General features: G+C 38.9%; 3 protein-coding genes and 1 long non-coding RNA gene across 12 annotated transcripts; 2 read left to right on the top strand and 2 right to left on the bottom strand.

The window, feature by feature from the left end:
• Window positions 1-8,306: 8,306 nt before the first annotated feature.
• Window positions 8,307-21,090, top strand: FIO1 (methyltransferase). 3 transcript variants are annotated; one of them, XM_019197094.2, is made up of 8 exons: window positions 8,307-8,765; window positions 9,244-9,449; window positions 9,672-10,026; window positions 10,135-10,342; window positions 16,345-16,452; window positions 16,542-16,694; window positions 16,788-16,857; window positions 20,623-21,090. In XM_019197094.2, the coding sequence occupies exons 1-8, from the start codon at window positions 8,542-8,544 to the stop codon at window positions 20,694-20,696; spliced, it is 1,398 nt and encodes a 465-aa protein (XP_019052639.1). In that variant the 5' UTR covers window positions 8,307-8,541; the 3' UTR covers window positions 20,697-21,090. The 3 variants fall into 3 exon arrangements, with proteins under 3 accessions (XP_019052639.1, XP_010251658.1, XP_010251656.1); XM_010253356.3 differs by having other exon boundaries at window positions 8,309-8,765; window positions 9,576-10,026; window positions 16,788-16,852; XM_010253354.3 differs by having other exon boundaries at window positions 8,311-8,765; window positions 9,576-10,026.
• An 11,463-nt stretch (window positions 21,091-32,553) lies between these two features.
• Window positions 32,554-106,949, bottom strand: LOC104593487 (DNA-binding bromodomain-containing protein). 7 transcript variants are annotated; one of them, XM_010253358.3, is made up of 9 exons: window positions 105,984-106,949; window positions 103,236-104,069; window positions 103,011-103,088; window positions 93,479-93,722; window positions 73,011-73,169; window positions 58,454-58,556; window positions 53,966-54,107; window positions 47,350-47,721; window positions 32,554-32,896 (listed from the first exon to the last, which is right to left on the bottom strand). In XM_010253358.3, the coding sequence occupies exons 2-9, from the start codon at window positions 103,914-103,916 to the stop codon at window positions 32,693-32,695; spliced, it is 1,983 nt and encodes a 660-aa protein (XP_010251660.1). In that variant the 5' UTR covers window positions 103,917-104,069; window positions 105,984-106,949; the 3' UTR covers window positions 32,554-32,692. The 7 variants fall into 7 exon arrangements, with proteins under 7 accessions (XP_010251660.1, XP_088747119.1, XP_088747120.1 ...); XM_088890993.1 differs by having other exon boundaries at window positions 58,454-58,547; XM_088890994.1 differs by having other exon boundaries at window positions 73,011-73,151.
• Window positions 106,950-108,351: 1,402 nt separating this feature from the next.
• Window positions 108,352-111,085, top strand: LOC148790280 (uncharacterized). Its single transcript, XR_016078442.1, has 2 exons — window positions 108,352-108,573; window positions 109,366-111,085. It is a non-coding gene; the product is annotated as an uncharacterized LOC148790280 (long non-coding RNA).
• Window positions 110,985-111,964, bottom strand: LOC104593488 (PHD finger protein). Its single transcript, XM_010253361.3, has 2 exons — window positions 111,740-111,964; window positions 110,985-111,482 (listed from the first exon to the last, which is right to left on the bottom strand). Exons 1-2 carry the CDS (start codon window positions 111,804-111,806, stop codon window positions 111,175-111,177), a joined length of 375 nt encoding a protein of 124 aa, XP_010251663.1. The 5' UTR covers window positions 111,807-111,964; the 3' UTR covers window positions 110,985-111,174.
• Window positions 111,965-117,182: the final 5,218 nt, after the last annotated feature.

The following is a 117,182-nucleotide window of genomic DNA, read 5'->3' as shown; positions in this document are numbered from 1 at the left end:
AGAAAAGAGAGGTGTTTACATGACATCTAGGAGGAGAATAGGAAGGGGAAAGGAAAAAAGAATAGAGAGAGAGAGATAGGTAGAGAGAAAATAAGCTTAACAACAAACCATCTAAAAGACAAAATAAGCAATAAAAGGGAGAAGAATCTTAACTTATAAATACAAGGTACCAACACTAGCACTCATAAGAAAACCTAGTTCACTACAAGCACAACAATTTCCCCTCTTATTTATTTTAGCAACCCAAGTAGTCAAGCACCCATCTCAATAGTGTGAATTACAATAAGTAGCCTAAGGGAAGGTTTAATGTTTCTTACATTGTATTAGCAAAACTTGGGACAAGACTTGGGTTTCCCTATCAAGAACGTACCAATATACCACTTAAAAACAATCAAATCAAAAGACACATGTGGATTCTTCAATATACTCTCAAAAGAGGTGTTGACCTTGTGGACTCCATGGTTGCAATGGGCAAGCCCCCAAAAGTCTATAAATGGTTGTGCTTGTCGATCAGAGAGAAAATAGAAGGGGGGATAAAGAGAACGAGGGGGAAGAGTCGGTCTAGCCAAGCTACACAACAAGAAGGTCATGTCTCTCCCAAGGGAGCTTTGAGACTTCTTTATTTATCAGCCAAATAAAAAATCACATAACATAAAAAGAAAACTTTCCCCAAAGCGAAAAAAGTGTGTGATTTGATAAGATATGGGACAGAAATGTTACAAGTAGGATTGTACCACGTGTCACTGTAGAGATCTCGAGATCTAGCTTCCTGCCCTTATCCTCCCGGCCTGCATGTAGAACAAGCTCAACTACAACACTATTTCTGGAAATAGGGCTGCAAGTCAGGTCAGGTTGAGGCCAACCCTACCCCAATCCTAAGTTCTAAACCCCAATCCTAACCTTAACTAAATTCCTTCAACCCTAATCCAACCCAACCTTCTTCCCATTCCTTAAAACCTCATAGAATTTCTCGATTTTAGATCTTAACTCAACTTTCACTATATATATTAATCCTATATTTCATTAGTATTTGTTTGTTAACGTTTTTTTTTTTGTTCTTTTAGTACAAAATTCAAAAAAACAAGTGTAAAAAATGACTATAGTTTATTATGAATTATGACTTACGATAAATTTTTCTTGGGCGACAAACAACATAGAGGAGATGAAGAACAAAATTTACAAAAAACATAAAATAATATTATTAAGGTTTTAGTCTTTATGATTAAGATTAAGCAAATCAATGTATATTATATTTTACATATAACATATATTTATATATTACATGTACTATAGAGTCGGGTTCGGGTTGGGTTGGATTGGCTAAGGGGTCAACCCTAACCCAACCCGAAGTAAAATTAGGTTCATGAATTTCAACCCTAACCTGAATATCAACCCAATCCAATTGGGTTAGGGTTGGGTTCGGGCCAACCCGACCCAAGTTGCAGCCTTATCTGGAAACCTCTCATTAGGGGTGTCAATTGGACTAGATTTGGTCCAATCCGATCTCGTCCAGTGTGAGTCCATTACAAATGGACTTGGTCCAATCCAGTCCAATGAATATTTTGGACTGGTCCAGAGACTGTTCAATGTGTTCAAATTCCTGTTAATTTAGACTGGCTTGAACTCAAACCTGGTCCATTGACAATTATGTTCTTATGTTCTACCAATGGATCAGATATTGGCTCAATCCAATATAAATTCATTATGGATGGACCAGGTCCAATCCAATATGTCATATTGGTCCGTCCAAATTCAATATGTCTTATTGGTACACCCCTACCTCTCATGCCTTAGGCATTTGTTTGGGGTATTGATGCATCAGTGTATCATTGTAGGTTTTTTATGTGTTGTAGTATTACAGTGTTGTGGCACTTGTATAAGCATTGTAGACTTATGTTTTGCTATGCCGCAGTGCTTTAGCAGCATGTCATCGCAGCATGGGCCATTGTGCTAACATGCCAATTTATAGGTTTGAAGCCCTATTATACTATGCATTGTGACTACGATTTACTATGTCTCATTGCGTGAATGCTTGTTTGCTGTGACCAAAGCTTGAGTGGGACTGCAGTATGGGGATTTTTTAGGCTACATTAGTTATGACAAAATGTTCTCAAGCACAGTTTTTTGTCATTTAAGTGTGGAAACCCAAGTTTGCCAATGTGATGTAAGTGCCCTATGGTCATTTAATTGAGTGTCCTTGGCGCTATCTTTATGGGACCTGGGTTCATATGCTTATACATTAGCCCTTCTGTTTATTGACAAAAGTATCTTTGTCAATAAGCACAGTCTATGTGTGCACGTTTCCGAATAGAAAAGGGTTTAGTTATTTTGTAATTTGCTCAGTCTAAGGTCTTACTTATTGATATAAGTATTTCTGTCAATAAACAATGTGTAATTTGTTAAACGATTTGAACATTCTTGTTATGCTTATTTATGATTTGCTTGTAATGTTTTTTTTTTTTATGTAATGTGTGGTGTGATTTGAGGAATCCTATTAAGGGTGAACATGTCTAGTTTATGGGGTAAGTAAAGGAGGTGTTAACTGTCTTTCTTCATGACGAAGTAGCTCTTCACTACTTCACTAGTGATAGTTTGATATGCTTTTATAATGTTTTCAAAATGTGTTGGTCTTTTAGTGTCGTTTTTATCCATAAATATTGTAGGATTGAATAGTATGTGAATGTTATTACGGTGAGGGATGTTTACATAAAAAAAAATATTCCAATTGTGAAAGTAACTTGGACGGGAATTAGCATGACATTCATCGTTGTGTTTGTACATTCCTTCGATCAATGTACTCGTAGTGGCACAAAATGTAATGTAGTTTTTAGAATGTATAATGTAAATATGTAATTTTATCAATGACTTGGTGTTTGAGCAATGGGCACTAATGTGTGGTAATTTAGTGAATAACATATGTGGATATGAATGTTTACATAGCTATTGTGTCGGACATTTATGCTGTGTTGGATATGTATGGCTTTTATAGATTCTTTATTTATGTCCCGAATCTAGTGTAATACGAAAGTGATGTAACTTGCAGTGTAAATGCTGAATCATTTTATACAATACTTTTAAGGAAAAAGAGTATATTCTTTTGTGGAATAATGTATTCATCTACTCAGTGTCAGTTTTTAGGTTAAGTATCTCGTCATTTGGTCTGCTTCCAAATGGTCGATGACTCAGGTCGAAGTGGAGAACTTTGGCTGCCGAGTTGAGTCAAGTTGGGTAGACTAGGTGGCGAGCTGACTATAGTGCCGAGCTACCCATGAAGTGCTGAGCTGACCAGGTGGCGAGCTGCTTGTAAGGTGCTGGGCTGACCAGGTGGCGAGCTGCTTGTGAGGTGCCGGGCTGACCAAGTGCTGAGCTGCTTGTGAGGTGCCAGGCTGACCAGAGGGTCGAGCTGAATTGATGAGCTTCGTTGCTCTTTAGAGACCTGCAAGGAACCAAATGTCCGAGGACCCGGGGTGGCTAACCCGGCGAGATCGCTCCGATGCTTAAGTCAGTACTCTCATAGTAGACTGCAAGCTAAAAATCACAAAGTCTAAGAGCTAGAACTTGCTTAATTGCTTACTTGCCCTCTTGTTGTCATTGGGGTTGGTGCCTTTATATAGGCCTTGCTCACGTACCGCCCCCGAGATCTCCGAGAGGTCGTGTCTAACTGGTCCGAGATCCTCAGAGATAACTGCCATGCATGTTGACCATCTTCCGAAACAAAGGCCAACCTCCAAGGATCGTGGGGTATGCATGCCAAATTTGTCGGCGAGCACGTCTTGTAGGTCGCCAGATCGGCGCATGTGCCAGGTCGGCACCTGGGCCAGGCCGTCAGGTTGGACACCATCAACTTAGCAAATTGTTGCCTGAGTGGTTCCGAGTATCACCTAATTGTTCTGAGATGCCATGTGTTACAATGTCATTGGAGGGCCAAATCCGCCCTCATCACCTACATAGGTCTCTATTAAGAAATAAATATGCCTTTTATGGTGTCTTTGTAGTTTGTATAGGGTTTTGTGCCATATGAAACCTAAAGCTACATAAGGTTTGTTGAAATGGATTTGCCTCTATCTTATCTGTGTGACCCCTATAGAATTTTGCGTCGTGTGGGACCAATGATTGCATAGGGCTTATTGAAAATGGATATGCCTCTATGGTGCCTTTCGAGGGTCTGTAGTGTTATGCGTTGTGTGAGACCTCCAATTGCCTTTCGAGGGTGTGTAGTGCGGGCCACAATCTATAGCAAAGTCTACAGGTTGGGTAGGTGGGCCACAGTAGGGCGTTGGGTAATCCATACTTTTTTGTATTGATGATAGACATACTCTATGTATACTTGTGCAAATATCATAGATTTCATATTTTCCTCACTTGTATAACGTAGGGGCCTCCTTAGGTGGCTTCTATCAAATTCACTTTGATCTTCTCTAGCTATAGAAAATATCGTTTTGTTTTATTTGTAGGAAATGCCGTTTACCTATACAAAGGTCCAACACTGAAACTATCTGAGCTATTATATGGCCTTTAACAGAAAACCTTTTAACAAGATACTATGGCAAAATCCAAATAGCTACTTGATTGGCCAAGAGTATGATGGTTGTTAATCACAAGGTTTTACAAGGTTAGAAGCATAGTTGAGGCGTAATGGCCCAAGAAGGTGAGACATGAGCCTCAAAGGTTAAGAATAAAATTAATTAAAGTTTATAAATTAATAAAAATAACATATAATATACCAATTTACAATGATAGAAGGTATAAATATCTATAAAACAAAATATTATAAGCAATAAGTGTTAGCATTTAATCATTAAATAAAATAATAAATAATCAACAAACTATAAACATTTTACATCTCATGTTTCAAAATGCAAATTTCTCAGATAATTCAAGTAACCAATTTAGAAGAAAAGAAACATATGAAGAATCATCCATATAATTGGATATTAGATTTATTGTCATTCAATAGTTTAGAAGAAAGAAAAAAACTTAACCAATAAAAAGAAAATAAATCCACTAGGAAAAGAAATGAGAAAAATAACAAACTTGGGATGCTATATTTAGAATAATTATAACAAAAAAACTCATTTGATATATCCAAGAGAAACTAAGAAATTGATTGTCCCTTTTGCATTGAATTCTCCTAAAACACTAGGGTTGTGTTTGGTTTGAAGGAAAAGGTAGGTAAAGGAAGGAAAGACAAGGAAACCTATACAAGGTTCATAAAAGGTTTCCGTACCTTTTCCTTCAAACCAAAAATAGCCTAAGAGAAACTAATAGAACTTGATTTTTCCTATTGTTTTTCATTTATACTCTTTTTATTTGTCTGGTGTAATTATTGGAGTGCTTATTCCATATATTTTTAACTACAAAAAATACACAATATATATATATATATATTTGCGTTAAATCACTAAATAATTATTGATGCTTGAGGCTTACACCTTTTTATGCCTCAAGTTACGCTTAACGCCTTGAGTACAAATTATAATTAAGACAATATTATGTTCTCCATGAACACAAATTATAGTTAATTACAAATAAATTAAAATAATAATATTTTTAAAATAATAAAATTTATTAAATTCAAATAAAAATTAGTAAAAAATATTACTAATTTATTGGTTTAAAAATGTTAATTTAAAGTTCTTTTAAAATTAATAGAAATTAAAAAAAAATTTATGAATATCAGATAAATTTATTAATACAATTATAAAAATAGAACTAATAATGCAAATAATATTTAGTAAATTTCAATACAAGTTAAAATTAACAAAGAATAAAAGCATACGAAATTTGTCATCTCATTTGGATGCACTGCATTGCAGTCTCTCCCTTCCCTTTCTCACCACTCATGTTCTGCCAATTCACGTTTCACATTTCTTTACCCACCTTTCTCATTAGGTCATGTGGCAAGGCAAAGAAAGGCAGGTATTAATCAAGACATCCTGATTTTTTCTATTCCATTGAGAGAAGATCATGTGATTTTCTCCTTAACTCTATCTTCTCCCTCCATTTCCCTTCTCATTAAGACAAATCGATAGGGGTTTAACCTATATTATTACACCACATCACCCTTTCTCCAAGAGTTATATAAAATCATATATGGAATAGAAACTTGCCCAAATCCCAACATTTGGAAAAAAGGGAAGTTGCCAACTTCCTTCCCTTCCATTTTTTAATGAAACTCTAGATAGAGTTTTGAAGTTAACTTGACACTTGTTTTGGAGTTTATCCCTGCAAAGAAAACATTGCAGTTCACCCTTGAAAAGAAAACATTGTGTTTAGAATTCCTTCCTAGAGAGAGATCACACTTCACACCCTGTTTCCTAGAGTTCGCCCTTGTTATGTATTGCTGATCATTGAACCCAAGTACGATTTCTCTCTTGTGTTTATTTCTCCTCTACCATTGTGAATACTACTGTTCTTTTTCTTCTCTTTTAAGCACTTGGGGCTTTGCTTTTAGATAAAGAGCTTACTAACTCCTTAATCCAGGCATGGCAATGAAGACAAGCACCATGCTCCTAAAATCAACAAAAACCTTGCAGTTATACTCCAAACTCATTCAGGAAGCTAAACTACTTCAACATGTGCAAAAGCAACAATTTTGAAGGAGTTTTTTACCATTGTTCAGGGAACTGAACTACTTAAGACACTCAAGAATAGGCATCCCAATCTTAATAGTATATAAGCGTTGTGTCAATGCACTTGTATTTTAGCCTTCTTCTCAATGATATTTATATTTTCCAAACTTATATGTTTTCCATGTGTTTCAAGCCATTTAAAACATGGTTTATTGTGCCTTTTGTGAGAGCATTGTTTCCCGTTGACGTTGCTGGAGTATATTAGGCCTCCAGGGTGTGATGGCTGGTGTCGAGCTTTTCTAAATGGAAGTACTTTTATAAAAATACTTTTATGGAAATACTTTTATAAAAATACTTTTACGAATACATTTTAATAAAAGGCACTTTTAAGGAAAAATCATTTTAATAAAAGTACTTTTATGAAAGCATTTTTATAAAATTCAACTAGGAAGAGTTTTATAAGTGGTATTTTAAAATTCAACTAGGGATAATTTTGAAAGAAAAAAATTGAATAAGTGCTTATACAATAAGCATTTAAAAATGCTGGAAATTTGGGCTTAAAAAAATAAGCCCTTACTTTTTAAAATAAGCACTTATTTTGGGCTTATTTCTCAAACACCAATAAATGCTTAATGGTGTGATCCCAACCTAAATAAGTACTTCCAAACATAGCTGCTACATTTAGGATGCAATTTTTTTTTTTTTTTGGGGGGGGGGATGTCAGGTTAAGGCACCCCTTTTTTTGGGGGGCTCGTTTTGACCGTTAGGAGTAGGTAACCCGTTCCCTGTCTTTGTTTCTATTGCATTCTATCTCATCGTATTACATTTTGTTCTGTGATATTTGAGAATCACCGTCAATACCTCGGTGTAGATCCGGGATAATCCTTTGTTCCATAGCCATGGAGATATTTACAACTAGCCAATTAAGAATTCTCAGATGTACTAGTACTAGCAGTGCATCAAAGATGCAATCATCAATTCTCCCGAGAGGCCACAATTACCGCGAGCAAACATAGTAATGACGAGGAACACATTTTTGCTATGCTACTAATACTTGTACTTGTTCTGGAGAACTAAAACAAGAATTCTCTTTCTTCATCATCAATCGAATCACTATTTGCGACCCAGGATTCTATTTTATCATCAATCCAATCACCATTCACGTTTTTTCTTTTTCTTATCAATGAATAGATCTCTTTACTTGTACGGCTTAGATGTCTCGTATTTCTCGAAAAAGTGATTCGATTGATGGGATTTGGTATGATACTTATGTGATCGATGAATTAAAATTGCATTTTTTTGGAGAATGGGAATATTGTAGATAAAAATCCAGTATTTTATAATGGAAACAACCCAAGGAACTATGGTCAATTTTTGACTGAGGACAAACATCTTCATATAGATACAAATAATTTCATTAATATTAACTTAAAGTTCTTTCTTTGGCCCAATTATCGATTAGAAGATTTAGCTTGTATATATAAATTTGGGCTCGAGCTGCTTGAAACCTTAATCCAAGCCCCACCCAAATTTAGGCCAAGCTTGAATTTTTTTGTCCCAATCCCATCTCACAGTCTAAAAATGCAGCCTGCAGGTCCGACCCATGCAAAGACTCACGTTGGATTGTGTCTGGTTCAGGTTTTTTTTTTTTTTAAAGGCTCATCCAAGTTGCACTCCTAATTAAATTAATTTATGATTTATTTCATTGTATTTTTGCCGGGTAATTGGGCAAATGATGTAAGATATGCATTTCCGTTTAATCCCCTTTTGCTATCATATCAGAAATAGCGATGGGAGTTGAGTTCCCACTTTCAGCAGGAGAAGAAGATAGTTTCATGTAACAACTAACAACTAACAACTAACAACCAACAACTACAGGGTAGAAGAGACTCGATAGGCATATCTCGGTACACTCTCAACACACCCTCAGTATACTCCCCATCTAATTTCTTCTGCCAAAGAGCCTGAAATGCCGAACAAGAAGAGGAAGAGACTCGAACGGCCTACCATTCATCCTCGCAATAGATACTCTGAGAACCCACCTGATTTTCGTCTGTTGGCGTCGCTGTATCCGTCATTCGAATCCTTTGTCTTCTACTCTCACGACGGTCGACCCAGGATCGATTGGACTGATTTCAATGCCACAAGAGAACTCACCAGGGTCCTGCTCGATCACGACCATGGTGTCAAATGGTAATCGCCTCTTATATGAGTAGCTACCTGCCTGAGGTTGTTGGCCTCTTCTTGCGATTTTAGTTCACGTTACGTTTAAGGGTCTTTCACACAATAGTTTCTCCTTCGCCTATATATTTAGGTATAGAATTGTTTATTTTCCTTTTTCGTGTTTAATGATCTCTTTCCCCTTTCCGTTGTTCCAGTTTGTCATCTTGTGAGTTCACCACCTGGGTTTTTGTAAATTTTACGTTTTTTTTTTTTTTGGTTACTGATTTTGCCGTTGTTAAGGGGTTACTTCTGTTATCAGGATCTCGTTCAGTCATAGCAGTTATGTCAAGTGTTATTAGCGATGATGGTTTAATCGCTCTTCATTTTTCTTAATGTCTTGGATGTTGAGATTTCAATAGTTTATTATGGTTTTCTTTTGTAGATTTAGGGAGTTTTCTGTATTGTGCAAGTTTGTTCATTACATTGGTGTAAATGAAAAAAATTTCAGGTGGATTCCTGATGGCCAACTTTGCCCCACGGTACCCAATAGGTCCAATTATATCCACTGGATTGAAGATCTTTTATCATCTGAAATCATTGCTAAGACTAACACTAGTCAGGATAAGGTGAGGGGATTTGATATTGGAACTGGAGCTAACTGCATCTACCCACTTCTTGGTGCGTCTCTCTTGGGTTGGAGCTTTGTTGGAACAGGTGGGCTTCTTTGGTTCTAAGGATTTTCCATTGCTCCGGACCACAAGATTTTGGTTGCCTTATATCTTATACGTTTATTCTAATTGTTGATCCCTAATATCAATATTGTTCTTGCTAAACTTGCAGACGTTACTGATGTTGCCCTAGAGTGGGCAAGACAAAATGTTAGGAATAATCCACACATATCAGAATTGATTGAAATTAGAAAGTCTGGTGATGCAGGGCAGAGCCTCTTGACAGAAGAAACTTGTAGTGGACAGATGGTTTCTGGTGAACCTGATCCAGGCTTAGGAGATATTTTGTCTGAGAAATCAGAATCATTAACTTCAAATCCAGTAGTTTCTGATATTATGAAGGAATACCATGGACCACCTGTACTTTTTGGTGTTGTTAAGGATGGTGAGAGTTTTGATTTCTGTATGTGCAATCCTCCATTTTTTGAGAGCATGGAAGAAGCAGGACTAAATCCAAAAACTTCATGTGGTGGCACTGCTCAAGAGATGGTTTGTCCCGGTGGAGAAAGGGCTTTTATATCTCAAATAATTGAAGACAGTGTTATTTTGAAGCAATCTTTTCGGTAAATCCTTTCCATGCTTGTGTTTCATTTTCTTCTCGGGTATCAAGATGTTTTTAATGTGATAGTGGATGCTATTTGTTGCTTTCTTATCTGATCTGGTACTTTTAGGTGGTACACTTCAATGATTGGGAGGAAATCCAATCTAAAGGTACTAGTATCCAAGCTTCGGGAGGTGGGAGTCACCATAGTGAAGACTACTGAATTTGTCCAGGGAAAAACATGTCGGTGGGGTCTTGCTTGGTCTTTCACACCTCCATTGAAGAAGATGATAGTGTCTCATCTGGTTGAGAAGAGAAAATTTTCATTCATGCTTGAGGTCTCTGTCATACACAAACACAACTCTCCATGCGATCAATTTACATTCTATTACATTGTTTCTTTATAGAATTTCAAACTCTTCAACTTTAAAACAAAACTGATACTATTATATATTTTTGAATGGTAACTTGAACAAAAAAAATGAGAAATGCTATTGTTGTTAAAGAGATTGGTGTTCACTCATTTGTAACTCTCTATTGTTGAAAAGGTGCACAAGGGGCAACTTCTCCTAGAATTAATAATGAACATAAACTTTTTTTTTTGATAAGTAATAACAAAAGTAAACTTTGCAGCACATCTACAACATTCACATCTACCTCTGCCCTAATAAAATTAAAAAATTTTGTTTTCTCAATCATTACAAAAACTGGGCAAGTCCAGCCATCTGAATTTATCAATATGAAATACCAATAAAAGATGGTAGGTTATAAAATGAGTGTCTCCAATAGGTGATAAAATGTGGGAAAGTAGGCTTAATGGTTTGGTCATGTGCAAGGTTCAAAGTATTGATGCAATACTCTCTGTATTGGGCGTATTGTTTTGTATCTTTGGGCATTTGATACACTTGTTTACAGGTGTTTTCAGGAACCCAATTTTTTTATTGATTAAATAGTTTAAAAGTATAAAAATGAAATTTGGAAAAACTAGGGAAAATAAAATGCGTGGCCAAAAAAGTATTGATACACCCTTGCTGATAGATTTGGGTGTATCGATACTTTAAACCATGGTGGCATGGTCATGTGTAGAAAAGATCATCTATAACATCTATGTGAAGAAGTGATCTGTCACAAATTGAAGGGTCTAGAAGAACTTAGGGAAGACCAAAAAGGGCTTGGGTAGTGAGAAATGGATTAAAGACTCATAATTTAACAATGGACATGGCACTGAACAAAGCAGAATTGTGGAACTAGATTCATGTAGCTGAACCCCATATAATTGGAATAAGGCTTAGTTAAGTTGAGGTTCAAACTTCCATCTTGTAATAACTAATTCACTTTACATTTTTTCCTCTCTTTTAATGGCCACAAGTTTGAACCCAAGGTTGGAAGTGTAATTTTATTGGATATGCCTCCACACAGAAGGGGTATTGTTGTTATGATCCAGTTAGTGGCACCTGCTTTGTTACTATGGATGCCACCTTTATTGAGTCAATCCCTTTCTATAGTCTTCCACCTTAAGGGGAGCAATTGGTTAAGGCCTTTAACCTGCTTGGTTCATCTATTCCTCTCTTAGTTCCCACTTTTGGTGAGTCTTCTCCCAATTCTGCTCCACTTGTCCAGTCATCCTATGCACCCAACTCATCTATTCCTCCACCTTCTCCTCCTGCTAATCCTTCCTACCTTCATTACCCCTACTATCATTTAGGGGTGGTATTAAAGGCAAAGGTGCAGGGATGAGCAAGTTGTTCCCACTACTACAACAGAACCTCCTATGCCAACTCCTAAATAGACAACAAGTTCTGCCATCCCATCCACTTTCCCAGGCTTGGACCTCTCTATTGCAGTAAGAATGGGTAAGAGGAGATGTACAACCGTTGCCAAATGAGCATTACCCTTCTTCCCTGTTTTAAACTTTTTAAGGTTTCAAATGTGGGTTTGGCTTCCAACTCTTGTCCTTGGTGTGTCTAGGCTTCTTGCAATATTCACACACCACTTCATTAGTCTTCTTGCAACATGCCTGCTTGTACTCCACCTAGATTTAGAAGTCATAAAAGTAGAGTGTTCAACATTAGCGCTCTACATCATGGCAACCCTCCTACTCTCTTCACCTTGCACCAAAGAATATGCTATAGCAAGAGAAACAATATCAGTACTAAGGATATATTGCCTAGTGAAGTTGAACTTTGTATTTAACCTAACTAGAAATCAAACACATTGTTCTTCTCAACATATTTTCTACATTGCTCACCATCCTTGGGATCCTTCCATTTTAGGGCCTCCAAATGGTCAATTTCTTCCCATAGAGATGGTAAAGAGGAGAAATACATACCACACTCCTCCCCACTGACACATATTTTTTTTTTGGTCAGCAGGAAAAGAATTTTATTAATATAAAATTGGAGTTACAAGAGATTGGGTGTAAGTTCCCCCCAAAACAACAAAAGATTGCAGATTTTCCCAAAACATTTGCTGTCTTACAGCCCCTTGTTTGGCCAAAGAATTTGCCATTCCATTTTCTGTTCTTCTCACCCACTTAAAGGCAACATTTAACTCTCTTATTAGGCTAACAATCTCCCTGAATTTATACCGGAAGACCCAAAGAATCTGGAACTGTTTTTGGTCCATGAGATGACTACTTTTAGAGTCCTCTTCCACCTCTAGATTATGGAAGCCCAATTGTTTAGCAAGCCTTAACCCCTGCAGTAGACTGACTGGTTCTGTTGTCAATGTATCACCATGTTCCATGGATCCTGAATACAAGGCCACTACTCTACCTTCTATATCTCTGAAAACACTCCCTACCCCAGCCAATCCTTTGTTGCCAATAAAGCTTCCATCAAAGTTGAGTTTTATAAAGTTAGGGGTTGGGGGCTTCCATTCCATCACTATCCTTGCCTTTTCCTGAGCTGATAAAGCCACCTCTTTCCAAGTCCTCAAAATATCATTCGATGAAAGACTTTGAAGTCATCCAATGTTTTCACCCAATGTGCAGCTTTAGTTTACTAAATCAAAAATTCTTCCTGAGTCCTACTCTTATCATTGGAAATTCTCCCATTTCTTTCTTCCCAAATAGTCCAAACCATAGCTGCTCCCCCTTGACACATATTACAAGCCTCTCTTCAGAGTTGATAAACTCTAGTAGTGTTTTTGACTTGGGAATAGGTGGCTGTCATCCTATCCTAAATGTCATTGGCGGTAGAAAGAAACATGTAGTTCCTAGCTATATGTGGCTACATTGAGCAACCAGCCATGACATTACCAATGAATTATCTTTTTCCCACTCTGCAAACTTGGGGTCTTCAAGCTTTGGTTTAGTTTCTTTGCCCGTGAGAAATCCTAGCTTACCTCATCTTCTAATAGTAAGCTTAGTTGATTGAGACCACTTTAGGAAGCTAGTTCCATCAAGTTTCACAGTAGTTATCATTCCACTAGTGATATCAACATTTCCAGGAAGAACATTGGAAGTAATTTGAGTATATTTGGGGGTTTCCATAGTTCACAACTTCTAAGAAGATAAACCCTACTTCAAGAACACTTTCTCACCACTTCCTAGGGCACCAAAAAACAACCGGACCAAAAACAAACCTCAATAGTCAGGTATAGTTGCAGTTTAGCAGTAAATAGGGCCATAAACAAGAACTAGTGGCAAACAAGAACTAGTGGGAGATCTTCGGTATTTCTTGGGCATTGAAGTTGCTCGATCTAAGGATGGTATCTTCATCTCTCAGCGTAAATATGTCCTTAATCTTCTTGCTGAAACTGGTAAACTTGGAGTTAAACCCATCTCCACTCCTATTGATCCTAATCATAAGCTTTCTGCTATAGATGGTGAGCTTTTGTCTGATAAGGGAGTGTTTCAGAGACTGCTTGGGAAGTTGTTATACCTTTGCATGACTCGGCCAGATATTTCCTATGCAGTAAGTGTTATTAGTCAATTTATGCATTCTCCCAGAGATACTCATTTAGCTGCTGCAAAAAGGGTTCTGTGCTACTTGAAAGGTACCTCAGGGAAAGGTATTCTATTTGCTAAACATGGTCACATGAAGCTGGAAGCTTTTACTGATGCCGATTGGATAGGATGCATTGATGATAGAAGATCCACCTCTGGTTATTGTGCTCTGGTTGCTGGGAATATTGTGTCATAGAGGAGTAAGAAATAATCTGTAGTTGCTAGATCCTCAGCTGAAGCAGAATACAAGGCAATGGCACATGGTGTGTCAGAATTGCTGTGGCTACGTTCCCTTCTAGAAGAATTGGGGGTGGACTACGAGAAACCAATGATGCTCTATTGTGACAACCAAGCTGCTATCAACATTGCACATAATCATGTTCAACATGATAGAACTAAGCACATTGAGGTTGATAGGCATTTTATAAGGGAAAGAGTTTCCTCAGGAGAAGTTTGTTTACCATTCATCACATTAGAAGAGCAACTGGCTGATATCTTGACCAAGGGAGTTCCAAGAGGGAAAATGACACACTATATAAGCAAGCTGGGCATGATTGACATCTATGCTCAGTTTGAGGGGGAGTGTAAAGAGACTGGGCCGAATGGGCCCTAACATCCTCCCTTGTAATATCTTTTATTTTATTGTTGAAGGGCCACACTTAATGGGCCTGTTATTTATTCTTGTTTTATTCTCTTTATGTAACTGCCAAGCTGGCCGCCCACTTAAGGGCATTCTTGTCATCATCTAATTTTTAGATCTTAATAAAATAGGGTTAGAGGAGAATGGAGATTAATTCGACTCCTTCTCTTACCTTCTCTTTTCGCCATCTTCTTCTCCTGTATAGCTGTTCAGACCTGTTCTTTACTTCTTCTAATCCCTAAATTTGTTCTTGATATTTGAGGACTGATTTACATCTTATACATCAGTATTCTCATAGATTTATTGCATCACTGCTTATGACAGCCAGACTTGAATTATATTTTTTTTTCAGTGATGAGTTATAATTGCATTTAGTATCCATGTCTTTGCATCATGACCATTAATTGCCATTAATAATTTGATGAATCTTTACATTTGGCATCCATGCATTTGCATTCTGACCATTATCTAGCACTTAAATCATTCTGATGAATTGCCGATTTTATCAAGACTATAAGAGCTGCAGAGCATGTGTTTGCATCATGACCATTAATTGCCATGAATAATTTTGATGAATAAGCATTTGATATCCATGCATTTGCATCCTGACCATTATCTAGCACTTAAATCATTCTGATGAATTGTCAATTTTATCAAGACTATAAGAGCTGCAGAGCATGCATAATTTCATATAGTTTTGGGGACTCAACTGGAATTTGAGAATTTTACTTTCTTTTTGTCAATAACTATTGGAACCCTTTAGTCTCTAACAAACTATTAAATCTCCCTCTAAAACAATCCTTTTGTGTTTTCTGAATATTGGGACTCTTGAATGATACATTACAAGCAGAAATCCAATAATGTGAATTTGTTGTGATTGTTTGAACCATTAATATTCTTCATGTCAATATCAGTATACTGTAGTTGAGATGTCAACAATTGTCTTGCCAATGATTTGCACGTATACATACCATTCCTGTGCATGTACTGAAAATGGTGCCATTAAATTAACCTGTTTTTTTGCACCTAAAAACTATTTTTCAGATTTTAGATATCCACCTCCAAGCTGGTCTCCTATCACAGCAGCTTTCAGCTGGTACAATCTTTCATTTTTTTTTCGTCTTTTTTATCCTTCTTAGCTATGAAATAGCTTTCTTTCTAGAAAGAAAAAGAGACTGATATATTACCTACGTTACACGGATTCTGGTATGAGAGTTGGAATCACATTACATGGGTACTGGTGTGAGGATAAGAATCCAACACAAGTATGATGTGTTGGAATCATCTAGCATGGGAAAATGTGATCCAGTGACTTGGCTTCCACACTTTTCAAATACATTTTTCAATGAGGAAAATGAAATAAATTTAGATGCATAAATCAATGCAAACATATCAAGTATTGCAAATTTCCATTCATGTTCAACTTTTAGCATAAGAATTCGAGGTTTTTTAGTCACATGTTGTTGTGTCAGTGCAGTGTCTGCACATATCCTATCTAGTTACAACATCCATTTGAAATATCTGTGTCACATGGGATATTAGACCACTTGTATGTGTCCAATTGCCTGGCTGTCATGTGTTTATCATTATTTTATTCATGCTATTTGATGTGATATCCTGGCCATCCTTTTAAATGCATGTCAATGCAAATACCGATCACTTCATTTCATGTTTTCTATTCCATCTTACTTCATACACGTATTGCTGGCAACATGATACCTCATACTTGGGTAATTTTTTTCCTACTCCAGGGTCTTCAACGTCAATTCAGTGCTATACATGTACTGAAATCAGTGGAGTCATTTTTCACTGCGGCTGGTGCATCTTGTAAATCCAACACCTTATCATTTATTGTTGATGTAAGTATTTTTTGCTATGGATAAATTGAACTGTTTTGTTTTTAATAATGTTTTTGGTGTATGCCAACACCTAAGATATATTTTTGTAGGTAACTGCATCAAAAGAGCATGTTGAAGCAATCCTAAAAAGTGTGCCCCAGAAAATTGATGAGAGTGTTAATTGCCACTTTATGTCTGAGACATCCAATGGCTCAAGTAGATTGCACACTCCAGTTGATGATAAACTATGTTTCCATGTTTCGGTGAGACCAGTTCTATTATTTCTTTTCTCTTAGTTCACCTCTGATGTCTACTTGTTTATCTCTCATTCGTTGTTTGTTATGTAATTGTCTTAGGTCTTTCAGCAAATTCCAGGCACCCTTCTAGTGAGGGGATCATTAAATCATGACGGAAATTCAGAGTCAGGTTCTAACCTACCCATTTCTAATTCCAAGTTAAAATGCATTACTTTGACACACACCGGTTTGTTGCATAGATGGCAGTTCATTGTTTTAAAAGCACAGGGGGCATTTTGTGCCTGAGATGCAAGGCACACACCTTTTTGAAGCAAGGTGCAAAAATGCACAAAATTCCAAAAAAAAAAAAACAAAAGATTAAAAATATTAAACATAATATCGATTAAAAATATAAGCTTAAATTTTAAAATAAATGTTCTAAAAATAACGTGGTTGTGGAGGTTTCCCCTAGAAGATGATAGGGGAAGCATTCATGGTATCTTGGAAAATGGTTGGAATACAAAGGTGGCGTCTCACTCTTCAAAGTCTCCTTGAAAAGTAATACAAGCGGTACTCCCAACCTTTCTTAATTTCACTCACTTTGATGTGGGTAGTGGGAACAAAGTTCTGTTTTGGGAGGATCTGTGGATTGGTGACATACCCCTCAAGCTACAATTCTCTTTTCTCTACTCTCTGTCCAATTACAAATCTGAACCTATCTCAAAATTTATTGCAACCTTGCCTTCTGGCATGAACCGTGATTTTGGCTTCAGGAGGGGCTTGAGGAATAATGAATGTGAGTCCCTTATTTTCTTGTTGGCCAAGTTGGAGTTGTTCTTGGATCAAAATTTGAATGATAGTAGAATCTGGTCCCCCTCACTTGATGGGCTCTTTTCTTGTGCTTTTTTTTTCAATTTGTCCACACGGAGTTTTTGGGGGTGAGCTTCCTGGTGAAAGAGATTTAGTGCAAGCCTATCCCTCCTAAAATTCAAGCTCTGTGTTGTGAATTATTTATTGGAAAGATAGATATCTGTGGCATGCTGCAATAAAAGGAGGCCCAATTGAAGTGAACAAGTACCTGGAGAACATTGTAAATATAGCAGTTGAAGTGAACAAATCTCTGGGTTTATTGGTTTTAGGTGGAGAGACTTTACTAAAAAGATGTTTGAGCCTTTGAGGTACTGGAAAGACATTTTCCTCTTCCCACGAGGGATTTAGATGTCAACTCTGAAGCTCTTAGTTCTAGATCTGAAGACTTAAATTCTGAAAAGAGAGCCGATGGAACTACAAGAGTCAGCAATGGTGAAATTGAATTCGTGGAAGAAGATCAACTGTTCAAGAAGAATACGGTTCTGGAATTGGAAAGAATTAACAAGGAGACTAGGGACTTGATGGATCTTAGGAAGGACTTTTTGGTAGTTAGAAGGTTTAAACATTGGAAAAAATATTGTCCAGTTTTGGTGTCAAGTGTTTTTGCTAGGTTAAAAGGAGGGTTATTTGGAATTGGGCCAAGTAAAAGAGTTTTGAAACACAAGAAGGGTCAGAAGAAGAATTAGAGGTTTGTTCTTTTCTTTGGTCTGTAGAGGGAGTTTTTATGGATTGCCTTCTTTGTATTTTAGTGTTAGAGATCTTGTTGTGAAGAGCTCTGTTTTGGTGGTTGGTTTCTGTTTTTTTTTTTTTTTTCAGGTTTGGGAGGATGCTTGGTTGTATTTCTGGTATTGTGGTTGGTGGTTTTTTGAGGTGTTGGGGTTGGTTTGTTCTTCTTTTCTTTGGGGTGACTTCTGGTCACTTTCCTTGTATTTCTTTTTTTTTTTATTTTAATAAAGTTTTATTTATTACAAAAAAAGGAGGCCCAATTTGTGCCTCTCTCCTCCGGTGTGCATACTTTGCAAAGCTTGTGGTGAGACCATTCCTCATTTACTAATCTCCTATCTTGTGTCTTGTATTTGGGAATATTTCTGTTTTCTCTTTGGTTGTAGATGAGTTTCCCCTCGAGATGTTGTAAACTTATTCAACTCCAACTTCCTAAGGCAATCAAAAAAGAGAGGGAGAATTATGTGGAGGACAGTAGTGTGGTTTATTTGGGAGGAAAGAAACCAAAGAATCTTTAATGACAATAGCAGGTTAAGGAGGAGCTAATAAAAGCTATAAAAGTCAGAGTTGTGCATTGGGTAAAAACATTTGACCTCTTTAGAGTCTTCTTAGTTAATGAAATAGTAAGAGCTTGGGTAGAAGTTGCACGGATAGATATAAGAAAAGGCAGAATGATAATGGAGTGGAAACCCCTGGTTGAAAACAAATTGAAGATGAACTTTGATGGTAGTTTTATGGGCAATCCAGGAAGGGCAAGCATAGGGGGTGTCTTTAGGAATCACCTGGGCATGGTGTTTGCTATGTATTCAGGACCAATTGGTTTTGGTGGCTCGGTTAGAGCTGAAATAATGGCACTGTTGCAAGGTCTGACTCTGAGATTAGCACAACAGCTTGGTTTTTGAGAAATGGAAGTCGAAGGAGATTCAGAACTGGTTAGGAATGGCAATGGGGCAGGGATCATATTCCCTGTCCCTGACCCCGATTATGAAATAAATCCCTATCCCTGATCCCGATCACTGGTGGAGTTAATCCCCATCCCCGTTCCCGCCCTGCCAAAGCAGTCCCCCATCCCTGACCCCATCGGGTAGGGGAAGTTGGGTAACCGGCAGGGATGGGGAAAATTGCCATTCCCTAGAACTGGTTATATCTTGGACAAGGCATTGTAATTCAGCACCTAGGAGTTATAGACATGACTGCAGGGAGATATACTACCTAGTAAGGGAACTGAATACCACCTTTATCTGGATTAGAAGAACTGCAAATGGGTTGGCAGATGTAAGGGGTAGATAGAAACCATTTGTTCTGGGCAAAAAACATTTGGGGATTGGTTGGAATGGTCCAACAGCTGTACTAAAAATAACTTCAAATTTATTAATGAATATCCTTTGCTGATAAAAAAATGTTTTAGAAAAACTATTTTCTCAAATTAAAACACATAAATGTAACATATAGAACATATTAAAAAAATGAAAATGTAAAAATAAAATCAAACATAACATCATCATCCATGCCTTGTCCCAACTCTATGGTACATGAATCCTGTTTTACCAATCCATTCTATTTAAAACCATATCCACTGTTAAATTATTGGTACTTAAATCATTTCTTACTACTTCTACCCATGTCTTTTTTTTGGCCTACCGTCTACCCCTAGCTCTTCTAGGCCCTTCCACTTGTAACAAATCACTTCTTCTAATTGGAGCTATTGGTGGTATTCGATGCACGTGACCATACCATCCTAGCCTACTCTCTCTCTCTCTCTCTCTCATTTTATCACTTATTGGAGCTACTCCTAGGTTTCTATGGATGGCTTCATTGCTGATCCTATCCTTTCTAGTTTTTCCATTCATCCATCTTAGCATCCACATTTCTGCCACTATCATTTTCTGAACATGTTTCTTGATTGCTAACATGTTCAGGCATGTGAAACTTTTAATCAATTTATTTTTCCCATTTGCATTCTTGATTCTGCAAGTATGAGCCACCTTTGTACCAAGCCCCCCGGTAGATACCAAGCTCCTTGAGGCAAACCCAAACAAGTCCATGTTAGGGTCTTAAGTTCTTAATCCTTTAAAAAATGATTTATAATATTAATTGTCTTTTAAAAATATCTTTTATTAGGATGAATGAACAACATTCATTCATTAGGTGTGCACCTTTGGCCCAGCCACTGGGCTTAAAAAATAAGCAAAATGCACAATTTCAAAAGGCACATGTCTGGTGTGTGCCTCGCCTGTGTGCCTCAAGAACACCTTTCAAATCACTGGCAATCCATTAAAACCATATATACTGGTGGCTGTTCTTTGTTAACTACTGGTATTTAGCTCCTATCTTGTCTCACCCATTATTGCTGCCTTTGCAGGAGCATTTTCATCTATATTCCAACAATTGGAGGAAGTTCTGAAGAAGGAATTCTGTAGGCAAAGACCACTATAGATGGTTCTGATGCTATTCAAACAAAACATTTGATGGCATGCTGAACTCAAAGATGGAGTATGGGTCTAACATCTCAGTGCCTTGGGGTTTTTTCCAACAAGAAAAGTAACTGACAAATAAAGGGTACAACAAAACTATAAAACAAGAGTTGAGACTTGTGTGATGATTGGGATATCTCACAAGAAACTTGGTGAGGTTCAATTTGCATACTTGGTACTTCCTATCAGACCATGAACATCATCCGCGTTTTCATGGCAACCTGTAATAGAAAGAGTTGAGACTTGAGGAGAGATTGGCTTGGTGGAAGTGTAAGCTATTATCCTTTGGTGGCTGTATTACTTTGATTTAAAGTTTTGTGACCAATTTGCTCATAAATTATCTTTCCTTGCTAAAGATAATTTCAGGTTGGTAAGGGGCCTAGTATTCTTTTTTGGGAGGATGAATGGAGTGGTTTTGGTAGATTTTGTGATCCTTGTCCTAGACTCTACAGGTTAAGTGAGAAGGATATCACGATTAATCTGTGCTTTGAAATCAGGAATGATAGAGTTATTTGGTGTCCAAAATTTTAAAAACCATAATAGCCGCACCTAGAAGTAGATGAATGTTTATCTCTTTCTGAACCAGATGCAAGATGGTGGAAGGATTAATGGACAGCTCACAGTAAATTCATTTTTATTCTGCACTTAATTCTAAACCAGGTGGGCAGAGCTGAATCGAGAGGTATTAGGGGTAATCCAATGCCACCCAAGGTGGAAGCTTTCACATGGCTAGTTGCCATGAACAATACAGGACAATCTCTTCATTACATGCATTTCAGCTCACAATGGATCAGCTGAGAGAGAGAGAGAGGGGACGACAGGTTCTAAGTATGCTTTTTTGTTCAACAGAAATGAATAAGATGCAGGACATCTTCATCATATGCAGCTACACCAGATTCATTTGGGGATTTTTCTTCTTTAAAAGTTGTTCACAGCCTTTGAATCCCAATGAGATGTTTGCAACTTGGCCAAGAGGCCCAAGACTTCAGGAGAGTAAGAAAGGCTTTTTGTTTTTTTGGAGCCATGTTCTGTTTGCTGTACTGTGGTGTATTTGGAAGGTAAGAAATGTTTAGAAGAACTGACAAAGATCGCTTTTCAGTGGGGAAAACAATTCTGGATGGGATCATAGTGCATTCCAGAATTTTCTGATGTACAAAGAGAAACATTCAGGGTTCATTTTTGGCAACATTAGAATTGTCCTAGATCTTGCACTTTCTTGAGGTTGAGTGCCACCTCAAAACCATACGTTGCCAGAGAAGATGGTCATTCAATCGTGAAAATAAGTTGTAATCAAGGGAAGCTGAAAACTTCCATCCTCCATCTTCATTAAGTTGTACAATTGCAGTAGTTCGTGCACAATGAGGTTCAAATTTGGATATATTAATTTCAGGATATCATATTCTGTTCATGGGCTTGTTCAATTTTTATCAGTTTTCATGAGAAAACTCGTCATTGAATTGAGACTTAAAAAGACTATCGTGGTATGACACGCTTGAAATTAAATTTATTACTTGGTTGATCGGTTGATCTCTATTTTTTAACTGGAAGCCAAACTTCCTCTTGCCTTTGCTTAATAACAAATCCATAACTTTTTACATACTCAGTTTGTTTTATTTAATTTTATTTTCTTGATTGTTGTTATTAGTTATTTATTACTCGTTAGTTTTTAAGTTCTAAGCTTTCATGCCCTATTGCCCCGCTGTCCAATTTCAAAGGTACTGTGCTAAACATTCTCATATATTTTTATAAGGAAAATCTATGATGCAGAAAAGATATGGTATAGGAAGAGTTTTGACCAATCAAAACCCACCCATGAATTTTGATAAATAGCATCTGATTGGCTGCCATGCTTATGATTCTAATTGACTGGTCAGTAGTTTTTCAGATATCATATCTTTTCCATATCATAGTGGAATCCATTTTTATACTAGAAAATGTGTTAACATTATAATTTCAGATATGGAAATATGTGTGTATGTTTTTATAATTTTTTACATCTTTATCTGTTTTTTTTTTAACTTTTATTGTTTAATTATGAACTCCTAGGTCAATTTGTGACCTGGATGGTTGAACCTTTGGTTTGCCATCCAAATGGATAAATAATTCCATTTTTCTATTTTTTTTTGTTTTTAAGTTTAGGTTTTATATTCCATTTCCATTATTGATAAAATATTTTTTAATTATAATATTTATTTTTATTTGATAAGAAGGTTTAAAATATTGGTATTGCATATTGTATCAATAAGCCTGGAGAAGGATGTGTATTGTGTTAAGCTTTTGATACACATGGTTACAATGGAAAGATATGTTGTGCTTGGATACATTGGGAAAACTCTCACAAGTTCTAAAAATACATAAATGGCACAACACTAGATATTGGAATAACTATGAATAATAAACATATAAGAATTGCACACTTCAATAATTTGTATGAACATTACAATCAATATAACTAGGAATCTAGAATATATAAATACCATTCATAACTTTACTAATAATACATTAATGTTTCTGCTTCTAGTTTATTAAAAATTTATTACAAATTACATTAAATTGTTGTTAGATTATTGGCTTATAATGTATAAAATAAGCTATTTTTTTTAAATTTCGATTTTTTCTAAAATTTTAAGAAAAATTATTTTTGACACATCTTTACACATGGTTTTCGAACTGCCATTGACCCGAATGGTCGAACCGTTCGGCTTAGGAACTGTCCAGGCAACCGGCTTCGTTTTACCCCAAACCCGGTCCCTGGCAAAAAACCATTGAATTAGTCAATGAACTGTTGACCCGGGCGGTTGACTCGTCAACCCATTCAATGGTTTTTGGCCATTTTTTATTTTAATTATTATTTTCTTATTTTTTTTAATTTTTTTGTCAGGATGGGCCGTCCGTTCAAATCGGATGGTCGAACCGTCGACTTGGAAACCAGTGGCCAGAACGGTTCCGTTTTTGGGTTGTTTTTTAAAACCATGTCTTATACTGTGCCTACTTAGATGCACAGTCCTTGTCATGACCCATCGTTACATATTCATCAAACCTCTCCTTCAAGTCTTCCGGAAGGTCGGTGGTGCATTTATATATAGGGATGCAAACGGATCAGATTGGATTTGAATCAGAGTGTATTTGAATCCAATCTGACATTGTTCATGTCGGAACCGATCCGATTTGAAGATTTAACCGGATTTGATAGGACTCAATTTGAATTTGAATCTTGTCGGTAAGTCGGATCTTTGGATCTAATTCAATCCGACTTGTATATATATATGTATTATATATTTATATTTATGAATATATATTTTTAAATAAATAACATATATATGCATTATATATTTATATTTATAAATATATAATACACATCGGATCGGATAGGGTGGGTTGAAATCTGGACCCAACCCGAAGATCCAAACAAGGCTGATCCGAATTTGACCAAATAGGAGTGGATCATGATCCGATCCATTTGCACCCCTATTTATATATCATTGGCAGCTCTTGGTTCTGCATAGAAGTACTGTTGCAAAACAAACCACACAGATAATCTCTTATACAAGGTGTTTGGTATGGCTTATGTTTATTTGATAAATGGTGCTAGGTCATCGCTAGGTGGGCATTTGTCCGGTCCCATCATGCTATTTTGTATGCTTATTTATCCTTTAAATGTTTGTCTTGGTTTACATGCAAGCGAACCGTTGGGGGAAGCTTCATTTTAATGTTTTCCCCAATACAAATATGTTTATTTATTGTTTCACTTATGTAGTGTCTAATGGCGCCTAGTAGCATCTAGCTATGAACAAGTATTAGAAAAACGTTTATCAATCATTTTTTCTCGATTTTGAAGACAAATTAAATACAAAAATCCACTCAATTGAATAATATTAAGTTTTGATATTTGATCTTTACCTAGGCAGTTTCTTATACCGACTGTCATGCACTATACTAATGTTGCAATTACTCAAATCCTTAAGTTCTCTACACCTTTTAATATCAAACAAGCTGAAAAAGAATATACCATGTTACGAAAAGGAAATGCTGTGATTTGGAATTGGTGCAAATGCTTTCTTTGCACCAATTCCAAATCATAGCACGGTCACTCACAGTTGCCAGTTGAAACTATGGGTTTTCAACAGGTAGGGGACGTTAATTTTTTGAATTTTGAGAGGAAAAAAGTTAGGCCAATGGGAAAGTTGGTTGAAAGTTTATTTTCCTAGTATCATTTAAGTGATACCCATTTGATATCCATCTTTCATGTGGATAAATAATTTTTTCATCAGAGGGAAAGTCACCAACATTTAGATGGGATAAAAATGTTTAATTGTCTATTTTAATAATGGATTTTTATGGATAAAATGGTCATTGGTTTATTTGCATAGGAAATAAAAGAACATAGGTGTATGCACTGACCCTGGTAGAAAACACTAAACTAGGTAAGTAACATACTGAAAAGCGAATGGAGCCCAAGAGAAAGCATATGGGACTAATCTCTAAATAGGCAATGTTGGTTGCTTTGGATATTTTACACCAAGTAGTCAGTAATCCTATTTTATTCCTTTTTAACAATATACTAGTTCTTAATGTTCAGTTTGGATCTATTTTCTTTGCAAACATGTGATATTTTATATAGGGACCTAAATATTAATCAATTTATGCAATAATCATATATTATGATTATTAGGGGTGAGCATGGGCCGGTTCCATGGTAGAACATGGAACCTACCCTATGAAGGTTGGTTCTAGGTAGGGATGTAAATGGATCGAATTCGAATTGAATTAGGCAATATCCAAATTTGAATCTGATTAGAAAATTCAATATCTGAATTTTATTTGATATCTGACGGATATTGAAAATTAATATTCGAATTTGAATTTGATCAAATATTTGAATATTTGATTTGATTCAAAGTTGGCCAAGTAATTATTTTAGGTAATTAATAAATATATAAAATAAATATTTTATTTATATAAAGTATATAAATATATAAATTATTTATATAAATTAATTATTATATATATATATACTTTATATAAAATATTTAAATATTTTATATATTATATATAAGAATTAAATAATCGGTCGAATTTGGATATTTATCGAATCGAATAAGGTCATATCCGAATTCGACCAATTAGATATTCGAGTTATCCAAATTCGATTCGATTATGTCGAATCTCGAATTCGAAATCGGATTTTCAAATACCACACCCTTAGTTTTGGGGTCAGTTTTGGCCTTGGCGGTTCCAGGGTTTACCCATGCAAGCTATTCTTCTTTACTCTCCCCCTTTTAAAAAATGTCCTTCAAAAACTTGATTTTCAATAATGATAATATATAGTTTAAAACTTATATTATCTTTATTGATTAAATTGAGTAATTTAATATGTAGATTATCATAATATATTAATATATGGTTCAAAATTTGTTATTATAATTTAAATTTTGTAAATATTACCTTTTACATTATTTATTATACACATTCAAATATTAAAATGGAAACAAATGATCAAATTAGTTAAATAATTCAATGGTCAAATGAGACCATGGCTTTTGTAACCACGAGTGTTTGGATTCAAATTTTTATATCCTTAAACATATTTTGGGGTTTATTTCAAGATAAGTTTGATTTCAAGGCCAGTTCAACCAAAGCCAACCAAAGCCGGTTCATTGGATCGGTTTGGGTAAGGTAAACCTAGACCCTGAAATTGACTTGGATGGGATTTGATTCTAAGAATTTGAAATCAGACCCTACCTTGTAAGAGATTGGGTAAGGTTAACTCAACGCCATTTTCCATTTGATTCTAAGTAAAATCTGCCCATTTGCTCACCCTTATCTTATAATAACAATTGTTTTTATCATTTGAATCCTACCTTGCAAACATTTGTTTTTATCATTTGATTCCTAAAACATATTAGCATTACTTTCTTTTATCCAACATTGCATTACATTCCTTTATTCAAACAGTTTTCCATCTTCAAAAGTCATCTCATTTCAGCATCATTTTCAAAGATATATAACTTCAGCTCGTTTTTACAAAAACACAGCTAGTTATTCCGCCATCCCATTATGCTTCTTTTCAAACAAACATCCACCAAACAGGAGTTCGGTTAACCAATGTGCTATTGACATTGCAGCAACCACATCTTGTTCAAGGCATCTGCGGCCCTTGCTGCTACAAACACATGCTATACTTATTCTCCTACGAGCATTACATACAAAGCAAGGTTTTCAAAATTGATCCGGACAACGAATTGGTCAGGAGTTCGGTTTTCGATCTGAACGATTTAAACAGTTCAACTGCCCGAATCAACAGTTTTCTAACCAAATCAACGTTTTTGACAAAAATTTAGTTTTGGAAAAAAATGAAACTGGTCCCGATTTTTCCGATCCAACCATCCGGTCCGACCCAATTTTGAAAACCATGATACAAAGATCCCATAATTTCAGGGGGCTCCAGTTAAATGATAATCCTTTGGGCATTCACGCCGTAGGGTCTCGATGGCTCAGGCACTTGCTGCCAGAAAGAAACCCAATAACTTTGGGAGGCTTTGGTTTGACGGTTATTCTTTGGGCATTCATCCAGTACCCACTTCCAAAGACCAGTAACTCTGGGGGGCTTCAATTTAAGCATCCATTGCGAAAGACCCAGTAATTTCGGGGGGCTCCGGCGGTAATCCTGTGGACATCTCTCTTGCTTCGCCACCTGGCAACCCACTTCACATTGTAAAGCCACCTGTTGGATTTAATGTCACTGGCATGACAAATGGATAAGTTGCATACTTGCTCCATCACACAGTTTTTACAATCCAAATTCATTATCAATCATAGCATGCAGAAAATTTTCAGCCTTACATCACTCAACCTTACGACTTACAATTAAACCACCATTGGGGGCTGAACTTACCAAAATTTTCAGCCTTACACAGTACTCTTGACTCTTGTATTGCCCAACTTATCCATTCTGCGCCCAACCTATTCATTTTGCTAAATCCAACTCATAAGTTCATAAAACAAACTTGTGGAATTTTTGTATCCAAGATTTATAAAACCACAACAAAATTTAAAGTGTATGTTTAACCCCGTTTAGAAGTAACAGAAGTTAAGCCCATTAACCCAACTCTCTCTCTCTTTCTCTCTCTCATTAACTCTTTTAACAATCTCCCATTAATTATGTCATTAACTCTCTCCTTCAATAACTAATGCCACTAATTCTATCTCATCTCCATTATTCCAATTTCACAAAATTCATTACCTTTATCTATATCTATATCCATTTCAATTTAACTATAATTATATATATTAGATATATTTACATTAAATTGTAATTATTAGTAAAGATTAATTATATTGAAATTGAGATATTCAATGATATATTATTATGCTAAATAATCTACTTCCATTTAAAATTATAATCCATTTATATTCCATTTGAAAATAATAAAAATTAATTCAACATAATTAAAATAATTTAGTAAGTTACTTAAGTAAAATAAAAATGATTATTAATTATTGTTATTGATAAAAATATTTTTATTAATATAATAAAAAGAATTTAATTGATAAAAGGAATAAGATAAATTAAAAACTAATATCAATTTAAAAATAATATAAAACTAATACAAAATTATCTAACAATTATTAGTTTTGTAATTAATTTTTACTAATTTAAAACCAACTTAAGTTCTACTGAAAAATAAAAACTTAATATAGTTAATTAAACTTCATAAGTAATTCAAATTTAATAAAAACTTAATATACTTCATTAAATTTAATTTTTACTAATTTCAAAAATTAATATAAAATATTAATTTTAAATATAGTTTAATGATTTTAAAATCAATTTAAATCCCAGTTAAAAATAAGGAAAATTATGAATGTCTCCTTCGGTTTTCTAACAATCCTATGGAACTCCCCAATGTTTTGACCTTAACAAAAACCTCCCCTATTGTTTTGAAAAAAAGTGCAAATACTTTCCTTTTGTCATCATTCCAAATAAAAAATGTTGATGTAATGCATATATTTTACTTCACTTCAGCCTTTTTGCCTTACTTTGTCCAAGAAGAGTAAGGAGAATTGTTCTTTGAAAGTTATTTGGCATAATAAATTAGTGAAGGGTAAAGTTGAAATTTTAAATTCTATATGATAATGCATTAACAATGATAAGGGTATTTTGGTAACTTTGTCTTTGTTAGTAAAAAAGATAAGGGAAAGGAGGTATTAGCACTTTTTTTTTTTTCAAAAGGGGAGGCTGTTGTTAGGGTCAAAACACAAAGGTGGTTTATAGAAATTGTTATTTATATGTTTTTTATATTTTTACCTGAAAATAATATATAAATAATAATAAACAAATAAAAATTACTAACTTTTTTTTCAAAAAATTAATAAAAATTAGCATTAAGATACAAAAATACAAATTATCTAGAGAATAGGAAATTGGCCACTCTCACTAAAGTGCAACTTAGATTGTGATTGCATAAACTAGACATAACCCTAAAAATAATACTTGAATTGAACTTAGATGGGCACCACTTAATTGGAAATGTCATAGAACTTCATCTCACTTTTGCTTATAAATAAAGGCCGAGCATCGCATGGTTCATTACTAGTTTTCATAAAAAACCAAGGAGACCCAAACCGCAATAAACACGATCGAACAAACCAAACCCAAGTAGCGGTCACTTTCTATATTGCCCTCCTCTCTCTCTTAGGTTCAAGAGGATGAAGAAAACACGAGGCATAATCAAATTCAAGAATTAGAAGACTCAAATATGTTAGGGGGGTTGGTGTCACATCAATTTGTCAAACCTGAAGGCTCAGTTTGGAAAGAGTACAAATGCAAATATGTATAGTTTAAATACATACAAAATAATATAAAATTTAAGGTTTTGCACTCTACATATTTGCATTTGAACTCCTTCCAAACTGAGCTGGAAGAGAAAATAAGTCCACTGAGACATTGCTTTTATTTGTATTTTGCAAGATGGATCCCAATGCCTAATCTTAAAAATTTGTTCCCTGTATGAAAATAGGCTAAAGTAGATTATGTTGACAAAATTCGTAATCAACTTTGAAAGACAAATACAATAATCGAAATGCCAAAAAAAAGCACCGTTACTCTCATCAAACTTCAAGCATCTCATAAAGCGGATTAAAATCATAAAAAAAAACAAAGCTGAAAGATTAAATATAAGATAAAAATAAAATAAGAACAGGGTGACCAATTTACAGTCGTTGATCAAACCACCTGCAACAATAACAAGAACATGGGACAACCGTGCCTTCAAAGTTATTTTGTTGGATAGCTGAATCAGTAAGTGGGTAGTTTGGAATGGAGATTCTCATTTTCCTTATGTTCAGCTGCTCCCAAAAGGATGTCCCAGCCATCCTATACTTGTGTTTTCATCTTCTTGAACCAAAGCATCTGGTTCTCAGTTGGGGAGGGAGTAGGTGAACAGTAAATATATTTTTAAAGGGTAAAATAGGAAGATGAAAAGAGGTTCATAAAATGGGAGAATAAACAAGGGTATGTTTTAAGTTCAGTAAGTCAATTTATAAAAACTTGGTATATCCAAGTCTTTTACCCAAAATATACAGTATTAAACTAAGCCCAACCCTCCAACCGGCACATTGAATTTACTAAAATACCTCCGGTGCTTATAATTCAATTAATATTGCAAGGCAAATAAACGTATGCATTATGTATTGAAGTCAATAGTGTTTCGAATCTTATGTGTAGGATAATTAATAATCTGAAAGTTTTGGTGTTTGTTAATGTTATGTTGCTTGTTTATTACTTATATATAATAGGAAATTAGATGTAGGTTTTAAATATAACTTGCCAATCCAACCCACCTCACCCTCAAAATGCGGGGAGGATAGGGTTTCACATTTTCTTGTGCAGGTAATGTTTAGATTTTGAAAACCAAACCCATTGCAGGTTTTGGGGAACGGTACGGATTGAAAGGCTTGGGGAGGTGGAGAGGTCTAAAATTTACAAAACCCTGGAAGAGAGCAGATCAGATGTTTACACAACTGAACTCCCTACTTTTCATGGTTCTTTTAACTGAACTCCCTACGGGAGAAGGGGAGAGAGGATCTGCTGCTTACACAGCTGTGTCTGATGGGCTACGTAATCATATTTAGTTTCCATACACCTGGGGTCCACCTGAGTATGAGTTCTACATGAATGGAACACATCTGTTCACTCATGATTGGTTATGCATCCCATTATACACAACTGTACAAACAGAAGATGCTGATGCATAGAAACACACTCATTCACCCGTGATTGGTTACGTAACCCATACACAGTTGTGCCGGCAGCAGGTCCTGATGCATGAAAAACATGCTTTGGACATTGCTAATGTGAACTGCTTTTGCAAAACTTGTCGTGATTTACTTGAAAACATTGCTAATGTGGACATTGATTTTGCAAAGCAAGTATACAATACGATCAATCCTATTGGTCTTTGGACCAAAAGAGCATTAATATCTTAATCAGGGTTTTTAAAACCGACCTGGATAACAAACTGGTTAGGGGTCCGGTTCCCGGGTTGAACAGTCGGCCCATTCTGACAAAAATAAAAAATTAAAAACTGTTAAATGGTTTGAACGCCTGGGTCAGCGGTTTGTTGATCAAATCAACATTTTTTGGCAAAATTCTGATTTTGGTGAAAAACAGAACCCATCACCTGACCGGTTCCCAGTTTTTCCAGTCCAACTGTCCGGTCCAGTCTGGTCCAGTCCGGTCCGGTTTTGAAAACCATGATCTTAACTAATGATATCAAAATTCAATTTGGAAAGAATGTCGGGCTAGAAAAAAGTGTCTATATAATTTTGAAATACTTGGAAATAAACACCTTGTTTTATAATATCCAACCCAGCAAAAATTAAAAGGCCACATCAAAATTCATAACCTCTTTCTCTGGTCATATGATTCATATCCCACCTCAAAATTCTACTTCAAAATAATGCATATTGTAGGAAAAACAAAACATTGTTCTATGGAGCTCACTGTAGATCAATCAATTTATAAATCGACTATGATGCATCTTCAAATCAAGGGGAAGCGGCCATAGAATGTGGGACCTACCTCGATAACCAAGTGGCAGTCATAAATAAGCTGATTAAAGCATCATCAACGTTGATGAAGCATGGGCAGCCAAGATGAGATAGAGTTGCCTTATAACTTGGACCCAATAATATTATCAGGGAGGTCTGGAAGTCTTCATTATAGCATCAATGGAGAAGTTAATCTATGGACAATTTCAAACGTCATAGAAAACATTCATGACATGGTCACAAACCTTTTCCTGATTATAAATTCACACATGTAAAAAGTTTTTTTTTGGATGATATCGGCATATCGCACTGCCCCTCGCCTTGTCCAGTGCTTCCTTCCGCATACCAAAAAAAAAAAAAAAATGGTAGCATCCACACAAAGTTGGATTAAAATCAATTTCTGTGAAAATCTCAGTTAGTCTTCAAGCTAATAAAGACCTTTCAATAAGGTCAACTCATGAATCTTATGTATGCTAATGCTTGGTAGTGTAATATCATAAACTCGTATTCCCATTTCTTTAGCCCATTATTAACCTTTCCATTGAGATGAGCCCACAGACAAACAAGAAGAAAGTGAAGAACAGTTAATAGGTCTGGAAATGGTACCCGTTCCATATTCAAATTCAATTCGACCAAGGCAAAATGAGTTTCAATCAGTTTTATAATTGGACGGGACATGGAGCCATCCAGTTTGATTGTCTGGATCTGCTTTTCTCCTCTCATTTTGCAACTAATCCTAATGCGCCAGAAAAACCAGTTGTTCCAACTTCTAAAAAAGATACCTTTTGCATTCAGCTAAAATGATTTTCTGTTCTGGTGGTAACTTAAATAGTTTACTTATAATGTATGCATATGAAGATGTTTCACAATGAAATGAGCACTCACAGTTGTTGAGGTTTGCTGGAACTACTTCATAAACATTGCAACAGCCTCATGGATACCACGCCCACTATTCACCGACTTGTAGCAGCGAGACAGTGAATGGGGCCCACTCCAAACGGATCTGGGATCTTTAGAGAAAAGAGTCCCACATAAATCCAAAATCAAAGGATTTTCAAGATAAGTAAGTTCCTCCAAGATTCTGGTACGCCGTTGCCTCTCTTGGGATTCCTGTCACCAAACAGTGAGTGTAAAGTTGCAAATTATTTATTTATTTTTTAATAGTTCTAACGAATGGGTTTATACAACTTTTGGATTTGTTTAAGAGGTAGGACTCATAAAAAGACATTTCTAATTTTGTCGCCTATTGTTTTTTCATGGGTTCCATCATGTCTGAAGAATGGGGTATAAAGAGCTTCATAAACTTGGTTACCATAACTCTTCAGATCATTGTGAAAAAAAAAATACATTTGTTGCACAAAGATGAAAAATGTGGATGGCTATATATAGCATGTGGTAGAAAATAAACTTCCCATCATGCCTAGGATGGCTATATATAATACGTAGCATTTAGTCATAATATCCAAGATGCAAGGCAAGTTCAAGTATCTTCATTAGATGTGGCATTTAAAGAACTCACCAATAATTCTATAAGAAAGGCTTCCAGCTTAGCGTCTAAACTGTCTAGTTTGTGATCCATTGTAGTAACTTTCTACTACAAATAAAAAGCAATTCTAGATCCAATAGAGCTTAGACGATCATGGAGTCGATCCTTCTCTTCATCATAGCTGTTGATCAAATCACCAAACTTGGCATTAACTTCATTTACTGTAGTGTTTCCCATGTTTTACAAAGGTTTGCTTCAATATCTCCAAATATGGTTTTGTACCCCTCTAGATTTAGCTCTGTTCTATGCTTGGCTCTGATATAAAACTGATGTAGGACAAAGTAGGGGTCCTACAAATTTCGGATCTGATAGTGAGCTTCATGGGGTGGTGAATGAGGGACTTCAGGTAAACAGTTTAGAATGAGCCAAATACTAGAAAGGAGAGCCCTTGCTGTTAAGAGTAAGCAGCATAGAGATGTATCACTTAGAAGAAGAAATAGGTCAAAGACAGGGTAAAAAGAGAAAATACAGGCAACAACCAGAATTCACTAAACTAAACTTTATTTCATCACATGAAGTCTTCTCAAAATTCAAGTACAATGACTTTTGTCATAGATTGAATATAAGTTGGATATCCCTCTATAGATTTTAACTTGGACTCAAAGAGAGAACTTCTAATTGATTTAGAACTAAGACAAACTCATATGAACGCTCAAATAGACCCGGACTCCAAAAACAACTCTAATAACTCATTAGTAATGCTACTAAAACTTCAGAAATTACTAAAAATAGTAAATAGTTACAGGAATCAATATAAGTAGTAAGTTCATAAGTTACCATAATAGTAATTTTGGAATAACAAGAAAACTTAAAACCTATTCTTAAGACACCTAAAAATAAATTAAAAACAAGACATCTAGAAACCAATATCCTATCATCCAAAAATTCTGCAATTGGGAACTGAATTATTTCCCCATGGATTCTTTCCTTGCTTTCATATCCGAAACAACTTAGAATCCTTTATAGATTTTTCCCTCCCTCTACACCAATGCCATCTTTCAAATATAAAAAGCATCTCATTTTCTGTCTCAACTTCTAGGCTGCATTGAGATTCCTTCTACAGTTCAACTTTGGCTTTGAGGAATTCTTTGGAGGGTGTTTTCCTTGATCCCAATAATCCAAATGGTAGAATTTGGATTCCTAAGCCCTTGGGTGTTTTCTCTTATGCTTCCTTCTAAACTTTTGTCTCTTATCAGACTTATCTTGTGAATCTCCTCTTCCCTTCTAATTTCAACTCCATTCTCTAGCAGGCTTTTCTTGCAATACCTTGTGAAATGGTGGTGCATGTAAAGTGATTGATCCTCAATGTGTGGTGATTTTGTGGTGGTTTGTGGTGATATCTTGTGGTGTGTGATGCTTCCCTAGTGTTTCAAGTAGAAGTGTGGCGATTTTTTTTTTTGGTGTTTTTCCTAAGTGAAAAGTGTGCTACAGTAGGTGTAAACAACTGTAATGACAGTTTGCTCAAGTGATAAATCAATGATTTCTTTCTCTCACTCATGGCTTCATCAAGTGGTAATACTAAACCTACAGTAGTTGTGCAATCAGACCCCATGAATTCACAGTAAGACATGCTGCGGGAGATGGAAGTTAAGACATGTTGGATTAAAAGATCTGCTAATTCCCTAGCTGACGGTTTAGCTAAACAAGGGGCAGAAAGGGATTCATTGTTTTGGGCTAAGCTGTAACATTAGTGTCTTTGTATTTTCTTTTTTCCGTTCTTGAAGCTCTTTGTGACTCTTGGAAGATAAGTGTGTTTGTCTTCCACTTGTAAATTTTCTACTGATGAATTAATGAAAGTGTTATTGATCAAAAAAAAAAAAATTCACAGTAACCCATGGTGAAACTCAATGGTACTAATTATATACCATGGGCCAAGTCGGTTTAGAATCTCTCATTGTAAGAGGTGAGTTGAAGTATATCAAGGAGGGCCCATTGAAAAGTGGATTGGAAGGTACAATGAACGGGGTACAAGAGAATGCTCAAATTATGACTTTTCATTGGAATAGTATAGAGAACCATATCAGTGTGAACCTCATGTTTTTTGACATGGAAAAGGAGATTTGGAACCATCCCAAGAAGTTATATTCCGAACAAGATGATGTCACAAGAATATACCAGCTGTACCAAGATTATTTTTCCCTACAAAAGGGGATAAAAGTGTTGAAGAATATTATACTTCCTTGAAAAGCTTAAGGAATGAACTTAATGTTTATCAGCCCCTATTCATTTATTTGAAAATACAACTGGAACAAAGGGAACATCTAGATGTTGCAAGGTTTTACTCAGGGTTGAGGTCTGAATTTGAACTAGTGGAGGCCCCAATCTTAGGTAGCGCTGACCTTCCATCTTTGTTTGAGGTTTTCTCCTGCATAAGGAAAGCCTCAACTCCACATAGTGATTATGTTCCATCTTCAGAGAGATCAGTCCTGGTATCTTCCAGAGGAGGTTTTGCAAGCAGAGGTATGCACGGTAGACGTGGAGATGGTTGAGAGGCTTTGGTTGTGGGCCTTGAGGTGGCTGTGGTGGTGGTAAAGAGGTAGGAGGTGCAAGAGGTGGTGATGGTCATAGTGGTAGCTGTAGCTTAACTCGTGAGTGCTCACATTGTGGCTAAGGGCACAGTTAATTTTTGTTATGATCTTTATGGTCCTCTATCCTCTTGGGCCAACCATGCTGTGGTGCAAGATGATTTTGGGAGATATGGTATGGCTGAGGACACTCCTGCTTCAAGTGTTGGCAAGGCCAAAGAAACAATCTCTATCTTACATGAAGAGTATGAAGGGGCTTCACTAGTATGCTTCTTCCAGTACCACCACTAGTACACTTGTGAAGTCAGGTACAACCTACCTTGTTTCTAGTTCTACACCTTCACCTTGGGTAATTGATTATGGAGTCTCTGACCATATGACTAGCTCCTCAGATATCTTTGTATCTTTGTTTCTTGCTTCTACACCTAGGGGTGGCCATGAGCCAAGATTTTTATGAGCTATTCGAACTTGGCTCGTGAAAAGCTTGATTCGGCTCAGTCTAAACCGAGCTTCGAGCCGAGCTTGAGCCCAATATATAGACTCATTTACTAGTCGAGCCGAACATGAGCCTAATAAAGCCCAGCTCGTGAGGCTCATGCATAATACATGCATAATACATACATGTATATCCACCACCAGAGTCTTTGTTGTTGACAAATCCACCACCCTTAGATCTTGATCTTCCTATTGCTCTTCATATAAGGGTAAGTGTGCTTGCATAGATCATCATCTTTCTCGGTATGTCTATTTTGCTCACTTATCTCCTTCACACCAGTGGTTAATCTCCTTTTTATCTTCTATTTCTCTACTGTGTTCTATACTGGAAGCCCTCTCATCTCTTGATTGATGAAGGCAATGGATGACGGATTTCATGCTCTTCAATCCAACAATACTTGGGATCTTATTTCCATACCTCCTAGGAATGGATTATTTAGAGACTCTCACTAGTGGAAAAGATAGGCTTTGTATAGGTACTCATCTCCTTACCTGCCCATTTTGATTGGCCCTTGTTTCAGCTTGATGTCAAAAATAATTTCCTCTATGGTGATCTTTAGGAGGTGTATATGGAGCAACCTCATAGGTATGTTGCTTAGGGGGAGTCATGAAAGGTATGACAGTTGGCTATCTATGCGCTCAAGCAATCACTATGAGCATTGGTCACTTTAGTAGTATGGCACAAGATTTTGGTTTAAAACAATGCAGTGTTGATTGCTTCGTGTTTAGCATGGATTCTTCATCTGGGAAAATATCCTAGCAGTTTATCTTGATGATATTGTTCTTATTGGCAATGACACACATGGAATTAGTGAGTTTAAATAATTCCTACAGCAACATTTTCAAACTAAGGATCTGGGAACCTTAATCTAAGAATTGAGATAGCCCGATCGAAGTGGGGAATTTCTTTGTCTCAACGAAAGTATGTTTAAGACATGTTAGATGAAACTAGATTATTGGGATCCAATCTAGTGGAATCTCCCAATGGATACCAATGTGAAGATGACTGATAGTTAGGGGAGCCATTAGAAGACCTTGCAAGATAGAAAAACTAGTAGGCAAGCTAATCTATCTCACTATCACTAGGCTTGACATTTCCTTTAGGCTATGTTTGGTTTGAAGGAAAAGCTAAGGAAAGATAGGGAAAGGTAGAGAACCCTATAAAAGGTTTGTAAAGGTTTCCCTACCTTTCCCTACCTTTCCCTTCCTTTCCCTACTTTTTCCTTCAAACCAAACACAGCCTTAGTGTTGGAGTCCTTGGTCAATTCATACAAAATCCTACAATTGATCATTAGGATGGTGTTATGAGGGTGTTGAAGTTTTAAAGGGTGATCTTGGTAGTGGGTTGTTGTATAAGAAGGGGGAGTTATCCCTAAATGGTATTCAAATGTAGATTGGGCACGGTCTCCAATAGACACAAAGTCTACTATAGGTTATTGTACCTTCTTGTGTGGGAACCTTGTCACTTGGAAGTGCAAGAAGTAGTGTGGTTGCTAGAAGTAGTGTTGAAGCTAAATATAGGGAAACGACCCATACCTATGACTAGGGGTGTCAATGCACTGGTTTTGGGTTGGACCCTGTCCAAATCAAAATCAATTTGGACAGATTGGACAGACCAATAAGACATATTGAATTGGACTAGTCCAAACTTGATAGTCCAAAATATTTATTGGATTGGATTGGACTTGGTCCATTTGTAATGGATTTATATTGGATTGGATCGGGTTGAACCAATATCCAGTCTATTGATAGAAGACAAGAACATAGGTGTTAATGGACCAGCTTTGGATTGAAACGGGTCTAAATTAAAACCAATTTGAACAGATTGGACGGTCCAAGCATTGAATTGAACCAATCCAAAATGGTCCAAAGTTCATCAGGCTGGATTGGACCTAATCCATTAATAATGGACGCATATTGGTTTGGTTGAAGCATCTTCTTCAAGAAATGAATATTCCAGTTTGTCAGCTCATTAAATTGTTCTATCACAACCAATCCGCAACACATGTTGCCTCAATCCAATGTTTCATGAAAGAACTAAACATATATTGAAGTTGATTGTTATTTTGTGAGAGAGAAGGTGGCAAATGGAGATATTGTTTTTTTTTTATGAATAATAATAAGTTTATTGATTCAGAAGCAAATTAGAGTGAATTCATACATCATCCCAACGAGAGGCGCGAGCTGCAGCCCCTCCTTGAAACTTACAAGTAAACTAGGAAAGAAAAACAAGAATCACAACTGAGCCCAAAATAATTCTTCCCTATTTACCCCTTGCTTAGCTAACACATCTGACAAGGTATTTGCTGATCTCCCCACCCACTGTACAGTGACCAACATATTCCTTGTCAACCAACTAAATTTCTTCATTTCATTCTTGTATCGCCACATAGCCTCTTCAGAATTTTTCAACCAACCCACCACCACTTTGGAATCCCCCTCGATTATTAGGTGTTGTACCCCCAGCTGGTTTGCAAATGGGATCCCTTGTACAACAGCTAAAAGTTCTGCCCTGATGGAATTCCCAATTCCCAAAGGACCTGAGAAGAGCAACAAAATCTCTCCCTTCTCATTTCTCAAAGCACCCCCCACTCCGGATAATCTTGGATTACACATGCTGCTTCCGTCAAAGTTCAACTTAATTGAGCCTTCGGGTGGAGGAGACCAGCTTGTAATTGATTTGGCCTTTAAAGATGAACACCTTGCTACTGCTGACCAATTTCTCCAAATGTCATTAAAGGAGAATTGATGAAAGATTTCCAAGGTCTTCAGCCAATGTATTGCCCTGCTTAACACACAGTCTTTCAAATCTTGGCTGTTCCTTTCCTTATCTTGAAAAATTATGAGATTCCTTTCTTCCCAAAGAGTCCAAGTCAAGGCAGCACGAGCACATCTCCACATAATTCTCCCTATTTTTGTAGGCCAAAAAAAGGTAGAATGGTTGAAGAGCATGTGAACTTCTGCTGGTAGACTCCAACAACCCCCAAACAATGAAAGTAGCCAAGCCCAAAGGTCTGCAGAAAAGGGACAAGATACTAATAGATGGTAACAATCCTCATCGTGAGCTCTACAGAGGATACACCAATTAGGAGAAATATAGAGAAAAGGTCTTCTCTTTTGTAGGTTGTCTAAAGTGTTTACTTTCCCATGGAAAACTTTCCAACAAAAAGCCATAATTTTTGGGGGAACTGGCTTACACCAAATTTCTTTTGCGGAAAGGGTTGGTGAGTAGGAAGTTGAGAGATGGACTTGAAAAAAGAAGCACAAGTGAAAGTTCCATTGGGTCTAGGAGTCCAAACCCTCTTATCTGGCTTGGAGGGATCCAAACAAACCTGATAAAGACACCCAAGCAACAAAGAAAGAGATTCAATTTCAGCATCCCTAAGTCCTCTACGAAACCCAAAATCCCAAGTAGGATCTAAGGGTGTTCCCAAAGGTGAGACAAATTTTGAGACCACCTCTTTTTTGTACAAAGAAAGAGAAAAAAGCAAAGGGAACAAAACCTTTAACGGTGAATCTCCTACCCAAATATCCTCCCCAAAAAGGATAGAGTTGCCAGAACAAACTTCATACCTGATAAAGCTGATGAATTGAGGAAGGGTGTTGTGAATAGCCTTCCAAGGTGCTACTAGGTTAGCTTGCCTCAATACACCAGCATCCCATCCATTCTCTGACCTCCCATGAATGCTTCCCACCACCTCATGCCACAATCTCTCTTTCCAAAGGCCATCTCCACAACCATTTCCCTAACAGAGCTTGATTCTTTCTAGTTACCCTCCCAATTCCCAAACCCCCTTCTTCTTTACTTCTGCACACAATTTCCCAATTAACCAAGTGATCCTTTCTCTCTTGTCCCGACTCCCATAAGAAGTCTCTCATCAACTTCTCCAGCTTCCTAGCTTCCCTAACTGGTATCCTAAAGACAGACAAATAATAGGTAGGTAAGTTAGCCAAGGTAGCTCTTATTAGGGTAATTCTTCCTCCTAAAGATGTATAGTTCCTCTTCCATGAGACTAATCTCTTCTCAAACTTTTCTAACACTGGGGTCCAAAATCTACTCTCCCAAGGATTTGCCCCTAAAGGAAGCCCTAAATATGACATAGGCCAAGCAGAGGTGGAACACTCAAGACACTCCGCAATAGCCTCGACCTCCCCTACCTCCAAATTTATACCTGCTATGCAACTCTTTTCCAGATTTATTCTCAAATTAGAGACACTTTCAAATCCTTTTATTAGCTCCTTTAGGTTTGCTACCTTTTCACTAAGACCTCCTTCACAAAAAATCATTAGGTCGTCTGCAAACTGAAGGTGGGTGACGGGGACTTGGTGTCTCCCTATTCTCCAACCCCTAATGGCATCTTCGTTGTCAGCCTTAGTAATGATCCTACTAATCACATCAGCTACTAAGGTAAAAAGGAAGGGTGAAAGTGGATCCCCTTGCCTGACACCCCTGCAAGCTGGAAAAAAATCCCTCACCGTACCATTTACCAGAAAAGAGTAGTGACAAGTACTGATACACCCAAAGATCCAACTACACCACTTGTCCCCAAATCCACCATTTCACATAACCTCTAATAGAAACTCCAAGTCCACCAAATCATAGGCCTTTTCAAAATCCAATTTACAAATGAATCCCTTCCTACTAGACCTTTTCATTTGCTCCACACACTCATTCGCAATTAAGATCTGATTTGTTATTTGTCGCCCTTGAATGAAAGCCCCCTGAGTTTCACTAATGATGGTAGGGAGGACTGTTTTGATCCTCAATGAGAGCACTTTAGCCAGAATTTTATAGATGCTTGTCACCAGACTAATAGGCCTAAAATCTTTTGGGTGGTTGGCATCATTCTTCTTAGGTATCAAAGCCAAAAAGGTGGCATTAATTCTAGGGCTTATAGTGTGATTGTCTGCAAATTCCTTAAAGACTTCAGCTAGATCCTCTTTCAACACCTCCCAACAGTCTTGATAAAAACCCCATCTGGACCCAGAGCCTTGGATCTATCCATTAGAAAGACAGCTTTCTTAATCTCTTGTTTCTCGAAATCCCTTTCCAGCCACCTTGCCAACCCTTCATCAATTCTTGGCCAATCCACCCTTTCCATGACTGTTCTCTCACTCAAAGGCCTTCTATAAATCGATTTGAAGTGGTCCACAAATTTTCTGGCTATGTCATCCTGGTTGGTAATCGCCTCCTCTCCTATCCCTAGCTTGGTCACAAAATTCTTTCTTCGTCTCCCATTTGCCAAATCATGGAAGAATCTAGTGTTCCCATCACCTTCCTTAATCCACTTGTGTCTAGATTTTTGTCTCCAACTGATTTCTTCCCTCAATAACACTTCTTCCAACTCCTTTTTTAATTGTCTCCTTAACACTCTGTCCTCCTCGGTCAACCCATTGTGAGATTCCTTTACATCCAAATTCTCTATTCGAGAGATTAGGCCCAATTTTTGCTCATCAATTCTACCAAACTGATATCTATTCCACTCTTTTATTTTGGCTCTCAACCTTTTTAATTTCTTATGGAACTTGATCCCCTTCCATTTTACCCCCCTCTCCTCCTCACCCCACCACTCCACTTTTTTCACAAAATCTGGATGGGTAAGCCACATATTTTCGAATCTAAAAGGTTTGGGTCCTATAGGAAAAGATTTAGTTCCTATTTGGATAGGACAGTGATCGAAGGTGACCCTGGGTAATGCCCTAGCAACCAAGTTTTCCAAACTATTCTCCCAGGCAAGGTTAAAAAGGAATCCATCCAACTTCGAGCAAAAAGGGGTTTCTTGAAGGTTGGACCAAGTGTAACTAGTTTGCAACAGAGGTATTTCCTTTAGTTCACAATCTTCAATAAAACCATTAAATTTCCTCATGCTTGTTGAGATTACCTGTTGGGGATTACTGGTTTCATTAGAGAATCTAATGACGTTAAAATCCCCACCCAGGCACCAAGGACCATCCCATAACCCCTTGATTGCATAAATTTCCTCCCACATCTCATTCCTCTCTCTATAGGAATTAGGGCCATAAACATTGGTTAGGACCCATACACACCCATTTTCTACATTCTTGCACTTAATAGAAACTGAGAATTTGCCTATCAATTCTTCCACTACTTCCACCACATCCTCCCTCCACAATGTTACAATCCCCCCCGAGGCTCCCCAAGAAAGAGACGAGCTCCAACCTAAACCTCTAGATCTCCAAAAATTCCTAACCCATCTCCCATCTAATTCCATCAGTTTGGATTCTTGTAACAACACAATATCAGGTTTTTCCCTTCGGAGTAGGCCTTTGATCACCCTGTTCTTCCTTGCACTCCCTAACCCTCTTACATTCCAGCTAATAATTTTCATCGATACAAAATAGCAAAGGAACCCAATAGGAGGCCATATTCTCCTCATTTTAGGCCCTTCCTCCTATCCCCTCTACCACTGAATTCTAAATCCCCCTCAATGTCTGAAATTAGCCTTTCCACTTCAGATCTTTTTTTCTTATTTGTTCCTCTTTTCCCCCCCCTTCCCAATTTCTCCATCCTTTCCATCATTGTACAGATCAACTCCTAAATTCTATCCGCCTCCCCCTTACTACTTCCTTCCAACACCCTCTCTCCTCCTTCCACTATCACCCTCTCTCTTGCATCAGAAACTCCTGGATGGGAAGCTGGGATATCTGTTACAGGCATAGCAAACAAGTCAGTACCTAAAATAGAATTGACACCCATACCTGAAAGAACGGGGGTAGGACTAGAATCACTGGAAATGACTTGCTAACAATCGGCAAATGGTTTTAAAGCCTTTCCCCTTTTTGGACAACGTTGTGAAGTAGACATGGTGAAAGAATCACTTCCTGACGACCTACCCACTTGGAAAACCTTTCTCTGTGTTTCCGACACTGGACCCGCATCCATCCTCACGGCCGATTCTTGTCCCTCTCCACCAACATCCTGTAATTCATTAGACTCAAGGTCAGCTCCCTCGACGAAGGGAGGAGGAGTTTTCACAGCTTTAGAAACAATTTCTTCACCATTCCTAGCCTTCCCGCCACCTGCCTCTTCAGTCTCTTCCTCTAAAAACAACAACTCTGTATACAAACTTTATGTTTTAAGAAGATCATTATTACTTTTCGGAGACAAACTTCCCAGACTTAGCGTTTTGTCTCTATCAGAATCGTCATTGCTGTTTTGTTCACTCAACCAATCTTCAAGCCCTGTTCTGTTCTCATCACTAGGCTTCAGGTATCTCGGGTTGCGTCTATTTGGTGAGAGACGGTTCGCCAGGTTGGAAGGGACCCACTGTAGAGAGCCTCGAGACTGCGAATCTTTAGACTTTTTTGCGCCTGATCTGTTTGGTCGAGAGGAAGGGTTCGAGGTTGAAGAAGATAGACGCTTTATCTCGTCTATCAACTCATCCCTCCTCCCAGTCACGTGGTTACTTAACGTGTCCCTCGGCCCATCTATCTTATAATGGGCCTTGGGCTCAAGACTATAGGAGCCCAACTCCTTTACTTGATAAGCCTTCTCCGGCTCACCATAAAAGGGATCCACTCGATTGGGCCCTTCTTTTCGTCCCACGTGACCACTTAAAGAGTCACGCCCCCCTATTTTAATGGTCGAACCAGCAACCTTCCCTGTCTGAAATTGCTGGTTCAGCCTTCTCCCTTTCGACACTAGAAGCTTTTTGTCTTTTTCCCCTGACACCACCTGCGCAAAGGATCTGCCATTTGTCATAACCTCTTCTTGCTTTCTCTAGGTTTGACCTTCCAACTGCCCCAAAACTTTTTGGCTTCCCAGAATTTGTTGGCCCTTTTTAGTGAAACATCCCTTCCCATTTGAATTACCCAATCTCACAAGTCCACGTAGTGCTTCTTCTTCCTCCTCCCCTCCTACCAACCGAGCCTCCTTCCACAACCCTGCTTCAATGGAGGAAGCTAACCACACAGAGACAAAGCTCCCCTCTGTTCGTACCTCTACCTTTCGTGGATATTCTTCTGGCTTCACACCACTTAGCAGGATTGCTACTGAATAGAGATCGCCCCAGAAAGCACCTTTCAAGATTCCTCCACACAACACAGCTATAGACTCTGCTATTTCTTGTTTCCATAGATGGAATGGCAAGCCTATTACACGCACCACCACACCATCTTCAACAAAAAAATCCTTGGAGTTGGATGTTGGATTCCATTTGAAGACTGAATGATCCGAACTCAGCCTGAACATTGATAGCAAATATTTCCAAATCATTCTCTAATGGATCTAGGATGGCTTTACAGTTATCGAATGGGGTTACTATGAAAACAGTCTTCAACTTCAACCTGGTTGCCAGTAAGTCAGCTACCCTCCTCCAATCATTAACCTTTTCCTTGGCTTGTATCACAAACTTACTATCCCACTCCTCTCTCTCTAGACCTCCCACCATTCTGCAATGGCCTTTTGTTTTTGCCATGACCACTGGCCCTTGTTGTACCCTGCTGTTACTGAGATAAGCCTTCTCCTCCCTTATGGAAGCTTTTTTCTCATTTGCTACTCTTTGAGCAACCAGTCAACTTTCCCCCAGCCTTGGTTCTGTTTTCCTGCTGGTAGACACACCAGTTGCCTTTGTCCCTTACCAAAAAATTCAGCCAAAGCTATGAAGAACCCCTTTCTATTCCTCTTACATTCAACAACATATCTTCTCCCTTCTAGTGTACTAAAATCCTGCCAGTTTATCTGCTTACCTTTTGAACAGGCTCCAGCTATGAACTTTCTTAGCCACTCGATCACTTCTAATCCTTCCAGCAATATTGTACCCTTTTTCGCTTCCCTTACCTTCAGGCTTACCTTCCCCTTGATTCTCATCTCTTTGAACAGGAGATTTTTTGCTTCTATCTTCAAGGATCTCCTCCACTGACCTGCCTGCACGAACTCCATCCCCTCCATTTTCCCTCCCATCTCAGTTCCTCACCCTCTCACCCTTCAATAGGGATAATCATGTTTATGTATCATTAGGGGTGCTCATTCTTAAGACCAAAGCTCCTTCTAAGCTGATTTTCTTTGTATTGACATCCATCCTTGAGAAGATTCCCACCAACAACCAGCTGAATGCTAGAGGCATGCAAATTGTGAACCTATGCCACCTGTAATGATGATGAGGAAGATTGAATGCTGGAATCTTGAGGAAGAAGAATCAAGAATGGATGAATGGAGTCAATGGCCATATGAGAATATATGATTTTTAGCAAATGGAGATATTGTTACAAAACACAAACTGGAACTTTATGACATATGCTCCAGCTTGAGGGGGAGTGTTAGAATTAGTCGACAAGGGCATCCTTGTCATTTTCTAGTTCTTATTTTCTTTCCTATATCAGTTTTACTTGTCTGGGGCATTGTTGTAATTTCAGCTATTAATGAATAGTAATACATACTGGGTCGACAATGAGAGGAGTGTTAGTTCAACTTCTCCTTGTTGTTCTCCCTTTTCTTCTCTCCTTATCTTCTACCTCTCCTTTACTATTTTCCCTTTTTCTTTTTCTTTCACTTTTCTTATAGTTTTTGAAGTAAGCACAGGCCCAAAAGCTTGGGCTTGACTAGAACTCAAGTTGGGCTTGGGTAGTCCGAGGCAAGACAAACCCAACACAAGCCCGGATGATCTATAATATATTCCATTTATAAATGTACATTGTGCATTTGAAACATAGTTTTCAATGCCTAATCACATAGGCAATGGATTTTTTTTTAATAAAACGATGAACCCTAGGGTAGTTCTCTAGGTTCCATAGAAACTAGCAACCCCTTCTTTCCTTATAATTATCTATAATTTCCACGAAAGTAGTATAAACTTCATACTGATGTATAGAAAACTAACATATTCATGAGAAGAAAGGAAGAAAGAAACGAAAATTTAGAAAATATAGGGGTTGAACCCCTGTTTTGTCCTAGGAAAAGAAGAAAAGAAAAGGTGGAATAAGAAGACGGATGTGTTGATTGGACAGAATTTTAAGTTCTTCCATACTTATTGCTTGAGGTATTGAAGTCTTTGAGGGTTCAAGACAGCATACAATGATATGTGTGTTGATTACTCTAACAAATTAGAAAATAATTAAAAAACTAGTATATAAACATACAAAATGAATATTTTAGTTTAATAATGAGACGACCCTCCATGGGTGCCTTGTTGCTTAGGCGTTGCCTTGACAACTATGATTTCAAATGCATATATTCATACACCATACTTTGAGAGTATATTTACAATATGTATATGATCAACCCAAGTCCATTGTCATTCACAAACATGTCATACACATAATGTTATGCATGTAACTATGCATTTTCTTTTATTCTATATCTAAGTAGGGCATAAAACCCAAATGAAAGGTAAAACTGCAAAACATGAGCAAGAAAGCTATAACCGACCTACTTGCCTATGCCCACTCAAGTTTGAGTTATTTTGAGGTTACCAGGTTGGGCTTGGGCTGGACAACTCAGGTTTTGACCTTAGGTTGGGATGGACACAGTCCCAAGGTCCAGGTCTCAAGGTTGGACCTGGGCTGGTCTAAAACCTGATTCCTGACTTGCACCACTAATTCCATTATTCCCATCTCAAAATCAATGTCAGTTAGCAAAGTTACTAAAATTGGCAATTGAATTCTTGGAAACATTATACAAGGTTTCTTTATTAAATATGGTTTGGAGTGGATGATGGACTAAAGAAAATATAGTTTTCAATGATGACTTTCCTATTGCAAATAGTTACTAGGTCATTGCCTCATTGGGCATTCTTATTCAGGCATCAAATGAAAGTCAATGAGGCATCTAAACTAAGGCTCCCACCTCTCAAGCCTGCTTAAAAGATTTATGCATCTTTGTAAATTGCAATCATCTTGCAAAAAACTACATAAAGGAGGAAACAACGGGGATCATTAAAGGAACATGGGTGATAAGCAAACAATAGATGAATTATAGAGAACAGTAACAATAACAAGTAATTAATGTTAGAAAATGACCAATCCTGGAGTCAACTTACCACTTTCTTCCTTTGCGCATCATGAACATGCTGTTCAATTGCTGAAGCATTTTCCTTGAGCTGCAATGATCTCTCATTCTTTCTAGCACCTGAATGAATTGTTTGGGACAGAGGATGTGGATTGGGTTCTTCTCCATATCCATCACCATGCTGTAACAGGTCAGAAGATTCTAACTCATCTTTCTTTTGAACTTCCATCTCATTCTCACTCGTCTCTTGTATCTCCAGTTGGGGGCTGAACTGTTGCTCAGGTGTCTCCAATTTCACTTCATCTCCTTGTTCTTCAATATCAGCATCTGCCTCAGGTTCAGCTGAATTCTCCAAATTTGATGATGTATCCTCACTGTAAGGATTTTCCACGGGGGAGGCTCCCTGTAAAAGAAATGCCAAAGAAATAGAAAATATAGTATCTAATGATGGAACCTTTACACAAAACTCAACTAAAATTATCAACAAAATAAGTATGTTAAATGTTTAATTAGATGGCTCAATGGGTAAAGACAATGGACCTCTTCTCATCCTTCTCAACAGATGACATCACCAGAAAGTGAAGTGGCAAGCACTCCTCTAAAAAAAACAAGTCTTTAGAAGTTGGATGCCACCTGATAGAGGGTCCTTAAAACTCGACTTTGATGGAAGTAGTAGGGGTAAGCCGGGGAACTCAGGGGTGGGGGGAACCTTTAGAAACAAAGGCAGTAATATTGTTGCTTGGTTTTCAGGTCCAATTGCTGTGGGAGTTCATTAAAGGTTGAAGTAATGGATGTAATGGAAGGTGTGCAAAGGGAAAAAGAGATGAAAGTGGAAAAGTTGATTAGTTTAGGAGACTCATAGCTGGTAGTTGGGTGGCTGCAGAAGGGAGAGGCTGGTTTGTGGTGTTATAGGAATGGAGAAAAAAGGTTCAGGTGGTTGACTAGAAATATGGAGGTGAAGGTCTTACGGATTCCAAGGGAGGCTAACAGATTGGCAGATGCTTTAACAAAGGAGAAAGGGAACATATGTTTTGGACACAATTGTAAGAAAAGGTTACAATTTTAACTTCTTCACATTACATTAATAAGATTTGATTGTTATTGATCAAAAAAAGAAAAAAAAATTAATATCCTGATGCTAACAGATGCTAAAGTCAAGCTTAAGCATGAAAATCATTTTGATTTGAATGTAACTCCAAAGCTGTTATTCTTTAATGGCTGCATTTGGTTCATGAATTGGGATGGGGATGGGGATTGGTATTGGGGGGGGGGGGGGGGGGCTATTCCCAAATCTAATGTCTACTGGGAAATTAAATGATTATAATTGTAACTCTATTGCAAACCTTTGGAATTCAATCAAATAAAATATGGATGGACGTTTCTTCTCAAGCTTCCCACCTCCAAAAACAAAAAGTCCACTAAATCAATAGTAAGCATGATCTCCATCTTGCAAATGACTTGGACCACCATGAATCAACTGGTAGTAACACTTCAAATGCAACTTCGCTGGGATCAACTCAAGCCTGGCCCAACTTAACCCAACCTTTTGCATGGGTATGCCTTGGGATGGGCTTGGATTGAGGCCTTAGGTAGCTCAAGACTGGCCCGAGCTTAACCTAACCCAACCTGAGCTTCGCCTGAAATATAATATCATCATCATCATCATCATCTAAGCCTTGTCCCAACTATAAGGGGTTAGCTACATGAATCCCATTTTGCGATTCTGTTCTATCAGTGCCATAGTGTTCTAAATGGTTAAAGTGCTTGGCTTGATGTGTTCCATCAATCTTAAGGCTTTTGGTGTATTGGTCAAGCACACAACATTTGGCATCAAAGCCTACCACCACGTCTCAAGTTTGAATCACAGAGAGGTCTACTTGGGAGAAGGGCTACCTAGAGTAGAGTGAAAGCTGTCATGGAAAGGCCTACCTGGAGTAGAGTGAAAGCTGTCACGGAAAGGGCTACCTAGAGCAGAGTGAAAGCTGCCAAAGGGAAAGGGCTTCCTGCCACTAGAGTGTGAGCTGTTGTGGAAACTGGAAAGGGCTACCTACCGCCAGAGTAAGAGCCATCATGAAGAGGGCTACCTATTGCTAGAGTGAGAGCTGCCTAGAGTGAAGCCGCTGAGATGTCAGCTATGGAAGTGTGGTGGTATGTTACGGTCCTAAATGGTTAAAGTGCTTGGCTTGATGCATTCCTTTTAGTCTTAAGGCTTTTGGCGTATTATTGGTCAAGCACACAACATATACATTGTTAGATTATGATCTCTTAAATCATTTCTTACTACTTCAACCCTTGTCCTTTTTGTCGGACCCTAGTTCTTCTGGCCCCTACAACTTGTAAAAAATCACTTATTACAGGTGTTGTAGATGGTCTTCCACATGTGATCAAACTATCTTAGTTTACTTCCCTTTACTCTATCACCTAGCGGACCTACTCTTAGGTTCCTTTGGATAAATTCATTTTTGAGCATGTCCTTTCTAGTTTTGGACTCATCCATCTCACCATTTGCATTTATGCGACACTTATTTTTTGGACACATTTCTTGATTTCCCAACATACCATATAATGTTGCTGGCCTTGCAACCATTTTATAATTTTTTAGCCTTAATGGCATTTTCCTATCACATAACTCTAGATTTACTTTTTCATTTTTTCCCATCTTGTTCTAATTCTATGGGCAACATCCTCCTCAATCCCTCAATTATTGTGGATTATCAAGTCAAGGTGACGGAAGAGGTCATATTGAGTAATCCAATCCTAAGTGTGCACTAATTTGCATTCCTATAATTATTGAATTTACATTGCATATATTCTATTTTAATCCTACTTATTTTAAACTTTTTGTTTCTAAGCTATTTGTCCATATTATCTAATTTTGCATTTAATCCTTCATTAGTTTCATTAATCAATACTGTCATTAGCAAACAACAAGCACCATTGGACCAATGTTAGTCAATTGAATTCATGATTGGTGACATCTAAAGTCCAGTCTCTTTTAAGAGAGGCTCATCTAGACATCTAAAGTCCAGTCTCACCTTCTCTCATTTATGAGGTGCCCCACCTCTTTAAGGGTATGCCATTTGTCTTTTCATAAGGAGACGACTCCTTATCTCTCATTTAAGTGGGGTGACACTTGGCACCCATGGTAGGCTGGTGAGAGGTAATCTAACTGCTTCCATTTTCTATAAAAGCCCCTCTTTTGCAAGAAGGGATACCATTCATTGACAAAATTTCCAACAACACAAGACAAACAAGAGGAAAAAGAAGAATAAATAGAGAACTACCAAATAAAAGGAAGAAACCTAAGCTGAACTGACCTTGTGAAGGTAGGAGCAGAAATGGTCATTTCTACACCATGATATTCTTGACATCTCTTCTATGAGAAGCAGGGCTGAAATAGTTTAACTAAAGAAGATGCACCTGCAGTAGAGCCCACATAAGCAGGCAGCAAGCCCTAAACCAATTCAAAAGCAGGTTGAGTCCTAGTCCATTAAATTTTTAATTAAAATGGACCTGCAGTAGAGCCCATTCAAGTGGGTAGCAGTCTCTAAAAAGGTCAGATACATGTAAATTATGAGAAGCCCACCAACCCCACATCCTCTAATTTATGAGGTGTCCCACTTATTTTAATAAGATGCCACTTGTCTTTTCATATGGGACAGACTCCTCAAGTCTTTTTAAGTGGGGTGAAACATGGCATACAAGGAGAAGGGGTGGGGAGTTATCTAACCACTTCCATTTTCTATAAAAGTCCCTCTCACACAAGGAAAAGGGGACTAATACCACTCTATTGACAAAATTTCCAGTAACACAAGAGATAAATAAGAAGAGAAAGAAGAGTTTGGAATGGAGAACTAAGAAGGAAGAAGCCTAGGCTGACCCTGTGGAGGTGGGAGAGAATGATCCTCCATCTCTCTTTTTTGTTTTAGAAGGATAAAAGGAAATTTTATTAAAATAAAAAGAAAAAGTACATCTCAACATGATGGTTGTCAAGTTGACAAACCAAATACAGATCAACTCAAACTGAAAAGGAATCAAAACTACAAGGATTCAGATCCAAAGGTGCCCCAGAAATTCTCTAATAGATCAGATTTGTTCACTTGGTCAAATTCTGGAAGGCTGAGAACCCAAGCTGAAATCAGATTACCCACCCCTGCTATCAAACACTCGATGCTTTTATTCTTATCCTCAAACACCCTTCTGTTTCTTTCTTTCCAAATGGACCATCATACTGCGAATGGGATGCAACTCCATAGGATTTTTGCTTTCTTACTTCCTCTGATTTTCAGCCATTTGGAAAAAATCTCTGCTGGAACTGAAACTGAAGGGAGAAATACATTCTCTCCAAACAGGAAAGGGAAGAACTTCCAGATGAAATCTGCCACACTACATGAAAGGAAGAGATGAACTGTTTCTTCCTCCTGATTGCACATGTAGCAGCAGCTTGGTAACTGTATGCCTCTGGATTTCAAGTGATCTAATGTTAGGAATCTGTCATGCGCCACCAACCAAGCAAAAGCTTCTACCTTTGGGGGCACTGGGTTTCCCCATATACCTTTAATCTGGTCTGACTCCCTGCTATCTCTCATCAAAGCATTGTAGAAAGATTTTACAGAAAATCTTCCATCTCTGCATTCTTTCCACCATAATCATCTGCTGTAGCTCTGGATATATTTGTATCTTGTAACTTTTCCAGTAGCAGAATACACTCTTCCACTTCTTGGTCCAACAAAAGTCTTCTGAATTTTGGGTTCCAAATCACTTGCTCCCTTCTCCACTCATAGCACTGATCAATGGTTATTTGCTGGTCTGTCAGCTTATAAAGCCTGAGACACACCTCACACAGTTTTCAAACCCCAAGCCACTCATCTTCCCAAAACCTTATCCTAAGCCCGCCCCCCCCTTTAAGTTTAACTAAACTTCTGAAGTCCTGATTAAATTTCATATTCCTTTAATACACTTATCCCGTATGATCCTCCATCTCTTCACCATGATATCCTTACCACCCCCTCAAGCAGAACCATGTTTTTCCTTCTATTTCTGTCACCTTTCCTCTCTATTTTTCATTTTTCTCTAATCATATGTAAGAGAGACAGCCATCTACTATCTTGTTCATTAAACCTGGTTGATTATGATTCACTACACAAACTAAATCCTGTATCAGGAAGAAAACTGTACAACCTTGTTCCTTCAAAGTATTATAACATGCATGATACACAAAAATCATGTGATTCAAAGTGGCAATTCCCATGGTTACAAATTGTTTCAGGTTTCAAAAATTGAACCAGGCTATCTCTAGGAAGGGTATTAACAATTGAAAATGGCCTTTCCTCCTCAATCCTAATATTTGGCATTTCAATGGGTTCAAAAACAGATGCGTATTGTATGATACACACCAATACATTGTGATATTATGGAATTTGCCTTGTTCATTAAACTCAGCTAATTATGGTTACCTACACGAATATTATCTCATAAAATTGTCACTTTGTGAAGGGAGAAAAAACCATATATGCCCTTGTTCATGAATATGGTTGATTATGGATCCCTTGACCAACATTAACTCATAAAATTGTCACTTTGTGAAGGAGAAAAACCATTTATAGCCTTATTCATGGAATTTGATTGATTATAATTCCCAACACCATACTAATTCATAAAATTACTATAAATCTTGATTTTATGTAGGGAGAAAGACGATCTATAGCCTTGTTCATGAAACTTTACTGACTATGGTCCCTACTTGATTGCTATTAAAAAAATGTTATCTATTTTTTATTTCTTCTAGTTTCTCTCAAGCTAAGGAGGGAATGTATACCGGAATTCTCAATAAAAATTTCTGCAGTTAAAATCTATTTAGTCTACTCTGTTCATTTACACTTCTAAGTTAGAAATTTATAGGTTATTTTCGCCCCTAGCAGATTAAGCGAATGTCTACAAGACATCCTCAATGGGGGCTACCCAAAATACTAGAAACCCAGTAACTAGTCTAATTGGGTGAACTATGTTATGTGAGAATTCTACCAAATTTGTTTTTCTACTAATGGGTATATAGATAGATAGATAGATATAGATATGGACAGGTTCATGATAAGTATGACACTGTCAAAACTTTTTCACCAGGTTGCACAGTGTAATTTATGTGTTATATCTATCTATGTAATATCATTTTAAATGGAAAATGGTGAGTGAAATCCAAATTAGAAAACTCAAATTGCAGAGTAAGTGGTGACATAAATGGCATTTTCTTGTTGTAAGCTATGTTCTAACTCCATGGCATAGTTGAACAAGATTCCCTCTTCCACCATGCAGTTCCCCACCCAAAGATATCTACTTGATAACCTCCTACCCATCACTAGTTTACAATCCCTTCATCTCCAGTTTTTCATTGTCAATTCCCCAACATTAATTTTGTTTTTCTTTTTCATTGAACTCTAAATCTTAAACTTACATACATCCGCTATCAACTACACTGGTTAGCAACATTGCATTAGATTCTCTAACCTCCTTTTCATCTCCATGTACTTATGGTTTAAAAGAATGAAAGTTATTTAAAAAAAGAACCACAAATATTTATAGGCAAGAGAATAACCCAGAAGTATTTTTAACCAAGAAAGTGAGCATACTACAAGTAGAATTAGAAATACCTCTTGCTTGAACTCTTGAGAGAGATCACCATCAGTCACTCCAGTCTGATTCTCAACCATTTGACCATTTCCTTCACGCTCCTGCCTACGCCGCCTTACAACACAGACAGCACAGAGACAGTCACCTTTGTGGTGGTTGATTCTGCATATGAGTAAAAAATCAGTTGCAAGAAAACATTCATAATCTTTCTACTTGCTGATAAAGAGTCAATGATCTACCATGCCAAGAAATGAACAAAAACAGGACACTGAATATCCTTTCCACATGCACCTAAGAAAGATCACTATTAATGTCTTGTCCAGAGTGGATACAGAGTGCAAATAACCAAAATGTTTTAGGATAATCTAGAGGCTTTCTTAATCCTCTCCATGGGATGGAGTTCCATGTTTAATGTAGCCTTTAGTGCAAGCACATTCAAACTTCTTTACATACAGGGAAGATCCCATGGGTAATGATTCCTCCTATGGTTTGTTGAAGTATATGGAAAGAAAAGGCAGGAAGGTGTTCAAAAACAAAGGGGTCACATGTGAAGTGATGATTAATAGAAGTGGGGCATTATATGGGGTGAGCATTGACCATTATGAAGTTGTCAATACATCAACTAGGCAGTAAGGTAATTTTTTGGGATTGCCTTGTGCCTTGCTTTGGTGCTTTTACATAAGACTTGGATATAGGTGTATAGCTTATGTACATTATATGGGCCATTACCCAATTATTGGAAGGGTTGACTAGATTTAAACCTAACCTTAGGCTTTGCACAGTGGCTGTTGGACAGTTTTTGTATTACCTTAGCTTCAATCAGTTTTGATGTACTTTTGTTATTTAATGTAAATAAATGAAGTACATGTTTGATTCATGTTGTGTGGTATACTTCTATGTGTAAGACCCTAAAACTGGACACTAGACTTGTGTTGGTTTTAAATGTTCACAACCGTTGGATAAGTCTGGGGAGATTTATCCTGCCAAGGCTAACACTGGTGTGCTGCCAATTGTTGGGGTGGCTTGTCTCAGCCGCCAGGGTGAGACCCAAGGCACATGCAGTGTAGGATTACTTGAACCCTTGAACCGGACCAGATTTCCAGTATTGCCCTGGACCTTGGAGATTGATGGGCAAAACTGGAAAGTTACACCTGACCCCTAGACCCGATTATGGTACTGCACTAGGTGTCGGATTGGGCTGTCTTTGATATGCCAATCAATGAGATCCTTAGCGGGGGTCAAACCCTGGGTATGTTGGGATAGTCTGAGAATTCATCTGAGTGGGTGATCATAGTGACGGGATCAGCCCCTTTGTCGGACAAAGGTAATGATCGGGGATGCACTCTCTCTGATGGAAACCAAACTGCTAGCAGTTGATTTCAATCGTTGGAATTTTGTTTTGCAAAATTTATATATATGATATATATTTAAGTATGGTTTCAAAATATTTGCAAATGGTTTTAATTCCCGGGATCCATGTAAGTAGAGAGTGCAACACTGTTCCTTGCAGCCGAGGGAGAGGTCCTCTCTTGTCGGGCAGTGCTTGATCATTATGGGCTGAGAGGTTACGTGTAAGGTCATTTGGAATAACACCTGATGGGCTAATCTTGCACCTACCCACAGTCCCTGGGTTTTTATAAGATGGCGGCCTAGGGACCACTTAGTGTAAGTGTTGGGCCCATAGGGTCCATATGATGGGCTCAAGGGGTTCACAGGGCTCTACAGTGAATTCGGCCAGGCCTTTTAACAAAGGCTGAGCCGAACCCATGTGGCTGGTGTGTAGATCAATGCTTGGGTCCCACGCCATACAAAGAAGCCCAACTGGGCAGCAGTTTTGGAAGACATTTGAGCACATAACCTTATTGGGCCTAAAGCCCATTTTGAACTGGGCTGATTTGATCAGCCATTAACAAGGGGCGGATCTGAGATTAGGATGAGCCCAAAAGCTTATCTAATCTGCAGATAGGATTAAGAAGAGTCCTAATCCAAATACAGATTTGGATAAGGGCAACTCCTGATATGATCAGGAGATCTTTTCTTAATCATTAAGCAACTGGAGAAAACCCTATTCGAATTACAAGAATTCGAACCCTAGGGGTTTTACACAGAACACACCCTGCAGTTTTGTGAGATAGAATCTCAGAAACCCTAGAGAAGAAAAAGCAGTTCGCCATCTTCTTCTCTAGCTCCCTCCTGTTGCAGCCGCCACTATCTATTGCAGTTCGTTTTCTCTGTCAAAGAAAGATCAAGAAAAGTTCTTGATATCAGTCTTTGTTGAAAGGCTGATTTGGTTTTGGTGCTCATTGTCATCCAAAGGATTCTTGTGAAGGATTTAGTGTGTGGGACGCACTCTGCTGGTTCTGTTCCACAGTTGTTGTGCCATCTTCAGCAGGAGCAGATCTTGGTGCCTTCTTTGGGCGTGAACACCAACTTTGGGAGATATTATTTCTTTGGATTAGGTAATAATTACTCCCTTCTCTTTTGGTTCAGATCTGGTTCGGTTCTGGTTCAAATAGGATCCTTGAATCTTGATTCTAAAATTAGGGAACGCGATTCCCAGTTGAAAGGTAGGTAGAAAATTTTTGAAATTCGCCCACCCATTCCGCAACTGTTTCGGCGTCCATACGACGGATTCCACCATCCCTTTTAGTGGCCACATTCAGATTTGAACCCACATTCTCATGCTTGTCAGCCCAAGATGTTTACCATTTCGCAAGGCAAATAGGCTTTTTTTTTATCAATAACAAGAAACTATGTGAAGTTTAGGTACAAAGGGGAGGTAAAAAGACTTAACTCCCCATCAAAGAGTACAAGGAAAAATAAAAAATTAGCCCAAAAAATCGAATCCCTATTCACCCCTTGCTTTGCTAACCCATCAGCAAAGGAATTAGCAGTCCTCTTCACCCAGTTGTAATGAACCACCATATCCCTACTCAGCCATTTAAATTTATTCCTCTCATTGTTATAACTCCATAAGCCGTTGTCTCCCCTTTTTAGCCACCTAATCACCACCTCCGAGTCACCTACAAGGACCAAACATCTGATGTTCAGCTTCCTTGCTCTTTGGATGTCTTCAAGGGCTGTGAGGATCTCAGCCCTAAGAGAGTCTCCTTCCTCAATTGGGCCTGAAAACATAGCAATAATAGCCCCCACCTCATTCCTGAATACTCTCCCAATCCCAGAAGGCCCTGGGTTCCTTAAACAGCTGCCATCAAAATTCAGTTTTATGAACCCAGAAGGAGGGAACCACAAAGGACTACAGCTCCTCTTACAGAGGGCAGAGGAAGCTATCTCCTTCCAATTTCTCACCAAATCAGCTACAGAAAAATCTGAGAACATTTTCATAGTTTTCAACCAATGTGCCACCCTTAACAGAATTAGATCCAATAAGTTTCCGATAGTTCTTTCCTTATCTGAAAATATTCGCGAGTTTTTTTCTTCCCATAGAGTCCAACACACTGCAGCCCTGATGCTTCTCCACATAGTCTTCCCTCTCTTCTTCGGCCATCTGAAAAAAGGAGGGAGAGAACAAGCTTTGGACACTCCCAGGGGGTATCCAAACACATCCAAAAAGGGAAAAGGCCCACTCCCAAACTGATTTAGCAACCGAACAAGTAACCATAAGGTGGTAACTAATTTCCCCATCAGCTTTATAGAGAGTACATCTATTGGGAAGTAAACAAGAGTTGGGTCTCTTCTTCTGAAGTAGGTCATTTGTGTTAATTCTTTCCAGAAAAGTTTCCTAGCAAAAACTACCAACCCGAGGAGGAATGGGTCTACTCCAAATTTCTTTAACCGGGAAAGACAACCCAATGGGATCAGAAGGCTGAGTTAAAGTCTCAAAAAATGAGACAAATAGGCTTCACAATGGCAAAGGTAGCCTACCATCAAACCCCAAGACCCCCAATGCTTTATGAAGGCAGGTAACCAATGATTTTACGCTACAATGTATCAATTTTATAAAAATGGGTAAAAGATGTAAAAGAACATTGTAGAAGACCAATTTTTAATTCATAAAATATAGCCATATAATGGTTTAGTGATTAGTAATATGTTCATTATGATAGGGCATCAATTAGTAGCATTCATCATGGTACTCTTCATAAGATGCCTCTTTGATGCAGATATGGAAACAAGGAAAGATTCCATGGAGAATTAAGTTGTTGGTGCTTTCCAATTCCTACACCAAATTCAGAATTTTTGGGTCATAGGATATTGGTGCATTTTTTTTCTAGTTGTCGGTGTCTTCAACATGGTTATGCTTTTTAGATTTTTATTACTATTTTCAAAATTACTACTTATTTATATAAGTGCATAAAACAACATTTTACAAAACTACTGCGAAAATAGGTACTTAAAAAATAAGCAAGCATACCCTTTTTTATCAATAACTGGAAATTTCATTAAATAGAAAGAAGGTAAATTAAGGAGAGGTAAGCTCCCTAAATCTCCCTAAGAATAGAAAAACCAAAAGATTACAACTAAGCCCAAAATAAAGATGTCCATACCCATAACGGCGACGCATCTTATGTTTCAAATGACTTCCTTTCACATTCATCTTTTCCTGACTGGATGATGCAATATTCTCCACCTGAAGGCTCTCTGTTTCAGCTAAAGAAGGATGAATATTATTCACAATTCACATTACTATAATAGAAATTTCACAACAAAGAAACCGAAACAGTAGCCTTCATATTCTAACATGCTGCCATATAAGTGCAAAAATAAAAGCATAATGATTGCTACAGCAAGTCACTAAAGCACAGCTGAACATCTGGAAACCAGAAAACATGTGACAATGATCCCTACAGAATTTAGCTTGTTCTGGAAGAGAGGTGCTAGAATAAAAGCCAATCATGCCAACAAAACAGAACCAGTAAAGGTAGCACAAGAATTTAAAACTGTTATTAAGAGAAACCTCAGTATTAAGAAAGGATATGGTATTATGGTAGCAGCACATAGATTAATAATCATGAAACAGATTACTGAAGCTAATTAAGTATACAAAGCATAAGTATACATCCATGCAATATGAAGACCATTAAAATGACCAGATTAGACAAGTATCCCCGCCCAATGTGGTTAGATTCAGACTGGACCAGAATCTATCAATCATTTCAGTTTTAGCAACCCCTGGTTTTATAATTTCTGAAAACACAGTCAAACCATGGTTGGATTGTCCAATTTTTATCCAACTGGACAATTCTTAGAAACATGGCCATTTTAATCTGAACAGCCCAGGATTTATACATGTCATTTTTTGCACTATTTTTAACCCCTCAACCATCCATCATTGAAATCTAGAAAATTCAGAATCAAAAGACAAAAAACCTTTAAGTCTCTGTTCTCTCAGAGAACTAAGACTTGAACATACTGAAAGAGACACCGAGACTTTGAGGCTGACAAACTTCAAACACAGAGAGGGCATCTTAATCACAAATTATGATATATGGGTGCATTTATGAAAAGTAAAACTTTATATTTTGATCTGACTAAGAGAATGTTAGTGACAAAGTTGAAGGAGAACGGAGATCTTGAAGCTTTTCAGTCTGAAATCTGAATTCTAAAGCTTGAACATTATGGTCAAAACTGAAGCCAAGGAGAAAATTGAAGCTTGAAGGTTCTCATGAAGATGGAAGAATTGAAGGATAACTTCAAAGAGAACAAAGTCAAGAAACTAAAAGAAAGCTTGAGGACAAAGCCCAATTTCACTACATGCCAATGACATAGCACAATGTTCTGCTTTTGTAGAAAATTGAGAGACTGTCTTTTGTTTCCTACAATAAGGGACCCTAGCTGATGAAAACACATCAACTAGTGGTAGATTGTTGAGTATCATGACAACTGTTGGAAAACGTGGGGTTATTGGTTCAGATCTGAAAATAGAACTGTATATATTCCTAGGATTGTGAAAGGATTGATTTAGAAAGTTTTTTCTTTCTATTTCTTTCTTTCTATTTTTGTACTTTCTATTTTCTCTTCTTTCTATTTTTTCTTCTTTCTATTTATTGCAGCAGCTTACTGTATAAATATGCCCATTGGCAATAGAATGAAACATATCAGTATTCTACCATTCCAAAACATGGTATCAGAGCTCTAGGTTTGTCAACCTTGAGATTTTTTCGGCCTTCATTGCCAGTTTTTTGTGTTTTTCTCTTCTGGCCTTCAGTGTTGATCTGTAACCAGAAGTGTTCTTTATTCTCCTTTCTTGCCGGCCTTATTTTTCCTCCATTAACAATGTCCGACATGACTGCAACAAGTGCTCCCGTCCAAACCAATGAAGGAGCAACAAACTCTCATCCTCACACTGGTGATTTGCAGAATATTCAGGCAACATTAGACTGAATGGCCAGAATTACTTGAAGTGGTCACAACTAGTGCGTATCTATTTGAAGGGAAAAGGAAAAATTAGTCACCTCCTTGGAACAAGACCAAGGTTGGGCGAGCCAAATTTTGATGCTTGGGACGAAGAGGACTCCATGATTATGTCATGGTTGTGGAGTTCAATGACACCCGAGATCAGTGATACTTGTATGTTTCTTCCCTCTGCAAAGGCTATTTGGGATGCTGTCCGACAAACCTATTCCAAAGCCCATGACGCTGCTCGTGTCTATGAGGTCAAAGTGAAGACTGTGGCGGCCAAACAAGGGAGCAGGAGTGTTACAGAGTATGCAAATCTGCTGCAAAATTTATGGCATGAGCTTGATCATTATCGGGTTCTTGAGACAAAGTGCGCAGATGATGCTGTGATCTTGAAGAATTTTATTGAAAGAGATAGGGTGTATGATTTTTTTGTCGGACTGAATGCTGAATTTGATCAGGTCCGAATACAAATTCTTGGCAAAGAAGAAGTGCCTCCATTGAATGAAGTCATAGCCCTTGTCAGAGCTGAGGAAAGTCGTCGTGGAATCATGCTTGAGCCTAAAGATCCCGAAGGCTCAGCCATGGTGGCAAGGGGAGGAAGTTACAGTGGTTCAAAGGGTGAGAACAATCACAACTTGGCTCGTGACACAACCACCCGTAACTCTAACGATAACCTCTGTTGCACCTATTGCAAGAAGCCCAGACACACGAAAGATCGATGCTGGAAACTTCATGGGAAACCTCCCACATCCAGCAAGGAATGGGGAAATCGAGGAGTTTCAAATGGAGTTCAACAGGCCCATAATGTCTCCACAACCCCGCAGCAAGAACACTCAAGTCAGGGACCATTTAATGATGAAGAAATTGAAAGGCTAAGGTGCTTCTTGAAATCCTTGAAACCAGGAAGTGGTTCTACCTTTCTTGCTCTCTCAGGTGAGTCTTTATCTCTAGGATTACATGCCTCGGCTAGTGTTTTTCCATGGATTCTTGATTCTGGAGCTACTGACCACATGACACCCTCTTCACTACATTTTCTCACCTATTACACCCTGTCCTAGTAATAGAAAAATTTCTGTTGTTGATGGTTCTTTCACCACAGTGGCAGGGATTGGGAATATTCAAATTACTCCATCCCTATTACTTAAAAATGTGCTTCATGTTCCTAAGTTATCCACTAGCCTTATCTCTATACATAAACTCACCCAGGATGTGAACTGCAATGTTGTGTTCTTCCCTTCTTACTGTGTATTTCAGGACCAGGTTTCGAGGAAGAAGATTGGACTTGCTAAGGAAAGAGATGGACTCTACTACCTTAAAGCAACCAGCAAATCATCTCACACTGTTATGCATGTCACACACGAGTCATTCTTATCTACCTCCAATAAAGATTTAATTTGGCGTCATCATTTCCGTTTTGGTCATCCTTCATTTCCTATTTTAAAAACAATGCTTCCTTCCTTGTTTAAAGGAATTGATGTTGAAACCTTTCATTGTGATGTTTGTGAACTTGCTAAACACAAAAGGGTTTCTTTCCCAATCAGCAATAAAAAATCTTCAACTCCTTTTTATTTGATTCATTCGGATATATGGGGCCCTTCTCAAATTCCCAACATTACTGGTTCCAGATGGTTCATCACCTTTATTGATGATTGCACTAGGGTCACATGGATTTTTCTTCTTAAGTCTAAATCTGATGTGGGTACGATTCTTCCCAACTTTCATAACATGGTCCAAACTCAGTTTGGTGTGAGAATTAAAAGGTTTCGATCTGATAATGCTACAGATTATTTTAATCAGAATTTGTCCCCATTTTTTCAAAAAGAAGGCATTGTGCATGAATCCTCTTGTGTTAACACTCCCCAATAGAATGGGGTAGCTGAGAGAAAAAATGGCCATCTTTTGCAAACCACCCGAGCCTTTCTCTTTCAAAATCAGGTGCCAAAACAATATTGGGGGGAAGCTGTCCTTACTGCTGCCTACACCATAAATAGACTACCATCTAAAGTTCTTGACAACCGAAGCCCAATACAAGTCCTTTCTCAATTTTACCCTGATATTTGAGCCTCAAATAATCTCACACCAAGAATTTTTGGCTGCACTGCCTTTGTTCATGTCCATAATAAGGGAAAATTAGACCCACGAGCAATCAGGTGTGTCTTCTTGGGATATTCCCCAACTCAGAAAGGTTATAAATGTTATCATCCAGCCACCAGAAAATTCTACACCTCCATCGATGTCACATTTGAGGAAGGAAAATCTTTTTTCACTCAACCTTATCTTCAAGGGGAGCCCTCATTAATGGAAGATAAGGCATCGGATCTACTCTCCCTAGATGTTTTACCCTCCTCACAGACATTCAATCGTCAAGAATCACATCCCTTTGAGTCACATTCCTCTGAGCCCCACATTCCCAAGTCTCAACAAGAGTCAAACAACCCGACCATTGAACCAAATTCGGACACTATTAACCCCACGAATGATGTGCATGATAATGTGAGATATATGCAGGTTTACTCTAGGAGGAAAAATCCAGATCCTCAACCTGTGCAAGTCCAAGATTCAACTCCTAATCCTAGAACTGAGGGATGCTTAGATCCTGAACCTACACCTACACAGTCTGAGTATGAGTATGACCTACCTATTGCACTGAGACAAGGAACCAGAGAATGTACCAAACGCCCATTGTACCCTTTAGCCAAATATGTATCATTCCAAAGATTCTCAAAATCCCATAAAAGTTTTCTAGCCAGCCTTAACACCATTCCAATTCCTAATACTCTAGCCGAGGCACTTTCTAATAAGGAGTGGAGAAAAGCCATGAGAGTGGAAATGGAGGCATTAGAAAAAAAACAACACATGGGAAGTTGTGGATCTACCAAGAAACAAGAACATGGTAGGTTGTAAATGGGTGTTCACAATTAAGTACAAATCTGATGGGTCATTAGAAAGGTACAAATCACGCCTGGTAGCCAACGAGAGGCACGAGCTGCAGCCCCTCCTTGAGTCTTACAAGTAAACTAGGAAAGAAAAACAATAATCACAACTGAGCCCAAATAATTCTTCCCTATTTATCCCTTACTTAGCTAACACATTTGACAAAGTATTTGCTGATCTCCCCACCCACTGTACAGTGACCAACATATTCCTTGTCAACCAACTAAATTTCTTCATTTCATTTTTGTATCGCCACATAGCCTCTTCAGAATTTTTTAACCAACCCACCACCACTTTGGAATCCCCCTCGATTATTAGGTGTTGTATCCCCAGCTGGTTTGCAAATTGCACCCCTTGTACAGCAGCTAAGAGTTCTGCCTTGATGGAGTTCCCAATTCCCAAGGGACCTGAGTAGAGCAACAAAATCTCTCCCTTCTCATTTCTCAAAGCACCCCCCACTCCGGATAATCCTAGATTACCCATGCTGCTTCCATCAAAGTTCAACTTTATTGAGCCTTCGGGTGGAGGAGACCAGCTTGTAATTGATTTGTCCTTTAAAGATGAGCACCTTGCTACTGCTGACCAATTTCTCCAAAGGTCATTAAAGGAAAATTGATGGAAGATTTCCAAGGTGTTCAGCCAATGAATTGCCCTATTTAACACACAGTCTTTCAAATCTTGGTTGTTCCTTTCCTTGTCTTGAAAAATTCTGAGATTCCTTTCTTCCCAAAGAGTCCAAGTCAAAGCAGCACGAGCACATCTCCACATAATTCTCCCTATTTTTGTAGGCCAATAAAAGGTAGAATGGTTGAAGAGCATGTGAATTTCTGTTGGTAGACTCCAACTACCCCCAAACAACGAAAGTAGCCAAGCCCAAAGGTTTGCAGAAAAGGGACAAGATACTAGTAGATGGTAGCAATCCTCACCGTGAGCTCTACAGAGGATACACCAATTAGGAGAAATACAAAGAAAAGGTCTTCTCTTTTGTAGGTTGTCTAAAGTGTTGGGAAGTATTCCACGGGACTTATGGGGTAGATTATCAGGAGACTTTTGCCCTAGTAGCTAAAATGAATATAGTAAGGGTGTTACTGTCGTTGGCTGCTAACTATAATTGGGATTTGCAACAGTTTGATGTAAAAAATGCGTTTCTCCATGGTGATCTAGAAGAGGAGATATACATGGACATTCCACCAGGTTTTGGAGAAGGCATTAAAGGGAACACAGTTTGTCGGTTGAAGAAAGCACTATACGGTTTCAAACAATCTTCGAGAGCATGGTTTGGAAGGTTTATGAAGGTGATGCTGAGTACAGGTTACAAGCAAAGTCAAGGTGACCACACATTGTTTATCAAACACATAGCCTCAGGGGGAGTTACTGCACTATTAGTCTATGTGGATGATATAATCGTTACTAGGAATGATAAAAAGGAGAATGAAGCATTGAAAAACTGCCTTGCCAGAGAATTTGAGATAAAAGACTTGGGGAGACTAAAGTATTTTCTCGGAATTGAAGTTGCACATTCTAAACAAGGCATCTTTATCTCTCAACAAAAGTATGTTGTTGATCTTTTGAGAGAAACAGGAAATATGGCATGTAAACCAACTTCCACGCCTATAGTCCCAATTATAAACTTGGAGAAGCCCACGAGAATGCAAGTGTAGACAAGGAGATGTTCCAAAGACTAGTTGGAAAACTCATTTATCTTGCACATACACGACTGGATATTGCATATGTTGTAAGTGTAATAAGTCAGTTTATGCATAATCCTAAAGAAGTTCATCTGCAGACTGCTCATCGAATTCTACACTATTTGAAAGCCAATCCAGGAAAAGGAATTTTATTCAGAAGAAATGGAGGACTGACTCTTGAAGCATATACAGATGCCGATTATGCAGGATCTCCAGTAGATAGACGGTCCACTTTTGGTTACTGTACCTTCTTAGGAGGAAACTTAGTCACTTGGAAGAGTAAGGAGAAAAATGTAGTGGCTCGGTCAAGTGCGGAGGCAGAATTCAGGGCTATGGCACAAGGAGTGTGTGAATTACTCTGGTTGAAGATAATTTTAGAAGACCTGAAGATTCCACGAGAAGAGCCTATGAAACTATATTGTGACAACAAGTCAGCCATCAATATTGCTCACAATCCTGTTCAACATGACAAGACGAAGCACATCGAAATTGACCGACACTTTATAAAAGAGAAACTGGACAACAAGTTGATTTGCACTCCCTATGTGTCTACAAAAGGACAACTGGCCGATGTACTTACTAAAGGGCTCAATAGTATAGACTTTCGGAGAATTATAACCAAGCTGGGAATGGAGGATCTCTATTCACCAGCTTGAGGGGGAGTGTTGGAAAACGTGGGGTTATTGGTTCAGATCTGAAAATAAAATTGTATATATTCCTAGGATTGTGGAAGGATTGATTTAGAAAGTTTTTTCTTTCTATTTTTGTACTTTCTATTTTCTCTTCTTTCTATTTTTTCTTCTTTCTATTTTCTTTTCTTTCTATTTTTCTTTCTTTTTATTTATTGCAGCAGCTTACTGTATAAATATGCCCATTTGACATGGGGCTAATCAACGGGGCCCCGTGCGGCGCTCGATTGGGGTCGAGAAAGCCTACAAATGCAAACAACAACACACAAAAGGAAACAAGAGTGCACACAAATTAGACAAAAGGCAACTTGTATTGCATTAATCAGTGGTAAGCACAAGCACACAGTACAGTGTCGAGGGGATCTCGTGCTTAACCTTTACACGCTTATGAGCTCACTCGACTACCTACCTCCCCTCAAAGAGTACGTTAAGCTTTTGGGGGAGTGACAAAAGGATACATCAAAATACTGTACATTCATACTACTATTTACATAATTGCCATTGGCATACCCCCCTTACAAAAAGAGTACAAGGACCCAACCCAAGACACTTAGATGGCGTGCTGATGGCGCTGATGGTGGCTGAACCGTCACAGTCTCCCCCACTCAATTCAATCTTCGTCCTCGAAGATTCTTCCTCAGGTACTCGTCCAGCTTCAATGCGTACGGAAGGAGGTCTTCTGCAAGCTCCCAGGTGTCTTCTTCTGCAGGTCCCTTCCACTTCACCAGGTACTCCCATTCTGATGTTTGGGAGGATTGGGACAACCTATGGTTGAGGATGGAGTCAAGGGATCGGTTCTTGGGTGGTTGGTAGGATGGGTGTGGGCGTTGACTTTGGTTTCGGGAGGTGTCTTGGTTGTCGGCATGGTAGGGTTTAAGTTGGCTTACATGAAAGATAGGGTGTACTTTTAGCCATGGAGGTAGTTTGAGTCTGTAGGCTGAAGCTCCTACTTTGGCTAGGATTTCACAGGGTCCCTCATATTTTCTCACAAGCCCGGGATGAACTCTTCGAAAGAACCTAAGGCAATGGGTATGGAGTTTTACTAAGGCCAGGTCACCTACTTGGAAGTTCTCAGGTCGTCTACCCAAATCGGCCCATTTCTTCATTCTTCTAGAGGCTTTCTCTAGGGGGGCTCGAGTGATGTCAAGGCATTCTTTCCATTCCCTGGTGAAAGTGAAGGCTCGAGGGCTTCTTCCTTGATGGTCGTTGACGATGCTGTGCGGACATCTTGGTAGTTGGCCGGTGATGACTTCAAAAGGACTTTGATTGGTGGAGGAGCTCTTCTGTGTGTTGACGGAGAACTGCGCAATGTCCAGCAATCGAACCCAATTCTTCTGTGTAGCTGATACAAAAGGGCGGAGGTACTCTTCAAGGAGGGAGTTCATTCTCTCTGTCTGCCCATCTGACTCTGGATGGCTGCTGCTGGAGAAGTTCAGGTTCGAGCCAAGAAGCTTGAATAGCTCTGTCCAGAAAGCACTAGTGAATCGGGGATCCCGATCACTAACAATGTTCTGTGGGACTCCCCAATACTTCACCACGTGCTTGAAGAAAAGGTATGCCGTGTCTTCAGCTGAAAGGTGCTTTGGTGCTGGGGTGAAAGTGGCATACTTGGAAAATCTATCAACAACAACAATGATGGATGTATAGTCTTCCACTTTAGGAAGACCGCTGATGAAGTCCATGGAAACACTCTCCCAAGGTTGTGAGGGAGTTGGAAGAGGCTGTAGGAGTCCAAGAGGCTTGGCACGTTCGGGCTTGTCTTGCTGGCAAATCAGGCATGTCCTTGTGCATTCTCGAACATCTTGCTCCATATGAGGCCAATAGTAGGCATGTTGTAGAAGTGCCAAGGTACGCTGCCACCCAGGATGTCCTGCCCATAAGCTGTCATGACATTCACGTAGGAGAGTCTTCCTCAAGTCTTCAACTCTCGGCACAAATATCCGCCTTCCCTTTGTCAAAAGAAGGTCTTCTTCAACCCAAAACCGCCTAGTCTTCCCTTCACGAGCTGCTGTCAATAGGCTCTGAGCAATGGGGTCCTTCTGGAGTCCTTCCTTGATGAGCTTGATGAGGTCTAGTCTGATCTGGCTTTGAGAGGGACCTTCACCTGTGGATAGTGCTGCAAGCTCGGCCTTCCTGCTAAGTGCATCAGCAACCCTGTTCATCGGCCCTAGCTTGTACTCTAGAGTCATGTCAAACTCCGCTAAGAAATCTTGCCATCGAGCTTGCTTAGGGCTCAGCTTCTTCTGAGACTGAAAGTAACTAATAGCTATGTTGTTAATCTTGACCACGAACTTGGAGCCAAGCAGGTAGTGTCGCCACATGTGGAGGCAGTGGACAATGGCTGTCATCTCCTTCTCTTGTACCGTGTACCTCCTCTTTGTATCATTCAATTTGCGGCTTTCAAAGGCGATGGGATGTCCTGGAATCAAGACCCCGCCAATAGCAAAATCAGAAGCATCTGTGTGTAACTCATACGGCTTGCTTGGATCAGGCAAGTCGAGGACAGGTTCTGCTGAGACAGCTCTCTTCAAATTACCAAAAGCTGTTTGGCAACATTCACTCCAGGTCCACATATTAGTCTTCTTCAGTAAGTTGGTGAGGGCAGTGGCTCGTGTTGAGAATCCAGAGATGAATCTTCGATAGTAGTTCACGAGGCCAAGGAAGGAGCGAAGTTTGGTGACCCTGGTGGGCGGTGCCCAATCTTGAATGGCCTTGACTTTAGCTGGATCCATACTGATTGTGCCTGCTCGGATTATATGACCGAGGAAGGCCACCTCTTCTGTGGCGAAAGAACATTTCTCCTTCTTAACAAATAGGTTGTTGTCCCGCAAGACCTGTAAAACAGTGCGGAGGTGGTCAACATGTTCCTCCAAGTTCTACTGTAGATTACAATATCATCAATATACACAACAACAAATTGGTCTAGGTAGGGATGAAATATTCTGTTCATCAATGTACAAAAGGAGGTTGGAGCATTGGTAAGCCCAAAGAGCATGACACGAAATTCAAAGGACCCATAACGGGTAACACAAGCTGTTTTGTGTTCATCTCCTTCGGCTATACGCACTTGATAGTACCCCGACCTCAGGTCTAGCTTGGTGAAGTATTTGGCCCTGCTGAGCTGGTCAAAGAGGTCGGCCACCAATGGTATGGGATATTTGTTCTTGATGGTGAGCTTGTTGAGAGCTCGGTAGTCAATACAGAGCCGAAGAGATCCATCATGCTTCTTCTGAAACAGGACTAGTGCTCCAAAAGGGGCCTTCGAAGGCTGAATCAATCCAGCATCCAACAACTCATTCAACTGTCTGCGTAGCTCGGCCAGCTTAGGAGGAGACATTCTGTATGGCGGGCGTGCCGGTGGTTTGGTTCCAGGCTCCAACTCAATCTTGTGATCAACTTCTCTCCTTGGGGGAAGTTTCTTCGGCAATGTGGGAGGCATGACATCCTGGAATTCTTCTAGTGCCATTGTAATCGCTGGCGGGATATGCTCGGTTGGTGGATCAGGCAGGTCAGAGTCCACCAATGTGGCTAGGTAAGTGGTTTCTCCTTTCCGCACTCCATCCTTGAGTTGCAATGCTGAGAGCATCTTGGGGGTGGGCGTGGTATCTGGCACAACTAGAACCATGCAAGGAGCCTGATCTTCAAATATGTACACTTTGTTGAGGAAGGGCATGGGCACTGCCTTTACTTGAGTTAAGAAGTCCATGCCGAGAACAACCTGAAAATCATCCATGGGCACGAATGAGAGGTCTATCATCCCTTCCTAATCACCAAGTTGCAAGACCACCCCATGAGCTACACCTTGTATGGGTTTGGCATTAGAGTTCACAGCCTTCAACCATCTGACTTCCTTGGTAGGTGCAAGTTCTACTCGAGATGCCTCCTCCATAGAGATAAAGTTGTGGGTAGCACCAGTATCCACCATGGCTCTTGTGGGCTTATCATTCAAGCGAATGTCTACATACATCAGTCCCTTCGGCTTGAACTTCGATGCTCCTTGCGGGCTCGTCTTCTTCTTCATTGCATTGAGTCTTTGTAGAGCCCCCATTCTTGTCTCCCCTGGTTCCTTCTCCTCCTCGCTATGCTCATCATCACTAAGCTTTGCAAGCAAGGCATTGAGCTTCCCCCGACTAGGACAATCCTTAGTCCAATGCTTTCCCTCACAGATGAAGCATGGTGCCAGAGGTGTTCTCTTCACAAACTGGCCACCCCTGTATCCAGTGTCTCCTTCGGGTCTCCTGTAGAACTTAAAAGTGTTGGGTTTACTTGGCCCAGAGTCTCCCTTGGGCGCATAGTAAGGTTTCCTATCACCTCCTCTTGCCTACGCCCTGATATGAGTTGGGTTTGGGGCCGTCTTTGCTTGGTCGCCTGTTGTCTACCAGTTGTTCAGCAACGGCCATGGCTGTAGCGAGGTCCTTCACACCTCGTCTCTGGAGTTCGAGCTCGGCCCATTGTTGTAGGCCGTCCATAAAGTTGAAGAGGTCTTTGTCTGACATGTCCGTGATCTCGAGCGATAGTGCGGAGAACTCCTTCACGTACTCATGCAATGAGCCCGTGTGTTTTAGGTTCTTGAGCTTCCGACGGGCTTGGTACTCCACGTTCTCTGGATAGAACTGGCGCTTTATCTCGCTCTTGAACACGGACCAAGTATTAATGGAGCATAATCCTCGCTCCGCATCGGCACATCTCCTGTGCCACCATAACATAGCAACATCAGTAAGATACATAACAACAGTACGCACCTTGGCCGCCTCCTCGACGAGTTTGGCGGCAGTGAAATATTGTTCCATTTGCCACAGGAAGTTGTCAAGCTCCCGGGCATCGCGGGTCCCTGCATATGAGGTAGGCTCGCGGACTTTGATCTTTGGAGGGGCTGGAGCAGCAGGTGTGCTGGCTGTACTGGCCATCAACCTCTTCAGAAGGGTCACTTCGCCCTTCAAGTCTTCAAGCTGGATCTGTAGGCACTTCACCAGGTCTTCTAGTGGGTTATCTGGCCGGTTGGAGCTGTCACCGGATTGGTCCTCCAATCTTTCCACAACCGATGCTACGATCTCAAGGTTGATTTGAAGCTCGTCCACACGGTCACGAGTTTCGCCAACCACTGCTTCACAGCGCATGATGCACTTGTCCATGGTCGCAAGCCTGTCAACTGACTTGTCACGCTTGTTATGCTTTGAGCTGACGCCTTTGTCCTTGGGAGAGCTACCTCTAGGCTCGTCCTCATCATAAACCCGTGAGATCCCTTCCTGGATCTCCTCTCGCGTGTCACGATTCTTCATCCGACTGGTGTTGTTGCAGGGCACGAAAGGGACTCGTTGCGCTTGACAACCGCTAGTGTCAACGAGGCTCTGATACCAACTGTCACGGGGCTAATCGACGGGGCCCCGTGCGGCGCTCGATTGGGGTCGAGAAAGCCTACAAATGCAAGCAACAACACACAAAAGGAAACAAGAGTGCACACAAATTAGACAAAAGGCAACTTGTATTGCATTAATCAGTGGTAAGCACAAGCACACAGTACAGTGTCGAGGGGATCTCGTGCTTAACCTTTATACGCTTATGAGCTCACTCGACTACCTACCTCCCCTCAAAGAGTACGTTAAGCTTTTGGGGGAGTGACAAAAGGATACATCAAAATACTGTACATTCATACTACTATTTACATAATTGCCATTGGCATACCCCCCTTACAAAAAGAGTACAAGGACCCAACCCAAGACACTTAGATGGCGTGCTGATGGTGGCTGAACCGTCACAAATGGGCAATAGAATGAAACATATCAATATAAATATGCCCATTGCTTAACAACTTGGATTGAATGAGCAATATTCAGCTGTGTCATGATGAGATATATTAAATTGCACGCTAATCTTCTAAAACTAGTGGCATCTGGCATCAGGAAGGATCACCATCTTGCTTAGATTATTTAACAGTGACCTCGATGGATTTATTAACTTACTTACCATCAGTACGATTATCCAACTTGATTAAAGTCAGTTATATCTTCAACAGTTCACCAAGTACCATGTGGTGTCTGAATAACCTCCAAACCAAGAAAGTAAGTCAGTGGCTCCGAGACACAGAAGGAAAGGTGTTAGCTTTGTTTTCAGGACCCTTGGCAGATGGTAATGCATTGACAGCTGAGATCATGGGCTACTCTATGGTTTAAAATTTGCTAAGCAATTTGGTTTCCACAACTTGGAGGTAGAAGGGGATTCTCAGATGGTCATTTCTTAGACAAAATGCAACTCTCAAATCCCGTGGATCTACAGAGATACTTTTTGGGAAATAGAAAGCATAACAAGGGAGCTGAATGTTGTCTTTAAATGGGTAAGAAGAACAGCAAATGGGATGGCAGATGGTCTGGTTAAACAAGGGACAGCTAGGCACCAAATGTTTTGGGCAACATTACAAATTATTTATCAGCCTGTGGGATGGGGAAATCTTCCCCATTATTGTAATACCTCAATTTGATTTTAATAGATTTATTGACAAAAAAAATGAATAATGAAGAAGAGCTTTCAACTAAGTAATGTTATCATGATCATCCTCAATAATCAACTGTCATCAACAAATAGTAATAGGAAGGTGTAACTTTTAGAGCTTCAGTGGATAAATAAAGAATTATCATGTTGGTGCTACACATATCCTGAATCAAGGATAACTTGTCAAAATTGTTCAAACCAGGAAACGGGTGCTTGTTTCACTCCATAATGTGATTTCAATTTGCAGACCATTGACTTTCTGGTAGAATAACTAAGTGCATACTTTGTATGGACTCTCTTTCAAATTTCCATGAAGAAAAGCATTTGACATCCATCTAAAAGATGGTCACTTTCAAATTGTAGAGATGGCAAGAGAAAAACACACTATGGTCATTTAAGCAACAAGAGCAAATGTTTCTTCATAATCTACCCCAAACTCTTGTTTGAAGCCCTATGCAACAAACCGTGACTTACTTCCAACCACCAAAGTATTTGAAGAAATTGAGGCAAGATCTCAAGTATCATTCTTGATGAGTGCTTGGTGTCTATAGCTTCTTCAGAATACTGAATTGCTAGAGCTGATTTCCAGGCGTCAACACTCCATACAGAAACTCCAAAAATCCTTTAAAAATCAGGTAATTTAGGATCTATTTATGAACCTCCTCTCAATATATTTTACTATCCCAGATCTCAATGGGCTTTAACCAATAAGAAGAAGAAAATTTTGGTCATGTACACATTATCAACACTCAAACTGTAGCTTTTATATGTAAAGCAATCTAAGAAAAACTTAGTGAAAAAGGAAATAAAGAAAATAATAAATTGTGACACTATTGATGGGATTTCCAACCTCTATAAGAAAATTATACAAAATAACGTGATCAAGGAATTTAGTTACTCTATACCATGTAAAGAAGGTGTTCCAATATTTTCTTGTTGGGATATTATCATATATCTCTTTCTTCCACTTGCTTCAACAGCTTTGTCCTTTCCACGGTCATCTTCAATATACAAGCCTTCTGAGCAAGGATCATCAAGGGAAGCATCTGGGTTCCCAAGTTCAACTTCAATAACAAAATGAAAAATTTTACAGGATAATTAAAAACTGACTGTACAAACAATAACCCAACCAGTTGAAGAAATCTTGACAGTAAACACATAATTTGAACAAGGACATGTTTGAAGTTTGGTTGGCATTAGACAGGAATAAGAAATCAAATTGACATCAATAAAATAATAACAAATGACACACTTACAAAGTTTATTGCAGATATTGAATGTTAGGATTTTAGCATAAATTATTTCATGTAGGCATACAATAAGCTGATTGACTTTGTCTTTGATTTTTTTTTTGATAAATAACTAATATATTTCATTAACAATCCACCGGACACCAAAGTGAGCAGCAGACCCAGAGGACATTTCAACTCCCACAAAAAAGTCTGAGGAAAGCAGAACAGAAGACAATATATATATGTATTACAAATTACATATTCTAACTGATCCCTTCCCACCCTAGCTTTTGCCAAAGAATATGCTAACTTTTAGCACTTCTAGGAACCCATTTGAATGAGATGTTCAATGTGGAGCCCGGATGGCATGCCTGTCTCATCATCAGCCTAAATTCCCAAGAAATTGGTTTTTGGGTTTTCATCCAGTATATGATTGTTTGACAGTATCCCTTCACTTCCACAACTTTCAGTCCCTGCAACCCCATCAGCTTCAAACCTTGAATCAAAGTCAACACTTCCACCTGGCAAGAGTTACCATGACCAATTGGGCCTGGAAAGCTGAAAAGTATGTTGCCACAATGGTCCTTTACAACTCCCCCTACACTTGACAACTTGGATTTCCATAACAACACCCATCAAAGTTGAATTTAAGAATTCTAGTAGGTGGTACAGTCCAGTCAGCTACCTTTGTTTTTTTCTAATCTGAAATCCAGTCACTGCTTGCCAACGGGCCGGATGGCTTTAATATCGTATTGTTTAAGTCATGCCGGGGTATTGTCAAGAAAGATATAATGGAAATGTTTAAGGATTTTTGGAAGGAGGAGATTGAGAAGAGTGCATATGCTACTTTCATTGCACTTATTCCTAAGTTGGAGGGTGCTTCCAGAGTGAGAGACTTTAGGCCAATAAGCTTAATAAATAGTCCATATAATATCATTGTGAAAGTCCTATCAAGAAGATCAAGATCTGTTTTGCATGAGGCTGTAGGACCTACTCAAATCACTTTTGAGGAAGGAAGACAAATCCTTGATGTGATGTTAATAGCAAGTGAATGTGTGGATGCAAGAATTAGGAATGGGAGAGGAAGCACACTTGCTAACTTGATGGTTGACACTGTGAAGGCATATAACCATGTTGTGTGCGGCCAAATGGAGAAGTTGGATCTTTGTTTGTGTATCTTCAACTTCATTCTCAATGTTGGTCAGTGGGGTCTCAAAAAAATTCTTTCAAGTTTCTAGAGGACAAGGAGATCCACTCTCTCCTTTGCTCTGTCTTGGTGGCAGAAATTTTGAGTAGAATGATAATAAGAGTGGATGGGGTTATTAGAAGGTTTCATAGTTGGAAGAGGAGAGCTTTCTATTTCACACTTGCAATTTGCTAACGACATCTTGATAATTCTTGGATGTTGCGGTTGATCAAGTCCTAAGGTTAAGAGCAGTCCTGGAATGCTATGAGATGGTGGCTGGTCAGAAAATAAATCTGAATAAGTGTTAATATAGTTGTCAAGGTGTCACCTAGGCACCAACCTAGGTGTCGACTAGGTGACTAGGCATCCTTGGCTGGGCACCTCGCCTAAATACCTTGTTTATTGCAACTAGGCGCCCATCTAGGCAACTAAGTGCTTGCCTAGGTGATAAGGTGCCTGCCCAGGCGACTAAAATGACAAGGTGGGCACCTTATTACAAGGTCATTCATTTTTTTTAAAGATACAAGGTCATTCATACTGTTACATCATTATGTTACTACATTCTCTTATATATTATCATTTATACTTTGTTATTAATCAGCACAAAGGATACATATTACAAATTCCCCACAAAGAGGCGCAAGATGCCGCCTCTAAACTATATCATAAAGCTTACAAATGAACCCAACAAAACTGATTCCTATGTACCCCTTGTTTGGCTAAAGTCAACCCATTTGCCGATCTTTCCCATTGAATTTGGACTGACATATTTGGTGTTAACCATCTGAACCTTCTCAAAGCCCCTCTGTAGGACCATGCTGCCACTTCTGGCTCTTTTAACCACCCAACAACCAGTTTCGAGTTGCCTTCAATGATAAGTGTTCCAATGCCATCTCCTTAGCAATCTCTGCTCCTTTGAGAACTGCTTGAACTTCCGCATTGGCTGAATCTCCCATACCTATAGGACCAAAATATAAAGCTAAGATCTGGCCCTCAGCATTTCTGAACACTCCCCCAATTCCAGACAGCTCTGGATTACCTAGGCTGCTGCCATCGAAATTTAATTTAATAACCCCTTCTTCAGGAGCTTTCCACTCCACCATAGGCTTGATTCTAACAGCAGAACTTTTGGCAATTTGCTCCCAATTCCTCTACATGCCATCAAAGGAGAAAGGATGAAAAAGGTCCAATATCTTTGCCCAACTTATGGCCCTATTTAAAATGCTTTCCCACAGACCATTCCCATCCCTCTCCTTTTCATTAAAAATTCTGGCATTCCTTTCCTCCAAAGCAGCTCTTGCACACCTCCACAAGACTCTACCTCTTTTCTTTGGCAACCTGAAAGTTGTTGGGTCAAAAAGATTACCAAACTGCCTTGGCTCTACCCACCTGCACCCAGAGAGATCAAAAAGCCTCTCCTAGAGGCCTACAACAAGAGGGCAAGAGATTAGTAAATGGAAACAACTTTCCTTATTTGATTTGCAAAGGATACACCATTTAGGGGAGATCCAAGAGATACTTCCCAACAGGGGACTCCCACTTTTGGGGGGGATAGGCTTGGATCAAGCCTCCTTGCTATAAAACGACTGAGGATTACGAGTTGAACACAAAAGAAAAAGGAGGCACAGGAAAAGAAATCAAAATCTCTCAAGTTTCTTCTAAAGCCCAACTTCCAGTTAAGACCGGAGGAAGAAGAAAAGGATGCAAACTTCTGAATTGGATCATTTTTAAAACACGAGAGGGCATACAAAGAAGGAACCAGGTCCTTGAGGGTCAAGTTACTAACCCAAATGTCCTCCCAAAACAAAACCTTGTCTCCAATACAAGCACCATACCTGATCAGGCTCAAGAAGAGAGGAAGAATACTATGAATAGCCTTCTAAGGGGAGTTCAGCGTAGCCTGCCGAGATACACCAGCATCCCAACCATTACCTACTGCCACATGAACACTTCTCACAACTTTGTGCCAAAGTCTTTCCCTCTCCAGAGGCCACCTCCACAACCATTTTCCCAACAAAGTTGTGTTTTTGTTCCTTAAATTGCCTAAACCCAAATCCCCTTGCTCCTTCCTCCTGCAAACTTGTTCCCACCTTACCACATGATCCTTCCATCCTTCCCCAGGTTCCCACAAGAAATCCCTCATAATTTTCTCTATGTCTAGAACCTCTCTTTGGGCTTTGGGGGCATTCTAAAGATCGAGAGGAAGTAAACTGGAGGACTTGATAGAGCAGCCTTTGTTAAAGTAATACGACCCCCCAAGAGAGATGTAGTTTCTCTTCAAAGCTACCAACTTCTTTGTGCACCTTTCTACAACCAGATTCCAAAATCTACCTTCCCTTGGACTATCACCTAATGGCATTCCCAAGTAGGTCGAGGGCCAGCTAGAAATAGAGCAACCTAAGGATTCTGCTACCCGGTTCATCTCCTCTTGCTCCAAATTTAGCCCCAACTCTTTGCACTCTCCCTCCTTTTCCTCTACAACTCCACTCCTCTCCAACTCCCCTCCTAAAGGAAGTTGTTTGGACCCAATTTGGTCATTACGGAAAACCCCAATAAAATTCTTATTGGTCGTGGCTCTCACATTAACCCCTCTTCTCTTAAATACTTTCTATTTATTACTGGGACCAACCCTAACAAAGCCTCCTTTTTTTTATCAATAACGCATTCATTAGCAACTTCATTAAATCAGGAAAAAGATGATTACAAAGAAGAAGACAAGCACTCTTGTCTTGAGCACTTAAGAAAAGAAAAGGAAATGGAAACAGCAGTTTACAAATTGGCCCAAAACATTGAGTCCCTTTCTACCCCTTGTTTAGCTAATCCATCAGCCAAGGAATTAGCCGATCTGTGAACCCACCTCATCTTCACTTCCATCTCCCTCACCAGCCACTTAAACCTTTTCCTCTCATTACTGTAATTCCATAGGCTACTGTGATCTTTATTCAGCCACCCTATTACCACCTCCGAGTCCCCTTCAATTATGATTTTTCTGATATTCATCTCCTTGGCTTTTTGGATCCCTTCCATAACTGCATAAATCTCAGTTCTAAGGGAGTTCCTCACTCCAATTGGGCCTGAGTATAATGCAGAAATGACCCCATTCTCATCCCTGAAAACACCTCCAACCCTGACTGTCCAGGGTTCCCTCTACTACTGCCATCAAAATTCGATTTTAGGAATCCAGCAAGTGGGGGGGTCCAAGGCACACTCATTGCTGATTTGCTCTGTGAACAGTATGCAATTTCTCCCCACTTCCTCAGCATGTCATCTACTGTGTAATCTGTAAATAGAACTAAGGATTTCAGCCACTGTACGGCCCTAATATGAATTGTGGCCCTCAGTTCATCAGCCCCCCTCTCGACTTCTGAAAAGATCCTAGAGTTTCGTTCTTCCCATAGTGACCAACATACTGCAGCCCTCAGTCCCCTCCACATAATCTTTCCTCTTATCACTCTCCACCTGAAATAAGAAGGGGAAAATAGACTTTGCATGTTTGATGGGGAATTCCAGCTACATCCAAAGAGAGAAAAGGCCCACTCCCAAACAGACTTTGCATATTGGCAAGATACCAGTAAGTGGAAACCAGTTTCCCCCTCCGCTTTGCAGAGAACACACCAATGAGGAGACAAGCAAGTATTGGGTCTCTTTTTTTGGAGCAAATCACCAGTGTTAATTCTTTTCAGATAGGCTTCCCAACAAAAACTACCAACCCTGGGAGGAATTGGTCTGCACCAAACCTCCTTAATGGGGAAAGGGGGGGTAACAAGATCAGTGAACTAGCTTAAAACTTTAAAGAAGGAAGCACAAGAAAAAGAGCCAGTTGGGGTAGGGGTCCAAATTCTAGAGTCCATGTTTGAGGGGTCTAAGAAGACATTATCATGGGGATCAAGGAGGCTCGAGATACTGCCGAGGTCTGAGTCCCTAACAGCCCTTCTCAGACCCAGGTTCCACCCAGGCCCAGAATTGGAAGAGGAAGGGGTGATGAAGGAAGAAACTGGCTCATTCTTAAGGTCCGAAAGAGCATAAGAAGGAGGAAACTGATCTTTTAAAGGTACAGTCCCCACCCAAATCTGTTCCCAAAATTTTATGGAGTTACCTGAATTCAAGTCATACCTGATATAAGGGGGGAAAACTGGTAGCAGATCATGAATTGCTTTCCGAGGAGAGGTACTTGTGGTTCTAGATCTGATTCTAGCATCCCATCCATTTTGCTCCAGCCCATGTATGCTTGCCACTATCCTAGCCCACAACTTATCCTGCTCCAAAGGAAATCTCCACAACCACTTCCCCAAAAGAGCCATATTTCTTTTTCTAATGTTCCTGAGCCCCAAACCACCACAGTTTTTACTCCTGGTCACCACCTCCCATCTAACTCTATGATCCCTCTTCTCCTCTCCTGGCTCCCAAAGGAAGTCTCTCATCATCCTCTCCAACCTACTAGACACCTTCATTGGGACTTTAAATACTGACATGAAGTAGATGGGTAAGTTTGCTGGCATGGCCTAAATCAGTGTAATCCTTCCACCAAGAGAGGGGTAATTCTTTTTCCAAGATACAAGTCTCTTCCAAATCTTTCCACCACCAGGTTCCAAAAGCTCTCTCTCTTAGGGTTATCACCTAAAGGCAACCCAAGGTAATTTAAAGGCCATTCCGAAACTTCACACCCAAGCACTTCTGCACTCTCCCTAATCTCTCCCTCTTCCAAATTCACACCCACTACACAACTTTTCCCAAAGTTCACCTTCAAATTTGACATTTGCTCAAAAACTTGTATCACCAACTTCATGTTCCTGATAAAACCCACATTACCTCCTTCAGAGAATAGAATTGTGTCATCAGCAAACTGCAAATGGGTAAGGGGTGTTTCCTCCCTTCCAACCTTCCATCCTCTGATAAGACCCCTAGAATCGACCCTGTGTATCAACCTCCCCAAAACATTAGCAATCAAAATGAACAAGAAGGGAGAAAGGGGGTCTCCTTGTCTTATACCTCTAATGGCTAGAAAGAAATCTACCACTGTCCCATTTACTAGCACTGAATAGTGGCAGTTCCGATAAGAGGATTTGGACTCCTAGACCCAATGGAACCTTCACTTGTGCTTCTTTCTTCAAGTCCATCTCTCAACCTTCTACTCACCAACCCTTTCCGTCAAAAGAAATTTGGTGCAGGCCAGTTCCCCCCAAAATTATGGCGTTTTGTTGGGAAGTATTCCATGGGAAAGTAAACACTCAAGATAACCTACAAAAGAGAAGACCTTTCCTTTGTATTTTCTCCTAATTAGTGTATCCTCTGTAAAGCTCACGGTGAGGATTGTTACCACCTATTAATATCTTGTCCCTTTTCTAAAGACCTTTGGGCTTGGCTACTTTTGTTGTTTAGGGGTAGTTGGAGTCTACCAGTAGAAGTTCACATGCTCTTCAACCATTCTACCTTTTATTGGCCTACAATAATAGGGAGAATTATGTGGATATGTGCTCGTGCTACCTTGATTTGGACTCTTTGGGAAGAAAGGAATATTAGAATTTTTCAAGAAAAGGAAAGGAGCAGTCAGGATTTGAAAGACTGTGTGTTAAATAGGGCAATACCTTGGCTGAAGACCTTGGAAATCTTTCATCAATTCTCCTTTAATGACCTTTGGAGAAATTGGTCAGCAGTAGCGAGGTGTTCATCTCTAAAGGACAAATCAATTACAAGCTGGTCTCCTCCATCCGAAGGCTCACTAAAGTTGAACTTTGATAGAAGTAGCATGGGTAATCCAGGATTATCCGGAATGGGGGGTGCTTTGAGAAATGAGAAGGGAGAGATTTTGTTGCTCTACTCAGGTCCCTTGGGAATTGGGGACTCCATCAGGGCAGAACTTTTAGCTGTTGTACAAGGGGTGCAATTTGCAAACCAGCTAGGGGTACAACACCTAATAATCGAGGAGGATTCCAAAGTGGTGGTGGGTTGGTTGAAAAATCCTGAAGAGGTTGTGGCATTACAAGAATGAAATGAAGAAATTTAGTTGGTTGACAAGGAATATGTTGGTCACTGTATAGTGGGTGGGGAGATCAGCAAATACTTTGTCAGATGTGTTAGCTAACCCATGATCCATTTACACCATCTAACCCCAAACCCAAATTTAGTCATAACCTTCCTCTCCCAGTCCACCAAATTGTAAGCCTTTTCCAGGTCCAACTTACACACCATCCCCTTCTTTTTATCCTTCTTAAAACTCTCCACACTCTCATTAGCAATGAGGATTTGGTCTGTAATCCATCTTCCACTCACAAAGGCTCCTTGATTTTGTGCAATGATGTCTGGCAAGATGGGATTTATTCACTCCTCTAGACCTCTTCACTTCCGTCACCGACTCTTCGGCTGAACCTGCAATAGCAATCTCCAACCTCCTTCTACCCAAATCAACTCCAACCTTTCCAATGAAAACTTCTATTAAATGGTCCGTCACAACAACTTGCTGCCAAAATCTTCAATCCTAGCATCCCGGACCCCTTGAGAACATACATTACTATATGACTACCTCCCCCCCCCACAGATTCAGGAAGGATAAGGGAGAGCATGAATCAAATTCTCTACCACAAATTAGCAGCCAAGAACCTGCCAATGAGCATCTCATGGCCCTTCTTGCATGTTATCTCTTTCATCAGAATCCACTATTTCTTAGTGCTCTACTTTTGTTGCTACAAGATGAATCTCCAATCTTAGAAGCATTGTTCCTCTCTCCAGTGTTGCCATACTTGGTGATCATCCAAATGCATTCTTCCTCCTCACCACTTAGCCACTCCCTCTCCAAACCCTTAATGCTCTCCATCGATTGGCTGAGCATGCCGCTTTCGACTTAACAAAGTGATCCCCACTCAATCCACCATTTGAAACCTTGAGAGACTTTTCACTTCTAGCTCTCAACGGATCCCTAACTTTATAAACAACCAATTCATTCAAATGTCCCTTTTTATTGATGAACCCAGGTCCAACTGGTATAGGAGTTTTTGGGAATAATGAAGGACATATTGTTGCTGCTTTCTCAGGCCCAGTTTGAATAGGGGACTCATTTTTTGCAGAGTTCCAAGCAGTCTTGCAAGGAGTACAGATTGCTAGACAGCTAAATTTCGACAGACTGCTCATTGAAGGTGACTCTAAATTGATAGTAGGGTGGTTGAATGAACCAGAAACAGTGATTTGGAAGTACAAGGAATCTATGAAAAAGTTCAAATGGCTGGTTAGAGATATGACAGTTTGTGTTCAATGGGAAAGACGGTCAGCAAATGAGATGTCAGATTACTTTGTGAAGCTGGGGATGCATAAGTCTGAACTCTTTTTGGCTCAGTTGTAATTTAGGTTGTTGTAGGTTAGGATCACACCTTGCATCCCAATTGGGATGGATTGTATTGTAAATCTCGATGTAATCCCTTCTCTTTTTTAATAAAACTCAACAATTTATCAAAAAAGGTCCCTTTTTATTGACCAATATACCTGCTCTGCCACATCTCTCAAATGGCAAAACGTCAGAAACTCGAAATTACCAATGTTACCCCCTTGAAAACTTGGAACTGAAGACACATCGAAATCATTCCTAATTAAATGAGCTGCCCCCAACTCCTCTGCCATTGAGGATAGACCACCCTCCACCTGATCCAACTTAATAACCTTCAAAATTACTAAACTTCCCTTACCACTCCCTTAATTGTCTCCAACCTCCAATCAGTGACCTTTCATCTTCTCCAACTTCTCTGTTTCAGACCTCTGTGCCATATTGCCTTGGCTCTCAGGTGATTCAAATTTCAAAGGTATAGTGGTTGGTTGGCTGCTGAATTGTGAATGAGCACTATGATCCTATAGAAATGAAATGTTTTAGGGTCCAATTGGTGAGAGAGAATCAGTAAGAACATTACTTACAGTGGTTATTCAATGACTACAGAGAATAAATGAAATGAATTTGAGTAAACTCATCACAAAAGGTGATTCGAAGGTGGTGATTTGTTGGCCGCTGAATTGTGAATGAGGCTATGCTCCTAAAGAAATGATTTCAAGATCATATGGCTAATTAGGCATTTATAAGTGAAAATTCAATTCGTACAAAGGTCAGCACATAGTACCTTAGACAAACAAAGGGTAACTAAAAATCAACTTTTTGGGGCTCAATTGTAATACAAATTTTATGGGGAGAGATAGTAGTGATTATGCCCTTGAATGTTGTATCTAAGGCTTGTATGTCTTGTTTTGTATTTTAATAAAATTAATTGTTAATACCCAAAAAATTATTTTGTGTGGGATTCGGTCATGAGGAACGCTTCATTAAATCTTGTTTCGCATTGCTTAAAGTTATCACAGTCATGTCATTAGTCAAGTGTTTACAGTATTTTACATCTTTCTTTTTTTCCAAATCCCAAAGGAATTTATTTCTTTTGTTTGGGTGCTTGAAGACTAATTGAATACCAGAATTTGGACTAAATATCTCCAGTACACAAGTAACTAGCACCTTTTAATGTTTTCCTTAACCCTACATGCTTTCCTACCCATACATAACCCTCTAGAATAACAGTTCCCCCTCTATTAGACCCCATAAAACCCTAAAGAATTTATTCCTATCCACACTCCTTTTATGTGGTTTGGACAGATTTACTATTTTTTTATAAATAAACTTTGTATTAGATAAGACAACCATGCAAGGGGCTGGAGAAGACATTTATACAAATACTGGCTATGCATACCTCACTATACAAGAGCATGGCTATGTACTAAGCTCATTTACAAGTTTACAATTAATGTAGACATGTTCACGGGCCAGGCTTCAGGCCCAATTTTACAGTCTCGGGCTTGGGCTTCAGGCCGGGCCCATTAGAATTTTGACAAAAGCCAAGCCTGAGTCCGGCCCATGAACAGGTCTAAATTGAAGTACCCAAAACTCTATCCCCTAGGGCCCTTAAAAATGACTCAATTGCAATCATTACAGAAATTTCTAAAATTCAGACCTCTAGATTCCTCTAGGTAAGAGGCCCAAAAGAGAACAAGGCATGCAACATTTTCCTTTAATGACATTTACCAGTTGTCATTTCTGCTCATAGATCCTTCCATTTCTTTCTTTCAAAATTTACCAAAGATCAGTACCTTAAATCACTGTTTCCCAATCCCTAAGTAACTCAGTTCTATTCCCCAATTGACTTTGCACCTCTCCCCTACATACCTGAAGTTGGCCAAGATTCTTTGTTTTAAACCCAGTCGTCCTTACCAGTCTTGGATCATGTAGTGTTTCATTGTATCAGAAAACCAAGTACAAAGATGAGTACAGAAGAGAAAAATAGGAACATAATTTGTAAATGACAGCCTCCTAATTTATTTTTAATGATTAAAAAATATGGATGTCCAATTTATATTTAAAAAAGATTTGGGAAAATTCTGGTTCAAGATAATGGATACTTGGATAGGCAAACTTCTCCTACGAGTACCAGTGTTTGATTCTACCATTTTTTTTGGCAACATTTCTGATTCTACCACTTCTATATATTGGGTATTTTTTTTATCAATAACAGCACTTTTATTAAAAGAGAATCCCCCCAGCCTATAGGTCCTGAGAACATAGCAATAATTCGCCCTTCTTCGTTCCTGAAAATACCACCTATGCCTGAAGAGCCTGGATTTCCTTCACTACTATCAAAATTCAATTTGATGAAACCCAAGTCTGGTGGAGTCCAAACAGGTCTGATATCACTAGACATAGGAGCTGACCGAGCCACTTCTTCCTAGTTTCTAATGATGTCTCCTATTAATAGGCTTCAAAAAGCTTCAAAGACTTGACCCAATAGGCCACCCTCACATATACAAGTTCTATGAGGGCTTCCCTGCTTTTCTCTTTTTCATGAAACAAGCTTTGATTTCTTTCTTCCCAGACCGTCCAGCAAACAGCAGCTCTAGTGCATCTCCACAAAATTTTACCTCTCTTCTTTAGGCCCCTCACTGAAGTGGAGCTGAACAAGCTTTGCACACTTGAAGGGGAGGGCCACCTACAGCCAAATAAAGAAAAGAACCAACACCAAATATTTGAAACAAAAGGGCAAGAGACAAGCAAGTGATAGCAGCTTTCACCATTCTTCTTACATAAGATGCACTAGTGTGGGGATAAACACCAATTAGGCCTTTTCTTTTGAAGTAGGTCACAAGTGTTACATTTTTCTAGGATTGCTTCCCAGCAAAAAGCACCTACCCTAGGAGGGATGGGGCTACCCCAAACTTCCCAGACTAGAAAAGGAGGCCCAAGTACCGGACTAGACTGTGTCAATGCTTTGAAGAAGGAGGAGCAGGAGAAGATACCCGAGGGAACAAGAGACCACACCCTGGAGTCCACAATGGAAGGTTCAAGAACTACCTCATCCAAGATTTTAAGCAGATTCGAAATGGGTTCCAACTCAGAATCTCTAAGAGCCCTTTTGAGACCCAAGTTCCAACCGGTAGTGGAATTAGACAAAGGTAGCAAATGTTGCTATTGGTTCATTTTTAAACCTAGACAAAACAAACAAAGAAGGAAACTGCTCTTTCAAGGGAAAATCCCCCACCCAAGTGTGTTCCCAAAAAAGTACAGACAAACCAGAACCAAGATCATACCTGATAAATGGAAGAAAAGACTGTAGGACAACATGAATCGACTTCCAAGGGGAGGCTCTTGAAACCCTAGATGATAGTCCCAGATCCCAACCATCTGCCTCTTGCCCATGAATATTTAGGATTATTTTAGCCCACAAATTTTCTTTTTCATTGGACCATCTCCATAACCATTTCCCTAAAAGAGCTTCATTCTTCTTCTGCAGATTTCCCAACCCCAGTCCCCCTTCACTTTTAGGTCTTGTAACTAGATCCCACCTAACACTATGGTCCTTTCTCTCCTCCCCAGGTTCCCATAAAAAGTCCCTCATTAATTTTTCCAACTCCCTACAAACTCCTTCTGGGATTCTGGACACCGACAAGAAATATACCGGAAGGTTTGCCAAAGTTGACTTAATCAGTGTTATCCTGCCCCCCAGAGACAAGTAGTTCTTCTTCTAGGAAGCTAGCCTTTTAGTGAAGTTGTCAATCACCAGTTTCCAAAAGCTCCCTTTTCTGGGGTTGTCTCCCATAGGAAGCCCTAAGTACTTCAGTGGCCAATGAGCTATCTCATAACCTAACACTCGAGCCCTTTCTTCCACCTCTCCCTCACTCATATTAATACCAATCACACAGCTCTTACCCAGATTTACCTTGAGGTTGGTCATTTATTCAAACACCCTAATCACCATCTTCATATTGCACACCCAGCTAATCTCCTCTCCATCACAAAACAGAATTGTGTCATCTACAAAATTGTAGGTGAGTGACCGGAACCCTATCCCTCCCCACTCTCCAACCACTTATCAGATTTCTGGAGTTTGCCCTCTCAATAAGCCTCCCTAGCACTTCAGCAATTAGGGTAAAGAGAAAAGGGGAGAGAGGGTCCCCTTGCCTAATACCCCGCACAGCTGGAAAGTGATCCACCACCTTGCCATTTACTAACACAGAATAATGGCAAGTCCTAATGCACCCTTTAATCCACTTGCACCACCTCTGCCCAAAACCACAAGACTCTAGCACTTCCAACAACAGAGACCAATCAACCAGATCATATGCCTTCTCCAAGTCCAACTTACACAGTAGCCCCTTCTCACCTCTACTTCTGTAGTTTTCCACACTCTCATTTGCAATTAAGATTTGGTCCACAATTTGTCTATTCGTCATGAAGGCACCTTGGTTATGAGAGATGAATGAGGGGAGCACCTCTCTAATTCTTCTGGATAACACCTTAGCAATGATCTTGTAGAGGCTGTTAACCAAACTGATGAGTCTGAACTCTTTAGGATGAGAAGCCCCAACCTTCTTCGGTATTAAAGCAATAAAAGTAGAATTCAGGCCTGGGTTTATCACACCTCTTTCAAAGAATTCCAAGAACATTGCTTGAATGTCAGCCTTAATTATCTCCCAACAATCTTGATAAAAGGCCATCGTGAAGCCATCAGGGCCCAGGGCTTTGGATCTATCCATAGAGAAAATGGCTTCCCTGATTTCTTCCAAGTCAAACTCTCTTTCCAGCCACAACATCAACTCATTAGGGAGCTTAGGCCAATCCAACCCTTCAATCCTTGATCTCTTCTGTAGAGGCTTTCTGAAGATGGATTTAAAGTGTTCCACAAAAGCCCCGACAATCTCTTGCTGTTGTGTTAAAACTGTCCCATCAGCAACCAGCTTAGATATGGTGTTTTTCTTTCTTCTGCCATTGGCTATTGCATGGAAAAATTTTGTATTCCTATCTCCTTCCTTCACCCATTTGTGTCTAGATTTCTGTCTCCAACTTACTTCTTCTTTGAAGATTATGTCCTCCAGGCTCTTTTTTAACTCCCACCTCATTTCTTTATCCTGGTCCCCAAAACATCCTCTTTCTTCCTTAGCATCTAACTCCTCTATCTTACTTATCAACTGCTGCTTCTTCTCTTCTAGCCAACCAAAGTGGAGAGAATTCCATTCCTTAATTTTGACCTTGAGCTCTTTTAGCTTCCAATAGAATTTCATCCCTTCCCAATTGACTTTCGAGTTACTTTCATTCCACCAAGTTTTCACTTTGTCTTTGAAGTCCGGGTGAAGTAGCCACTGTTGTAAGGCTTGAATGTTCCTTGTAATTGATGTTAGTGGACAGTTTCAATTTACTTTCTTTCCTTCTTTTCTTATTGTTCTTATTCTAGGATATGCCGCCAGGGGCATACTTGTATCTTTGCCTCTTTATAAAGTTTAATATAAATAGAAAACCGGCGGCTGCCAATACTGAGTTTTTGCCTCTCCTTTCTATCATTCGTACCTCTCTCTCTCTCTCTCAATCATCACAAGGAACCACATGGTATCAGAGCGGAACTTCTGGCAACTGTGCTTGCAGAAACCCTAGTCAGTCCTGCGGCTGTACTTCTGCTGAAACCCTAGTGGCTCCATGCGACAGTTACTGAAAACCCTAGTTGTGTCTGGCCGTGGGATGGTGCTGGTCTGCTGAAACCCTAATCGAAGAAGGGTGTTGATGGTGCAGTGAAACCCTAGCAGGTTCTGATCTAGTGTTGAACAGGTGTGGTTTTGTTTCAGTTTATCTCAGTATTCTTTATCCAATGGTGCGTAGGGCTTAGGCCTTGATTATATGATTACTAGTTTGAATAATTGGTTGGTTAGAGTGGGGGAACCACATTCGGACTGACAGTAATGTCTGTATTGGTGGTGCTGAACCGATGACTGGACTCCTTATTGTTCTGTTTGGACGTTGTAGTGATTGATTCTCATTCTCAACAGTAGTTCTTGTGCTCTCAGCAGTATTGAATAGCTTGTTGCTCACATCCTAGGAGTAAACCCTGAGTTGCCACATTCCAGTTGTGGCGGCTGTGCTGTTAGGTGGCATTTGGACTGGTTGGTTGTAATTTTCAATGGCAAGTCAGGAACTGACCTCACTAGGGAACACCTCAATCCGCAACACAGCAGGTATGGGAGGTGAAACCATGGTCTTTCCCATGCCAATCACCCTCTTGAATGGTCTGAACTACCTGAAGTGGGCTAAGAGTGTAAAACTCTATGTAACAGCAAGGGGTAAGGCCGGTTACATCAATGGAAGGGTGAAAGAACCTAAGGGTGATACAACTGAACAAGATAGGTGAGACCAAGAAAACAATATGGTGATGTCTTGGCTCCTTACAGCAATGGAACCTGATGTGAAGAAGAATTTTATGTGGGCATACACCACCAGTGAGATCTGGGAACAGGCCAGAAGTACCTATTCTGAGCAAAAGCATTATGCCAAGATTTACCAACTACAAGTTGAGTCCTCTACCTATAAACAGGGAAACCGTAGCTTGTCCTCGTATTATTCGGCTCTTACCTCCATATGGAAGGAGTTGGACCATTACCAAGCCATAGAGTGGAAGCACGATGATGATGCTAAGGCCTACAGGAAGCTGATCTCTCAGCAATGGGTGTTTGCTTTCTTGTTAGGGCTGAACCCTGTATATGAACCATTAAGGGTATAGATTCTAGGAAGCAAAGAATTGCCTACAATGCATGAAGTATACTCCCTTGTCCAATCTGAAGAAAGCAAGCGGAGTGTGATAGTTACAGCCAAGGGGGAGCAACAAGTTGCCTTGGCTGCGGTGAATAACAGCCCAACAGGGAAGAAAGGTGATCCTAAGAAGGCAGATGACAAAGATAAACTCTTTTGTACCCATTGTAGAAAGTCACGACATACACGTGACACCTGTTGGGACATCCACGGGAAACCCAAGTGGGTAGCAAAGAATCAAGAACAGGGTAAAGGTCACGTGAAAAGAACTAGTGCAGCACATGTGGCAACCCAAGATACTCAGGTTGCTGGTAGTATCTGGGACTCTCCTAATAAACTTGACCCCAAGGAGGATATAATGAATTCATTCAAAGAGCATCTGGAATCTTATGGTAGGGCATTGCGGCAATTGGATAGCTCAGTCACTGGTACTCCCTCTACCTCCTTTGCATCTACTTCAGGTAATGTGGCTTCTGCATTCCATGTCACTCCCACAGATTCCCCTTGGATTATTGACTCAGGGGCCTCAAATCACATGACTGGTAAGCCTAACCTATTCCATTCTTATAGCCTTTTGTCAGGATGGGATAGAGTGAGACTTGCCGATGGTTCCTTCTCTTCCATTGCAGGTCAAGGATCGATATCCCTTCCCCATGGCCTTAACCTGAATTGTGTATTGCATGTCCCTCAACTTCCCATAAATTTGCTTTCCATTAGTAGCATTACAAGTTCTTTAAACTGTAGTGTAACCTTTTTTTCTGATTCATGTGTCTTTCAGGACCTAACTTCTGGGAGGACGATTGGTAGAGGAAGCCTGGTGGACGGTCTCTACATTCTCGACAACAAAGCTAGTTTTTCTGTGTCATCCTCAGAGTCACATAGTCAATCAAATAAGAGTCAAATTTTGTTGTGGCACAGTCGTTTAGGTCATGTTTCTTTTGAAGTAATAAAATGTTTGTTTCCACTTTTATTTAAGTCGTGTTCAGTGTCAGATTTCATGTGTCAAACGTGTCAGTTGAGTAAACAATGTAGAACAACCTTTCATTCCAGCAATAAGAGATCAAATGTTCCTTTTCATATTGTGTATTCTGATGTATGGGGGCCTACAAATGTAACCTCTGAGGGTGGATATCGATATTTTATTACATTGATTGATGATTACTCTCGCTATACATGGGTAATCCCTATGCGTAGCAGAGATGAGGTTCCAAAGATAGTGCAAGACTTCCAGAGGATGGTGTTTACACAGTTCCATGTTGAAATACAGATCTTCTAATCCGATAATGCGAAGGAATACTTCCATGGGGAACTAAATGAGTTCTTCGCCTCCCATGGGTCTATTCATAGAAGCTCATGCGCCAGAACACCATAGCAAAATGGGGTTGCAGAAAGAAAAAACAGACACCTCCTTGAGATAGCCCACGGGACGATGTTCCACATGAATGTCCCAAAGAGGTTTTGGGTGGATGCTATACTTACAGCTGCGTATGTCATCAACCGCATGCCCTCCAGAGTATTAAATTACATGGCCCCTCATCAGTTACTGTACTCTTAGTCTCCTTTATTTTCCATCCCCATGAGAGTCTTTGGTTGTCGGGCCTTTGTCCACGATTTGTCTCCATCCAAAGGTAAGTTAGACCCTCAGTCCATTCCTTGTGTCTTCCTGGGGTACCCATCCTCTCAAAAGGGGTATCAGTGTTTTGATCCAGTCAGTCGTAAATATTTTGTGTCTATGGATGTGTCTTTCTTTGAGTCTGAGCCATTCTTCCCTCCTCCTCAGGGGAGAGCCGTAGTGTGGAAGAGGAGAAGCAGGTTCATGTGTCCCTTCCTTCTATTCCGGACCTCACTCCCTTCCGTGTCTTCCAGCGTACTCGTCGGAGAGATCAGCAGTGTGGTAGAAATGTGGAGCAGTCAAACACTGAGCAACTGACATCATCAGAATCCCAGAAGGTAAGTCCAACCCCTAACCCTTCTCCCATTGTGGACGACCTAGACATCCCTATTGCTCAACGAAAGGGAGTCAGGTCGTGCACTACCAAACACCCCATTACCCATTGTGTTTCCTATGACCACATCTCTCCCTTGTACCGAGCCTTCCTATCGGCAGTTGACTGCATCCCTGTTCCCAAGAATGCTGCAAAAGCCTTAAAATTCCTTGAGTGGATAGATGCCATGAAGGAGGAGATGGATGCCCTCCACAAAAATCAGACTTGGGAATTGGTGGATCCTCCAGAGGGGAAAGAACCCGTGGGGTGCAGATGGGTGTTCACAGTTAAGCACAAGGCAGATGGAACAGTTGAAAGGTACAAAGCAAGACTAGTAGCCAAAGGGTACACACAGGTATACGGAGTTGACTATGATGAGACTTTTGCCCCGGTGGCTAATTTTGATTGGGAATTGCATCAACTGGACATCAAGAATGCCTTCCTGAATGGTGACTTGGAAGAAGAGGTATACATGGTTCAACCTCCTGGATTCTCCGCCAAGGGAAGTGAAAACAAGGTGTGCAAGCTACAGAAGTCTCTCTATGGCTTAAAACAGTCTCCCAGAGCCTAGTTCAGTAAGTTTCACATGGCAGTTCAAGAGATGGGGCTCCAACAGTGCCAGTCTGATCATACACTTTTTGTGAAGAGATGTCAGGAGCAGGTTGCCGTATTGATAGTGTATGTAGACGATATCATCATTACAGGGAGTTGGAGTTCAGAGATACAGAAATTGAAACAATTCCTTGCTTCCAAATTTGAAGTGAAAGATCTAGGACTCCTAAGGTATTTCCTTGGGATCGAAGTTGCCCGTTCAAAAAGGGGTATCTTTGTCTCTCAAAGGAAATACACCCTTGATCTATTACGGGATACAGGTAAGTTAGGTGCAAGGCCAGCAGACACTCCTATGGATGCGGACCACAAGCTAGGTGACTGTATTGGTGAACCTCTGAAAGATGTAAAACAGTACCAAAGGTTAGTGGGAAAGCTGATTTATCTATCCATGATCCGTCCAGATATTGTCTATTCAGTTGGAGTTCTGAGCCAGTTTATGCACTCTCCTAAGAAGCCACACATGGAGGCAGCAGAGAGAGTCCTTAGATACCTGAAAAAACATCCAGGAACAGGCCTACTATTCAGTAAACACAATCACCTGAAGGTGGAAGTCTTTACAGATGCTGATTGGGCAGGAATAGTGGATGATAGAAAGTCCACTAGTGGGTATTGCACTTTTGTGGGAGGAAATCTGGTGACCTGGAAGAGCAAGAAGCAAAGTGTGGTAGCAAGATCAAGTGTTGAAGCTGAGTATAGAGCAATGGCTCATGGGGTGGCTGAAGTCCTTTGGCTAAAGAACCTCCTAGGTGAGCTTGGGGTTGCCATTCATAATCCTATGTCTCTTTACTGTGACAACAAGGCTGCAATAACATCGCCAGCAACCCGGTCCTACATGAGAGGACTAAGCATATTGAGGTGGATAAGCACTTCATAAGAGAGAAACTGGAAAAAAGGGAAATTTGTATCCCTTATGTCAACACCAAGGAACAACTTGCTGATGTCCTCACAAAAGGACTTCCGTGTTCGCAGCACAATGAGCTACGTGACAAGCTGGGCATGATAGACATCTTCAGCCCAACTTGAGGAGGAGTGTTATAAGGCTTGAGTGTTCCTTGTAATTGATGTTAGTGGGACAGTTTCAGTTTACTTTCTTCCCTTCTTTTCTTATTGTTCTTATTCTAGGATATGCCGCCAGGGGCATACTTGTATTTTTGCCTCTTTATAAAGTTTAATATAAATAGAAAACTAGCGGCTACCAGTACTGAGTTTTTGCCTCTCCTTTCTATCATCCGTACCTCTATTTCTCTCTCTCTCTCTCTCTCAATCATCACAAGGAACCACAACCACATATTTTCAAACCTGAAGGGAGAGGGCCCACTACCACCAATATCAGACTTACCAATCATTATTGGCCAATGATCAGAAGTAACTCTGGGTAGAGCCCTTGACACCAAATCTCCCCAATGCTCCTCCCAGTCTGTGGTGAACAAGAATCTATCTAATTTGGGGCAAATAGGTTCAGCTTGGAGATTAGACCAAGTGAAGCTGTTATGAGAAAGGTTCAATTCCTTTAACTCAAAAGCATTAATGAACTCATTGAACTTCCTCACGCTGGTAGTGCTCCTTTGTCTCACCTTATTGCTCTCTTCAATGAACCTTATCACATTGAAATCCCCTACCACACACCATGGCCCCTCCCACAGACCTCTAATATCTCCCAGTTCCTCCCAAAGCTCCTTAGTTTGTAATCATTGGGACCATAAATATTGGTAAGGACCCACTCAAATCCATCTGATACCTGCTTAAATTTGACAGAAATTGAGAACCTTCCCACTAATTCTTCCACTCCCTCCACTGCTTCATCCTTCCACAAAGTAATTAACCCTCCAGATGAGCCCCAGGAGGGGCTCATAACCCACCTCAGATTATATATTGGGTATTTTGACACTACCAAATCAACAAATATCTAGGTAGGTTCTATTTTTCAGATTATAATTTCTTTTTTTTATTGGTATGCCAATAACTTTACTGGATAGTGAAAAACAAATGGCATGTAAATAGTGATGTGCCAAGCACCCCTGTAATTGGCCTGGCCCTGCTAGCCACCTATCTTTTCTTCTACAATTTCCCTTTAGGGAAACACCACCTAATACAATTGATTTCTATTTTTCATCATACAATCAAGTGATCAATTTCATTCATTCTTCTTGAGTTTATTGTGTAGTGTATAAAGCAAGCAATAAGAAGAAAGCAATAGCACATTCACTACAACAAATGAAATTTACATGTATTAGTGGAGAAAATATATTAGTTATTGTTATCCACACGTTCTCACCAGTGGATTTTTTCGGCTGATCAGTGTACAAACCAGCGGCTGTCCAGTACTTAGTAAAGTTCTTCTTCACCCGTTTCATAAGGTCCAAAATATAATCACCTTTATTGTTATATTTATGACAGTTGCCCCAGATAAATTGTACATCCTTAAATACATCCTCTGAATTCTTGTACTTAATGCCTTGTTCAAGATTACTGCATATTGTGCCAAAATCCATGGGAGTGTCGATGATATCAAAATAATCCTGTTTCAAAGAAAAAAGAAAAGGAAAGTGAAAAATTACGTATGAGTATCACCAAAACTTTAGAATAAAATATCCAGTGCAACATATGTGAACTATAGTCTCATTGCTCAAAATCAATGAACATAATTCCTTACCTAATGCATCACTTCTGTATAAACTTGGCAAACAAAATGGAATTGTAGCATTTACATGAAGACTAGAACTACATAGTGAGTGCAAGAGAACGGAAAATTTTACCATTTTCTGTCTTGTTTTCTTACTGGATGGTAGGTGCACACTTTCTTGTACAAATTGAGTCAAAAGCTAATAAAAAAAAGAATAAAAGCAAAGAAAGAGGTCTATAAGTCTTCAAATGGATAAGGTCAGTCTATGTTTACTAGAAGTCTAGAATGATAGTTGGAATCAACCCATAACTAATCAAGATCACAAGTTAACTTGCAAACTTCACCCATCTTGTCTCCAACAGTAAAATTCTTATTTCAAGTAGAAGAGAGTGGGTTGACATCATGAACACGGTAGAAATCCACCTGCAATATAAAATAGCAACAAAAGAAGAAGGACGAGGCATAGAAGAGAGAGTGTGGGAACTGAGACTAGGATGGTTGTGTGAGCCTGTTCTCTACTTTATTAGTTATCAGATCCTTAGAGACAAAGACATAAATACCCCACTTCAACATACAGCATGTGTATGACTGATAATGATTGAGATACTTTGAACTCCCCCCACCCTCAAGCTGGAATGTAGATGTCACACATGCCTAGATTGCTAGAACACTGTTCAACTAAATCTTAGATACTGCCTTAGTGAATACATCAGCGAATTGCTCATCACTCTTTACAAATGCTAAACACACCTCCTTTGAGGCTACCTTCGAATGAAAATAGTGTAAATCCATTTCAATATGATCCATGCCATCATGTTGTGCAAGATTGTGGCAATACTAATTGCTACCTTAGTATCATTATCACAATATAAATCCATTAAGCCTCCAACAAGACACACACACACACACATACACACACACATATATATAGAGAGAGAGAGAGAAGAGTAGAAAGAAAATTTTCATTAAAATATAAGCTTAGTACAAAAGGAAAAAAATAATCTTGAGTGTGTATTTAGGTAAGGAAAAAAATAGTTCACATATGTACTAAGCTTAGTACAAAATAGTTCCTTACCTAAAAGGAAAAAATTACACACTCCAAATCTCTCCCTGAAAAATAATCTTCTTCCTAAAACTCTGGAACCCCAAACTCCCGAATCGATGCACAAAGCTCTCTGCTAGCTCGTCCACACCTTAATCTTCTCCTTCAAACACTTCTTCTTGCCCATCTCCTTCCCTATTCCATGCCTCTCCTCCTTCCCCTACTGGGCCCTTCTTTAGACTCTCCTCCCTCTTGCTTCTTTCAAATGCTCCAAAAGCCTGTCTAGCAAATTCTTCGTCATCACAAAAGAACAGACCTAAACTCATGCCAATTCTGACATCTCTTATAACTAAATCCCCGATACCATCTGAATTTGCAAATCTCCTCCTTTGACGACCCAAATACTCTCCCAGCCTCCCAACAATCACTTCAAATCTTGAAAAGTCCTCACAGCTTCTTACCACACCATTATCTCCTACCTTGCCCACAACTTACTTCCAGGTTTCCATCTTCAACCCTCTCATCTATCTCCCCATCTCCCTTTTTAGCACTCCCAACCCCCTTACATCTTCCACCACTTTTCCTCCCAAGTCCAGATATAGATGACTTGTTAACTACAAAATCTGTCCAGTTTAAATCCATGTATGCTTCAATTTTCATGTGGACATTATTCTTGAATAGAAATCCTTTCCCTGGGTCCTCTTTCAAGTAACATAGTATTAACGATAATAAAAGAAACAAATAGAGAGAAAGAAGAGAAGAGACGAGAAGAGGAAGAAAAGATTAAGGGCCAAAACAAGTGTAGGGCAGAAACAAATTCTGGGAAGCCAAAAAGCTTTGGGGCAGTTGGAAGGTCAAACCTGGAGAAAGCAAGAAGAGGTTATGACAAATGGCAGATCCTTTGCGCAGGTGGTGTCAGGGGAAAAGACAAAAAGCTTCTAGTGGCGAAAGGGAGAAGGCTGAACCAGCAATTTCAGACAGGGAAGGTTGCTGGTTCGACCATTAAAACAGGCGGGCATGACTCTATAAGTGGTCACGTTGGACGAAAAGAAGGGCCCAATCGAGTGGATCCCTTTTATGGTGGGCCGAAGAAGGCTTCTCAAGTAAAGGAGTTGGGCTCCTATAGTCTTGAGCCCAAGGCCCATTATAAGAAAGATGGGCCGAGGGACACGTTAAGTAAGCACGTGACTGGGAGGAGGGATGAGCTGATAGACGAGATAAATCATCTATCTTCTTCAACCCCGAACCCTTCCTCCCGACCGAACAGATCAGGCGCAAAAAAGTCTCAAGACTCGCAGTCTCGAGGCTCTCTATAGTGGGTCCCTTCCAACCTGGCGAACCGTCTCTCACCAGATAGGCGCAACCCGAGATACCTGAAGCCTAGTGATGAGAACAGAACAGGGCTTGAAGATTGCTTGAGTGAACAAAACAGCAATGACGATTCTGATAGAGACAAAACGCTAAGTCTGGGAAGTTTGTTTCCAAAAAGCAACAATGATCTTCTTGAAACAGAAAGTTTGTATACAGAGTTGTTGTTTTTAGAGGAAGAGACTGAAGAGGCAGGTGACGGGAAGACTAGGAATGGTGAAGAAATTGGTTCTAAAACTGTGAAAACTCCTCCTCCCTTCGTCGAGGGAGCTGACCCTGAGTCTAATGAATTATTGGATGTTGGTGGAGAGGGACAAGAATCGGCCGTGAGGATGGATGCGGGTATTCCAGTGGAAACACAGAGAAAGGTTTTCCAAGTGGGTAGGTCGTCAGGAAGTGATTCTTTCACCATGTCTACTTCACAACCTTGTCCAAAAAGGGGAAAGGCTTTAAAACCATTTGCCGCCTGTCAGCAAGTCATTTCCAGTGATTCTAGTCCTACCCCCGTTCTATCAGGTATGGTTGTCAATTCTGTTTTAGGTACTGACTTGTTTAACAGGCCTGTAACAGATATCCCAGCTTCCCATCCAGGAGTTTCTAATGCAAGAGAGAGGGTGATAGTGGAAGGAGGAGAGAGGGTGTTGGAAGGAAGTAGTAAGGGGGAGGCAGATAGAATTTGAGAGTTGATCTGTACAATGATGGAGGAACAAAATAAAAAGGAAGGACTCGTAGAAAGATGTTGTAGCCAAAATAAGTGTGAGAAGGGTAAAATTCTTTCTCAAACATTGGCTGGAAAGGATGGAGAAATTGGGAAGGGGGGGAAAAGAGGAACAAATAAGAAAAAAAGATCTGAAGTGGAAAGGCTAATTTCAGACATTCATGGGGAATTAGAATTCAGTAGTAGAGGGGATAGGAGGAAGGGCCTAAAATGAGGAGAATATGGCCTCTTATTGGGTTCCTTTGCTATTTTGTATCGATGAAAATTATTAGTTGGAATGTAAGAGGGTTAGGGAGTGCAAGGAAGAGAAGGGCGATCAAAGACCTACTCCGAAGGGAAAAACCTGATATTGTGTTGTTAAAAGAATCCAAACTGATGGAATTAGATGGGAGATGGGTTAGGAGTTTTTTGGAGGTCTAGAGGTTTAGGTTGGAGACCGTCTCCTTCTTGGGGAGCCTCAGGGGGGATTGTAACACTGTGGAGGTAGGATTTGGTGGAAGTAGTGGAAGAATTGATAGGCAGATTCTCAGTTTCCATTAAGTGCAAGAATGTAGAAAATGGGTGTGTATGGGTCTTAACCAATGTTTATGGCCTATTTCCTATAGAGAGAGGAATGAGATGTGGGAGGAACTATATGCAATCAAGGGCTATGGGATGGTCCTTGGTGCCAGGGCGGGGATTTTAACGTCATTAGATTCTCTGATGAAACCAGTAATCCCCAACAGGTAATCTCAACAAGCATAAGGAAATTTAATGGTTTTATTGAAGATTGTGAATTGAAGGAAATACCTCTGTTGCAAGCTAGTTACACTTGGTCCAACCTTCAGGAAACCCCTTTGTGCTCGAAGTTGGATAGATTCCTTTTTAACCTTGCCTGGGAGAATAGTTTGGAAAACTTGGTGGCTAGGGCATTACCCAGGGACACCTCCGATCACTGTCCTATCCAAATAGGAACTGAGTCTTTTCCTATAGGACCCAAACCTTTTAGATTCGAAAATATGTGGCTTATCCATACAAATTTTGTGAAAAAAGTGAAGGAGTGGTGGGGTGAGGAGGAGAGGAGGGTAAGATGGAAGGGGATCAAGTTCCATAAGAAATTAAAAAGGTTGAGAGCCAAAATAAAAGAGTGGAATAGAGATCAGTTTGGTAGAATTGAGGAGCAAAATTGAGCCTAATCTCTCAAATAGAGAATTTGGATGTAAAGGAATCTCACAATGGGCTGACCGAGGAGGACAGAGTGTTAAGGAGACAATTAAAAAAGGAGTTGGAAGAAGTGTTATTGCGGGAAGAAATCAGTTGGAGACAAAAATCTAGACACAAGTGGATTAAGGAAGGCGATGGGAACACTAGATTCTTCCATGATTTGGCAAATGAGAGACGAAAAAAGAATTTTGTGACCAAGCTAGAGATAGGAGAGGAGGTGATTACCAACCAGGATGACATAGCCAGAAAATTTGTGGACCACTTCAGATCGATTTATAGAAGGCCTTTGAGTGAGAGAACAGTCATGGAAAGGGTGGATTGGCCAAGAATTGATGGAGTGGCAAGGTGGCTGGAAAGGGATTTCGAGGAAGAAGAGATTAAGAAAGTTGTCTTTCTAATGGATAGATCCAAGGCTCTGGGTCCAGATGGCTTTACAATGGGTTTTTATCAAGACTGTTGGGAGTTGTTGAAAGAGGATCTAGCTGAAGTCTTTAAGGAATTTGCAGACAATCACACTACAAGCCCTGGAATTAATGCCACCTTTTTGGCCTTAATACCTAAGAAGAATGATGCCAACCACCCAAAAGATTAATGGCCTATTAGTCTGGTGACAAGCATCTATAAAATCCTGGCTAAAGTACTCTCATTGAGGATCAAAACAGTCCTCCCTACCATCATTAGTGAAACTAATGGGGCTTTCATTCAAGGGCGACAAATAACAGATCAGATCTTAATTGCGAATGAATGTGTGGAAGAAATGAAAAGGTCTAGTAGGAAATGATTCATTTGTAAATTGGATCTTGAAAAGGCCTATGATTTGGTGGACTGGGAGTTTCTATTAGAGGTTATGCGAATGGTGGATTTGGGGACAAGTGGTGTAGTTGGATCTTTGGGTGTATCAGTACTTGTCACTATTCTATTCTGGTGAATGGTACGGTGAGGGACTTTTTTCCAACTTGCAGGGGGTGTCAGGCAAGGGGATCCACTTTCACCCTTCCTTTTTACCTTAGTAGTTGATGTGATTAGTAGGATCATTAATAAGGCTGACAGCGAAGATGCCATTAGAGGTTGGAGAATAGGGAGACACCAAGTTCCCGTCACCCACCTTCAGTTTGCAGACGACCTAATGATTTTTTGTGAAGGAGGTCTTATTGAAAAGGTAGCAAACCTAAAGGAGCTAATAAAAGGATTTGAAAGTGTCTCCAATTTGAGAATAAATTTGGAAAAGAGTTGCGTAGCAGGTATAAATTTGGAGGTAGGGGAGGTCGAGGCAATTGCGGAGTGTCTTGAGTGTTCCACCTCTGCTTGGCCTATGTCATATTTAGGGCTTCCTTTAGAGGCAAATCCTAGGGAGAGTGGATTTTGGACCCCAGTGTTAGAAAAGTTTGAGAAGAGATTAGTCTCATGGAAGAGGAACTATATCTCTTTAGAAGGAAGAATTACCCTAATAAGAGCTACCTTGGCTAACTTTCCTACCTATTATTTGTCTGTCTTTAGGATACCAGTTAGGGAAGCTAGGAAGTTGGAGAAGTTGATGAGAGAATTCTTATGGGAGCCGGGACAAGAGAGAAAGGATCACTTGGTTAATTGGGAAATTGTGTGCAGAAGTAAAGAAGAGGGGGGTTTGGGAATTGGGAGGGTAACTAGAAAGAATCAAGCTCTGTTAGGGAAATGGTTGTGGAGATGGCCTTTGGAAAGAGAGAGATTGTGGCATGAGGTGGTAGGAAGCATTCATGGGAGGTCAAAGAATGGATGGGATGCTGGTGTATCGAGGCAAGCTAACCTAGCAGCACCTTGGAAGGCTATTCACAACACCCTTCCTCAATTCCTCAATTTTATCAGGTATGAAGTTTGTTCTGGCAACTCTATCCTTTTTTGGGAGGATATTTGGGTAGGAGACTCACCATTAAAGGATTTGTTCCCTTCGCTTTTTTCTATTTCTTTGTATAAAAAAGAGGTGGTCTCAAAATTTGTCTCACCTTTGGGAACACCCTTATATCCTACTTGGGATTTTGGGTTTCGTAGAGGACTTAGGGATGCTGAAATTGAGTCTCTTTCTTTGTTGCTTGGGTGTCTTAATCAGGTTTGTTTGGATCCCTCCAAGACAGATAAGAGGGTTTGGACTCCTAGACCCAATGGAACCTTCACTTATGCTTCTTTTTTCAAGTCCATCTCTCAACTTCCTACTCACCAACCCTTTCCATCAAAAGAGATTTGGTGTAAGCCAGTTCCCCCAAAAATTATGGCTTTTTGTTGGGAAGTTTTCCATGGGAAAGTAAACACTTTAGACAACCTACAAAAGAGAAGACCTTTTCTCTGTATTTCTCCTAATTGGTGTATCCTCTGTAGAGCTCACGGTGAGGATTGTTACCATCTATTAGTATCATGTCCCTTTTCTGCAGACCTTTGGGCTTGGCTACTTTCGTTGTTTGGGGGTAGTTGGAGTCTACCAGCAGAAGTTCACATGCTCTTCAACCATTCTACCTTTTATTGGCCTACAAAAATAGGGAGAATTATGTGGATATGTGTTCGTGCTGCCTTGACTTGGACTCTTTAGGAAGAAAGGAATCTCAGGATTTTTCAAGATAAGGAAAGGAACAGCCAAGATTTGAAAGACTGTGTGTTAAATAGGGCAATACATTGGTTGAAGACCTTGGAAATCTTTCATCAATTCTCCTTTAATGACATTTGGAGAAATTGGCCAGCAGTAGCAAGGTGTTCATCTTTAAAGGCCAAATCAATTACAAGTTGGTCTCCTCCACCTGAAAGCTCAATTAAGTTGAACTTTGATGGAAGCAGCATGGGTAATCCAGGATTATCCGGAGTGGGGGGTGCTTTGAGAAATGAGAAGGGAGAGATTTTGTTGCTCTACTCAGGTCCTTTGGGAATTGGGAATTTCATCAGGGCAGAACTTTTAGTTGTTGTACAAGGGGTCCAATTTGCAAACCAACTGGGGGTACAACACCTAATAATCGAGGGGGATTCCAAAGTGGTGGTGGGTTGGTTGAAAAATTCTGAAGAGGCTATGTGGCGATACAAGAATGAAATGAAGAAATTTAGTTGGTTGACAAGGAATATGTTGGTCACTGTACAGTGGGTGGGGAGATCAGCAAATACCTTGTCAGATGTGTTAGCTAAGCAAGAGGTAAATAGGGAAGAATTATTTTGGGCTCACTTGTGATTCTTGTTTTTCTTTCCTAGTTTACTTGTAAATTTCAAGGAGGGGCTGCAGCTCGCGCCTCTCGTTGGGATGATGTATGAACTCACTCTAATTTGCTTCTGAATTAATAAACTTATTATTATTCATCAAAACAAAAAAAAACAAGTGCAGGGCATTGATCTCTTCCTTCATTGCAGCTGTCAATTCCTTAAAATAGAATTTCCTATTAAAAAGTCATGCAGTAGGTTGTTTTCTTCATCTAGGCGATTCTGGGCGACACTAGGATGCCTAGTTGCCTAGTTGTCTAGGTAATACAAATTTTATAATATAGAAAACTAACTTTTGGCTAGTTTCCTAGTTTTATATACCACTCAGAATACATATTAATTATAAAAATAGCAATTCTCGTTATTAAGAACATTAAACTTCCTCTAAAAATGTGGCAAATCATCATGTCTAAAAGATAAAAAATCTTTTCCATATATTAATTTCATTATTTTCAAAAATAACACAACTATAATAAGCATTTAATAGCTCAATTTCATATCAATTAGCAACTAAAGAAGGTTATTAACTTTATATGATAAATATTCAAGATGGAAAGTAAAATAGAAAAGACAAGGATGGAGTTCCTGTTTTATTTAATTAGAGAGAGAGAGAGAGAAAGAGAATAGAAAAAAAGAACCTCTATAATTCTATTCTTTCTATCTCTTTCTTTTTTTCTTTCTTTCCTCCTTTTTCTCTCCTCAAAACCCTTTGATCTTTTAAACTTCAATAGTAAAACATTAAAGCAAAGTATAATTGATATATAACATATAATAAAGTGTATTAACACATACACTAATAAGATACGACAATACAAATGATATTATAAAAGGCAACTGCCTTGTCATTTTTGTTGCCTAGGTGGGCACTTAGTTAGGGGCTCGGATCTGCTACCCACTAGTTGTTCCCACATCCCTACCCATGAGTAACTACAGCTGTCAATTGGGAATATCTCCCTTGTCATTCATGTTCCAATACATGGCGTTAGTGTTCCATGGCCATGGATGTGGGAACAATTTGTGGGTAGCAAATCCAGAGTGCTTAGTTAGCCTAGTTGCCTAGAAGGGCACCTAGTTGCTAAAAGTCATGGTGTTTGGGCAAGGTGCCCAGACAAGGGTGCCTAGTCGCCTAGGCGGCGGCGCCTTGACAACTATGGATTCCATTCCAAATTCCAATTGGCCAACTTCTTTGAAAAATCATCAAGAATGCGATTCCAAAAATTGCCTAACTTCTTTTTCCAGGATTTATTTTTTAGATTTGATAGTCACCATAGACATCTAATCAAGGCACTAGAAACCTTCCAAGATCACTATAAACATCTAATCAAATTTGATGTTTTGTTGCGTATGCTCACCAAAATGATGCCATGCTAGTCACTTTGTGGAAACTGACGATGCTGTCAGCTCACAACCATTTTCATATATGTGGTGCTAGCATTATACAATGATGTTTTAATACAACCTAAATCGTGGCAACTGTTTGTTCAACATTACATTCTTTATAAGCATGATGAAACTGATGCAGGATGAAAAGAAACTAGAGCAATACATGTCATGAACCTTACAAGAAAATCAGTAATTGCTGACAGTGTAGTGGACCTACGTGGCATCAATAACCATTCTGCAATTAATATTATAGAAATACTTACAGGTATTCCCAGGGCAATAGGGTTCACAGGAACATTAAAGGGCTCAGCTGCATCCATTTTCATGACTTTCTTGATCACCTAAAGAATAAAACATGAAGCAAAGAATAAATGAAAACATAAAACATGACTCAAACAGCACCAATAAATGGAGAATGGATGAAGTAATGGTAAAAGAAAGAAAAATAAAGAAAGAAATTCAAATAACATGATGTTTTTCCAACATACAGACAATGCAGCATTCAGTTCTTTCTTTTTGTATTGAGGTTGCTGAAAAGGTAACTTTTGCCCGCCTTCTGGTGATTCTCTAGATTTAAATGATTCCACAATCTTGTCATTGTCTGATACAGTCTGAGTGGTCTTTTCATCCTGAATGTATACAGGACTATTGCCCTGGTTTAGAACTACATTTGAAGAACGCAAGCCCCGTGAGGATTTTATCTTTATGCTTCCTGTTTTCCTTGATGACTTCCCTGAAAGAGCAAATTGCACTTCAGGAAATGAGTTGGCACTATCTTCCATCTTTTCAGTAACTTCTCGTTCCTTCTCTAAGCCCACTTGTAGGCTACTCTTGTCTGTGTCACTCTGTGTATGTGCATCTGAAGTATGCTGGGATTCCAACATTTTTGAAGACCTGAGTTTCACCTTAACACGCCCACGCCCAGATCGTCCAGCTGATCTATCACTGAACCCATCAGTATCTGTGCTTGTAGGTTTGACAGGGTGATCAAGTTCCATGGAGTCTGGTGCTTTAACTTCCACTCCATAATCCAATTGGTCACCATCAACATCATCAAAACCTGAGTTATCTTCTGTGTTAAGGCCAACAGCATTTAGGACCAGTTCATTTCCAATTAACGCAGTGTGCTTTTTTTGTTTCCCTTTCTTGTGACCACGCTTGCGCTTCATCTTTTCACTTGTGCAAGATACGTTAGCTTACAGCCTATATGTGAGCTTGCACATATTGAGCTTTTGGATTTGAGAAAACCCAAAACAAATCCAGAACCAATTACAGTAATCAAGGGACTAAACCAATTGAACATGTATCAACCATCAGGGGTCCTACATAAACCAAATCAAGTTGGAGTGAGATTTCAAATGCAGCTGCTGAAGTTAGTTTAAGTGAAAACTATGAATTCTCTGATGGGTAGAACAGTCATCAAACATACAGGTGCTAGCCCTGCTGTCCCCCAGAAATTAGATACACTACCCATCAACTAGACCATGAGGAATAGTTAGAGAGTAAAAGTTTCATTCCAAGCTGGTTTTTCTTGTTGCAGAGAATAAACTCCATCACCAACAGGGGAATTATCTTCTTCACATCATTCATAGGTTCATGTTTTCCTTTAAGGCTCCACTTTCTCCAACATATAGAGAGAAAATTCTACGCTGAAATATTTGAATTATATTTTCACCCGTTTATGATGAAAACCTTGTTTTTCCTTGTCATTTATATCCAAACAATAAAAGGATGGAAAACAAAGTCTTCACTGTAAAAGGAGTGAAGGTAATAGCTGACATATTTCAGCCTGAAAAATTCTCTGTTCATTTTAGGGAAACAAATGTAACCAATCTTTCATGTTTTTCTTCTCTTAGATGCAAACATCCCTTGTCTTCGACCAATAATAAATCTCTGGCATTTTGGTTACACAATTGGTATTAGAATCTACATTCTTAGAATAAGGGAAACATCAAATGAAAGTATCTTTATCAAGCTTGATTCATTAGTCCAACTTTTGATGCATCCATTTGGTTCTAAAGTTATAATGAAGTTAGAGACACCAATGAATTGAGACATTATGTCTGAATGTAATTATTCATAGTGGGTCTCATACAGCAATTCTGACTGGGATTTAGTCATAGCTATCAAGCCAGAACGAAGGGGATAAGCAACAAAAAATTCCATAGGCAAATGCCTTTAACAAATACTTAACATTCTAGGGTTGGCTACACGAATCCTGTTCTGCCGCTCTGCTCTATTCAGTGCCAAAAGGTTTCTAACAAACCAGACCTATAAATTAAGCGTTAAAATTTATAATGCAACAAATTAAACAATAACACAAATTTACATGAAACAAAAACTAACAACTTACTATAATTAAGAATGCAATAAAAAAAAAACTTTTGTGGACCCAAATCCCAGACTTGGTATCAAATCCAACCTTCATCAGTCCAAACTACTAACCTCTAACCATTAAACCTACTTGTTCACCTAAATAATGGAAAAAAGAAAAGGCAATTAAAAAGAACACATTGAATATCAGTACAGCATATGAGCACTGTAGGAAGGCAGCCTGTTCCTTGTAGGAAAACATACAGAGTTGAGCCCCAGTATTGTTAAATAACAGATATGCAAGGGGAGCCCCTTTATGTTTTCCCAACAGACAACAGAAAGTTGTGTGGGAGGGGAGAAGAGACCCTCTTCTGAGAAACCCTGCACAATGGTGAAAATATAGAAAAAAAAAATCACAAAGGGGCTATGGCCCCTTTTTTTTTCAAATCCCTGGAATCAAGTATTCTAAGTGCATGCTTTGGATAGAGGCCAGCCATGACTGTACATCCAAAGGTCTACAGCCATGACCATAAAAAAAGAATTGTGCATGAAGCCTCAATGTGCTCACACTGCTGATCAGATGTGCATACTTGTTATCGTTGGAGAAACAAGAAAGCAATATAATAAACAACTTTATTTTTTTTTTTGTGATGGGTAATAACAAGCGTCTTTATTAATTATTACTCTTGTTTTATAAAATTATAAATTTATAATAATAAGTCCTTATTAATTACTCTCAAAGAACCAAAAATCATAGAACTCAAAAAATGTAAACTCTGAAGCCAAACTGGTTGGTCTAATCAACCAGAGGGTCAATTTAATGTGGAATTGTGGATTACAAATACGATAGAAACCTCAAAGAACTTTGTAACCAAGAAAATCAAGAACCAAAATAAGATTTACAATGACTTAGTCGAGTATACCTCTTACTGTCCCACCCAGCAGTTCTTCCATTTGGATGAATATACCATACCCCAATCGTTTAATTACTCTAATACCGATCCCGACGATTAGGGGAAAAAAACTGGAGCACAAAATATGCTCAAGACGATCCAAAGGACAGTGGGGTGACCAATATCAGCAACATAAATAGGTTCAGTTTGAGATAAGTTAAGATATCAGCAGCGACTTCAAAAACGATAACCCTTGATGAGAAAACCTTGTACGATGGTGAACCATGGAGAGAGAGAGAGAGGAGATGGGGAGACCCTCTTTATTACTTTTTACCACAAAGAAAGGAGAAAAATACTAAGTACACTATCATAAGCTATCTAAGCTATTCGACTAGCTTAAAACATTTTTATATTATGGTTTACGGTTCTCCTATGAGGTTACGTCTTTACAATAGAAAAGGCAGAGAATTCAATTAGGATTTTTGTCTAACATGTTTCATACACAACAAATTAGAGTTTGTCTGTCTAAAACCAGCCATTCAATTTCAAGGACCATTGGTCGCCGGAAAGCGGCAAGCAGGGGGAGAGTAAGTACAATGTTTCTTGGACCTCAAATAGCCGGAAAATCAGGCAGAAATATCAAAAAACAGAATAGACCTCTTTTCTTACATTGTTTCGGGAAAGAGAATGTGGAATTGTTCAATATGATGGCGAAGGAAAAAAAAACCCCAAATTGTTGGCGTCTGAACCACGTAGGTTGTACTCAAGCTTTCTTACATGCTTTCAATGGCGGTTAGATGGATGAAATTGGCGTAATTCTACTCGTCCATGGTTCACACGACGAGCTAACTTCTGCAATTCTTGAAAACCTACTATAGTTTTGCTTCCTGGGTTTGGTCCTGGCGACTGATGGGAGCCGGAAGAAAGACCAGACGGTCCAGAATCTCCAGACCTTCTCAGTTCTCACTCCTATCAGAGAGGTTTTGGGCCTTGTTTACTTTGATTGTGTTTTGTGTTGGGGGCCTTGAGGCCAGGCCTTAAGCTCCGAGGTTATTGTCATTTACCAGATTTAAGCCCAGCCCATTACTTTTTGAAACAACTTAAGTGATTTAGACCGGCTGGTGATGTGGATGTGGAATTGTGGATAGTAAAATTTGTTTAGGTAGAAGTGGACAGTAAAATTTGGGACGTATCTGTCAACCCGTAGACCTGGCAATTGGGTTGAGTGGGTCGGGTTCGGGTTGGGTCAAGAAACTATGGGTTGATTTTGGGTTGGGCCAGCAAATGCTAGAGACTAACCCAAAATGTTCAGGTTAGGGTTGACACACAGGTCAATTCAAATAACAGAAATTTTAAAAAATAAAGAAAAAATGCATGAAAATATAAAAAATAAAAGAATTAACTTTACATTCCAAACATAAAATTAAAAAAAAAACTTGAACATTCAACAATTCAAAGAGTAAATGATAAAGAGTGACTAAGTAGTAAAGATAAAAGAGAGAAAGTCTTTAACAATACATAAATAGTTCCAATTAGACCTAACAATCAGGTCAATGGGCTGACCAATGACCCAATCCAATCCATTTTTTCCAGGTTGGGTTGTGTCGGGTCGTTCTCAAACTTAGGTAGTTAAATATGAGACCCTAACATTGTTTTTTTGGGTTGGGTTGGGTTAGATTTGCAGGTTAGGTCAACTTTTTGCCAAGTCTAATCAATAACTTTATTTGTACTTGTACCATTTATAAAAATGAGAATGGTTATCGTCGAAAAACCCTGATTTTTCTATTTGCAGCATTGCCCCTTGGCCATTTACACCATGATAATGAGAACGGCACATGGTAATTGGTTAATTGTCAAAATACCTTAAAAAAAACGACCCTGGTTTTTCTATTTCCACTATTGCCCCTTAGTCATTATACCCTTATTTTTATGACACAACAATTCAAGTGAGGAATGAAAATAAAATATTTTTAATTTTTTTGTTGGATAGCATGTGTTACAACAAGAACAAAAGGGAAGAATAAGGGTCCAGATGTAATGGACACGTTAGGTAAGCACAATGAGTGAGCACGTAATAGCTGTGACACATGTCCTAATTAATGCGCCTTTCATCTAAACATTTTTGCTCTGTTAGACAAAAATTATTCATTATTTTATTATCTTTCTCAAAATAATCAAAAATAAAAACAATGAAAAAGAAAAAGAAAAACATAAATGAGTCCCAAATTCCAACATGTTTAGGTTTTTCTTTTTTTATTTTTAATTATTTTAATAAAGATAATAAAATAATGAATAATTTCTGTCTAATGGATAAAAAACATTTGGCTTAAAGGCACATTAACCGGACATGTGTCACACAGCTATTACGTGCTCACTCATTACATCCCGACCCCAAGAATAAGGGCTCTACCACGTGGTTTTCAAGTCTTGTGAGGAGATGACTCTTCTCGAGACTTCCTCTTGTTGCAGAGGAATAGCTAAGCTTTTAAAGTCATTGATCTTACATCTTGAATAGGAAAAAGCTACCTCATAATGGAGGGGAATATCATCATTAACAGCTTTTGAGGCTCCTCTTCTTTCATCTCCGAACTGGCAAAGAGATTCTTCAAGCTTCTTTCAGGTAAATCGTAGCCTTAAAGGGGAATATCATCATTCATTTGCTTCAGTTTTTCTACTTACTGGTGCCATGGAGGCCTTTGAAGGATCCTGTGTGAGTGCTTCACACCAGTTGCATCGCTGCTTCAGTAGTAGTTTGCTGAACCACTTATATTCGAAGGTTCTCATTTACATTAGCTACATTTCTTTCTTCCTTTCTTGGTCCTTGCTTTAACAGTAGTTTACTAAACCACTTACGTTTTAATCTTATATTTAGTAATATATGGAGATCTATATTTAATTTGTGAGCTGTATTTTCCTCCCTCTTGGCTTATAAGGATGCAATGATAACAAAATTTTCTATTAATCTCTTCTCCCTCTTGGCTTATAAGGATGCAATGATAACAAAGTCTTCTTCTTCTTTGGACGTATCTTAAATTGAAGTTGTTACACTTGCACACTTCAGAATCCATGATCACAAGCAATTCTTTTATTGATCTTAAAAGGAATGAAAACTAGACAATCTGTAATGTGGCTAAATAATTCAAAAATATAGATTTATTAAGAATATATAGAGAAGCAATAGTTGGGGATGAACAACTGAATGGAGATGGAACTCTTCAATGTTTAACTGAGACTAATAGTGTGTTTATTAATTGTGTCAACAAGTGTACTTATATCAAGATAAATGTTGAAATTTATGGTTTCAATTGGCCTATTTTCTTATATCACATATGAAGTGAAGGCCACATAAGGAGACACAAAGTTATTGATATGTGAGTGGCTAATAAACTAAGAATGAACCTCTTGATTGTAGGGAGCTATGACTATGGAGGGGCCAAAAGGTATTAATCTTTCTTTTCCTTTGCTTAATTCTTACATCCTTTTTCTTTGAGGGATGCCACAAAATTCAACAAAATATTACTTCATTCTTAGAGAAACCATCCTCTGTCTCTTCATATTATGCATCCAAAACCTCTAAACAGGGCTTACAATTCAAGTGCCCACCAATTTTATGAGGTATTTCAAAGAAAATCTGGTTTGGTTGTGTTTGGGTTGCAGCTGAAACGAAACTGGCCCTTCTCATAATATTCGAAACATATTTTCCTGCTTCTTCTAAAACCTAGCCTTTACAACTGAAACTGGCCCTTCTCAACAAGCTTTTCGCTTCACAAATCCTAACATATGGGAGATACATTAATTAATTATAAAATTTAGGGTCCGTTTGGTTTGTGGGAATAGGGGTTTGGAATCGGAATCGGAATGGGCTATTCCGATTCCAACTGTTTGGTTGGGCGGAATCGGAATCAGAATCCTATTCCCATTTCTGCTGGAATGGTATTCCCCCATTTGAGGGAATGGTCATTCCCTGCCCCTCTCTTGGGAATGAAATTTAATCCCCGCTGATTTTAATTCTCAATTTCATTCTTGTCTGAACCAAACAGACTATGGGAATTGACTATTCTGATTTCGATTCCAAAGGGTTTTGATTCCGATTCCGATTCCGATTCTGATTCTAATTATGAACCAAACAGACCCTTAACTTCGTTAATTCCAATCAATTGATATGCCCTTGCTCAACTGGTTTTAGGTGCCACATTTCATGGTATTCCTTTCTTTTTAAACGAGACTATGCAGCTTCAACTATAAATGTTAAATGACATTGAGGGTTGCATTTAGAATTTCAATAGAGACTAGTGTTAGAGAATAAATACCTATCCACAGACCTTATCTAACAGCTTAAGCTTTTAAATAAAATAGTTCCTTAAGGTGGTATTAAATCTTATTTGATCAAGTGGTCTAGCGTTCAATCCTTGTTTACTCTTGAGTTAAAGAATAAAAATCTATTCAAAGACCTTACCTAACAGCTTAAGCTTTTAGGATAAATGGTACTGAGGTCAGTGTCAATTGACAAGGAGTTAATGTGATAACATAGGTTTGGGAACAAGGACTCCCCAGTTTGTCAAATCTTGGTTCGTCTCTGAAGCTGTGTTTGGTTGCAATGCAAATAAATTTGCACTAATGCAAAACTATGGCAGTGCAAATGGTTTGATCGTAAATTCTGACCTGTTTTTGTTTCAAATTTTAGCTTATTTTGTTTGATTGCAGTAAAAATGAAGTAAATTAAGGCATGAAATAGAATAAGGTAAGATCCAAAACAAAATTAAACAGGAATTTGCATTTTCTTGATTTGCACTCCCATGCATTTGTACTAGTACAGATAAAATTGCATTGCAACCAAACACAGCCTGTGAGTTCAAAGTTACAGGTGAAAAACTTCCTGATGAAGTTCAATTTTGGATGCATGATTGTCCTGGTTTGTAACCCAAACTCTTACCTGCTTGAGTCGGTAGCTACCATAAGAATTCCATGAAAAGTAATGTTAAGCTTCTTATTCTTGAAACAAACCTTTTTTTTTTAAGTGAAGAATCAAAATAAAGCACTAGTGTTCACATAGTAATAGTTGATGGTATTTGTGCTTCTGACAATTCACTCAATGGATGTGTTTACAAAATTAATAAGTTATTACAGGAGATCATCATCATCTACTGTAATTAAGAACAAACACCAGATGATATAAAACAAAATATCTTTAACTGTACTGCCAGAGGGCTGATGTACACATTCACTCACACTGGAAGTACCAGGTACTAAGTGACATGAGAAACTTCTGGTGGGAGTAATTGAAGGAGATTTTCTGCAGAGGAGCCAGTGGCAACCCGCCATTAACAACACAGTCATTGTAACCCAGTACCTTGAATAGACTGGGGTCGACCAGAGTCTGAGAAAAGCTTCCACACTTCACGTGAATATCAATGGCAGGACACATGGGGCAGTTGTTCTGGATTTCCACCATGAATTTTGGAGGATCTCCAAATCCCACCTGAGTCTGTCTCACTGAAGGACTATTGGCACCACATTTTGCAGCCCACCCTGCAGATGATTTAGTATACCCAGTCATGATAAGTTCTACACAAATCAACAAATCAATACTCATCACTGTAATACTTTAATCTACTGGAGAAAAACTTTTCTAAGACAGAAATCTCTATCTTTGTTTTTTCCCTTTTATCATTTAATCTCTTCTATATCTGAACTGTGAAGTATTAATTCCTTGAGCTTTAGCTACTATATGAAGCATGCATGAATATATATACATATGAAAGAGGAGAGAAAAGATAATAACAGACCATATTGGAGATAGGAAAATACAAGAAGAGTCCAGAAGCCAAGCTTGAAAGCTGGTTGGATTAGCATTCTGTATCCTACAGAAAGTTTGAATGAAGAGCTTCAAAGCGTGCACTCATGGTGTTCTCTGGGAAGTGCAGAGAGGAGTGAGTGTGGAAGGTGTGGGGATTGGAACCATTTTATGGGGTGAGAAGAAACATCATCTAGAGAGAGAGAGAGAGAGATGGGGGGGTCACATGCAGGGGAAAGAGAAAAGATGGAGAGGAGATGAGGTCAGTGATACATGCTTTCCACCAAACGATTTGCTTGCTTCACATGGGGAACTGAGCTGAGCAGCACTGCAGTAGATTCTCTCTCTATCTCTCTCCAAGCACATGCTCTGCTGTGGAAAATATGCATAACATGTGAACATCAATCTCATTCACAATCCAAGTCTGCCCCAGAAACCATCCGTGCATATATACAAAGGAAATCATGCATATCCATAACCCATACATGTCAGGTACTAATAATTGCATCTAATGTGGGGTCTTATATTTACCACCTCCTTGATTAGAGCTATCAATGGATCGGGTCTATCCGATTGAACAAAATCAATACAACCCTTTATTTTTAGTTATGTATTATATAATTATATATAGTTCATAGGGAAAATCTATGATGCCGGAAAGACATCGTATTGCAAAGATTCTGACTAATGGCAACCCCTGAATTTTGGTGCAAATTCATCAGGTTGGTTTATACTTTTATGAATATGATTAATTGATTGAAGTTTTTTTTGTATCATATCTTTCCGGCTTCATAAACAGTATTTAGTATTGTTTTCATTAAGATTATAATATCAAAAATAAAGTTTAAGTTCCAAGTTATTATCATGGGTAATTATAAATGTTAAATATAATCGAGTCTAATCATGTCAGACTTGATTATCCTAATTAATGATAATTAATTAGTTCTAATTTGGATCTATTTTATAGAACCTATTAATTAATAATCGATTTGAGACTGGTCCACGGTTCAGCCTTGTACTCTAAAAGCCTGATTTTTGTTTTTTTTCTTTGTAATGTGGCCTAGAAAGTTTGTGGGTAGGTTTTTTTTTTCTTTTTTTATTGGATGGTGGGCCTGGTCAATTTGTCAAGAAGATTGAAACAGTGGACGGTAGTTCCTTTGAAATTTCAGGTTTCTTCTTGTCTCATCTGCGTGAGACTCTTGGTCAACCAAGGGGTGGATGCACATGCCATCAATCAATCCCATTGGATGTCAATATTTGTATTTATCCTTGCTCAGTTTAAGAAGAATATAAATACAAATACAGATATATACGCTGCAAATACATATTTGTATTTGCACTCTTTCCAAATTGAGCCAGAAATATTGTGTTGATAAATTAATCAGGGAAGTGAAATGATATATAAAATAATGCATGACAGTTTATTATATTTTGAGCACAGAGGTGTTACATGGGAAAACCAAAGTGGAAATACCAGCTCAAGAGAAACATTGAAAAGTAAAAAAAAAAAAAAAATCTATAATGCCAAACTGAAAAGCCTTTGATCAATCAAAATAAAAACTTACCTAATTGGCTAGATAAATGTTGATTAGTTATAAGTTTTTTTTTGGTATGACATCTCATAGTTGAACCTATATGCACATAACTCAATAAATAGTGATGCAAATATTTGAAGTTAAACTTGCCCAATCAAACACGATTATCCATATGGTAAAACCAAATTGTTTTAAATTTTACCTTACTTTGTTTTTTGCCATGCAAATGAATTAAAATAAGGCCTAAAGCAAAATAAAGTAAATTCCAAAATAAAATTAAACCAAAATTTGTAGTTCTTCATTTGTTTTAGTGCAAATAAAACTGCATTTGCAACCAAACTCAGCTTTAGTATTTCACCCTATGTGTTTTAATGATAGCAAATTCATTGAAAGTATTAACACTTGTGAAAAGAGTAGTATGAAACCTTATTAAATGATGGAACAAACTCTCTCCAAGCAAGAAAGTACGCTATCATGAAGAAGAAGAAGAAGACATAAGTTATAGAGCTTATAACTTGTTTTTATTTCTTTTAGGACTTGATGTAATCATTTGCAAGATACAGAAGATGGGATTAATTAACCTACATCAGTATAATCAAGACCTTGAAGACTAACGATTAAATGGTTAGGCTTTTACCTAAATTTTAAATTGAGTTTCAACTGTGAAAATTCTAAATGTAGAAGCTTAATTGGTTGCAATGCAAATACAAATATGTACATTGCATATTCACCTTTTTTTCGGTTCATGAATACAACCATGGCTCACATTTTAAACCATTTTTTGCACTCATCATGTTTGGTTGAAATTGGTGCAAAATGTGGGCCCATTATTAAATGCTCCAACTATCTTATGCTCCAATGCCTTAACTTTGATAAAAAAGTTAATTATCAAAAGAACACAAAATTGTATCTAAAAAAATAGATACAGTAATGCTCTCTTTTCAGAGTACAAAAGTGTCAAAAAATGCATTTTTGATCTGGTAATCATTACTTTTTTACATATCAAATAAATGCGAATCGGGGTATATCGGGGTACATAAATACCCCGATTCAGTGTTTGTATCACAAACAAACGGAGCCTTAGGAGTTTTCTACATGAAATTTCTAAGGTTGGACATGGTCATTAGTCAATCACCTATAAGGCAATAGTCAACTACTTTTGATAGCCAAGACTGGTGTCACTAAGTAGCCGACTACCTGTGACAACTAAGCTTGGTGTCACATTGACTTTGGTTAGTAGTCGACTAATGGAGTAAGGGTATTCAACTATATCCATTAGTCAAGAACATATTGATATTAGTCGACTACCAAGAGGTAATAGTCGACACCGAAGAGAACAAATTATCTCTTGTAAGTAGTAGTCGCCTATTTAAACATCATGGTAGTCAACTACTTGCTCCTAACAAGGTTGAAGCAATGGAGACCCACTTGTACCAGTTGACTATTTCATGAAGAACAAGAAGATGTTTTACCATTTGATGGCTCAATGGCTATTTCCTCTTCTAGTAAGCTTTCAATCTTGTTGGGAATAAGTTATACACATTTCTAAGAATGGTTTAACCCCTTTCTAATGATTCTAAAATGGTCACAAATTCTCTAAACTTGATTCATGTTATATATGCATGAGTTTAAATTGAAAAACTAAGTCTCAATTTGGAAGGAGTACAAATACAAATGTGTAGAGCGCAAAACCTTGTATTTTGTATGTATTTGCATAATACATATTTGTATTTGTACTCTCTCCAAACTAAGCCTAAATGAAGTGTATTGAACTATATTGTGAAAAAGAGAAAAGAAAGCAATAGTAAGAGAGCAACTTTGTGCTTCATTGATTTTCTCCAAGAATCAATAGTCTCTTCAAGTGCACAAGCCAGTATTTGTTTATGCTTATTCTTGCATTTGAATAGTTTCATTCTATATTTGCATATAAACCTAGTAAGGCATTTTTATTGTGCTTTAATTGTTTATATTATTATTCTTATAAAAAAACTGTTCCATATTATCATAATTGATCAGCTAGTGGTTTTCTAACTGAAATTTGTTGAGTTTTCAAGGTTTGAACAGTAGAAAGGTTGATATAGCACCAATAAGTCTATTTGGTTGGTCTTATTGGCACTTGGAAGTTAAAATGTTATAAAGGTTTTGTTGATACCTTGGAAGTCCAAATGTTGTAAAGGTTTTGTTGGCACCCAAAAAGTCTAACTAATTTAGTAAAAATTCTTATGTAGTATGGTTGGGGAGAAGACGTAAGGCTGAATTGGCCAAACCTCTATAAATTTTTTGTCTCATATTGATTGTTTGTAGTTATTCTTCATAATTGTTGATATTCATTACTCGTACTACCATATTAGTCACACAAGGACCACACATTATTGCTCTCTGTTATTTTTGTATAGTTTTTTTTTTTTTTTTTTAATTTGAAAAGACACTAGCTCAAGAGGAAATCCATAAAACCCAATTCACTTCCCTTTTGGGTTAGGCTACTTAGGGTGAAGTTTGGGGCTAAAAGAAAAAGATGAAAGTTACAAACAACATTAACCGATGAAACTTGAGAAATTACTATTATTTATCCTTCTTGGGCTTTGTTTGACTCCTACTATAGCATGCATAGGTAAGATTCAAAGTATCAATACTCTGTTCTAGGTACTTCCAACAATTATGATACTTTTAATACTCAAATTACCCCTATTTATAATACAAGCACTGCATATATTGCTCTCTATTATTTTTGTATAATTTTTTAATTAAAAAAATACTAACCAAAGAGGAAATCTTTAGAACCCAATTTAGATTCCTCCTGGATTAGACTACATAACACTTAAAAGTAAAGTTTGGGGTTAAAATAAAAAGATAAAAGTTAAAATTTGATACATATGGTACAATACTCACCAATTCATTTTGATATTTTAAAAGTTTTAAAGGGTAGTAGTTACTTCCACTTTATTTTTCACGGTGACTATTAACCTTATCAACATATTCACTGATTAAAAAATAAAAAAAAAATTCAAGGTGTAAACTTACGGTCAGGAAAGAACAAAATGTTGCTCACCGTACAAAGTACAAGCTTCTTCCTTCCTAGCTTGCCCCAAGGTAGGTCCTTCCGCCCCATGTGACTGAGAGACAGAGAGAGATTGTTACCTCGGTTTACTCCCCAGGACACAAAAAGTTTCAAGCTTTGGTCTAAAAGAATCAAACATGTAAATCGTCCTCTCTCTCTCATTCATGAGATTGGTGGCTTTCAATCACGCCTTTGGATCTCCTCCCAATATAAAACATTTCAAGACATTCCAACATGGGGCAGGGATATGCTACCAGCATGTCCCAACAGGTCATTGCAGCCTCACATTTGGAGCATCTCCCTTGTCATTTATGTAGAGGTGTTCTCCATATGTTGGGACGTTGTTGCCACCGTGTGTTGGTAGCTGATCCAAATTCTCTATGATGCTAAAACGCATTGAACTGATTTTTTTTTTTTGGCACAGATCATGTTGGGATTTTTTTTTTAATTGGGAGGATATTTTAACTCTTTATTAGCTCCATCTTTTAAATAAAATAATAATTTTGAGAATTGACATGATATATCATAACATAAGGACACCAACTTGACAACACCATATATTGCTTATCATAACACCACCATGTGAAGGGTGATCTCCTCTGTCCATATTATATGTATTAGTGTAAGGGCACTTGTATATGCATATATGCAAGTAAAAATCAAAATGGTGAGATATGAGACATATTTTGTTCTTAATTTTTATGACCTAGGGGGGAACATCTCCAATGATGCCTCATCATTTCTGGTATTTATAATCAGGAGATGTTTTTAATATACGGCAGGGATGTGTTGTGTGGGACGTTGTGGGGCACTCCCTTGTGGGGGGCTGATTTTCAACTCTA

The sequence above is a fragment of the Nelumbo nucifera genome, chromosome 7 (genome assembly GCF_055504915.1).
Source record: "Nelumbo nucifera cultivar China Antique chromosome 7, China Antique-T2T, whole genome shotgun sequence".
Lineage (NCBI taxonomy): Eukaryota > Viridiplantae > Streptophyta > Magnoliopsida > Proteales > Nelumbonaceae > Nelumbo > Nelumbo nucifera.
The sequence above is the reverse complement of the archived record's forward strand: the minus strand, read 5'-3'. Positions and strand labels throughout refer to the sequence as shown.

What these genes read in the sequence shown, in the direction of transcription:
- LOC104593488 (XM_010253361.3), bottom strand. Translation starts at nt 111,806, where the DNA reads ATGCTAATCCAACCAGCTTTCAAGCTTGGCTTCTGGACTCTTCTTGTA. An exon ending in ATTTTCCTATCTCCAATATG is followed by an intron (nt 111,483 to 111,739) that starts GTCTGTTATTAT and finishes AATCATCTGCAG; the next exon opens with GGTGGGCTGCAAAATGTGGT.
- LOC104593487 (XM_010253358.3), bottom strand. Translation starts at nt 103,916, where the DNA reads ATGAAGCGCAAGCGTGGTCACAAGAAAGGGAAACAAAAAAAGCACACT. An exon ending in CTATTGCCCTGGGAATACCT is followed by an intron (nt 93,723 to 103,010) that starts GTAAGTATTTCT and finishes TCTTTGAAACAG; the next exon opens with GATTATTTTGATATCATCGA. An exon ending in AAGATGCGTCGCCGTTATGG is followed by an intron (nt 54,108 to 58,453) that starts GTATGGACATCT and finishes ACTCATATGCAG; the next exon opens with AATCAACCACCACAAAGGTG.
- FIO1 (XM_010253354.3), top strand. Translation starts at nt 8,542, where the DNA reads ATGCCGAACAAGAAGAGGAAGAGACTCGAACGGCCTACCATTCATCCT. An exon ending in CACGACCATGGTGTCAAATG is followed by an intron (nt 8,766 to 9,243) that starts GTAATCGCCTCT and finishes AAAAAATTTCAG; the next exon opens with GTGGATTCCTGATGGCCAAC. An exon ending in AACTATGTTTCCATGTTTCG is followed by an intron (nt 16,695 to 16,787) that starts GTGAGACCAGTT and finishes TAATTGTCTTAG; the next exon opens with GTCTTTCAGCAAATTCCAGG.